Source organism: Mytilus galloprovincialis, chromosome 6, assembly GCF_965363235.1.
Source record: "Mytilus galloprovincialis chromosome 6, xbMytGall1.hap1.1, whole genome shotgun sequence".
Taxonomy (NCBI): domain Eukaryota; kingdom Metazoa; phylum Mollusca; class Bivalvia; order Mytilida; family Mytilidae; genus Mytilus; species Mytilus galloprovincialis.
In genome coordinates this window covers 98,268,002-98,412,180 of record NC_134843.1, presented here as the reverse complement: position 1 = coordinate 98,412,180, position 144,179 = coordinate 98,268,002, and the positions used below count along the sequence as shown (strand labels likewise).

General features: G+C 31.4%; 5 protein-coding genes and 3 long non-coding RNA genes across 11 annotated transcripts in view; 1 reads left to right on the top strand and 7 right to left on the bottom strand.

Moving 5' to 3' along the window:
• LOC143081089 (synaptogenesis protein syg-1-like) overlaps positions 1-738 on the bottom strand; it is a 7,795-nt gene extending 7,057 nt beyond the window's left edge. Inside the window, exon 1 of the mRNA XM_076257325.1 lies at positions 644-738. The gene's annotated coding sequence lies outside the window, so the exon portion shown is untranslated. The remainder of the gene's footprint in view (positions 1-643) is intronic.
• Positions 739-5,024: 4,286 nt separating this feature from the next.
• Positions 5,025-9,315, bottom strand: LOC143078450 (uncharacterized). The gene is made up of 3 exons (XR_012979228.1): positions 9,179-9,315; positions 6,763-6,828; positions 5,025-5,617 (listed from the first exon to the last, which is right to left on the bottom strand). It is a non-coding gene; the product is annotated as an uncharacterized LOC143078450 (long non-coding RNA).
• Positions 9,316-27,709: 18,394 nt separating this feature from the next.
• LOC143080893 (uncharacterized) lies at positions 27,710-33,572 on the top strand. 2 transcript variants are annotated; one of them, XR_012979818.1, is made up of 3 exons: positions 27,710-28,088; positions 30,152-30,217; positions 32,029-33,572. It is a non-coding gene; the product is annotated as an uncharacterized LOC143080893 (long non-coding RNA). The 2 variants fall into 2 exon arrangements; XR_012979817.1 differs by lacking the exon at positions 27,710-28,088 and having other exon boundaries at positions 28,116-30,217.
• Positions 33,573-39,510: 5,938 nt separating this feature from the next.
• LOC143080896 (uncharacterized) lies at positions 39,511-42,687 on the bottom strand. Its single transcript, XM_076257048.1, has 3 exons — positions 42,584-42,687; positions 41,360-41,458; positions 39,511-40,659 (listed from the first exon to the last, which is right to left on the bottom strand). Exons 1-3 carry the CDS (start codon positions 42,591-42,593, stop codon positions 39,557-39,559), a joined length of 1,212 nt encoding a protein of 403 aa, XP_076113163.1. The 5' UTR covers positions 42,594-42,687; the 3' UTR covers positions 39,511-39,556.
• A 3,631-nt stretch (positions 42,688-46,318) lies between these two features.
• On the bottom strand, positions 46,319-49,129 carry LOC143080894 (uncharacterized). Its single transcript, XR_012979819.1, has 3 exons — positions 49,057-49,129; positions 47,320-47,380; positions 46,319-46,631 (listed from the first exon to the last, which is right to left on the bottom strand). It is a non-coding gene; the product is annotated as an uncharacterized LOC143080894 (long non-coding RNA).
• A 4,496-nt stretch (positions 49,130-53,625) lies between these two features.
• Positions 53,626-59,819, bottom strand: LOC143080892 (junctional adhesion molecule-like). The gene is made up of 5 exons (XM_076257047.1): positions 59,721-59,819; positions 59,097-59,165; positions 57,648-57,962; positions 56,243-56,557; positions 53,626-55,307 (listed from the first exon to the last, which is right to left on the bottom strand). The coding sequence occupies exons 2-5, from the start codon at positions 59,140-59,142 to the stop codon at positions 54,955-54,957; spliced, it is 1,029 nt and encodes a 342-aa protein (XP_076113162.1). The 5' UTR covers positions 59,143-59,165; positions 59,721-59,819; the 3' UTR covers positions 53,626-54,954.
• Positions 59,820-63,740: 3,921 nt separating this feature from the next.
• Positions 63,741-112,845, bottom strand: LOC143080891 (PH domain leucine-rich repeat-containing protein phosphatase 2-like). Of its 3 annotated transcripts, none has more exons than XM_076257044.1 (17): positions 112,699-112,845; positions 87,050-87,699; positions 79,148-79,282; positions 77,644-77,825; positions 76,782-76,957; positions 76,208-76,354; positions 75,234-75,685; positions 73,982-74,042; positions 72,785-72,880; positions 72,054-72,212; positions 70,980-71,177; positions 70,501-70,663; positions 70,047-70,174; positions 69,530-69,664; positions 68,238-68,432; positions 67,602-67,827; positions 63,741-66,939 (listed from the first exon to the last, which is right to left on the bottom strand). In XM_076257044.1, exons 1-17 carry the CDS (start codon positions 112,737-112,739, stop codon positions 64,681-64,683), a joined length of 5,403 nt encoding a protein of 1,800 aa, XP_076113159.1. In that variant the 5' UTR covers positions 112,740-112,845; the 3' UTR covers positions 63,741-64,680. The 3 variants fall into 3 exon arrangements, with proteins under 3 accessions (XP_076113159.1, XP_076113158.1, XP_076113161.1); XM_076257043.1 differs by lacking the exon at positions 112,699-112,845 and adding an exon at positions 92,266-92,634; XM_076257046.1 differs by lacking the exon at positions 112,699-112,845 and adding an exon at positions 88,002-88,023.
• Positions 112,846-120,725: 7,880 nt separating this feature from the next.
• On the bottom strand, positions 120,726-135,601 carry LOC143080890 (translin-associated factor X-interacting protein 1-like). The gene is made up of 15 exons (XM_076257042.1): positions 135,447-135,601; positions 131,286-131,391; positions 130,607-130,852; positions 130,140-130,274; positions 128,190-128,259; positions 127,523-127,796; positions 126,953-127,064; positions 126,393-126,454; positions 125,373-125,462; positions 124,913-125,075; positions 124,262-124,390; positions 123,598-123,768; positions 122,783-123,025; positions 122,240-122,346; positions 120,726-121,700 (listed from the first exon to the last, which is right to left on the bottom strand). Exons 1-15 carry the CDS (start codon positions 135,488-135,490, stop codon positions 121,502-121,504), a joined length of 2,151 nt encoding a protein of 716 aa, XP_076113157.1. The 5' UTR covers positions 135,491-135,601; the 3' UTR covers positions 120,726-121,501.
• Positions 135,602-144,179: the final 8,578 nt, after the last annotated feature.

The following is a 144,179-nucleotide window of genomic DNA, read 5'->3' as shown; positions in this document are numbered from 1 at the left end:
CAAGTGGTCACAAATTGAAAGCAAAAGGAACTTTAATTTTGTTACTTACACCACTCGGTTTTCAATCGATATGAGTGGCGGCAAAGTAAAATTGATTTAACTGTACTGACGATTTCGGTCAAGTTAAAGTGGTTTTCATAATGTACAACGCAATACAAGGAAGGAACCACTTTTTTCTATTCAAGTAACACATGAGCTTTAGTTCAATATTGTACTTTTTTGTTGTATCAAAAGTCATTTTTATTTGAATGTACTGCAGTAAGTTAACACCAGGGGGGCTACCCACTGTATCTCTGAACCCACCAAACATTTACTATTATTTGTTTTGATTATATACCGGTATTTATTGAAATGAAGGTAACGTAGCATTCTTTGTCTAGTAACTTGCAAATAGAAATGCGAATGTTTCAGTTTGATTATAATATTCATTACTTGGAACTACCAGAAATGATTGTGGGCTGAAATGAGGAGTGATGCATGCATATCAGAAGACTATGACCTTCTTGAAAACAACTGACCTAGTCTTACTCCCATATCAATTTAGGTGGATCTATATATCATCTTGACCAGTACAGTAACTGATGTTTTTTCTCTTTAACTAAAATATTCATATAATATTTAAAATATAAAAAAAAATACAAACCTTCTAGTGGTTAGAAAGGTTCCAACTGTGGTAATATACATATGAAATAAGTAACAATTTCCGGGTGTATTTTTTAGAACAATAGTTAGTCTGATGATAACAGGAAAATATTAATCAATTGATAGACAACGGAAATACAACCAATTGAACTGTAATGTGAAGCATCATTAGCAGTCTGCATGGCATACATGTAAAATGAAAACAAATACTTCACACGTGTGTATTAAGTGGTTAAGCAGCAAAATTCTATACTTTTCCGGGAAAGCGGGTACTTCTAAGGAAATATTCATTAATTAAATTTGCTTTTACTTCGAAATTATCAGAAACTGAAAGAAATACCAAAACAATGGAATCTTCTGTCCATCGCAATAACTATGAGATGTGGAACCCTTTAATGCTAAAATTGTATGCTAAATTTAATAAATTTTTGTGTAGGTTATATCTGTATTAATCTTTAAAATATACTTTTTACATGAATAAGGCCGTTAGTTTTCTCGTTTAAATTGTTTAACCTTGTCATTTCGGGGCCTTTTATAGACTATGCGGTATGGGTTTTGCTCATTATTGTCCATTCGTTTTTGATGCGTTTTGTTATTTGATTTTGCCATGTGAAAATGGACTTTCCAAATTGATTTTCCTCTAAGTTCAGTATTTTTGTGATTTTACTTTTTTGAAGGTGACTATACGGTGACCTATAGTTGTTAATTTCTGTGTCATTTTGGTCTCTTGTGAGTTGTCTCATTGGCAATCATACCACATCTTTTTTTTGTTTTTAAGAGTCGAGATACTGCATTCAAAATATATTTAAGGGAGTAATACAGACATAACCAACACAAATTTTTATTAAGTTAGGCATTTTTATGTCCTACCCTGTTCAATAGTCATCAATCGGGAAACAATGTAACCTTTTTGAAATATATGTCAAAAAAGAGAGTTGTGGCTCTTTGATCAGTTAAGAGTTTGGGAATAAGGTAGGTTAAAAACTTTGTTGAATGTAGTTAACCACGAATTTTTGGTCATATCATTTTAAGAGTTTGGGAATAAGGTAGGTTAAAATTTCTGTTGAATATAGTTAACCACGAATTTTTGGTCATCTCATTTTAAAACTTTGGAAAAACGTTCAGTATGATGGAAACTAGAAACAATTAAAAACCAATTGTCCAGAGAACAATTGAAGGTCTTTCCACATTAATTTTCTAAATTATTGATGCGAAGCTACTCCCAGTTTACTCAAAGTTACTATTGGCGTCCAAATGTATGTTTCTTCATACTGATTCAACAAATATATGTTTCTATTTATTTTTGCTACAAATAAGGGAGATAATTGTCAACATCTGGTTTTAGAAATGTCACTTCCGGTTTTAAAAATGTCACTTTCGGTCTCACATGCTAGCTCTTTTAACACCGATTCCGAAAATACATGGTTTTTATATACTTTTCCCTGTAATATCGTTTATGATAGGCTTATGATTGCATATTTGAAAAAAAACCATATAGTTTCGATGTACTTTTCCATGAAATAAGTGCACAAATGGCTTCTTCCGGTTCACTCAAGGTCACTTTCGGTTGATATTTTTCAACCAAGAGTTTGCAAAAGACACTTTGGCTTTATCATGTACCAAGTTGGAGAAATAATCATTAAACCTTAAACTGAAACATTTCAGGGAAAATAAATCTTTTGAGATGTCATTGGATTGATTCAGATCAAATGTATCATATCTTCACCAAAATGAGACAAACATTTTACAAAATACATTTAAATGAACCTAGGACCTCAAATACACAAACCTTAAGTTTGTATTACTTACCATTCATATGATACATTGACATATCACTTATGTTAAACTCAAAAAAAGGAAATAACTGTCAAATGGAGTCTTCGAATTGATTCGGATAAAATTTGACAAATCATCCTGAGGATATAACAAACAATTCAGTAAAATAAATTTTACGGTTACGGAGGAGATCTTACGACAAAGAAAACAGCGTTTGGGGAGATCATTCTTACAACAAAAAGCCTTCGACTAAACAGGGTCCTTCTCAAAAGCGCAATAACTGTTTGATATCATATGCAATAAATCTAAGCGACATCTTGCGAAACCACAAAACAAGTTTTGAAATTTTGCGGAAGAAGAAAAAAAATAATCAGAACAAATACAACATGTCAAATTAGTGCAGCACAATTATAATAGTATATTCCCACAGAGTGGTATAATTTTCCTTCTTCATTTAATTTTGATCAATTTGTTTTCAAACACAGATTGAGGTCATTCGGGATAAGTAACATTAATGAAAAACCATACCACATCTTCTTATTGTTTTATTGAAATATGATTACCCTTTATCCTCACTATTGACCAATTATTTCACGGACAAAGTGATAAGCGTATCACCCCGTTATTGTTGGAGGTGCAAAAAAATAGCCAAGAATTTTGTGGTATGGTACTCACAACAATTTTCTGTCCAAGTAGTTTTTTTCAGATAATAGTGAATGCACAAAGTGTAAGTGGCCAAAGTAAGGCATTTAAGGTTTGAAGAGATCATTATTGAGAGCTGTCCTTTTTCTTACGCTTGTCTTATTCATGTTTGTGATTTTTATTTCACCGAATTTTTTGTTCGACCATGTAAAGTTTGCAACCAAACAACATACGCTAAAACTTTGTGCATTCACTATTATCTGACAAAACTACTTGGACAGTAAATCGTTGTGAGTTCCATATGATGTAAAAACAAAAATAGTGTCTTGCCTAACTTTATTTTTTGTAATAAATTATCTATATAACAATAATTATGTTGGTGCGATAGAAATAACAATGGGATTATATCAAATATATATTATCACCATTGAGAATGGAAATGGGGAATATGTCAAAGGTAAAATAACAAAAATATCGAACTCCGAGGAAAATTAAAAACGGAAAGTCACTAATCAAATAGCAAAATCACATTATAAAATGATGGACAATAGCATGACTTCGTACAGGCATTCTCAAATGTAAAAAATGGTAGATTGAAGGGGATTTTAGTTACGACGTAAGAAACATATCTGATATCATCTGTGAAACGGATATCCCATTAAAGTTAACCAACTAGTGATGGCGTCCGAAAAATGTACGAAGGGATGATTAAGGTAGAATAAAAAAGTGACGAAAGATACCAAAGGGGCAGTCAAGCTCTTTACTTTATGTGCAAGGATAAGACCACCAATTGTCTGCGTCCAATTATATGTGAGGATTTGTTCTTCGATTTATCAAATGACATTCCTCCCAAAACACACATTTTTTTAAACTAACTTTGATTTACACTTGTCGCCTCTTGCATACAATGAAAAACTACAAACACTGCCAAATACCTCCAAACAGAAACACTGACTACTGTCCTAGTGGTAACATCAGAAAGAAAAACCTCGACCAGTGGTGTCATCAACATTGTGGTTGTAATTCAAGCCTGAAATTTTTTACGCTAGAGGCGCATTTTGTCTCAATAAGACTAGCCAGTTACGCTTGAATTGTTGCTCACCCAAGTTAGTATTTTTGTTAATACAACAAAACTATAAACAAATGACGTGCAAAATGGAGGTTTCGCTAGGTATTAAAAAAAAGGGTTTTACCAATAATAATCTGCATAAAATACCTGTAACAAGCTCGGAATATGACATTTTTTTTTCAACCATTCCGTAGTTTGATAACGATTGATTTTGTAAGCTTTTATGGACTTTCCCTTGGAGACCGGTATTTTTGTGAGACTTTTTTTTTTTAATTTTAATTACACTGCCAAATAAAGAATGAAGTTTTATTCGCATTCCAGACCAAAAGTTACGAAAGGCTTTGCCAAAAAAATACAAGGTTAGTTATTCCTTAGGCACAAAATCCTTCGTTTTCTTTTGACAAGTTATGATAAAGATCTATATGACCATGTGTAATGGGAGTTACTTCAACATAAGGTAAAATAACTCATGTAAAAGAAGGATTGATATGCTACACTGATTATAGAAGTATGACACTTCTTGCTGTTTGATGTGTGGTATGAATAAATGCGCTGCCAAACCCTGTAGAAATTAGCTTTAATTTGGATGATAATGCAAGATGCATAACTCTATCTGCATATGAAGGACAACTCGATACAAGTTTTATAGCTCTATTACTGTTCTCATACATTATTGGTTGTCAGATAGTCGGCTTTTAGAGTTCCTGGTGAAGGTAATCATAGAAAAGCGCTTCGGACACATGAAATTAAAAACGTGTTTTCTTTTCTCAGGGGTCCATACCTGATTTGGCATGAGGCAACATAACTGTCATAATATTTAAGGCCTGAATGGACTTCACCAAAACAAACGATATTCTTTACATTTAATGTGTACATCTATTACAGTGAATCATCATCAAATTTCAAGCAAAATTCATACAGCTTAAGCATAGTTGATATATTACCCTTGTTACAGGGAGATATCAAGATTTTTTTCACACAAGTAAACTCGCATATTTCCCGTGATTCCCTACATCGATACCGACTATGACTTTGCATCATATGTGAGCAAGTTTGTAAAACAAAATATGATTACACTTTGGACTGTTTCGTGTTGGAAACTCAACCCGTACTTATATGCATTCATTAGAAAAGTTTTTAATAGCTTGTATTGTTTATCTTGTATACATACAAAAGTGATCCAAGTAATATTATATGATGTCCAATAAGTTTTATTTTATCCCAAATTGATTTCAGAAGTTTGCATGTCAAAAAAAATGTTCATAATCTTCGATGACATTATATATATTATATATAGGAATTTTATTGATTGTAATTTTTGTCCTTTCCTTGCGCATTTGGTTTGTTATCTTCTTCATCATCTTTGTTCTAATGTCTTGGTTCGACACCTACGGCCGAGACAAGCACTGCATATAACCAATAAACATGATACAAGGATAAGTCCAGCTCCTAATATACCATGATAAAACTTTTCTTGACATGACTGTACTAAACAACAACAAGCATTATCGTATCATTGATATGTTTCATACAATAAATTTCTAAAATGTAAACGCCACGCGTGCTTTTTGTAAAAAAAAATTCAAAGTATATATTAAATGCGAGGATTTGACAAAAACATTTACAGTAATACTTCAATGAAATTATTTACATTAACACTTAACATACTCGTATGTAAAAAAAACAATTATGCACACTTCGATTGCTCTAGAAGTACTATACGTATGTTGATAGAATTTTTGGACGACTTGCAAAATGTGTTTCAAAGTGTTCTCAATCATAGGCATTAAAAAGACATATGCAGACACTAAATATGTGCATTTTTGATTTACAATGTATACAAATAAAACAGTTATCAATATAACTACCATAATTAGCTTAGCCGTATTTGGAAATACCTTTCGAAGTTTTGTGTTATCAATGCTCTTCAACTTCGTAATTCATTTGGTGTTTGTAACTTTTCTCATTTGAGCAAAACTAATGAGTCTTTTGCAGTCGAAACTCGCGTCTAGCGTACATACATTTAATGTTGGTATCTATGATGAGTTTATTGGAAAGGATTGAAGTTGTTTATATTGAAAACTTTGTAGGGACCACATAATTACACTTTTCACCCTTTCTCTCTTTCTTACTGCATAAAATGGTTTTAAATTATTCTGTGTTTTTTTTATCTGTGCTACAATTACTCTATAATAAAAAAAACTGCCGAAAGGAACACTCAATAGTCTTGCACAGATATGATTGAAGCCATTTGGTTTTTATAATATGACATTTTTGTGTTCGTATTAGAATAATCCATTAATTTTTCCTTTATATGATGTGTATTCCCACAGAGAAGCAGTGTGCTCTGTTAATGTATAATATTTCTTTATTCCTATGAATCACACTTAACGACAAACTTGTGTAGACCCAATTAAAATACATTTAATCAGTATTTCCAGCAATATAATAGATTTAAGACCATATCTTCTTTGTATGCAGTTTGTTATGGTAAACGGAAGGTACCAATCAGACATATACACTCATGATTTCAGGAGAACAATTAATGCTTCGGAAGGATTGTCAAATCCTGCTTCACACGAGATATTTATATGACGTGAGGTGTAAAATATTTGTATAATTGATTAATATACCCGAGTTTGTGACTGTTTCTGCTTCACCTGATTCAGTGTTCTCTACAGTTTTCTTCCTGTTGTTTCCTTAAAACAGTACATATATAAGACTGTGATAAACTTATGATACAACATATCCCTTAACACATACTAACGCCAAAAAAGCAGTATAACAGTATCAAAAGGAATTAGCAAACATTGTCAATGTGAAAATGAAGACAAGTAGGAGATACTTATGGCTGAAAAGGATTTTTTATGCCCCACCTACGATAGTAGAGGGGCATTATGTTTTCTGGTCTGTACGTCCGTTCGTCCGTCTATCTGTGCTTTCTTCCGTTCGTCCGTCTGTCTGCTCGTTCGTCCGTGCGTCCGTACATTCGTTCGTCCTGCTTCAGGTTATAGTTTTTGGTCAAGGTAGTTTTGATGAAGTGATTTCATATAGGGGAAGTATGTATACGACGCGATGGACTCATGAGTTCATATACGGTATATTATGGTCTCTTGTATCAAAGCTCCATTAAAACCCACTACCGATTTAATTTGTTTAAAGATACACAGGGAAAAGATTTATTCTGAACACATGGATAATAGACAAGTATTACATAATTGCATACACTCCTTGAGCATTTTGAAAAAACAACAATTTTGATAGTAAGCAAGCATAGAGGACAGCGAAATTTATTAATTCTTAACATACATGCATCTTAATATATATATAAACTTATGAAAAAAAAACAATAACTACAATTAATCCAAATAACGAACCATTATATATACTATAAGGTACAACTTAGTTAGAATATCGTAATGTAAAACTTATACGAACAAGAGCTATTATATGGTTGACATGAATGTAAACTGAATAACTGAACAAATGAATAACTCGATCATGAACGACCTCGCTGTCCAAGAAGAACCAAACTCATGAGACATACTCGGGCGCGTATTGTTTTGAAAACATATAAATTATATGTATCATAGTATATTCATGAATGTAACTTGCATGTTGGCTAGAAAGTGATAGTCTCAGGGGACAAAAATTCTGCTATAAAATTGGTCACAGGTTTTATACTTATAAAACTATATGCTAGTACCGTAAATACAATAATTTCTTCCTAAACTAACAAAACGTGAGAAATTATACATGTAAGTTTTTAACACCCGGTGATTGACATCAAAAAGCGCCTTATTAGTTTAAAACAAAATATTTAAAAAAAATCAGGAATGGACAATGACTTCAGAAAATACTTTTACAATGCACAGCAAATAACAAAATCTTTGAGTACACGTCTGTTTTTTCGTATCTGAAATGAACTACAGAAAGCTGTTACATGAATCCTCCCCCCTAAAAAAACCATTCAAAGTATTTCAAAAAATGAAGGAATGGACAGCGACTTCAAAAAATACTAAAACCATGCACCACAATAACAATAACTTTGAGGTCATGTAAAGAATTTGTATAGTTTTAACCAATGGTATAAGAGCATATTCGTGTTCTGTAACATTAATATTAAAATGTATACAGTGATTAATATATACTAAGTATATACTAAATATACTAAGTACTTAACATGAAATAGCATATAGCCTGTCAGAATAATAAGCGCAAAATAGTCGTCGTTAATCGTCAAATGAATAATAAAAATGAGTTTTGAAAATGATATGTAAATGTGAAACAAATAGAAAACACAGAAAACATAAAAGTACAAATATCTAGATTTACTGTTTTAAGCCGTAGATCACATGATTTGCCGCGTGATCATTGATAACGAAGATTTTGCCATACACACAAAATTCAGTTCTTTTATCAGAATTGAGAAATTTAGATTCAATTGATGTCAAATAATACAATGACATTTGTTTGTTTATGTATATGAACCAAATACACGAAAAGATCTTTAACAAAAATTTATATCGATATCCAAATCTCGATCACCATGTCTCTCAAAATCGTAAATACTGTTAAAAAGTATGGATCAAAGAGGGACGAAAGATACTAGAGGGACAGTCAAACTCATCAATCGACAATAAAAGAGGGACGAAAGATATCAAAGGGACAGTCAAACTCATAAATCTAAAACAAACTGACGACGCCATGGCTAAAAATGAAAAAGACAAACAGAAAAACAATATTACATATGACACAACATAGAAAACTAAAGAATAAACAACACGAACCCCACCAAAAACTAGGACAGTCAAACTCATAAATCTAAAACAAACTGACAACGCCATGGCTAAAAATGAAAAAGACAAATAGTCAAACAAAAGTACACATGACACAACTTAGAAAACTAAAGAATAAGCAAAGATTTGCTACCACGAGAATTTTCCATATGATAGTTTATGAACTGAAATACGTTACTATTTAATGAATAAAAAATAACGAAAGGAAAATACTTATAAAAATTCACATAAAATAATAATAATATCGTACTTCCATCATCTGTTGTCGTTTCTTTTGTCTTGGTAACGGTAGTCAGTATCTGAACACCTTTCGTGGAACTTTTTATCTGAACACCTTTCGTAGAACTTTTTATCTGTACTTCTTTTGTCAAATTTTTCACATTTTCTTTACCTATAAAGTAATTCATCTTGCTACCGAAGCTTGATTGGCTAATTTATAAGCAAGAACATATTATTTTGTATCAAATAGATTATATTGACTTGAAGTTACATGGTAACTAAAGTTTGCACACGGTTAAAAAATAGGTGAAATTCGATTGGTTAACTTCCAGTAATGATTTTTTTTCACAGCGGTATTCTATTTTTGCTTTTATTCATAGTTGCGATGAAAATTATGTGAAATTTTGTCTATAGTACTAGAAAGGAGAGGAAAACTTGACCCATGCCAAGTATTTTTTGATTTGAAACAAAAATAACTTCTGCACATTTTTTAAAAGTCCAATTAATCAAAGTCTAATAGGGGAAAATCAATGGTGGTATTACACCTCAACAAAAAGTGGGAAACAACGGAACAACAGAAACACTGAACTGCAATCAAAACAACCGCCAACATACTTATAACCTAGGGATTTTCCGTTTTGAATTTATCTCTGGGTTCAGTATTTTTTGTGATTTTACTTTTTTTATATACCAACTACTTGTTAACAACTGCCATATTCATGACTTGAGTGTTAAAGATGTTAATCATTGAATATATTTTCATAAGAAAAAAAGAAACATTTGGTGTTTTCTGCTCTATGGCCGGGTTGTTGTCGCTATGACACATTCCCCATTTCCTTTCTCATTTTTTTTTTAAAATTTTTACACTTTAAATAGTTTGCCAAATTGGAATTGAAGCTTACATTTTTTAAATTTGATAAACAGTTTAACTTGCGGAAAATAAATTTCTATTAACTTGCCTGATATGTACAATGTGTATATTTGCTTCGAAATTGTTCCATTTATATTCATTTCACACCAATAAAGACCAGAATCATATTGATACACATTGGATATTTGCAGATTGTATTCATCATTTCTCAGTTGTCCAATAATTTCATAACGACTGCGGTAAGGGTTATCCAAGTTAATGGCTGTTGCATTTGAAATAATATATTTCAAACTACGCCATCTGTTATTTGTAGCACCAAATGTAAAATTGCATGCCAAAACAACTGTGTCTCCAATATACGTATGTATTGATACGTTGGACCGGATAATGTCACCAAATGTGTCTAAAACATACATTTAGTATTTAGTAATTATTGACTGTATTGTCTTTTCTTTACAATATTGTCATTAAAACATTTTGTTATCAATTCAGTTTTGATTAAAACTTTCTAGTGTTAAACAAATCCTTAGTATCATTTATATATTAATTTAACAGTTCTGTTAGCTTAAGTTTTTCTATATATTATTAACAACTTTTTTTTAGTTAAAGCATCCTGTCTTTGGTGCTGTTAATAGATATAGGAAGATCCCAGTCGTGATCAAACACTTTTAGTCCATCACAGAAGGAACATGGTAAATAAAAATCGTTTAGCATATAAATAAACTCATCATAGACACCAGGATTAAAATTTTATTTTTAAGCCAGACAAAAATATGGATAGGAAGGAACGAAAAAAAAAACATCGAAAGATTTCAACATGCTATATAGCAAATCAAACTTCGAGCTTGACATTGACAATCCTGCAACCGAAAAGACATGCTAAAATATGTTTATCTCGATAATTTATATTGAAATGACCTATTAAGGATGTACTTAGGTGAGGTTTTGGAATTTGTGTCAAATGTTCGGACTCCTTGGAGTTTTTCCATACAATACCATGTAAAATATTTTGCCCCATAACACCCATTTATTTTTTCATATAAGACTTAATAGCTCATTAAAGGTCATTTACCAAAATTATGTGATATAGATACAATGGATAAGCGTTGATTCTTGAAAAAGAAACCATGAGCCCGCAGGGCGAATGGTTTGTTTTTCATGAATCAACGCTTATCCATTGTATCTATCACTTACACTATTGTGATAATGTCTTTTGAAAATTAACGTCTATTCTTAATTAGAAGGTATTGTAAGTGAGTTTTATTAACCATGATATTGTGCCAAACGATTCATTACAATAAATTAGATATCACAATTAAATGGTTAAAAGAATACAAATATATTATAACACAACACGTCTGCCCTTAAAGATCTTGATATCATCAGGCATCCGAATGTTTTCTGTTTTTACAAAATAAGACATATTGGAAATTATTTCTATTTGAATTGATCTTAATGGAAATGGAGAATGTATCAAAGGGACAACAACCCGACAAAAAACATTATATATAGTGCATATATAATAAGTATGTTTCCGACATTTCTAGCAATAAGCCTAATTCAAGACATATCACGATTTTCTAGCATAGGAATTTGCGAATTAAAATTTGTAAAATTATGTAGTAAAACAGATGAAATCATATAATATTAATTTATAAAACAAAAATGGACCAATATTATGCAATCCATTTTTGTTTTGTTCGAAACATATGGAATAGCCAACCATTATCCGATAATAAACGACCATAATCGCTTTTTTACACAAAATATCCACAAGAACATTCAAAACAGGAACAAAAACTGGAAATCTAGACTATTGGAACAACAAAGAGAATTCAGGGATTCGAACCTAAACAGACAAGTCCTTAGCTTTAACTCATTTATCTAAACTACGAAACCTCGTGGCTACCAACTCATACAATACAATTACCTATTATGTATATATAAAGGTAGAAGCCATGTGTCCGTTGTACCGATGTATATCATATATTCATTTATATATATATAAAATAGACTTTAAAATCGTAACCTATTGGTAGCTCAGAGGTTTCGTCGATATGTTAATGTCAGTAACAAGTTACAAAATTTATGGACGGGTTCGATTCCCAGTGAAGGCATATAGAAATTACAAAAATTAAAGGTAAGTTTTTAAAAATAGTTCCATTAGTGAACAGAAATCAGGAAATTACTCAATTCAAACTTAATGATATTAGGCACACAAAGGAAACAATAGAATATAATCTGGTGAGTCAATTTCAGCGACGGATTTAGAAAGCGTTGATTCTAGAAAAAGAATCCACGGTAAATGAATGGGCTGACGTCACCACAATGGTTTAAAGAAGATTCTTAATTTTCTTTCTTTTATTTTGAGACCCATATGATACCAATGCAAATATAAGGTAAAAGTCAGAGTCAGCCTTTTCCCGCCATATTTAAAATCTCAAATATCTCGAAAAGGAGGTCCATGACCTATCAATATTTTTAGCTTATCTTTATCCTCAAATGAAGTTTATAATATCAATTTTCATCTCTTAATTTATCAATTTTTACCTAACCTCACCTGAGTACATCCTTAAGTTTCAGCATACTTAGCGGTATGCTGATGTAAATAAATCTGAAGTTTATCTCATTATCTGTGAATTATCGGTTTCTCTCACACACATACAATCTTACCTTCTGCGCATACACAGTGAATAACAACCAAAACCAAAATTCTCATTTTAATGGATAAATTCCAGTATACTATCTGAAGTAAAAACATAAAGATAACATCTTCAAATTCGTATAAAAGTTAAATTAAGTTATGACCTACCGAATTAGACTATTTACCGGATTTGTAATCACATAAGCAACACGACGGGTGCCACATGTGGAGCAGGATCTGCTTACCCTTCCGGAGCACCTGAGATCACCCCTAGTTTTTTGTGGGGTTCGTGTTGTTTATTCTTTAGTTTTCTATGTTGTGTCATGTGTACTATTCTTTTTCTGTTTGTCTTTTTCATTTTTAGCCATAGCGTTGTCAGTTTGTTTTAGATTTATGAGTTTGACTGTCCCTTTGGTATCTTTCGTCCCTCTTTTAAAGGAAATATTTGGATTGTATAAATCATCAGAAAATTAGAACCCCACATTTGTATGTCAAATTGCAGTTAGGAGCGGGTTCAGCCCCAGAAAACATGTTTTACACGTTGTCAGTATGAACATTTAAAATAGTTTTACAATTAACAGTAAGGTATAATAATGGTTTAGAAAAAAGAAAAAAATACATTCACAAAATTGTTTACGGATTGATATAATAATTTCGTTGATTTCAGGGAGAATTTTAGAAAGTACTAAAACAAGAGCCCATCCATCGTATATGCTTAAATGCGTTATCAACTATGTCTCTTGATATAAACAAATAGATATATACTTTTATGTTTAATGTACCGAGAATTGGTAAGTTTGGAAAAGTTATTTTAAGTTTTTTTTCTTAAATCATTTTGACTGGATTATCTCCCTTTGTACCATATAAATGCAATATGGCACCATAAATTGTAATTGAACTATGGTCATTGTTATTTTGAATTAATTTGTCAATTATTATAGGTTGCATTTCTGTAAATATTGACAATGCAATTTCCCGTAGGAACTCCTTTTACGGCTAAAACTGTACCACTTTTACTATGAAGTTTTGAAAAACCTTATCCTAGAATTGAAAGTTCATATGCACCACAATTTTTTTCAAAGGTCAAAATATAGGGCTGTGCGGCATATTTTCAACGTTTATATGCCCTGAACTTCTCAGAGTTTAAACTTACACTAATTTTCTTAACTACCCCTACCTCGAATGAAAGGTTACCACAGATTTCAATGTAAACAATATGCACGTGTTTATTTACTGGTAACATTCCCAAGTTCTGTCTCTGCGATATGGAACACAGAGAGCATAACTGGGAACCAGTATGTAAACAAAATTAATTTTCTATGAATATTCAATTACTCCCCAAAAGAGGCGTGTTTTGAGAAACAGCTGTATTTACAAAGTGCAACCTATACTGCTTTTGAAAAAGAAACACTTACATTCCTAAAATTATCCATAAAATACTAGTTTAAATTCATTCATTTATAGAGAGAAAATGTAAATTTAGGCATTGCTTAGAAGAATTCTACAATTTACTTGAGAGAGACCCCAGTAAGTTTATTAGCTCAAATGCCTAATTAAGTATTCCAATTGATAACACAAAGTGAGTTATCTTCATATTTTTAATGGACCAAAGGCTGGATAGCTTTTAAAATATGTACTTTTTATGATTTTCTGAAAATATTTTTTACTGGATTATCTCCCTTGTAATAATCCACAAACTGTTTCTTAAAAAATGTATGTACTGATGAGTTTCTAAAGCTTTAACACTTGATAATTCAATAAATCATCATTCTCTAGCTCGTTATTTTTCGCTTTTATAAGTTTCAGGGTGTTGAAATTGGTCAATTTCATAGAAAAATACTGCCTTAAACATGGGAAAACTGGTTCCCGGTACATTACAGCATCTCCAAGCTGAAAGACATGGGAACCAGATATAATATTTTTAATATGAACTTAATGTTGTTTACGCACACAAAGTTTCAATCGAATCTGATGACCCCCCTTGTGGACTGTTTTGCATGGTTTTATGGGAGACTGGGTGTAAACACGAGAGACATCTTAATCAAACCCAGTTGAACACATTGTCTACTGATATCCTGTGAAAATCAATGTAACGCGTAACATGATAACGAAGTTGTTTTTTAATGGTACATATACCGATTTATAAATTTCCAGTCAGATGAGGTAACGTTTTGAATGAAATCATAATTATTTTTTTCTCCTATTTATGGTCTTGTTGGGTAAAAACAACAAACACAAAAGCAGTAGTTCGAGTAACGTTAACAGAACAATACAAAGAATAACATCTAAATAACAAACTTCAAATAGTTTTATGTCTTTCTCTTTTTCAAATTTACTGCAGTTTGAAGACAATAAATATTACTCTCTCATATTGCGGTGAGTAAAAAAAATTTTTTTTTAGATTTGTTGATCATAAGAAATATGATTGCGAAGTTTAAAATCGACGCAAATAATACGTATTTTTTGTTTCGGTTATAAACTTCGCATTCAAATATTATTTTTTCTCTCACTCAACACATAAGCCGAGAGCAATATTTATCTTCTCCAAAATGCTGTAAATTTGGAAAACAGATAAATCTCAATTATCATCTGTAAATTTAAACTTTTGGGCTAAAGATATAAAAACTATTTCTATTCAGTATTGCCGAATTGAGAAAGTGTCCTACGTTCTGTTATTAATAGGCACAGAGAATATTTGCAGAAATTGCTTTGTAGAATGATATACTGTTCCAAATGGCGAAGTTTAAATCATCCCTTCGTAAATTTTACGGACGCCATTACGAGTTGGTTGCCCGTTAATGAATAAACGATTTACAGATGGTATCGGATATTTTCATTATTTCGTTACTAGACTCCCCTTCCCTTTTCATGAATGTGACCAACCGAATAAGACTATTAACTGGGTTTGTAATGACATGAGCAACACGACGAGTGACACATTGGGAGTAGTATATGCCTACCCTTCCGGAGCACATGAGAGCACCGCCAATTTTTGGCGGATTTGTGTTACTTAGTCTTTAGTTTTCTATGTTGTGTCAAGTGTACTATTGTTTGTATGTTTGTATGTTTGTCTATTTCATTTTTATCCCTGACGTTGTCAGTTTGTTTTCGATCTATGAGTTCCACTGTCCCTCTGGTATCTTTCGGCCCATTTTTACACCAATTGTTCATTATGAGAAATAAAGATAAACAAATTATTGCTGGTAAATATCCGAGTTAAATCATAATGCAATTACAAAACATATTATATTTGTAAATCCTAAGTAGCTGATATATAACAAAAATGGAGGTAAACATTAATCATTTTGTCAAACTATGAAGAAAGATTTTGTACTTTCCTTATAAACATTGCCGGAACAGCTTTGAGTTGGATTCCGTCTTTGGGAACGATTCACATTGCGGGGTACTAGCTCTTTAGTTAACAAGTCGGCAGTTCAATACAATAAACATAAACAAATTGGTAGTGTCAAAATTCATTTAATTAAGTCCAAATATAAAATATCAGTGTTTTTCAAATTAGTTGTTTCAACCAAAAACAATATATATGATTGCGATGGAAAATCCGCAAGCAATTCATGTGCTCTCGTTGGCATATCCAAACGGAGTCCTTGCATATAAATGTATCTTTCTTTAAATACCAAAACAGTGTTGCTAACAACAAAGTTTGTAATGGTCATTTCGTCAACAGAAATTAGATGACAGATTGATTACGTTTTTCAAAGAGAAATTGAGTCCACGCTTGTGTATTGAATTAAACATGATTGATCAAATAGAAACATTGAATAACCGCAAGATTTAGGCTAATTCTTAAACATAATTAAATATTGACAAATATGAATTTATAATCTAACATGTTTTTAAGCTAGGTGTAAACAAGCATTTCTGACATTTAAATTGATTAAAAATTTCGAGATCATTACTATTGAAAAAATACGAAATGTACACGTTAATAAACTGTAATAGAAATCAACATAATTATATAGTTTGGAATATAGTACAAAAACAATGTGTGACAAAATCACGAACGTAAAAAGAGTGACGAAAGATACCAAAGGAACAGTCAAACTCATAAATCGAAAATAAACTGACAACGCCATGACTAAAAATGAAAAAGACAAACAAACAAACAATAGTACACATGACACAACAAAGAAAACTAAAGAATAAACAACACGAACACCACCAAAAACTAGGGGCTGATCTCAGGTGCTCCAGAAGGGTAAGCAGATCCTGCTCCAATTGTGGCACCCGTCGTGTTGCTTATGTGATAACAAATCCGATAAAAAGTCCAATTCGGTAGGTCATTCATGAAATGGAAGGGGATTGTAGTTACGACATAAGGAATATATCAGATATTTACGGCATATTTTTAAAACGCGTAATGATGATGGACACAAACACTATGTACAACGTTATATTTGTCATGCATATACATCGCACTTAACTACAAAATTGTCAAAATGGAAAGTAAAAGGACCTCTTATTTCAAACTCGACCGGAGACAGAGGACCCAATGTGAGCGTAGGCTATCAGCGTCCGTCGGCGTCCGTCTGTTGTCGTCGTAAACTATTTCAAGAATATTTTCACTTAAAACTATTGGACTAAATACCTTCATCCTCAAACTGAATGTTCCATAGGGAATGTAGTTTATAAATTGTATCCTTTATTTTGATCCACTAACAAACGTAGCCGCCATGGATGAAAATAGAACATAGGAGTCAGATGTAGTTTTTGGCTAAAATCTCGAAAACTCAATCATTTACAGCAAATCTGACACGGGAGTAAAAATGTTCAAAAGGTCAAGATCTATTAGCTCTATGAGACTGAATAAGTTTCAGAGTATCTAGTATAGATTTTGTATTTTTTCCTTGTACGTCAAGAAACATAGGGATAAAATACATTTTTTTTGCTACTAAAGAAAATATGACAGATAGTCAGAACATTTAAATGTAGCATTCTTTGTCTTGTAACTTGCAAATGGAAAGGCGAATTTATCCATTTAATTATGTTATTACTTTTGAACTACTGAAATGAGGAGTTCTGCATGCATATCAGAAGATCCTAGCTTTGTTGAAAAACCTAACCAATCTGCAAAGTAATTGATGTTTTTTCTTATTTACTAAGAATATTCATATTATTTTCAAAATATAAAAAAATACAAACCTTATAGTGGTTAGAAAGTTTCCAACTATGGTAATATTCCTGGGAGTTTTTTGACAATTTTACTTTATACATATGATATAAGTAATCATTTCCTATTGTATTTTCCAGAATAATGGTTAGTTTGATTATAACAGGAACATAATTTTTTAATTGAGAGACAACGGAAAAACAACCTATTGAACAGTAACGTGAAGCATCATTAGCATTATGAAATGTCATACATAACACAATACTTAATGCATGCGTATTAGGGGGTTAAACAACAGAAAATTATACAATTCTGGGGAAACAGGTACTTCAGATGTTTCTTGATGAAATATTCATTAATTGGTTTCTTATTTCGAAATCATAAGAAACTGAAAGAAAAACTACAATAATGGAAGATTGTGTCTATCAATTTTATTCTATAAAAGAGGATGAGGAAATCGTTGGGCACATCTGACATGGAGTAAAAATGTTCAAAAAGTCAATTTATATCAAGCTTGACATTTTCAGACGAACCTAACAACTCTTCGCTAGGTTGCTGTCACTAAATTTGTAATTTAAGGAAATTTTGCACTTTTTTGTTATTATCTTGAATATAATGATAAAAAAAAATCAGCAAAGTCAGATCTACAAAAAAAATCATGTGACCAAAATTGTCAAAAGTAAAATCACAAAAATACTGTACTCCGACGAAAAACAAAAACGATATGTCCATAATCAAATGGCAAAATAATAAGCTCAAACACATCAAACGAATGGACAACAACTGTCATATTCCTGACTTGGTACAGGCATTTTCTTATGTAGAAAAGTGTGGATTAAACCTGGTTTTACAGCTAGCTAAGCCTCTTACTTGTATGACAGTCGTATTAAATTCCACTTTCTGACAGCGATGTGTGAACAAAACAAAGAGACATAATTAGTAGAAATGTCAAATATAGAACTTTTGATTTTGCCATTTGATTGGGGACTTTCCATTTTGAATTTTCCTTGGAGTTCAGAATTTTGGTGATTTTACTTTTTGCTATGCATGAACTAAAAATTATTGCTTTTGATGTACATGTTTTTTTGGGGTCAACCTCTATTCATTAAATCATATATTTTTTTTTTAGATATGTTCATGTCAACGTAGGTTTACAAATAAAAAATAACTTGAGAGTTTTTGCCGAAACATTTTAAAAACTTTTGACTGAATGAACAAAAAAAGTAATTTAACATTTGAATGTAACTTTTTGTACAAAAAATTCTGTCATAGGAACGACGATCAAAGAGTATTTAAACGATGTAGTTGTGTTTTTTTTTTTTTATTGATTCACGGATCAACTGTCTATAGTTCATTTCTAATTCGAAGGAGGAAGACGTGTATTAAATGTCAATGAGACAGCTAACAGTTTACACTATAATACAAATGAAAAACAAATAAAAATCAGCTTGCAATTTTGGACGATATATAAAAGGTACAAAATTAAAACCCGAGAATAACATTTCTTATCAATTGTCGAGGAAACACCAAAGCAAGTTAGTTAGTTGCGTTCAGATTTTATTTTTTGTAATTATGACGTTTTATAAAATATATAGTAAAAGATATAAATATGCCTTTGTAAGTAAGTGTGTTTTTTTCTAATATAAAAATTTACATTTGTAGATTGTGATTAAAGGATTGTGGTGACGTTTTGGACTTATATTAGTATATTGTTAAATAATGATTTAGTTCTTTACATGCTATTCAATACAATTTATTACAATTCCTTGATTTGTTTGTTATTTTGATGTTGCCATTGGACACGAGACTTTCCGTTTTGGATTTTCCTCGGAGTTCCGTATTTTTGTGATTTTACTTTTTTCTCAATGCAAATATATCTTCATTTCTTTTATTTTTGGAATTATAAAAAAAAGGTCAGCGTAACGAAGGAGAACATCGCACTAAGGGTTCCAGATGAAAGTCAACCCAGAGAGATGCATGTATAAAGTCATAACATTTGTCTCATTTTCATTAAAAGAATGAAAACAGCATGTTTTAATTTTCATGGGTCCGAAGCTGCTGTTCTTGACCTATCCCTATCAAGAACGCTTAAAGTCGAATATTTGAATAACAAGGATGTATACCAACTCAAACAGTTAAAGAGCGTTATAACCAAAAAGGTCTTATTAAAATAGCCAAATCCTTCGAAGATCATCTTTGTCAAAGGGAGTTAATACCTTAGTTTATAAACGGACACTTTTTAAAGGTTTTGTTATAAATCATATCAATTCCGAAGAACTGACTACTGAACTGATAATACAATCGGGGATTTTAAATATTCCACCAGAATTTTTCATATTCATATTTTCCCCGCGTAAGTTTACAAAAATTATGAGATGTGGTATCAGTGACAATGACACATCTATCCATCTATCTATTAGCAATCATAAGGTCTTTGACAATGAGAAAAACCGTATACTAGAAGTCGGCTATAAAGGTGTCATACCACCAATTACTCCCTCAAATTTAGAACGTATGTGAAAGTAGGCCTACTTGAACAAAAAATAGTGCATTTGATGTCATTGTTCATCTAAACTAACCAACAAGTTTGCAGAAATGAAACTTTTGTAAAAAGAGAAATATATTAAGACCATTTTGAGCCAAATTTTACCTGTCTAGGAATTTCCATTTAAAATTGAGGATTAATGCGCTCCATGGTATATCAATTTAAGATTTCCATAAAACCAGGGGTTATTTTTAGTGGTACCTCCTTTCGGGAGCTCTCTTTTTTCTTATATGATTTTGAATGTATGTTGAAAATTGGCATACAGGAAGGTGACACCTGTACAATTCAGGATATACCTAGTTTCTATGAAAAAGTAAAATCACAAAAATACTGAACTTAGAGGTACACTATTTAGAAAGCTGTGAAAATTGCAAACTTTGGTTGAACAGATAGGGACTTTAAATTGGTGGTATGACACATAAAAGATCCCGAAAAAGTGAAATAATACATAACAAAACCCGAGGTATCAACATAGTGCTGTAAGAAAGGAAAACAACCCATTATACATCGTACGGCTTCAAAGCGATTCTATGGCTTAAACACCTTACCAAACTTTGTTTTTATAATCATCATTTCTATGGCTTAAACACCTTACCAAACTTTGTTTTTATAATCATTCTATGACTTAAACACCTTACCAAACTTTGTTTTTATAATCATTCTATGGCTTAAACACCTTACCAAACTTTGTTTTTATAATCATTCTATGACTTAAACACCTTACCAAACTTTGTTTTTATAATCATTCTATGGCTTAAACACCTTACCAAACTTTGTTTTTATAATCATTCTATGACTTAAACACCTTACCAAACTTTGTTTTTATAATCGATTCTATGACTTAAACACCTTACCAAACTTTGTTTTTATAATCATTCTATGGCTTAAACACCTTACCAAACTTTGTTTTTATAATCATTCTATGACTTAAACACCTGACCAAACTTTGTTTTTATAATCATTCTATGGCTTAAACACCTTACCAAACTTTGTTTTTATAATCATTCTATGGCTTAAACACCTTACCAAACTTTGTTTTTATAATCATTCTATGGCTTAAACACCTTACCAAACTTTGTTTTTATAATCATTCTATGGCTTAAACACCTTACCAAACTTTGTTTTTATAATCATTCTATGACTTAAACACCTTACCAAACTTTGTTTTTATAATCATCATTTCTATGACTTAAACACCTTACCAAACTTTGTTTTTATAATCATCATTTCTATGACTTAAACACCTTACCAAACTTTGTTTTTATAATCATTCTATGACTTAAACACCTTACCAAACTTTGTTTTTATAATCATTCTATGACTTAAACACCTTACCAAACTTTGTTTTTATAATCATCATTTCTATGGCTGAAACACCTTACCAAACTTTGTTTTTATAATCATCATTTCTATGACTTAAACACCTTATCATACTTTGTTTTTATAATCATCATTTCTATGGCTGAAACACCTTACCATACTTTGTTTTTATAATCATCATTTCTATGACTTAAACACCTTACCAAACTTTGTTTTTATAATCATCATTTCTATGACTTAAACACCTTACCAAACTTTGTTTTTATAATCATCTATGGCTTAAACAACTTACCAAACTTTGTTTAAAGCGATTCTATGACTTAAACACCTTACCAAACTTTGTTTTTATAATCATCTATGGCTTAAACACCTTACCAAACTTTGTTTAAAGCGATTCTATGACTTAAACACCTTACCAAACTTTGTTTTTATAATCATCTATGGCTTAAACATCTTACCAAACTTTGTTTTTATAATCATCATTTCGAAGAAAGCAATCATATCTCACCTGTAAAAATCGAAACTACTTAAACAGCTGTTCTTTTTCATATTTTATACACTGATGTATATAACTTTTCTTCTTACATTTACAATTATCAAATCCAAGATTTTCTTTTGTATTAATCTAAAGACCTATCAACCTAGAGATTTTTTTTATATCGCATCAAAATATGTCGTTTAATGAATCATATACATAATCAACAATATGTTCCATAATGATGTACGTTTCTAGAACAAAACGATATCGTATTATATAAAAGATCGACACTGTCATTTGTCGAAGGACATATTTATATTTAACGCGAAATTTAAAGGTTGACCACCGCTTCACCATTAAAAAGTCTGTGGAACACATTTCTGACACCTTCCTATTTGTTCATTCCCTTCACTAATACTTAATGACAGGATCTTTCTCGGGCTTTTATTCGTATACTGAATATTTGTTTAGGATCAATGCGGAAAAATAAATACGTATTGCAGTAAATTACTTGTATTTGTCTGTTTTTTGGTTAACATACTTTTGTTTGACTTTTGGACGTTTCCGATTGATTTTTTTTTTATTATGGCATTTTTAGTTTGTTTTCGACTAATGAATTTAATTTTCCCTTTGGTTTTAGCTTTTCTGTTAGTCAAAAGTTACAGTCAATTGAAACGGGTGTTCCAAAAGGGTCTCAATGTGGCACCAATTAATACGGAGAATACTTTTGAAGTTGTGAACCTCCTATTATGAAGTCATCAAAAGATTCTTTTTATCATTTTTGCTCTATAAAATTTTGTTGTTTGTGTAGCACATTTTAGTAGATATTTCGTGCATAACTTCTCCACTCAATTCTATCTGTTATCTTTTAAACTAACGTATACTTAATAATCAACGTACTATGTTTAGAGTTCATATTATGATTCGTTTATTGTTATTTTTTATTGAGTAATTTATTCTGATAGGTTCTGTGAGATTTAAATAGGGACAAACTACTGTTCTAACACGTTAATGAATATACACATTACTGTTCAATAGGTTATATGGGAACGAAGTCCCCAATAACAGTAGAAAAATCAATAAAATTTAAAAAATTTAAAAAATCGGAAAAATTTTCCCGAAATTTTCATTGTACTAATGAACTCAAAATCGTTCAATCTTTTTGATGTCGTGTTTTGAATTCCCGCAGCTCCTCAGAAATCTACAATGTACTTCCTTTTTCCGGTCTCGTTTGTATGAAACTTTGAGTGAAATATTTATTTATCAGTAAAGTATAAAATAGAAAGGAACGCAATACCAATTTCATTTTTAATCATTCCTTGATATGAAAAAACGTTACCTGATGATAGCGTTTCTTTGTTTACATTGCATATGACATCTTAACTTAAATAACGTCACAACAAAACCCTAACAACAGAACCAAAATCGGAAACGTTACGGTATTTCCGTTTCTTTTTTTTAACAAATATCTAAGTTACAAAAAAATAATTCATACAGACTTCGTCCCCATTTACAGGTAATGCATGCCTCATATTATTTCCGTTATGCATCATTTAAACATATTTTCCTGTTTATCGCCAAACTAGCAATTGTTTCGGGAAATATACAAGGAAATTATTACTTGAATCTATATTATATTGGGGAATATTTCTAACCATCATTAGGTTTGTGTATATTTTTTTACATTTTGATTTGATACGTATTACAATGATTACTTTACTGAATGTATAGATGATGTAGGTTAATAAGACAGACATAAGACATATCAGTCTAAATCGGCCTTTGTGATATCAATTCGCAATCACTTCCGGTAGGGACAAAGCCAGTAAATAATTTAATTACTCTTTTCTTTTTGGTCCAAGTCAGGAAAATTAAAGTTATTATCAATTCGTTTGATGTGTTTGAGCTTTAAAGTTCGCTATTTGATAAGGGACTTTCCATATTTTTGTTTTTTACTTTTTGCAAACTACAAGACAAAGATTGTAACATACAACACCTCTTTCAATTGATGTAGCTTTAACCTGCTTAACTGTTATGTTAGGCATACGTCAAAGTGATTCTTTCCTTGTAGTGTGCTTTAGTTATACATACCCCTTCAATGTGATCTGAATCTTTAAAACAGTTTAATGTAACACATGATGGTCTTGGTGTACAGATTTTTCGTACTGACGTTGTTTATCAACTTAATGACGTGTTATATTGATCTTTTATGTAATCTTCATTAATATTAATTGTACTGTTTGGTCTATTTGGTGATATTCATTTGACGTGGCTCTGTACTTCTGTTTTTTTGCTAGTGTGCTTTGTCCGTGTGACTTGTTATGTTTCTTTGATATATATGACGTTGCTCTGTGCTTTAAACATCCTGTCATTATGTTATTGATATATTATAATTTTTGCATACTTTGAACGACAAAATTATTTTATATCTCTTCTTGTGTGACGTTACATTCTGACGCCAAACACGCGATTCTACACCAGAGTTGATTTCAATCTAGCCACTCGGCTAGAATTTAATTCATCATTCCGTTAAAAAAGTTCCAATAGTTCATTTTGAAGTAACTGTAAAATGTGTATCCTTACTGTTTAAATGATACTTATTTGTCCTTTATTATGACCTTGTTTCATATTTTGTTACAAACATGTAACAGTATATCAGATAAAAGAACGACTTTTCGTTCAAATAGTTTTGAAAAATACAAATGATGAGTACACAGTGTAGTTACTTTTTTCCTTTTTCTTTTTAAATTAACAATACATGCAGATAGTTTTATAAGTTGTACAAGTTTCTGTAAGTACAGACCATGTTATATCCCATATGAACCATATTGCCACTTATTAAATAAAATAGCATGGATTCGAAAGTTTAAACTTCTATTTTTATACAAGTTATATCAAAGTGTTTTGCGACATAATTTCAACATTTATATGCCTCTAACATCAGAGTTTCAAGTCATTAAGATTATAATCCCCACCTGTTATTCTGAACCTCCCTGTGAACTCAATCAAAGCGCTATTCAACTGTTTGTATCCTGGTAAAATAATCTGTTAACTTTTATAATGAGGACAGTTTCAAATGCTCGAATATAAAAATAATTCGTCAATTTGGAATTTCTTTTTCTACAAAATAATAAGTTCGTGGATTTATGATAAGTCTTAAAGGTATATAATTTTCCTCCAACCCTTCCGCTACCTTTAACCTTTTGAAAAAATCATTGCTAAAGTTAATTTTTATTTTCCTTTTCAGAGAATTTCAATAAAGATGAGATTCCTGCTGTTGGTTATTATCCACAGCGTTTTGGCAGAAGGTAAGAGTTTATCCATATAGTTCAGAGTACCTCAATCAAACACTGTGGGACCTTTTGTGTATCTGGGGTTTTTTTTATGCTACAGTGTTTTTTTAAAACTTTTTCTATTAAAAAGTCCTCTTTTGTATATACTTTTTGAATAATTGAAGGCCGTATTTTGATTTATAATGGTTGACTTTTACAAATTTTGACACAGTTGTCTCATCTTCTTATATATATGTACCGTGCAGTTATAATTGATGACGTTTTAAGTAAGTAGGAAGTAATGTTAAAATAATCAAACGTATTGCGTATGTAAGGTATGGTAAAACTGTGACTTCTGTGAAACGCAGATATGCTTAAAATATTGTAAAAACCAACGAGCACTTGCAATAAAAGTTAAAATTTCGATGCTATATTTCAGATATAAATATAGTCTCAGACATAAAAACAAATCATTATGTAGGAGAAACAGCTATCTTGTCATGCAACTTTTCTGATGATGCCTCAGGAATCAGGTGGCGCCTTGCTGGTGCAATTATTGCAACATCATCGAATATAACCTTGGCAGACCCCGAGGGTAAACACTTCAATGTCGTCGAGGATGAAGACAAATATAATCTTGAAATTTATAATGTGACAAAATTAGATTCTGGTCTTTACTGGTGTGAAATGCAAAGAGATGGACGGATTACACAGCAAAGAGTCACATTGTTCATATTAGGCAAGTTAACTTTAAGATATGATTTTTTACAAGATGGTAATATGTCTACCAAATTTGAACGTAAAATTAGCAATATTCTGTAAAACATGCTTCCGATATGATACGACATTCTGAGGATTTCATTCCCTATGCTGCTTACATAAAAGTCAATGTACAAAGTTTTCCAAGTGAGAAAGTGCCCTTCAAATGTTTTCCATAAGTCATCATGAATCGGTTGACCGTTATGGAAAATCAATGACACAGAAGACCATAGATATGATCACTTATAAATTAACAATCTCGACCTCTTTCCTTGATTTTGATATTCCTGATTGTAACTGATCCCTTTTTTGTTATATATATGCCTCTTTTTTATACATATATGACGGGACTCTGTACTTAAACATCACGTCATTGTGTTATTGTACTATGGTAAATTTGTGTATTTTTTTGCTAATATTCTTTGTCTATATACCATTTTGTGCTTTTTTGTTACATATTTAAAATTGAGAATGGAAATGAGGAATATGTCAGAGAAACAATGACTAGACCAAAGAGCAGACATAAGCCAAGGGCCACCAATGGGTATTCAATGCAGGGCGAGAAACTCCCTCATCCGAAGGCGTGCTTCGATCAGCTGGCCCATAAAACAAATGTATGCTAGTTCATTGATAATGGACGTCATACTCCAAAATATACACAAAAAAAACTTAAATTTAAAATCATACAAGACAACAGACTAACTCCAGATGCTCCTGGCTTGGGACAGGTGCTAAAATGTGGCGGGGTTAAACATGTTTTTTTTTGTCTCCACCCTCCCCCTATGCGTCTAGCCAATGTCGAAAAAACAAACACACAACAATACGCACAAGTGAAACTCAGTTCAAAAGAAGTCCTAGTCCGATGTCAAAATAGATAACAAAAGAAACTAAACAGAATGACAATGAAACATAAATTAACAAAGGACTACAAGCAGTTACTAACATGCCAGCTCCAGACCTCAATCAAGCTGATTTAAAGATTATGTCTTCATCATATGATAATCAATTACAATCCCCCCCCCCCCCCCGTTAGGCGTTTATTATTATACCATCATACAATATTGATTGTTTTTTAGCTATTAAGATAATAACACAATGTTGAGTGCAGTAGCCCTGGTTTTTGACATTTTTACTTATTATGTCTCTATATTTTGTTCACGCATCGTTTTTAATATAATGGAATTTGAAACGACTGTCATACAAGTGAAAGGTTAATCTAGCTTTAAATCCGCCATTTTGTTTTTACATTAGAAAATGTCAGTACCAAGTCGGGAATATGAAAGCTCATATCCATTCGTTTGATGTGTTTGAGCCTTTGATTTTGAGACATTCCGTTTGAGTTTTCCTTGGAGTTCAGTATTGTTGTCATTTTACATTTTATACCACAAAAAAAACCCGAAAATTTGTGAGAAAATATACAAATTTGGAGACCTTTATCGATCTGTGTCTTATACGCTTTCTCTCAGTAGAAGTACTGTCCGCGAAATTCAAAAACTCTTTGTTTCAACAATTGTCCCAAAAAAGGGTAGATGTGAATTCCATTTCATATGCATTTTACATATACCATTACCAAAATAACTTAAATTCAAGTGTTACATTTAGAGACTTAAATAAGGTTAAAACTTCAAAATGTAGAGATAAAATCAGATTACTTGTAACAAAAAGAAAAAGTCATTGGAATAAAACAATTCATGGTATCTTTCATATAACTAACCCTAGTGTTGAGGTTAGGATTTTTCCTTAAATGTCACAAGTCGTTGCTTATATTTAATTATTACAATGTAAGAGAATGTATATTTCATTACTCAGCAGTAACTAGGCAATAACAAATATTTTATCTTTGTGTAATAAAACATTACATTTTTGTTTTATTTAAAAGAGAGAAGGACTACAGAACTGATTACAGAGACTATGACAACAAGTAGGAATTTATGTGTCTCTTATCTACTCTACAAGTTGAGCGACAAATTAAGAATTGTTTTCAAAGGCAAATGATTTGGGTGTTGTTGTTATCTTGTTTCTCTCTTATAGTTTAAGTTTTCCCTAAGTTTTCGGTTGTGACCTGGATTAGTTTTCTCTCAATCAGTTTATTATTTTGAATACCGGTATTATACCGTTGCTTCTATTTACATGGACTTTCGCACTTGACTGTTGTTAAATAGTTTTATGAATTCATAGACATGAACACTATCCAATAAAATGAAAAGAGGTAAAAAAAAAAACCAACACTTTAGTACTATTTCTTAACTTTAAAATTGGTACAGAAATAATACCAAAAGTGATCACAATATTCCATGTTTGAAAATCATTACTTTAAGATATTTGAAAACTGTAGCAATGACGAGAGAGAAAACAACTGATGTTGACAGTATGTTTGATTTTAATATTATTTGGCCTCCAGTCACAATTATTTTTATTATTGATTACAATTGTTTTTTTTTGTAAAAGTCAAATTAAATGAAAAAATTACAACGGTTAAGAAATGTAATATAAAATCGAACACTTTTATACCATTATCATACTAACAAAGTATGCATATCGATTGATGAATTAAAAAATATGGGAAAAAAACGATTTAAAGCCACTGTTACCTTTATATACTACATCTGCATATTCTATTCAAATTCATTTTTGAAATAGATGTGTGCTTGACTCCTTCATCGTCTTTGCACATACAACTAGCGTGAATGCTAACGTTAACAATGTCATTAATGTCAGCGTATTACTGCAATAGACCTGCATCATTCACGTATCTGGATACGTGCACAGATTGACGTATCGGGTAGATTTGTATTAAATAAAGAATTAACCTTAATTGAAACTGAATTAGAATTAACTGCATTATACAATATCTTCTAAAGATCAAATTTAATCTATTCTTTTTAAATTTACGTGTTATACGATACTTCGATATGATACGCAGGCAAATACGTGAATAATGCAAGTGGTCTATTAATAGTTTCCCAAATACTTGCATAGCGTGCGTAAAATGTCCTGTACCAAGTCAAGAAAATGGCCATTGTTATATTATAGTTCGTATCTGTGTGTGTTACATTTTAATGTTGTGTTTCTGTTGTGTCGCTGTTCTCGTCTTATATTTGATGCGTTTGCCTCAATTTTAGTTTGTAATCCGGATTTGTTTTTTTTTTTCTCAATCGATTTATGAATTTCAAACAGCGGTAAACTACTGTTGCCTTTATTTAAACCTGTAAGCCCTCCCTCTAACCTGGGACAGTTATGCAACAGAAAAACTTAAGAATCAACTATAAAAATCAATTGAAAAAGGCTTAACTCATCAAATGGATACAAATAGAAATACATCTAACAAAAACACAGAGTAAACGTGGCAGGGAAATTGTATATCAAAACAAATAAAAAACAGTAAGTAATGACTGACTGCTAGTTCAAATCCAAAAACAATTAATAAGAAAAAATCATGCATCTTAGACTAAATTATCAATCAGAACACATCAACATCCAATGGATTTAGTATAAAGACGTCATAAACAGTCAAAGAAAAACACGACCTTGTGCAATGTCAAGATACAGGTATCGACAGATTTTAGATTCATAAATGTGTATATGTAAACAACAATAATATCTAATTTGCTACTAAATTACTGATAACATAATCAGTATTAATACCAATCAAAACAATATTAAATGATCTAATTACAGTGTCGTATTAGTAACCTTTTAGAATAAGTTTGTTTAATGATCGATAGGTTTACCGTGAACGATTTTTAATCTCCTGCCACGGTAAACAACGTTTCCGTAAAAATGAGGATAAGCTTCATATCCGACTGAGAAACACACACAAAACATTTTCAGTCAGAAGTATCTCCTACTAGACTTCATCTTCAAATTGACTATGTTTGCTAATTCCTTTTAATACTGTTTATACTATTTTATTTACGAAAGTATGTGTTATGGATAATTTTGTACCATACGTTTATCTCAGTCTAATGTATGTATTGTTTTAAGGAAACAACAGCAATAAAACTGTAGAGAACACTGATCCAGGTGAAGCAGAAACAGTCACAAACTCGGGTATATTAATCAATTAATCAAGCAAATAAGCAAATGCATAACCAAAAACATCAAGTAAACAACCACTGCAATGCCTAAAGAAAAACGATGACAGAAACAAACACTGCACAAAAATGTCACGACTGATGCAGTAGTAGAATCTATATTTATCTGTCTTAATGTGGTACCAAAGACCTTGAATAAAATTAATTTGACTCGTTTAATTTTAATGAAATTTTGACAAAATATCAATTTGACCCTTTTACAAAAATTTTGAAAAAAAACTTGAGCCACACATTTTTCCAGAAAATGTAAGTGGATATATAGCAGTTTGACAAACTCTAATTTTGATCATTGAGAAGCTTCATATTCCTTGTACTATAGAACGTGATTCAAACATTCAGCCGATTTTTCAGAGTTATTTCTCTGTAGTATGTAGCACCTTAAGTATATAATATATCACTTTAAGTGATACACAGCCAGCTAACTGTGGAGAACACCGATTCAGGTGAAGTGCTTGATTGATTATTGACTGCTTTACGCCACATTAACACAAAAAGTCTATATCGCGGCGATCAGGTGAAGTGGAAATAGTCACAAACTCGAGTATAATTAATCAGTTTATACAAACATTTTACACTTGATATCATTAAAATGTATCATGTGGAGCAGGATTTGAAGCATATAACGTCCTCTTCAAATCATGAGTTTTGAATGTCTGATTGGTATTTTCCATCTCATGTTTGACAAAAACAAACTGCTTACAAAGAAATATGGTCTAAAGTCTATGATACTGTTGGAAATATCGATCAAATGTTGTTTACTGTGGATTCATTATTATTCTTTGGATACCAATTTTCATGGGTTTCGTGGGTACATGTAAAATATCGATCAAATGTTGTTTACTAGTAATTGGGTCTACCCAAATTTACCTTAATGTGTGATTCATAGAAATAATTAAATAAATATACATGACTATAGCACAGTACGTCCAAATGGGAATATCAATCATAAAAAGGGGGAAATAAATCAACAAAAATGAAGAAAAAAATATTATGGCTTCGATCATCTCTACGACAGACTATTGAGTTTTCCATACAAGAGTTTTATCATTGAGAGAGAAATTGAAGTACAGTTAAATAACACCAGGATAATAAGGATTTACCGTTTTCAATTTTCCACGGATTTCAATATTTTTGTGATTTTAGTTTTGAAAGCCAATTTAATGAAGTAAGAAAGATAGTTAGGATTAAAGTGTATTCAAGCGGTAACTACAAACCTTTAAAAATAAACCACTTCAAGCCATTTCCAATAAACTCATAAAATTGCAGCATAGATATCAGCATTAAATTTATGTATGCCAGATGCTAGTTTCGTCTTCAAAAGACTCATTATTGACGCTCAAGTAAAATAAGGTGAAATTTCGAAAGGTATTTTCAAATACGGCTAAGGTAAGTATGTTGGTATTATTGATAAATGTGTTTTTAATTTAAACTACATATATTCAATGTCTTTTTAATGCCAATGATTGAGAACACTTTGAAACACATTTTGCAAGTCGACCAAAAAATTCAATCTACATACGTATAATACTTCTAGAGCAATCGACTTGTGCATAACTTCTTTTTTTAATGCATACGAGTAAGTCAAGTGCTAAGTAATAATTTCATTGACGTTTTACTGTAAATAGTTATCAAAGGTACCAGGATTATAATTTAGTACGTAATGTTTTAATAAAATCCTCGCATATAATATATTCTTTGTTTTTTTTATAGAAAATACACGCGTGCCGTATACATTTAAGAAATTTATTCTATGAAACATATGTTTAGGACGGTCATGTCAAGAAAAGTTTTATCATGGTCTATTATCAGCTGGACTTATCCTTATATCATTTTTATTGGTTATATGCAGTGCTTGTTTCAACCGTAATTGTCGAACCAAGAAATTAGAACAAAGATAGAAAGATAAGTCAACCAGTGGTATACATCTCAACAAGACATAAGAACAAAGATAGAAAGATAAGTCAACAAGTTATATACAACACAACATGATTGATAAAGAAATGTGCAAGGAAAGGACAAAAATTACAATAACTAAAGCTATGTTATATATTTTTGACATGCAAATTTCTGAAATCAATTTGGGATCAAATGAAACTTAGAATATGACATCATATATTATCACTTAGATCACTTTTTTATGGATACATGATAAACGATACCAATTATTATAGTATTTTTGATTTACTAACAATGATATATTTTACGGTATTTACAAAGGATATAATATATACGAGCAAAAAACAATGATTTCAAACTTTTAAAATGGAATTTCTTCAACATAACGAGATATTAAGAAATAAAAAAGGCAAACGTGAAAACTAGGATTTATAAAATATCATATTATCTTATTTTTATTCAGTTGCATATCATTGTGAGCTAACTTTTATTATATATATTGAACACTAACAAGTCCTAATATCTCATGATATGAACTAACGTTAACGAGGCCGGGATAAGGTACCGGTACTTTATGTATCTCTAACAAATGTAAAGTTCAAATAAAATTATATATCATTAAAGAACGATAAAGAAATGCAAGGACATTACAGCTCTAATCAAGGAGGAATTTTCTACGAAATAGTCCATGTTTATGTATGTCGGCGTTTGTTTTGCCGCAGTTCAGTGTTCTGGTGTTCCAATGTTTTTCTCTTATAGTTGATTTGTTTCCTCGGTTTTAGTTTTAGTTTTTCAAGTAGGATTTATTTTCGAGTATGCGATTGTTGACTATTGAACAGGAGTATGCTTCTGCTGCCTTTATCTATGTGTGAATCTATTGAGGAAAACTAAATGACACATTATAATACTCCTGATCAGAATGCTATAAAAATATCGAAAGTTCAGGTCTAACAATACGTCCTTATTTTGTTATCTAAAACAATTTTCTAACAAATAAATATGAAGACAGATTTAGTTTCTGATAACAATTTGTCTAAAGTGTAATAATGTTGTGTCATGTGTACTATTGTTTATACTATTGTTGTACTATAAGACAAACAAACATGTGTACTATTGTTTGTCTGTTTGTCTTTTTCATTTTTGGTCATGGCGTTGTCAGTTTATTTTCGATTTATGAGTTTGACTGTCCCTTTGGTATCTTTCGTTCCTCTTTTACAAACATGCGCACATATAATTCAAAATCATAGTCGATATCGCTATAGGGATACTACGGGAAATATGAGAGTTTACTTGTCTGACCAAATCTTGATATTTCCGTAAAACAAGGGTAATATATTAATTATGCTTAACCTGTGGAAATTTTGCTTGAATTTTGTGGATTTTTCACATGTACACATTAAATGTAAGGAATATAATTTGTTTTGGTGAAGTCCATTAAGGCCCTTATCATTTTGTCAGTTTTGTTGCCTCATTCCAAATCAGGTATGTACTCCTGAGAAAAAAAGCGTTATTGATTGATTTGTCCGAAGAGCTCTGAACAGCCAATATTTCATATCGGTTAATAATTATCTTCTCTTATTGGATCAAAAGGAGCCCATGACATTCTTTATTCTTCAGTACTAAATCTCATCAGTCATAAACACAGCAAAACGGACCAGAAAACCGTTTGTTGTCGGACTTTTACATGTTAATGCCCGATGGGACGGACGTGCTTTCTCTGTTAATGACATGAGGGGAGTGGTTTCTTTGTTAATGACCGGAGGGGTGTGGTTTCTTTGTTTAAAGATATGTCCCTTTAATAAAACAATTTCCTGTTTTTAATTTTATATTTGATTTGTTTAATTGTTTACCATATGCTTTTGTAAATTATAGACTTAAATGAATGGCTTAAGACTTAAAGTTAGATGTATTACTACGACTGGTCTTCATTCTTTGCTATACAAATCGTATAATAACTTGAGTTTGCTTTGAACAATTTGAATATATGAGAATTTGTAAAAACATTATTCCTAATTCAAATATTAGTAATAGTTATTGAAGCACTAGTCATTATCGTGAGATATGGACTGCCCGAATGCAATGATATTGCCTGCGACAGTGATAATGACCTCGATCACCTACGGCTCAGTCATTATCACTGTCTTAGTCAATACTACTGTCCTGTGGGCAGTCCATATATCACGATATTGACCAGTTTTTCAATACCTATTATGTGAATGATATATGAGAACCGAAAGATCAATTGAGCTACAAGACTTGTATCGAGTTGTCCTTCATCTGTAGATAGAGTTATGCACCTTGCATTATCATCTAAATTGAATTTTATTTTTACAGGGTTTGGCAGCGCATTTAAAGCAAACAGCAAGAAGTCTAGTTATCATACTTCTATAATAAATTAATCTTATTAACCCTTCTTTTACGTGAAATATTTAACCTTGTGTTGAAGTAACATCTTAAGTATTGGTAAAACTCCCATCACACATGGTCATATAAATCTCTTTTCAAAACTTGTTAAAAACAAAGGACTTTGTACCCAAGGAATACTGACCTTATATGTTTTTGGCAAAACATTTCGTTAATCTGAAACAGAATGCTGATCAAACATCGTTTTTGATTTGGCTGTTTAATTTTAAAATTTTAAATTTCCTTGTACGTCAAGAAACATAGCCACTATGACTTTTTTGCTTTTGAAAAAAATATGACAGATAAATAGAACATTTAAATGACGTTTTAAACAACGTTTATATATATTGAAGAGCAAAAATAATTATTTATGAAAGATTTAAGATAAACATTACAAGTGAGCAATTCGGGCCATAGTCTCATCTTTTATTTTATTCCAATATGAGTTAACTTCTTTGAAATATATTGCAATAAAAAAATATCCAAAAGGTCTGAATTTCCAATCAGTTCAGAGTTTTGTATACACAAGGTAAACATTTTGGTTGAAGATTTGGACCATTTCTCTTTGGTCATATCTACCTTAGACTCTGGACATATGTTTATTTTAATGAAAACTTTTTAAAATGTGTGTTAATTTTATACAGCAAAAATATTGTTAATTATACATACTTCTATATATATTTATCAAAGGTATCAGGCTTATAATTAGATACGACAGACGCGCAGAATTTGGTGAGGCTGTCATCAAAGTGAGAGGGTTAGCGCTATAAAACCAGGTTTAATCCACCATTTTCTACATTTGAAAATGACCGTGCCAAGTCAGGAATATGAAAGTTCTTGTCCCTTCGTTTTTGATGTGTTTTGTTATTTGATTTTGCCATGTGATGATGGACTTTCCGATTAGATTTTCCTCTAAGTTCAGTATTTTTGTGATTTTAATTTTTCGTCTACATCAGTAACGCTCATATCAAAATAATTAGAAAGCCAAACAAGTATAAATTTGAAGAGCATTGAGGACCGAAAATTTAAAAATAAAATGTGCCAAACATGGCTAAGGTAATATATGTCAGGTATAAGAATTTTCTAAGTTTTTTTTTTTTAAATATTTCATACTTTTGCAAACAGTTAATTTATAAACAATGACCATATAATAGATATTTATGTCAACACCGAAGTGCTGACTACTGGGCTGGTGAAACCCTCGAGGACAAAACGTCCACCAGCAGTGGCATCGACCCAGTTGTGTGTATACCCGATTTTCAAATTCATGCATTTTCATGATCATTTCCGATTTCAATGTTGTAACGTCAGTTAGAACATTGGACCAATTAGTTTATCTAATTCATAAAAAATCGAGATATTACTACTTCATTAAAATTTTACTTATAGCCATTATATTTTAAAAATCTGTACGACTATATAACGTGAAAAAAAATGATGTCATTCAGGGTTTAAATGAAACGTTTAGTCGCCAGATACTTTGGTTCATACTTATCATACACATATAAATTCAGAAAAAAAATAAACGTCATCAGGGAGCGCCAATTAGGGGGAGAGCTTTCTGTATAAAACTGAAATCATGTGATCTTTCGATTAGTAGATAATGTTTGTAGTACATATGTTTGATAGATGGATCAAAACTAGAGTTAAAAAAATAAACAAATGAATGCTGAATGTACTATGTTTTTTACCACAGGGTTGAAGAGTAATTGTGGTAAGTAAAAAAATCAATATTTGTAAACAAAGCCCTGTGAATACACATAAATGCCGCATGACCCTATGTTTTTGTTGTTGCAAAAGATAGGGCTGCATTTGTACCTTCATGAATGGTATATATAAAAGCTTCTAATTTCCTAAAGTAAATTAGATATAAATTTAAATCAAGACATAGATTAGCATTAAAGTTCATGCCTTTACTATGCGAGATTTTTTTTACTGAAATTACCCTTTTAGAAAAATATGCACTTTGTCACTGTGAATGTTGAAGGCCATACAATAATCACAAAACTCATTTCCTGTTAATATAAATGCAATGGAAGCTTTTGGGAACCAGTTAAAGTTGTTTTATACAAATTTCTATGTTTTACTGCAGCTATTCATGATGCACTGAATGTACTGTGGGAGGAAGCAGGGGGTATATTTGTTTCCAGATTGAACGAAACAACAGAAATTACACTTAGGAGTCAATGAAAGGCATTAACATTCTCCCCATGTCAATCACATTTTGCACATATTTCTCATATATAAGGACTTTCATTTATTTTTACATAATTCTTTGCCTTTCTTTAATTATAAGATACTAGACAACTTTTCATGATTACATACCCTTCATATATGAAGCTAGTGTTGAAATGTTTGTAATTGGAATGCTATGTTAAATAATTGCTTTTAAATATTCTTTTAATTGATACTCTAATCTTCTAAATGCAAAGTTTGTACATACTCAGTCTTAGTTGGCACTTTTTTCTACTTCAGGTTTGGCTGTCTAGTTTTGGCGAAGAAGCCATCATAATTTTGGAATAACAGGAATTTACACGAATGTAACAAAATTCTCTAAAATCTTGCACCCGATGAAACATATGTAAGATTAAGGTATTTTAAAAGAACTAAAATTGAGAAAGGAAATGGGGAATGTGTCAAAGCGACAACAACCCGACCATAGAGTAGACAACAGCCGAAGGCCACCAATGGGTTTTCAATGTAGCGATAAACTCCCGCACCCGGAGGCGTCCTTCAGCAGTTTACCAGTTTAGTAATATTATACAGCACAATACATTTCACTTCTAAATGAAATCCCCACCACACAAGTTGGGGGCATATACGGCGACTTACGTTTTAGACTTTTTACTTAAAAAAACTCACTTAGATATCAGGATAAAAATAATTGTACACAAAATGCGCGTTTCGCCTATCAAAGATTCATCAGTGAGGCCCGTTTCAAAAAATTTCAAAATATAAAATAAAGTACTACGTTGAAGGGCATTGAGGACTCAAAATTCCATAAGGTTTTTGTCAAATTAGCTACGGTAAACAATTCCTAGAGTAAAATGCCTTAGTATTTCGAAAAAAAATAATAGTTTTATAATCATTTAATTTATAATTATGACAATGTCAATGCTATTTCCTGTCAACACAGAATGCTGACTACTGGACCTGGATTATCATCACGGAGAATGCCCCACCAGCAGTGGCATTGACCCAGTAAGCTATTACTGGGGTAGAAAATCCTCAGTTTACGAACAACTGCAACTTTTGAAAAGAGTTGATTTAAAATTATAGCCATTTTATTGATACTGCGTGTCAACACGGAAGTACTAATAACTAGGCTGGTGATACCGTTGTGGAGGGAATCTTTACCAGGATAGTCTTGTTGATTTCAAACAACCCTCATTGTGTCCGCCTGACGTGCGTATTGTATAAAGGACTCACCACCATGTTTTAGAAATAAAAATAAAAAGATAGTGTAACATCATATACCCAAAATTCAGAAAGATTTGCCAAACATAACTGAGATAATATATTCCTTTTCTAGAACGTCATTAATTGTTTAACTATTCAAAGTTTTGTAAACAGTTGATTTATCAATAGGACTATATCAATGGAATTAGATATAAGAAAATGTGGTATCAGTTTCATTCAAGTCACAGTTTGTAAAAGTAAACCATTGTTGGTAAAAGTACGGTCTTAAACCTAATACCTGGCTCTAAACCGAACAGCAAGCCACACAGGGCCCCCAAATTACTAGCTGCATGTCAACACGGAAGTGCTTACCACTACGCTGGGGATACATAGTTCAATTGTGTGATGCGACCTTTATTGTGTGGTACGAGTAAAAGCACTGTTAAGAGTGTTCTTGTATTAATTCAACTGTATTCTTGTCACGTACTGTTGTCACTTAAGCGATATTTTTAACCCTGCCATACAAGCAGAAGGTTTGGCTAGCCGTAAACCCACCTTAAACCCCCATGTTTTCTTCAAGTGTCAGGTTCCAAATCATGAGTATGACATCTGTTATGGAATAGTCCGTTTCTATGTATGTTGCATTTCTGTGTTTATGTTGTTCCCCTGTCTACCACCTCATGTAGGTGTAAACCATCAAATCATGGTACGTCACATCCGGTTGTATACGAAAATAGGTCGAAAAACATATTCCCTTAAATTTGACAGTTTTGGGTAATTAATCCTACATTGTATTGCAGTAAAACATTTCTGTTTCATAAACAGCTGTCTTGGGTATTTCAAAGCACCTTTATTTTTTATTCGGGGTTTCTATAGAATATTTTTTAAACTTGAGGTTACATGATTACTAAAGTTTGTACACAGATTAGATAAGGAGAGAAATTTGATTGGTTAACTTCCAGTGATGGTTATTTTCCTATATGCAATGAAATGTTATGTGAAATTTTTTCTATAGTACTTGACAGAATGAAACTTTACTCGGGCTGAGAATTTCTTTATTTGAAACGAAGACAAATTCTGCACAATTTTTTTTTTTGCAAATCTAACAAAGATTAAAAGGAGAAAATCAATGGTGGTATTACATCTATAGTTAATGCGTTTCCCTCGGTTTTAGTTTGCGACCCGGAATTTGTTTCGATGAACCGTTGTTTGAATATATAACAAAGCTATACTACTGCTGCCTTTATTTTTACATGTGTATGAAAGGTTTGAGAACATAAAGCGTCACTAGTATCTGTTGATTATTATCCTTGCTAATGGAGATAAAAGATTTGATCACACAAGAAAACTCATATTTCCCCAAGTTTCCCTTCGGTCATTTTGACAAACATCTCGATGTTCTTGCGTTAAAGAATCTAGACATGTCAAAATTTGCATACGTACAATACAATTGGCTCAGTAGTTATTATATATATCGCGCCTTTTCTCGCTCGAATTCGTAGTAGATATGATGTTCATAGAGGAAACTCGTTTTCGTGAGAAAGTCACAACCAATATATGAAATGTATTTAGCTATCAATTTCAACATATTGAATTATTACACTTTGGACATATTAGTGTTAGAACTTAACCCGTCCTCATAGTCATTCGTTAGAAAATTGTTTTTAGAGGAGGATACTTTATTTAAAGTACTTATATCAGCACATTCAGATTTCGTTTTGGAGTAAGTAGATGCAGATGTGATAGGTGTGTAAGTCGGTAAATATTCTATTTCATTCTTATTTAACGGCACATATGGATTTCTGGTATTGTCCTCATATATTGTGTGCTTTTCATTTAAAGTATTCACAGAATCAGGTTGTATGTTCATACTTAAACTTTCTATCGTTGACTCAGATTTCGGTTTATGTTCTCTGTCAATAGCCTCTTCTGCACTTGAAGCTTTGTTTATTGGTGGCAGCTCTTGTTTTATTGGGGTAGTGTAACTTTGTAAATATTCCATGTCTTCTGAAATGAGTGGTACATATGGACTTAAATATTCATCTGTTTTAACTGACGCGACGTCACTATTGTCTGATGACTCATCGCCGTCATTCGAATTCATAGATTCCGGCTCCTTTTCGGAGTGCACTTGCACAATGCTGATAGAATTTGTATTCAAATGCGGTGACAGTCTATCATCATCGTTATTTAGTACTGGTTTGTTTAAAGAATTATTTGAACTTGACGTACCCGATTCAGCAGATTTTGATTTATTTAAACTAAGATCTCCTATAGAACCCATTACCGTAGTTGAATCATTATCATCGACTACATCTAAATATAGTGGTTTTGATTGCAATAACAAATTAGGACGTAATGGCAGACCTGGACTTCTTTCGATATTTTTTATATCATTCTGATCAGGATAATCATAATGCGTCATTTTGTTTTCATCAATTGATTCATACACAGACGAATCTTCTTCGATTTGAATCATAATTTCCTTTCCATGCACATTTGGTTTGTTATCTTCTTCTTCAACAAGCTTGTTGAGTTGTATATCATCTGCTGGCTTATCTTCCGATCTATGTTTTAATGTCTTGCTCTTGGATCGACACTTGCGGTTAAGACACGCATTGCATATAACCGATAAACATAATACCAGGACAAGACCAGCTCCTAATAACCAATAAATAAACTGTTCTTGCACTGGTGGCCCTAAATGAAAAAGATTTATTCATTTTCCATATGGAGCTTTTTTAAATGTATTCGATATGCGTGCAGTTCACAAAAAAGAATGTACGCTATGCAAGTATTTGGGAAACTATTAATAGAACATTTGCATTATTCACGTATTTGCTTGCGTATCATATCGAAGTATCGTATAACACGTAAGTTAACAAAGAATAGTTTAAATTGGATCCTTAGAAGATATTTTATAATGCATTTAATTTTAATTCAGTTCCAATTAAGGTTAATTCTTTATTTAATAAAAATCTTCCCGATACGTCAATCTGTGCACGTATCCAGATACGTGAATGATGCAGCTCTATTGCAGTAATACGCTGACATTAATGACATTGTTAACGTTAGCTTTCACGCTAATTGTATGTGCAAAGACGATGAAGGAGTCAAGCACACATCTATTTCAAAAATGAATTTGAATAGAATATGCAGATGTAGTATATAAAGGTAACAGTGGCTTTAAATCGTGTTTTTTTTCCACAGTTTTTAATTCATCAATCGATATGCATACTTTGTTAGTATGATAATGGTATAAAAGTGTCCGATTTTATATTACATTTCTTAACCGTTGTAATTTTTTCATTTAATTTGACTTTTACAAAAAAAAAACGATTGTAAACAATATTTAAAATTATTGTGACTGGAGGCCAAATAATATTAAAATCAAACATACTGTCAACATCAGTTGTTTTCTCAGTTGTTTTCTCTCTTGTAATTGCTACAGTAGTTGTTTGGTATATCAATGCCGTAGACGTTTCCATGTTTGCAGTTTCTGAAAAATAAATTATCATGCTACAGTAAAAAAGGGACAAATCTATAATCAAAAATACAAGTCTACTTTAGTAGGTTCAAAAATTCGAGTAAGTAACCTCTTTCAAAATCAGCTAATCGTTTTAATCATATTCTATGAGAGCATTCAACCGTCTCAAATATCAAAACATGTGTTCGTCCGAAGAATTTATTCCAATGAGTTGTGTAGCTCGCACTTCTTAATATGTGCATGCGTCCGAATCTTAAATCTTATTATGAACAAGAAAATGCGGGTTTCTTGTGTGCCGATTCCCGCTTGAAGTACGAAAAAGTGTTACCTGAAATCTTAGCACTAACAAAAAATACCGTCATATCCCTGCTGCCCAGAATCCATTAAAAAGCCCAGAAAAATAGACATTTTCTTGGCTAAATTTGATCCAAAAATGTTTTTAAAAATGTAATAAAGTTTTGTAATTAAAAAAAGCAGTTTGCCATATTTCCACATCACTTCCACTATTTCATGATGTTAGATGACGGTATCTGGTCCACAGCTACTTTTGCATAGTACTAGTTCTGTACCAAAAATCTGTAGTACTGGAAATTTACTTTTGATATTCAGTACTATTTTATTACTTTAAAATTGTTGTAATATTTAGGTACCCTGTATTTTACAGTACTTAATTTGTACTTGAAATTTAAGTACTACATATTTTTGGTTACACTGTTACAACTTCAGCATTTCGAAAGTATGTCTTTTTCAATTATCTTAAAGTTATGATTTTCAAACATGGAATATTGTGATCGCTTTTGGTATTATTTCTGTACCAATTTTAAAGTTAAGAAATAGTACTAAAGTGTTGGGTTTTTTTTACCTCTATTCATTTTAGTGGATAGTGTTCATGTCTATGAATTCATAAAACTATTTAACAACAGTCAAGTGCGAAAGTCCATGTAAATAGAAGCAACGGTATCATAACGGTGTTCAAAAGTCATAAACTGATTGAGAGAAAACTAATCAAGGTCACAACCGAAAACTTAGGGAAAACTTAAACCATAAGAGGGAAACAAAATAACAACAACAACCAAATCATTTGCCTTAATTTGTCGCTCAACTTGTAGAGTAGATAAGAGACACATACATTCCTACCTGTTGTCATAGTCTCTGTAATCAGTTCTGTAGTCCTTCTCTCTTTTAAATTAAAAAATAATGTAATGTTTTATTACACAAAGATAAAATATTTGTTATTGCCTAGTTACTTCTGAGTAGTGATATATACATTGTCTTGTAATAATTAAATATAAGCAAAGACTTGTGACATTTAAGGCAAAATCCTAACCTCAACACTAGGGTTAGTTATATAAAAGATACCATGAATTGTTTTATTCCAATGACTTTTTCTTTTTGTTACTAGTAATCTAATTTTATCTCTACATTTTGAAGTGTTAACCTTCTTTAAGTCTTTTAAATGTAACACTTGAATTTAAGTTATTTTAGTAATGGTATATGTAAAATGCATATGCAACGGAATTCACATCTACCCCTTTTTGGGACAATTGTTGAAACAAAGAGTTTTTAAATTTCGTACTTCCACTGAGCATGCGCGAAAGCGTATAAGACACAGATCGATAAAGGCCTCCAAATTTGTATATTTTTCTCAAAAATTGTCGTTTTTTTGTGGTATAAAATGTAAAATGACAACAATACTGAACTCCAAGGAAAATTCAAAACGGAATGTCACAAAATCAAAGGCTCAAACATCAAACGAATGGATATGACCTTTCATATTCCCGACTTGGTACTGACATTTTTTAATGTAAAACAAATGGAGGATTTAAAGCTAGATAAACCTCTCACTTGTATGACAGTCGTTTCAAATTTCATTATATTGAAAACGATGAGTGATCAAAACATACAGACATAATAAGTAAAAATGTCAAAAACAGGGGTACTGCAGTCAACATTGTGTTATAATTTTAATAACTAAAAAAACAAACAATATTGTATGATGGTATAATAATAAACACCTAACGGGAGGGATAATTGTAATTGATTATCATATGATGGAGACATAATCTTTCAATCAGCTTGATTGAGGTCTGGAGCTGGCATGTTAGTAACTGCTTGTAGTCCTTTGTTAATTTATGTTTCATTGTCGTTCTGTTTAGTTTCTTTTGTTACCTATTTTGACATCGGACTAGGACTTCTTTTGGACTGAGTTTCACTGTGCGTATTGTTGTGTGTTTGTTTTTTCGACATTGGCTAGACGCATAGGGGGAGGGTTGAGACAAAAACATGTTTAACCCCGCCACATTTTAGCACCTGTCCCAAGCACAGAGCCTCTGGAGTTAGTCTGTTGTTTTGTATGATTTTAAATTTAAGTTTTTTTTGTGTATATTTTGAAGTTTAGTATGACGTCCATTATCACTGAACTAGCATACATTTGGTTTATGGGCCAGCTGATCGAAGTACGCGTTCGGATGCGGGAGTTTCTAGCCCTGCATTGAAGACCCATTGGTGGACCTCGGCTTATGTCTGCTCTTTGGTCTAGTCATTGTCTCTCTGACATATTCCTCATTTTCATTCTCAATTTTAAATATGTAACAAAATAGCACAAAATGGCATATAGACACAGCATATTAGCAAAAAATTAAAGACAAGAATACACAAATTTACCATAGTACAATAACACAATGACGGGATGTTTAAGTACAGAGTCCGGACATATATGTATCAAAGAAAACTAAAAAGGCAAATATATAATAAAAATGTGTAAAGGTTCCGCGGAACCCAGAGTCTCGCCTACTTTTGCTGTAAATTGCAGGCTCAACAAAATTGAGGGAAAAAATCAATAAAAATATTCCACTTGATACTATCTTTTGATTGTAAAAAGCTTCTGTCCAAGTTTGGTAAAAATCCAGGATGGTTTATGAATCTAATAAATATTTTAAAAACTTTAACTGCAGACTGGATGTTATGTTAACTGGAAGAAAAACTAAGTCCATTTATAAGTTAAAAACATATACACAGGTACAAAATATTAACAAAATTTCTTTCTAGATACTAGCTTTTGATCATAAACAAGCTTCTGTCCAAGTTTGGTACAAATTAAAAATAGTATAAGAAAGTTATCAAATTTTTTTAAAATTTAACCACAGAGTGAATGTGTTGCTGGCAGAAAATCTAAGTCTATTTAAAGTAGAATACGGAAAAAATGGATTTTTATTAAGAAGGGATATAATTACGATACTGTTGTCAAGTCATTAAAGATTGCATATTTTGGCGTTAATATTGAGTCACTGATAAGGTCTTTGCATCGGAACTAAACACATTATTTTTAAAAACAGTTGTTGGCATGACACGGGTTATGTTCTTCTCATATATGTTATGATGGTATGATACTAAACCCCTAACGGGAAGGATTGTGCCTGATGTTCATATGATGAAATCATAATCTTTCAGTCAGTTTAATTGAAGTCTGGAGCTGGCATGTCAGTTAACTGCTAGTAGTCTGTTGTTATTTATGTATTATTGTCATTTTGTTTATTTTCTTTGGTTACATCTTCTGACATCAGACTCGGATTTCCCTTGAACTGAATTTTAATGTGCGTATTGTTATTCGTTTACTTTACTACATTGGTTAGAGGTATAGGGGGAGGGTTGAGATCTCACAAACATGTTTAACCCCGCCGCATTTTTGCGCCTGTCCCAAGTCAGGAGCCTCTGGCCTTTGTTAGTCTTGTATTATTTTAATTTCAGTTTCTTGTGTACAATTTGGAAATTAGTATGGCGTTCATTATCACTGGACTAGTATATATTTGTTTAGGGGCCAGCTGAAGGACGCCTCCGGGTGCGGGAATTTCTCGCTACATTGAAGACCTGTTGGTGACCCTCTGCTGTTGTTTTTTATTTGGTCGGGTTGTTGTCTCTTTGACACATTCCCCATTTCCATTCTCAATTTTATCGTTTTAAAATTTACTTTTGGATACTATCTTATGATCATAAACAAGCTTCTGTCCAAGTTTGGTACAAACCAAGGATAGTTTAAGAAAGTTATTAAAACTTTTAAAAACTTTAACCACAGAGCGAATGTAATGTTTTCCCGCAGAAAAACTAAGTCCATTTATAAGTAAAATACGGAAAAAATGGAATTTTATTTTTACAAAATTTACTTCTGAATACTATCTAATAATCATAAACAAGCTTCTGTCCAAGTTTGGTAGAAATCCAGGATAGTTTAAGAAAGTTACTAAAATTTTAAAAACTTTAACCACAGAGTGAATGTAATATTTTCCCGCAGAAAAAACTAAGTTCATTTATAAGTAAAATACGGAAAAAATGGAATTTTATTATCACAAAATTTACTTCTGGATACTATCTTATGATCATAAACAAGCTTCTGTCCAAGTTTGGTAGAAATCCAGTATGGTTTAAGAAAGTTATTAAAATTTCAAAAACTTTAACCACAGAGTGAATATTTGTGGACGCCGCCGTCGACGACGACGACGGAATGTAGGATCGCTTAGTCTCCCTTTTTCGACTAAAGTCGAAGGCTCGACAAAAAGGGATCAGTTATATTCGGGAATATCAAAATCAAGGAAAGAGGTCGAAAATGTTAATTCGCAAGTGATCATATCTATGGTCTTCTGTGTCATTGATTTTCCATAACGGTCAACCGATTCATGATGACTTATGGAAAACATTTGAAGGGCACTTTCTCACTTGGAAAACTTTGTACATTGACTTTTATGAAAGCAGCATAGGGAATGAAAACCTCAGAATGTCGTATCATTTCGGAAGCATGTTTTACAGAATATTGCTAATTGTACGTTGGTAGACATATTACCATCTTGTAAAATATCATATCTTAAAGTTAACTTGCCTAATATGAACAATGTGACTCTTTGCTGTGTAATCTGTCCATCTCTTTGCATTTCACACCAGTAAAGACCAGAATCTAATTTTGTCACATTATAAATTTCAAGATTATATTTGTCTTGTTCTTCATCCTCGACGACATTGAAGTGTTTACCCTCGGGGTCTGCCAAGGTTATATTCGAGGATGTTGCAATAATTGCACCAGCACGGCGCCATCTGTTTCCTGATGCATCATCAAAAAAGTTGCATGACAAAATAGCTGTTTCTCCTACATAATGATTTGTTTTTATATCTGAGACTATATTTTCACCAAATGTATCTGAAATATATATCATCTAAATTTTAACTTTTATAGCAAGTGCTGGTTGGTTTTCACAATATTTTTAGCACATCTGCGTTTCATAGAAGTCACAGTTTTACTATAATTCACATACACATTACGTTTTATTATTTTAACATTTCTCCTACTTACTTAGTACGTCAACAATTAATACTGCACCGTAAATATATGAGCTGCGTCGGATAGAAATCGACCTTATGCAAGTGCATGCATGTACACATATACATATATAAAACTTTGATCGATTTTGGAATAATTAAGATATAAAAGCTGCATTTTGGTCCGTTTAAAAGGGTTGTCTTCTTATGAAAACCTACTTTTGGAACAGACTTTCCGTAGAAATTATTTTAACCCAAAATAGGTTAACAGAGGTATTGATTTTCGTTTGCATAAGGTCGATTTCTATCCGACGTAGCTCATATATTAGAAGATGTGGTATGAATGCGAATGAGACAACTCTCCATCTTAGTCATAATTTGTAAAAGTAAACCATTATAGATCAAATTACGGCCTTCAATTATTTTGAAAGTATATACAATAGAGGCTTTTATAATAAAAAAAAAAGTTTTAAAAAGCAAACAACACGGTAGCAAGAAAAAACCCAAATACACAAAGGGTCACATATTGTTTGATTGAGGGACTGTAATCTATATAGATAAATTCTTACCTTCTGCCAAAACGCTGTGGATAACAACAAACAGCAGGAATCTCATCTTTGTTGAAATTCTCTGAGGAGGAAAATAAAAATTAACGTTAACAATGATTTCTTCAAAAGGTTAAAGGCAGCGGAAGGGTTGGAGGAAAATTAGATACCTTTAAGACTTATCATAAATCCACGAACTTATTATTTTGTAGAAAAAGAAATTCCAAATTGACGAATTATTTTCATATTCGAGCATTTGAAACTGTCCTCATTATAAAAGTTAAGAGATTATTTTACCAGGATACAAACAGTTGAAAAGCGCTTTAATTGAGTTTACAGGGAGGTTCAGAATAACAGGTTGGAATTATAGTCTTAATGATAACTCTGATGTTTGAGGCATATACATGTTGAAGTTATGTTGCAAAACACTTTGATATTACTTGTATAAAAATAGAAGTTTAAACTTTCGAATCCATGCTATATTATTTAATAAGTGGCAATAAAAGAGGTTCATATGGGATATAACATGGTCTGTACTAACAGAAACTTGTACAACTTATAAAACTATCTGCATGTATTGTTAATTTAAAAAGAAAAAGAAAAAATAACTACACTGTGTACTCATCATTTGTATTTTTCAAAACTGTTTGAACGAAATGTCGTTCTTTTATCTGATATACAGTTACATGTTTGTAACAAAATAGGAAACAAGGTCATAATAAAGGACAAATAAGTATCATTTATACAGCAAGGATACACATTTTACAGTTACTTCAATATGAACTATTGGAACTTTTTTTAACGGAATGATGAATTAAATTCTAGCCGAGTGGCTAGATTGAAATCAACTCTGGTGTAGAATCGCGTGTTTGACGTCAGAATGTAACGTCACACAAGAAGAGATATAAAATAATTTTGTCGTTCAGAGTATGCAAAAATTATAATATATCAATAACAGAATGACAGGATGTTTAAAGCACAGAGCCACGTCATATATATCAAACAAACATAACAAGTCACACGGACAAGGCACACTAGCAAAAAAACAGAAGTACAGAGCCACGTCAAATGAATATCACCAAATAGACCAAACAGTACAATTAATATTAATGAAGATTACATAAAAGATCAATATAACACGTCATTAAGTTGATAAACAACGTCAGTACGAAGAATCTGTACACCAAAACCATCATATGTGCTACATTAAACTGTTTTAAAGATTCAGATCACGTTGAAGGGGTATGTATAACTAAAGCACACTACAAGGAAAGAATAACTTTGACGTATGCCTAACATGACAGTTAAGCAGGTTATAGCTACATCAATTGAAAGAGGTGTTGTATGTTACAATCTTTGATTTGTAGTTTGCAAAAAGTAAAAAACAAAATTACCGAATTCCGAGGAAAATTAAAAATGGAAAGTCCCTTATCAAATAGCGAAATCAAAAGATCAAACACATCAAACGAATTGATAATAACTTTCATATTCCTGACTTGGACAAAAAAGAAAAGAGGAATTAAATTATTTACTGGATTCGTCCCTTCCGAAAGTGATTGTGGATTGATATCACGAAGGATGCATGTATAGCGCAGGAAATGCTTACTTGACTGTCCCTCTGGTATCTTTACCCCCTCTTTTACTCTGTAGACGCAACAGGTCGATTTAGACTGATATGTTTTCTGTCTGTCTAATTAACCTACATCATATATACCTTCAGTAAAGTAATGAAATCAAAATGTAAAAAAAATATACACAAACCTAATGATGGTTAGAAATATTCCCCAATATATTTTGGATACAAGTAATAATTTCCTTGTATATTTCCCGAAACAATTGCCAGTTTGGCGATAAACAGGAAAATAATGTTTAAATGATGCATAACGGAAATATAACCTATTGAACAGTAATGTGTACATTCATTAGCATCCTTAATATCATATAAAGAAAGAATGCAAACAACAAAAAGTAATTCAGTTCTCTCTCTCTCTCTCTCTCTCTCTCTCTCTCTCTCTCTCTCTCTCTCTCAAATCAATAGTAAAAGGTAGATAATTATGATTGTGAGTTTGTAAAACAATATGCAAAATAAGGCGTTTAGACAAATATTATTTAGGCTTAGCGCGGGTGGTGAATGAGGTCCTATCGACAGATCTTTTGTTTAAAGTATTATTGAACTATTTATATTGCACTTATTTATCAATAAGTCCATCATAAAACATAAATATGTCTTAAATATTGCGATAAAAAGTTAACGACACGAGAACCGCACAAGCCCAGTTAGAACAGTAGTTTGTCGGTATTTAAATCTCACAGAACCTATCAGAATAAATTACTCAAGATAAAAAAAAAACAACAAACTACTCATATGAACTCTAAACATAGTACGTTGATTATAAAGTATACGTTAGTTTAAAAGACAACAGATCAAATGGAGGGGAGAAAGAAGTTATGCACAAAATATCTACAAAAATGTGCTACACAAACAACAAAATTTTATAGAGCAAAAATGATAAAAAGAATCTTTAGATAACTTCATAATAGGAGGTTCAAAACTTCAAAAGTATTCTTCGTATTAATTGGTGCCACATTGCGACTCTTTTGGAACACCCTTTTCAATTGACTGTAATAAAATTAACGGTATCAATTTTCTTGCACCAGATGTAACTTTTGACTAACAGGAAGGTTAAAACCAAAGGGAAAATCAAGTCGAAAACGAACTAACAATGCCATGATAAAAAAAATCAATCGGAAACGTCTAAAAGACAAACAAAAGTATGTTAACCAAAAAACAGACAACTGCAAGTAAATTCCTGCAATACGTATTTATTTGTTTCCGCATTGATTCTAAATAAATATTCAGTATACGAATAAAATCCCGAGAAAGATCCTGTCATTAAGTATTAGTGAAGGGGATGAACAAATAGGTAGGTGTCAGATATTTGTTCCACAGGCTTATTAATCCCTTATCTTAATATTCAAATAATTCAAGAATATACTCGATATACATTTGATTACCGAATCTGGAAGTGGTGAAGCGGTGGTCAATCTTTAAATTTTGCGTTAAAGATAAATATGTCCTTCGACAAATAATGGATCAGTTCCGATCTTTTACATAATATGATATCGTTTTGTTCTAGGAACGTACATCATTATGGAACATATTATTAGTTACATAGTGTGCTAGTGACCTAATACGGTATATATCGGGTCAGTAAATTCCATATGGGGTGAGAGCGAAGCTTGAATCCCCATATGGAATTTACTGACCCCATATATACCGTATTATGTCACTAGCACACTATGTAACGAATTTATCTTACCGACTATCTTAACGTGTGAAATTAAGACTAGTGATTCTCAAAATGAGCAAGTCTTCAATACTGTTAGCACTAAGAAAATACTTCCATTGATCTTACAAAAACAGATGCCAACAATAACGACTTGTAAGGTTTAAATGTGTTTTATGAATTTGTTTCAATCTTAATCATCAATTTCTTCGTCTTTTGGAACTTTTAAGATTTTTTCTTAGTACCGTTTTGTTTTTTTATAAAGCGACATAACACCATTACTAACCGTGTATGAAATAAGCCCCTCCCCCTTCTTACCTAATAAGGATTATAAAGGGACGTAACTCCACTACTAACCGTGTATGAGATAAGCCCCGCCTCCCTACTAACCTAATATCAAATATACACGGTTTGCACGCGGACGCTTTTAACCAATCATATTCCTGGAAATGTATAGGAGGTAAGATAATGTTGATTATGTATATGATTCATTAAACGACATATTTTGATGCGATATAAAAAAAAAATCTCTAGGTTGATAGGTCTTTAGATTAATACAAAAGAAACTCTTGGATTTGATAATTATGTACTATGTAAGAAGAAAAGTTATATACATCAGCGTATAAAATATGTAAAAAGAACAGCTGAGATACGATTGATTTCTTCGAAATGATGATTATAAAAACAAAGTTTGGTAAGGTGTTTAAGCCATAGAATCGCTTTGAACGCGTACGATGTATAATGTGTTGTTTTCCTTTCGTACAGCACTATGTTGATACCTCTGGTTTTGGTATGTATTATTTCACTTTTTCGGGATCTTTTATAGCCGACTACTATTATACGGTGTAGGTTTTTCTCATTGTCAAAGACCTTAATTATGATTGCTAATAGATAGATGGATAGATGTGTCATTGTCACTGATACCACATCTCATTATTCGTCCCCGAGGGTATCACCAGCTCAGTAGTCAACACTCCGGTGTTGACATGAATATCAATAATGTGGTCATTTTTATAAATTTCCTGTTTACAAAACTTTGAATTTATCGAAAAACTAAGGATTTACTTATCCAAGGAATGAATTACCTTAGCCGTATTTGGCACAACTTTTTGTAATTTTGGATCCTCAATGCTCTTCAACTTTGTTCTTGTTTGGCTTTATAACTATTTTGATATGAGCGTCGTCACTGATGAGTCTTATGTATACGTAGACGAAACGTGCGTCAGGTGTACTAAATTATAATCCTGGTACCTTTGATAACAAAACCTTTAAAAAGTGTCCGTTTATAAACTAAGGTATTAACTCCCTTTGGCAAAGTTGATCTTCGAAGGATTTGGCTATTTTTATAAGACCTTTTTGGTTATAACGCTCTTCAACTGTTTGAGTTGGTATACATCCTTGTTATTCAAATATTCGACTTTAAGCGTTCTTGACATGGATAGGTCAAGAACAGCAGATTCGGACCCATGAAAATTAAAACGTGCTGTTTTCATTTTTTTAATGAAAATGAGACAAATGTTATGACTTTATACATGCGTCTCTCTGGATTGACTTTCATCTGGAACCCTTAGTGCGATGTTCTCCTTCGTTACGCTCATTTTTTAGCTCACCTGGCCCGAAGGTCCAAGTGAGCTTTTCCCATCACTTTGCGTCCGTCGTCCGTCGTCGTCCGTTGTCGTCCGTCGTCGTTAACTTTTACAAAAATCTTCTCCTCTGAAACTACTGGGAAAAATTAAACCAAACTTGGCCACAATCATCATTGGGGTATTTTGTTTAAAAAATGTGTCCGGTGACCCGGCCAACCAACCAAGATGGCCGCCATGGCTTAAAATAGAACATAGGGGTATAATGCAGTTTTTGGCTTATAACTCAAAAACCAAAGCATTTAGAGCAAATCTGACATTGGGGTAAAATAATCTATTAGGTCAAGATCTATCTGCCCTGAAATTTTCAGACTAATCGGACAACCCGTTGTTGGGTTGATGCCCCTGAATTAGTTATTTTAAGGAAATTTTGCAGTTTTTGCTTTTTATCTTGAATATTATTATAAATAGAGATAAACTGTAAACAGCAATAATGTTCAGCAAAGTAAGATCTACAAATAAGTCAACATGACCAAAATTGTCAGTTGACCCATTAAGGAGTTATTGCCCTTTATAGTCAATTTTCAACCATTTTTCTAAAATTTTAGTATTGTTTAAAAAAAATCTTCTCCTCTGAAACAACTGAACCAAATTTAATCAAACTTGGCCACAATCATCATTTGGGTATATAATTTTCAAAAATGTGTGGCGTGACCCTGCTTACCAACCAAGATGGCCGCCATGGTTAATAATAGTACATAGGGGCGAAATGTAGATTTTGTCTTATATCTCTGAAACCAAAGCATTTAAAGCAAATCTGACTGGGATAAAATGTTTATCAGGTCAAGATCTATCTGCCCTGAAATTTTCAGACGAAACAGACAACCTGTTGTTTGGTTGCTGCCCAAGAATTAGTAATTTTAAGGAAATTTTGTAGTTTTTGGTTATTATCTTGAATATTACAATAGATAGAGATAAACTGCAAACAGCAATAATGTTCAGCAAAGTAAGATCTACAAATAAGTCAACATGAACAAAATTTTCCTTAGAGTTATTGCCCTTTATAGTCATTTTTTAACAATTTTCATAAATTTTTGTAAATTTTTGTAAATTTTTAGAATATATTTTCCACTGTAATTACTGGGCCAAGTTCATTATAGATAGAGATAATTGTAGCAAGAAGGATGTCCAGTAAAGTAAGATCTACAAACACATCATGATCAACAAAACACAATTTTGTCATGAATTTATCTGTGTCCATTGTTTAATATGCACATAGACCAAGGTGAGCGACACAGGCTCTTGAGAGCCTCTAGTTTTTCATAATTCCAAAAATAAAACAAATGAAGATATATTTGCATTGAGAAAAAAGTAAAATCACAAAATTACGGAAATCCGAGGAAAATTCAAAACGGAAAGTCTTTTATCCAATGCAACATCAAAATAACAAACACATCAAGGAATTGTAATAAATTGTATTGAATAGCATGTAAAGAACTAAATCATTATTTAACAATATACTAATATAAGTCCAAAACGTCACCACAATCCTTGAATCACAATCTACAAATACAAATTTTTATATTAGAAAAAAAAACCACTTACTTACAAAGGCATATTTATATTTACAAAAAATAAAATCTGAACGCAACTAACGAACTTGCTTTGGTGTTTCCTCGACCATTGATAAGAAATGTTATTCTCGGTATTAATTTTGTACTTTTAATATATCGTCCAAAATTGCATGCTGATTTCTATTTGTTTTTTCATTTGTATTATAGTGTAGACTGTTAGCTGTCTCATTGACATTTAATACACGTCTTCCTCCTTCGACTTAGAAATGAACTATAGACAGTTGATCCGTGAATACAAAAAGAAAACCACAACTACATCGTTTAAATACTCATTGATCGTCATTCCTATGTACAGAAAGTTACCTTCAAATGTTAAATTACTTTTTTTATTCATTCAGTCAAAAAATTTTAAAATGTTTCGGCAAAAACTGTCAATTTATTTTTTATTTGTAAACCTAAGTTGACATGAACATATCTAAACAAATTATATGATTTAATGAATGGAGGTTGACCCAAAGAAACATGTACATCAAAGGCAATAATTTTGAGTTCATGCATAGCAGTTGCATAGATTTAAACATAAATATATGAGAGCACATTTATTTAATAGTCTGTAGAATTGATTTTAAAATGTACACATAATTAAAATATACTCAATACTTACCATAAAATATCGTATAGACTGTTTTATAATAATAAGCGCAAAATGTTCGTCGTCAATCGTCAAAGAAATATGAATATGAATTGAAAATGATACATGTGGGACATATGACAAAGAACACAGAAAACATAAAAGCACAAAATGATGAAACAAAATATATGAATATATATATGTAAATATATTCGATGATATATTTGTGTCCTCTAATATCATATTTCTGTTTTGATTTATGAACAATAGGTAATAGCATGATATTTCTTTTACTTCTAACCCGATGCAGATGCGATATGTACAACATGCATCATATATATAAAAAAAAAAAACCAACAACATGTAAAATGCACTAGTTATCAAAATCTTGGACATTATTGATAGTGTAATTATTAAAAACTATTTGATATAGGAATAAAGAATAAGGATTTAAACGAAACATTGAAGAGGAAAAAAATCGGCAAAAAAAACCCCGGACCATTACTCAACCTTCGAATATTTAAATTCAAGTGTTGATGTTTTTGTTTGTTTTTTTAACGTTACCATCACGAAGTATCCATGCACTAAATCACAACATATTTAAAGAAAAACTTGCCTATGTGCAGTGTGACCTTTTGCTGCATAATGTGTCCTCCTAATCGCATTTCACACCAATAAAGACCACTATCCGATTGTATCACACCAGATATTTCAAGATTGTATTCACCCTCCATTTGATCTGCGACAATATTAAATCGTTTGCGGGTGTCTGGATTTTCCACATTTAAATCCAAGCCTCTTGCAATTATTTCCTGCAAGCGACGCCACCTGATCTTTGTGGCTCCACGAGGAAACATGCATGACAAAACAACTGTTTCCCCAACATAACCATAATGCGCTTTGTTTGAAAGTACAAATTTATCATCTATATTTGTATCTGAAATTTGAAATTTTCCTTTTAAGTTTTAAATGGCATTACTGATTAGTCTCTAGAAGAATTTTTCAAAAACATTATATGATTTATAGAATCCATAAACAAACTAAGGCGAATATATTCCCTATTTGTAAACTACGAGATCAATTGTTTCCTAAATTTGACAGTAAATTTTGTCACTCTTAAAGAATACAAAGAAGGAATGGGTAAACTAAAACTGTTACGCGAAAAGAAACATAACAAAAATACCGAACTCCGGGGAAAATTCTAAACGGAAAGTCCCAAAGCAAATGGCAAAATCAAAAGCTCAAACACATCAAACGAATGGATAACAACTGTCATATTCATCACTTGGTACAGGCATTTATTTATGTTGAAAATGGTGGATTTAACTTGGTTTTATAGCTAGCTTCACCTTTCCCATGTTTGACAGTTGCATAAATGAAAAAGCAGCAACTTTTGTCATTCATTTTTTAACAATTTAATTTGATCACAACTAATAATTCTACTGTAGACTGAACGTGTATTGCTGTCATTTAATGGATTTGAAGAATGGTAAAAAAATCCTTAAAACTCGTTACGAAAGGAACATTATACCTTAGTACAACTTATTCCTTTGTGTTATTCTGTACAGGATGAAATAGGTAAATATTCATCAAAATCACCTCTGTAGACCAAACCAAACCTTTCTAAAATAGTTTATGAATCTTAAATTATTAAAAAAAACTAAGGTTTCAACTCCTTCCGGCAAAGTTGACATCATGTGTATTGGGGTATTGTTAGGTCTTTTTTAATAATTGACTCTTCAACTGATTCGGTTCTTATATACCATTGTCTCTCAATATAAGGCGTTGGTCGTTCCTAATGAAATTAAATCTGGAAACGCGAATCGTACGCATGAAATGTATAACTTGTATCTATTTTTAAGTGTATCTTACCTATGTACAATGTGACCTTTTGTTGCATAATTTTCCCACTAAATCGCATTTCACACCAGTAAAGACCACTATCAGATCGGTCCACATCAGCTATTTCAAGATTGTAATCACCCTTCATTTGATCGACAGCAACCTTGAATCGTTTGCGGTCGTCAGCATTTTTCAGCTTCAAATCGGAGCCTCTTGCAATAATTCCCTGCCAGCGTCGCCATCTGATTTTCTTGGCACCATGAGGATACTTACACGGCAAAACAACTGTTTCTCCAATATGAGTGTGTTGTGCCCTATTGGACAGGACAATTTCACCATATTGATCTGAAATATACAATCGTATTTTTTACTTTGATTGACTATTGGCTAGTGGGTTTATTTTTTTTTTTATCAAAACACCGCAATTTCTTGATATCATTTCCACGTAAATAAACCAGTAATTTGTTTATTTTAACACTAAAATATTCTTAGTTTAAATCACCAGTCACTTTCGAAAAGTCAGGAAAATGGCCATTGTTATATAATAGTTCGTTTCTATGTGTGTTGCATTTAGTGTTTCTGTTGTGTCGTTGTTTTCTCTTATATTTGATATGTTTTCCTCAGTTTTAGTTTGTAACCCGGATTTGCTTGGTTTTTTTCTCAATCGATTTATAAATTTCGAACAGCTGTATATTACTGTTGCCTTTATTCAACATATAATATGAACCCAGTCATCGTTCTAGTTCTCATAAAAGAAGAATTTGGTAAGTTAAAAACGGTTATGAAATATTGAATTTGATCCTCATAATAAAGTTTCTTTCGACATTTTTGTTTTTAAAATGGTATTTCAACTGCTTTGGATTGAGTACCATTGATGATAGTAAATACGTTGTCAATAAAAAAAAAAGTGTCTTGATGATATCAAATATGCAATTATCAACAAATGAGAATCCTGAATTTTTATATAAGGTTTAATTGTGGTAAGTGGACGAAAGAATTCAAAAGGAAGAAATTTAGAAATGTAGTCCCCAAATATCACCTATCGCCATTCCAACTGCGTTACACTGTCAATTGTAAACTTGTTCTCATTTTTATAATAATGTACGAAGAACAATACATATTATGCATAAATAAAGGCAACAGTAGTATACCGCTGTTCAAAACTCATAAATCCATGGACAAAAAACAAAATCGGGGTAACAAACTAAAACCGAGGGCAACGAATTAAATATAAGATGAGAACAACGACATAACACTAAAATGTAACACACATAGACAAAATCCCACGAGAATAACAAATATAACATATATATATATAACATCAAAACCAAATACATGAATTTGGGATAGACAAGTACCGTGACACGTCTTATCGCAATGTGAATTTACACTCAACAACTCTAACTCTTCATAACATATTTATAGTTGCACTTGCCTATGTACAATGTGACCCTTTGTTGTGTTATTTCTCCACCGATTTGCATTTCACACCAGTAAAGACCACTATCAGATTGGTTCACACCGGACATCTTCAGATTGTATTCACCCTTTATTTGGTCTGCAATAACATTGAATCGTCTTCGGTTGAAAGTATGTTTCGAATCTAAATCCGAGTTTTTTGCAATAATTCCTTGCCAGTTTCTCCATCGGACTTTCGTTGCACCTTGAGGATACTTGCATGACAAAACAACTGTTTCTCCAGTATGAGTATGTTGTGCTTTGTTGGACAAGATAATTTCACCAAATGTTTCTAAAATATACAATCTAAACTATTACTTTTATTGACAGCACTTGCTTTTCTTTACAGGACTTACCTAAAACATGTATGTGGTTCTTAAATGTACAGTAAAAACGATTTTTCACCGAAATGTATCAGTTAAAACAGAAATGACAGAAATATCTTACTAAAGGTGAAAATCTATAAAGCACATTCTTAGTTAGAAACTATCTTCCAGAATCGAATTGGTTATCCAAATTATTTGGTGAAAATAAACTAACAACGCCATGGCTAAAATAGAAAATGAAAAAAAGACAACAGTACAACACAAAAAACTATAAGTATGCTTGAAAGAAAAGGAAAGATAAGCCCATTGTTTTGGCACCTTGAATACGAGAGTGAGAGTATAATGAATTTACCAAAAAGCATCCTTCAGATGTTCATAACACATAACTCTCTGTAACATTTCCATTTACAAGTTTTGAAATTTAATCTAAACATATATTTATAAGACCTTCAGACTTCTAAATTTTGTGTAAAAAATCCAAAACTGCAAAAATAGCCTCATTGTTTGAATAATATTAAGATATGGGTATGACTTTTATCCGAAAAGACATTTTTCGTTAAAATTTATTCATTTTAAATATGATTCACTGCTGAATAATTTTGCCTTTAACAATACTGGTTGTCTTTTCATGTGTTTAAGTGGATATGATATAGTTATCAAAGGTACCAGCATTATAATTTAGGACCGACCGTGCGACGGCTTAAAAGCCAGTCAAGGTCGTTAAACACTTCAATTTGTTGATAATTTAGTACGCCAGACGGGCGTTTCGTCTACATAAGACTCATCAGTGACGCTCAAAATAGTCATAAAGCAAAACAAGTACAAAGTTAAAGAGCATTGAGGATACAAATGCTAATATTCATCAAACATAACTTCTAAGAAGCGTAAACTCTTATGGTCCCATGCAACTGTCTACAGACCTAAAAACAGAAAACAGACTGAGCAAAAAACAGCAATAACGAAGGTGAACTCTTTTCGAAGAACCCAGAGCGCGACACACGATCAATCCTTCATTAATTAAAATTAATAAAAGAATGTATACAAAAATATAATATGGTTATCTTACTGCATTTGTGGTGTCAGCATGTTCTAGTTCTTACCTGCTGCCAATACGCTGTGAATGACGATCAACAGCAAGCACCGCATTTTATCAGATATTCTTGTTCAATCTGTGAAAAAGAACAAAATCTAGAATCTACAATTTCTTTTAAAGGTTAAGTCATAATAGGTTTGACTAAAGCTTAAAAAAAATAAGTCAACCTTCAGAATCAGTCTTTTGAAATAAAAAAAAATTGTCAAATTGACTAAATCCATTATCTATGAAACAATTTAAACAGTCATCTTTATGAAATGATCACGTTACGGTCTTAAACAGTAAGCTAAAGCCAAACAGTTGAGCAAGCTTACAAAAACCGACATGGGAGACAGCAATCATTAACAAACACTGGATGATTGGCTCTAGTCTTAGTCCAAGACGTGCCGACTTAAACAGACACAAAAAAAAAAGAATACAGTGATGTTCAACATTTTTGAAAGCGCTCATCCCTGTTCTAACCTGGAACCGGTACAATAAAAGAGTTCAATACAGTTGGAGGGAGATTCACAAATAGTAGTACCCGCATATTTGTCTAACTGACCAATATCTTATCTCGACCTCAGCATAGTACTTCATAAATTTCTTATCTACTAATATTTAAAATGTAAAAAAATTAACATTTACAAACCATATGATGATTAGAAAATATCCACTTCGGTTATTGTTATGATTATGTAAATAATAGTTTCCTTGTATCGTATATTCGATGAACAATTGTTAGTCTGGTGTTCAACAGGAAACGAATATTCAATTGATAGTTTGCGGAAATATAAAAAGCTTTGAAAATTACTATACAACACCATTAACGCTCTTAATGAAATTCATGTCCAAAAATATACGTTTGGATCAAGAGATTAAACAACAAAACCTTATGCAGTCTATCATCAATCGATACGTTTAGAAAATGCTAAAGGTCGTACATAGAATGATTTATAACTTCGAAATCTATAGTTAAGTCATACCAATCTGCGTAGGAAACAAAAAGGGACAATAACAAGTCATCGGTCGAAAAAAAAACTGACATGGCAAAACAAAGTAAAACTACGAAAGACAAACAAAAGTTTATAAAACACAATATAGAAATCTTAACGATAGGAAACATGAAACCCAATAAAACACGGCGATTTCATATCCTGCTCCACATGTGGCACTAGTTGACTGATTCTGCTAAGTACACATTCGGTGAAAAATCTCATTCAGTAATGAAAACAGGATCATTTTCGTTGTCATCTGTCTCACAGGTATTCCAAAACGGTTAACCAACCCAAAATGACAACCTTAAACATGATGATTTCAACTATTACCACTGTATCAGTGGTATTCTGTATGTCAGTTTCGATTTGATAGATGCGTCATACATAGTCATCAAATTTTGAATTATGTATAAGTGAGGAAACATCATCATGACCAGCCTCTGTCATTTCTCCCATGGATTTTTTTTTTGTCATTTCTTCCATGGAAGCTACTGAATGATGCATAAAGAAGTAGTCCCATAGGAATGCCGATTATTTGTTGATAAACATGTTCTAATTTAATAAATATGGTGTCATTTAAATAGCATATATTGGTCTAAAGCATCACATTATTTGTCGAAATGCGCATCTGGTAGAATCAACTTAGTACTTAGCAATGCTATTATTTAATGAGATTTAAAACGAAAACGATCTTGTTGTGGGAGTTGTCTGAAGCGACAACAAATTCAACAAATTAATGGAAATGGGGAAAAAGCTGGTTATGTTATGAAGGTAGGACAGGTGTTAAGAAATGTTTGGATGTTTGAAGAGATTTATCCATAGCTTAAAATTCTTTTTGTCAACAATCCTACAGCGTTAACAAATTTGGAAAGAGCCTTTTTGACTTATTTTTGACTTTGATCTTATGATCCAGTTGTCTAGCATAATTCTTTATTCAATCAATTTTCAAACGGGGTGTCCAATTTTTGGATTTAGGCTCAGTGTTTTAGGCCCTTACGATAACACATTTAACAATAAGTAATGTTGAAAATGTAAAGGTGCTATCATAAGCTTTCCTCAATACTGAGATCTTGGTAGACGTGTTTTTAGTTTATAATATTATAGTCACAATATGCGTGGTAAAGGTATGACAGATAATATGATCAGACTGGTCCATAAGCTCACTTAATACAGGAACTTCTTAGGAAGAAAGAAAGGAAGTTAGCAGTATCCTTGAACTTTTCTTTCAGCTATATAGCTGATTTTCTCTCATTAAAGAATTCAAAATTTGGTGACTAAGTTGAACGCATCTATTCCATCAAATTTGAAAAGGAAACAACAAACAGTTAAATGTGCCACATATCTTGGCATTGCACAAGGTCGTGTTTTTCTTCAACTTAAGACATCTTCATGCTAAACACATTGGAAGTCATATGTGTACTGATTGATATTTTAGTCTTACAATCAGGTTTTTTTTCGTTACTTGTTATTGGCTTTGAACTAACTGTCAGTAACTGTGAATACTCTCAGATTTGTTATTAGCGTCTTTTTGTTTAGGAATGTAAATAAACTCATCATAGATACCAGGACTAATTTGTGTATATACGCCAGACGCGCGTTTCGTCCCCAAAAGACTTATCAGTGACGCTCGAATCCAAAAAAGTTAAAAGGGCCAAATAAAGTACGAAGTTGAACAGCATTGAGGACCAAAATTCCTAAAAGTTTTGCCAAATACAGCTAAGGTAATCTATGCCTGAGGTAGAAAAGCCTTAGTATTTCAAAAAATTCTAAATTTTGTAAACAGTTAATTTATTAATATAACCATATCAATGATAATTCATGTCAGCACAAAAAGTGCTGACTACTGGTCTTGTGATACCCTCGGGGAAATAAATCTCCACCAGCAGTGGCATCGACCCAGTGGTTGTAAATAAACTCATCATAGATACCAGGACTAATTTTTGTATATACGCCAGACGCGTGTTTCGTCTACAAAAGACTCATCAGTGACGCTCGAATTCAAAAAAGTTCAAAGGGCCAAATAAAGTACGAAGTTGAAGAGCATTGAGGACCAAAATTCCTAAAATACAGCCAAGGTAATCTATGCCTGAGGTAGAAAAGCCTTAGTATTTCAAAAATTCTAAATTCTAAATTTTGTAAACAGTTAATTCATTAATATAACCATATCAATAACAATTCATGTCAGCACAAAGTACCCTGCCACTTCCACTCTGTCTTTTTGTTAGATGTGTTTTAGCTCTGTATCGATCTGATGAGTTCAGCCTTTTCAATCAATTTATAGTTTTTTTCTTATGTTATACTGTTACATCACTGACACCGGTAAGGGATGGCAGGCGCGCCTACAAATTAGTTTAACTCCGCCATATTTTGTACGTGCCTGTGAGGAGCCTGCAATTCAGTTTTTGTCGTTTGTTGCTGTATATCATATTTGTTTTCGTTCATTATTTTGCACCTAAAGCATGCCGTTAGTTTTTTTCGTTTGAATTGTTTTACATTGATGTGACCTACCAAATAAGACTTATTACCGGATTTGTAATAACATGAGAAACACGACAGGTGCCTCATGCTGAGCAAAATGTGCTTACCCTTCCCGAGCACCGGAGATCACACCCAGTTTTTGGTGGGGTTCGTGCTGCTCAATCTTAAGTTTTCTATGTTGTGTCATGTGTACTATTGTTTGTCTATTTGTTTCTTTTTCATTTTAGCAATGACAAATAATAGTACACAAAGCACAACATAGAAAACTGAAGACTAAAAATAAAAAAACATAAATCCCACCAAAATCTTGGGATGATCTCAGGTGCTCTGGAAGGGTAAGCATGTCCTGCTCCACATGAATGATTTGACCGTTAAGAGCAGGATTGGCATAAATAACTTTATTTAACGTTACCACACTTTGGATGTTCATAACAACACCAAGATATTCCTATAATCTGGTACATATTTAATATATAGTCATTTTTTCTATACCCAGCTATGATGTATTATGCTAGTGAAATAATAGTCTCAAAAATGCATAAATTTCCAACTGCATTAGTAGAAGTAATACAACGTAATTCTGACAACATCATAATAGAACCATTTCAGCAACTTTGCATATTAACAGATTTGACTTAGAGAGCAAATGTCTCCTTATTTCTTCCGAAACACTGATGGCCATGTATAATAAAAGTATGTGAATTGCAAATATGCAAATGGTGAAGATATGTCATTTCCTGTAATAAGTTGTCATTTGCATGATTTATCAGTTTTTTGCGAAGTCTATTTCAATAGTAACTATTGTAACAAAAAGATAAGATCATCTTGATATCCAAGAATATTTTTCCTTCTCAAAAAACATAAAAGTTTCACTTAACCACCTCAACTAACCTGACCGCTAACATGATTCTCAGGTTTTGTTCTCATTAGTAATGTGGCTGCCATGTATCATAGAAATTAGGATCATCTTGAACATTCTCTCTCAAACAACTCAAACTAATTGTCAAAGTCTTAAAGTTTACAAAGAATATCAAAACTCTACCATCTCAAAATAACAAGAATCAAATTGATATGGCATAAGAGGAAAACCACTGATATGTGTTTGTTATTAAACTGGCCCTTTTAATAAATTTTTAAAGGCAAAAGGAATTGAGATGTGACTTATACTGTTAACTTTGATTGGGTATTAAACAAGATTCTGTATCATAAAAGTTGGATTTATTGCAAAATCATTTTAACAACACAATAAAATGTAATTTTCATTCAGATCATAACATTCAAGCTCTAGCATACACAACATTCAATATATATGACAGGTTATTGTGACCAATGTTACATAGATTTCTGACATTGCTTGACCCTTTCAAATAATGCTCAGCAGGGTAGTTCTTTACTCTTAACCATATATACCTGTAATTAACTCACACAAGTTACTCATAATTTTTGATGGCATATATATATATATCTAAATAATGTTAATTTCAAAATGTAATATCTGCAATACGAAATCATCTCAATAATAAAACAAAATCAACAATTATAGAAAAAGCATATGGATTTTGCACAAATGGAGAAATTAAATTCTAATTTTACAGTATTAATAATAACGCTATTTTGACTTAACTGTAAAAAAATTGTACATCATTAATATCTCCAAAAGTCAAAGTATAAAATAAAAACTAGAATAAAACAAACAAAATTGAAAAAATTAATCAAATTTAAAAATCAAAATTCATGGAATTTCTGAACAATTCTTAACAATCGATATAAGAATATGTGGTATGTGTGCCAATGAGACACCTCTCCAATTCACAATGTTTAAAAGTAAACTATTATAGGTCAAAGTAAACTGAGCATGGGAAAAATATAAAAATTCCATTAAGAATAACAAACAAGCATAATTATAGTTTTTAAATAAGTTATCATTCAAAAATCAAAATAAACCATTTCTGAATAAAAACTGAAACATGGTTAAAAACCTGTAACTGTAGATAAAATGCTTAATACTAAATTTTGATTCTGTAAAAAGTCAATTGAGACTAGAGTTCACAGCATCAATCAAAACATGTTTGAAATAAATTTGAATGTTTTGTTTTAATATAAAGATGTACTGTCAATTTCGAACAATATTTTGCCCTATAAATAAGTCACTGTTATACTTTGCTGACTGATTGATCGACCAATCAATGATTCTAAACTTCGAGATCTTGTCAATGGTTTTGGTGTCGTCTGTATTGGAGCTTCCATCTTTGATTTTGAACTACCAATCAAATGATATATACCCTCTAAACTTGATATAGAGTTTGCATTATAGTCTGTTTCTACTTTGTACATTTTCTGTTTTAAATGCTTTGGTTTTTGATTAGGAGATAAGGGGAGAACTGCAATGGTATTAACATATTTCGGTCCTGGTTTGTCATCTGTCACATGTGACTTCTGATTTGCATTTATTGTATTAATATATCTCTGAGTCATTTCCTTCACATTCACTGGAGAATGTGGAAGCTCTAATGAACCACGTTTACTAATGTTACCTTCTGTAAAGTTCGGATTGTCATGTTGTTTTTGTGAGTCAAATTGCTGAACATCTTCATAAACCCCACATGACATATGAATAGAATTCTGACTGTTTTTAAGTATTGCCGGTATCCCACTAGTTGCCCTAATATTTGTCACATCAGAATCTGAACGTTCTAATATCTGTGGTATAGCCACAGGCATCGGAGGAGCTCGATGTTTTTTCTCACTGACGTTTTTTACATGTTTATAACCACTGACAACAGAATTATCACAGATATTGGTGTTTTCACCTTGTTCTGTTGAACCATGTCCATTTAAAAGATTTTTAACTCTATTTGGAGGTGAACGATGTGTTGACTGAGGTAATTTTTGCGTCACTGGAGGTGATCTCTTAACTTTGATCTCCTGACCACTTGCATTATGGTCAAGGTCAGAATTATGCACTAGAACAACATGTTCTACAACATTTTCTCTGTGTTGCTGTTGTAATCTCTGTCCATTGATTTCAGGTGAGTAGCTTCCCTTTTTCTTCACAGAAACTTCCTGTTTTCCATTTAGCACATGTTTGTCATTTTGTGATTGCACACTTGAATTTTCTAACACTGCTGTAGTTTCAGTTTCTTTCTGAACTACAGTTTTGTCTTTTTTGGGATGTTTTGATTTTTGTTTTGCTTTCAATAAAGGAGAATTTTGTGGAACAGCTTCTGTTTGCAACAAAACTTGATCATTTTGTAAGTGAGGATTTCCTTGATAAGATGGATTTGGTTCAGGCTCTGACCCTCCAATGCTATGAACAGACAATGCAGGCTCTTGGCTATGAATCAAAACTTCAATGCTATGGGATGATGTTTTTAGACCTCCACTGAAATCTTTCCTCATTGGATTAGCTGGCACAGACTGTGTGGAGTTTAAACTGTCTGTACTCTGCCGAGTGGCTCGCACCATTTGCATCTGATGAAACAATATTGCATCTCTATCAATGTTCATTGGATAATGATTATATTCTTTCTGGAATTCTACAGATTGAACAGAAGCTGATGGATTAATAAGAGGACTGGATCCCAGGAAATTGTTTTTTGATCCTTTGCCATTTTTAGGAAGTAACAGATCCTTATCACTATCACTTATTTCCCAATTATTGTCAATATCATCTTCTAATTCATCAACAAACATGAACCCTTGACCCTCACCTCTTTCTAAGAACACATGTTGTAACTCTTTATTTTTTATTTCTTCTGTTAGCCTCTTTTGCAGTAATTCCTCCCAGTTATCCGAAAAATCACTATTGTGTCCACTATCATCATTTTGATTAATTGCCTCATTCTGATCCCTGACATCTTTGAGACTAACATATTCTCCACCTTCATCATTGAAAACTGACGAAGCCTGAACACGTGTTCTATGTCGATCTTTTAATTTCACTATTTCCATGGGAACCACTTCTTCCTCTTCCATCATTTCAGAACGCCTTTTCCTTTTCTCCATTTCCCTCCTCAAATCTCGACTTTTAAGTTGGGATAATAAGTTTTGTTCTGCTTCAAACTGAGTCTGCAGTATATCCTTCAATCTATGTCTTTCTTTATTTGATAATAGCAACCTTACAACTAAAACCCCAATGCTCTCTTTTGATCCATATCCTTGAGCGAGGTCCTGAAGTTTTTTAGCACCTAAGACTGGGTCAGGTATGTCAATGACCTGATTGACAGCCTCCTGATACGACACATATTTCCACAGACCGTGATTAGCAATGATAAGGACTTGATCCTCTGGTCTAAGATTGATACTTGTCACATGTGGTTCTGGGACTACATGAGGAAACAGAAAGCTGCATCCAAGCAGACGAGAATTACATGTAACACCACTGACATGACCATCCTGAAATATAGAAAATCATTGTAACTTGTGGTAAAACCAACTTAAATATTCTGGTTTTCATTAAATTATAAAATATTTGTTTTTTTTAAGTTTTCATTTGTTTTCATTGTTCTGTGAATTTTTTTATTTAAAAAAATCTTTTAAATACATCCATAAAATAAAATGTTAAAAGAAAATATAAAATAATTAAGTTTCGTTACTTACTATTTTTTTAAATCAATAAATCAAAGTAAAAAAAATAAGATTTATGTGTGTGTATAACTATTTTTTTTTTATTATAGCAAAATCTCATGTTATAGAGCAGATATTAGCAAAAGAATCCTTAAAGTCTGCTATGCAATGGGTAACATTTACATGAAGGATTCCTGGTTAAGCCATACAGTACAACATAGCTTTTTGTTGGGTTTTATGGGGGTAGGGATTACCAATGTGGTACACTTTTAACCTCATAAACAAATGTGGAGAGACTAAAAATATAATTTTTGCTATGATTTGTTGACATACAAATTTCCAGTACATGTTAATGTTGGTCTACAGCTATTTCTTATGTATTACTTGCACCATTTAAATGGTGTGCATTGAGTGTACATTCTATCAATTACAACTGTAAATAGTAAAAATTTCTCTCTGTTTTTTTAAGCTTTGTTTATATTGTCTTATACCTCAGTAATTATTCCATCAGACTTATAAATTCTCTGTCTCTCTTCCTTGTCCTTGTTGACAACAAATAACCTTGACAAGGGCACAGCTTCACCATGACGACTGATTACAGCCATGGTATCACCAACATTAGCAATATTTAGTACAAACTTGTCTTCTGCTTCTGACTTCCTTATATGGCAAAGAACACCAGCTGCCCCAACTTTCTGTCCAACAGATTTCAATTTACTGAAAAAGAAAAAGTATTATGAGCATTTAGACTGTTTCAGTATAAATGTTGGAATTCTTGGATGATACAAAGATATTCCAATGCATTTGTATCATTATTATTAAGTATGCTCTCTTGCAACATAAGACTATCATTTTTAACCATTAGTTCTGGTCACAATTTCTCCTATCACAATTTTTTGGTATATAGAAATAGTACTTTTAAAGTAAGTTAACCAACATACAATTCTTGATAATAGAACTAAGTAATCTCCCTTACTTTGAAAATCATCTTTCAATATAATACTAATTTTTTAGATCTCTAGATGTGTTTTGGGCTGAAAATGAAAGTGATGTTATATTTTAGTGTCCTATAATGTCATATATGGAACAGTTTGGACCAATCATATTTATTTTTGATGAATTTTTACCTGTGCAAGGCCAGCATGGTATATTTCATATAACTGTAATGTGTAGTTTGGTGGTGTATTTCTCCAAGCAGGGTTTTATCCACATTGTCTGTTATCACCTTGACAACCTCATCATTTCGTCCCCCATCAAATATACCAAACAATCCCTCTACCTCATTGGTAAAACTTGGCTTGTTGATAATGGATACTGACAATCTAAATAAAAAAGTAAAAATCATATGTCAGATATACTGAAGTAAAAAAAATTTCTGGGTATAACTTTGCCTATAGATTTAAGCTGTCAAAAGTTAGGAAAGATAAGGAGATACGGTAATAAAAACACTTGAGTAAAAAGTTATCATAATACATCTCAAAACTTTGACGAAAGGAGCTTAGAACTTGTAATAGTTTTAAAGCTCAAGGTACTATAAGGCCTGTATTTGCCCCCCCTATTTTCTCATTTTTCAATTCTGTTTTAAAAAGCTACTTATCATGTTCAAATATTCCCTTAGGTTTGAAGTTTGTTTGGTTGAACTGCAAAACCATTAATTTCAGCAAATGGGTGAGGTTTTGGGGGTTAAAGGGCACCAAAAACGTCAAAAGAAGGAAAAATAACGATTTTCAGTCATTGTTTCTTAAAATTTAATAGGGTGCGCATACGAGACCAAGAGAAAATTACGTTGATTTAGACAGTATAAACAGTGCTAGTGACATTCGAATAAAAAAAATCCTGGGTCACGTTGGCGCAGGCACTTAAAAACTAAAAAATCTTGTACAAAACTCTGAAAAGTGAATAATAATTACAATATTTGAATAATAACAGAAAGTTTACCCCCCTCACCTCACCCAGTTGCTAAAATTAGTGGTTTTGAAGTTCATCCTAACAAGCTTTAAGCATTAGGGAATATTTGTACATAATAAGCAGCTTTCAAAAACAGAATTTGAAAAATGAGAAAATAGGGGGGCCAAAAACAGGCCTTATCATACTTTATCAACTCATCTTTTTTAATAACACATTGCCCATCACCTAGCAGTAACTACATTTATCTTGATAAATAATATCAAATGTGAATCATATATATATATAAATGACCAATTGATTCACTTATGAACTTATGATAGTTAGTTAAAAAAAAAAGTGTAAATTAATTCAGTGTCCACAACACATTTATCAGGAATACCAGGTAACCTTCATCAGGTGCACTCATGCAACAATGTTTTAAATAAGTGGATGTATAAATTTATTTGAACTAGATTTCAGTAGGTTGATTATTTGGTGACCTTTTTGGCCCTTTTGAGGTAATAATACTTACTTGTTTCTGGTTCCAGAAGTTTGAGACAATCCAGTTTGCCATGGTAACCCTGAGTTATCAAATACTGACTGTCTGAGATCCAGTAATGACCGATTCTGTCCCCTCATATCTATACTACAGATCTTCTTTACAGTGCTGAAATAATAATTCAATCATAATTCAAAGAATCCTAACCCTATATCTATTGATGGTCATAGCTAGTAATATTAAATGTTTCAAATAATTTTTGTTAAAATATTCACATTATATGAAAACAATAAATCAGATATAGTTTCTGAAGTTTATGCAAATTATGTCATTACTTTAGATTTCTTTCAATTGTAGACAAAAAAGTCAAAATCTAATAAGAATTCATTGTTTAAATGTTACTCATAAACTATGCCTAGATTATCTTACTATTTCAAATAATATTTCATTTTCAGTTGAACATGAATAGTAGATTATTATGAGTTACCTCCCTTTCATAAAAACTAATCATCATTTTATTCAACCAATATTGATAAATTTAGATAGTTACCTAATTCCTTTAAGAACACTGGTGTCCAAATTGATATTATTACCAGATATATCCAACAAGTTAACTTGGGATGACATTAGGTTGGCTACAGTGATATCTGACAGGCGATTGGAGCCTACTTCTAATACCTACAATGAATTGTCTCCCTTTATATAATGTTCAATCTGACATGTTTTGAGTGATTAAAAATCATTTCCAGGAAAAATTGTACAACGTTATTCGTATGCATTTCCATTTATATATCTTTGAAAAATATATCAAAATTGTTATATAATGCTTTATGAAATATATATTATTTTTTACAAATTTTCATTAAAGAAATTCGTAAATAAAAAAATTAATTCTTCTGTAATGAAAAACGAACAAAAACAAAACACATAAAATACATCTTTGGATGAAATAGTTCCTTTTGATACACAACTAGTGGAAAAGACCTAAATTACTCAGTACATACTTTTAATGCTTGGGCTCTCTTAAAATCAGGCAGATCTTTGATGAAGTTTGCATTGATTCTAAGAACTTGTAACTTTGGATGTTTACCCACAGCTACAGGTAAATTTCTAAGCTTGTTCCCAGATAGATTTAATTCTTGTAAAGTATCCAGTCTCACTATATCCCTAAATCAAACAAAAGTATTCAATAAAACAACATCAGATAAATAATTGTCTCAAAAATGTCTTCAAATGTTACAAAGGCATATATAAAAATGTACAGCATTATACTTCATTTCTTTAAGATTAGAGCCTTGATACAATTGCAGGAAGAACAAAGCTTAAATCTCCCTTGTTTAAATATGCATGATGATGATCTATTTGATGCTGGATGTTAATCAACCATCAATCAATGAATCTGACATTCTTTTTATTTCTACAATCATATACAACTTATTTAGTGTCTACTGTTTAAAGAATTGCTTCAAATAAGTAGTAGTACCTGTTTCTAAGTTCTGTAATATAGTTGTGTGCCAGGTGTAGAACTTTTAATCTTGAAAATGTACAGACAAATGTTAGAGCCAGGTCATCTAAATGGTTGAAAGACAGATACAGCTCTGATAGTCTATATGGTGAATTAGAGGGAGGTAACTCTGGCAAATCTTCTAAATTATTCCCAGTGAGGTTCAAATATCTTAACCTGTAATGGAAGAAAACAATCATTCATTAAAAGAATGGAGGAAACAATAAGCAAGATTTTTAAAGCATTGAACAAGAGAAATAACCTTTTCATTACACATTAATGCTGTGTTCACACATAATTTCGAATCTGATTCGCATTTATTAATTTGATCATTTTAATTCCAATTTGAAACGTTTTACGTCTGAACGTAAATTCTAATGCAAATTGCAATAGGAGGAAAATTCTCTTTACTCTCCCAACAACGCTAACTTTTAATTCGCATTATCAACTAATTGATTATTATTTTATTCGAATTACAATTTAGAAAGTGTCCACACCACAGTGTTATTTGAATTAAAGCAAAATTAACTAATTTGTATCAATGAAAAATGCATTTTAAATGCGAATTGGACAGCGTGAACTAGCTAATTCAAATTTGATTCGAATTAAAAAAAGAGTGTGTGAACACGATTAGCGTATTCAATTCAAATTAAATGTATGTGTGAACAAGTCATTAATAAACACACATTTGAATCATGAATAATGTCAAAGTTTTAGACAAATAATTCAAATAAGTATATTCAAGCATGTCTAAAGACAGACAATTATCAACCAATCAGTAACTTCTTCGTTAGAAAAGGAGAAGGTATGATAATATGTGTAGAACTTTTATTTTTTGGTTAAGCTCTACCTCTTTTATACTTAAACCAAAAACAACTGTCATTTTCGGTCAAATACGTAAACCTTGTCATATTTTAATTTTAACCTATTGAAATAAATTTTCAGATCAAAGCAACTGGTTCATTTTTCAATAAAAACAACATAATTTGAAAGATTTAAACATTTTTTGAGGGATCAAATACTGGTGCACATGCTATTATTTTAACTGCTTACTTTGAAGCTTTAATAAACAATTCAGCAGGAATGGATTCTATTTTGTTATGTTCCAAGTTTAGTTCCTCTATCACAGTTTTACCAATATCTTCTGGGAATGTGGATATTTGATTGTGGTTGGCTCTTAACACCTTCAGCTTCTGTGCCTCTACAAATAACCTGAAATAAATGACAGAAATTTATATAATGTCAAAAAACTTTAACACTGTAAAATGCTGATTTAATGTATAAGCAGTTACTTTTCTGATGACATCGCTGAACTGTTATGACGAAATCATAACTCCAGGTTTACATATTTGTTTTGTATATTTTTTTTTACTTGTACCATTGAAAAAACAAGCATCATGATTTTTCATATATTTTTCTAAAATCATGAACAGTTACAGGCATACTTAAAAAAACTTATTTCCAATAAACATAGCCTCTACATTGGTCACTGTAGCTTATTATTTGTGAAAGATTCGCTCCTAACAGAAGATGAGTATTTTTTTTACATTCTGCCCATGTGTAAGCCTCCCTTAGTGCAATAAACTGAGTCTAATTTCCATGACCTCCATTTTCTCTGGAGCATTCGGTGTCCATTAAAAAATAAAAGTATGGCAACAGAACAAAATGTTTATATAAGGAAATGTTGTAACATTGCCAATCAGACCAAAAGATCTAGGGAAAAAGATGTCAACAATAACACTGTTTTACTTGTGGTTTAATTGACATTTTAATTAAAAACTTGCCTTCCTGGTAGTTTAGTGAGCTGGTTATAACTGATATCTAACTTCAGGAGAAAGAAACACTCTGACATCCAGCCTGGTAAAGTCTTTAACTTGTTACTACAAAACAACACAAAAAGTTTAATGATAGAATAATACACATTTGTTGAATCTCTTCAGGTGAACTAAGAGACAGATTTTGATTTTCTAAATTTTTTTCATAAAAAATCTCTTAACAGGATTCACTAGCAGGTGTGCACATATCCAGAAATCAACGCCACTTTGCTCATTTGAATATTATACTAATGAAATCAGGTACGGGTCACGGAAATTATATTGAAATGATAGGGATTTTTGAAAAAAATGTCTATTTTTACTTTAATTCAAGTGATAGACAGGTTGCCGGGGCAGAAAATAAATATACACAACAATAAACACCATTTAAACAAAACATAATGACTGTCGTTGCAAAAATCAAGGTTCCTGAGATATTTGTATAATCGAAGCGAGAGGCTTTTAACATTGCAGTATAAAATACAGGCTAAAATGGCTGAAAGTCAAATTTGCAAACTTCGATGTTGAAAATTGGCTAACAAGGTCATTAGAAAAACAAGTTGCCGTGGTGAAACTTGACACTCCAAAGAATAAGCAAGTCCAAACCTTGTATGTGTAGTCGTTGAACTCTAGGTTCCCACGTAAAGTTAAAATGCCAATATTTTAAGAAGAATAAACTCACGAGAACACGAAAAATTCACTTAATTCGCGTTCATTGTTTTGATTTTGACCGCCTGACAACTTTACGGAAGTATCAGAGTAATTATAAACAAGGAATTTGTGACGGGCAACTTATAATATCCGTGTTTTAAAGATTTTAACTATATCAAGACAGTCTAGTTCAAACTATAATCATGTGGTACAATTCTCATTTACATATTATGAATATTAATTAGCAAAAGCACTACTAATTTCTGGCTATGACTCATGCCTTTAAAATATGGTACTGATAAAAAATAACATCACTTTTCATGTGTGTTAAAGTTTTCTCAGTATATTGAATGAATATTTGTGTACATATTTTCTTCATTCACTAACCCATTTGACATAATTATATTTAAAAAAAATAAAACATTTACCATGTACTGGATGAGTACATATTTTACAATTACAACGAACTCAGGCAACTATAAATAATTTAAGATATGCAGAATACATTAAACTTACTGTGATATCTCAATGTTAACAATCCACTCTGGCTTAGGATTAATGGAAAATGTTTCTAACTCTGAAATAAAAATGCATTTCTTAGTACATTTTATAATAGTGGGAAATTGTTGAATATGCATTAAAAATTAATCCAGAGAAGATATGAGGAATCATTCTATCTCATAAACATGTTTAACCCTGTTGCAATTTTGCGCCTGTCCCAAGTCAGGAGCCTCTGGCCTTTGTTAGTCGTGTATTATTTTTAATTTTAGTTTCTTGTGTACAATTTGGAGTTTAGTATGGCATTCATTATCACTGAACTAGTATAAATATTTGTTTAGGGGCCAGCTGAAGGACGCCTCCGGGTGTGCGGGAATTTCTCGCTGCATTGAAGACCCATTGGTGGCCTTCTGCTGTTGTCTTTTCTATGGTCAGGTTGTTGTCTCTTTGACACATTCCCCATTTCCATTCTCAATTCTTTATCAAAGGAACAGAGCTTTTATTGAGGTTCTTCATCTTGATAGTTCCTAGTTCATCATTTATACATTATGAAAATGTTGTATCCTCATTTTTCTGTTTGTACTTTTTTCTATATTTTTAACAGCTGTTGCAGCACACAGATCAGCTAAAACTTTTGTACATAAAATTACATTTGTATCTCACATGAGCACAAAGCCTTCATACTCATAAACGTTAAAAAAAAAGTTTTCAAACAAGTCATAATATTTTCAAAGTTTTTTATACCCAAAATACAAGGATATTGTTTGATTAGATGCAAAAATTATTCCCACTTTTTACTTCAAAATTATAACCAACATGAATGGGTCCATAGTACATGGATGCCCCACTCAAATTATCATTTTCTATGTTCATTGGACATGAATTTGGGGTCAACACTCTAATTTGGCATGAAAATTAAAAAGATCATATCATAGGAAACATGTGTACTAAGTTTCAAGTTGGTTGGACTTCATCAAAAGCTACTTTGACCAAAACAAATTAACCTGAAGGGGAACAGCCAGACATATGGAGGATCGAACTAATGAATGGGCAAACAGATGAACGAACAGACACACATACCTAAAACCATAATGCCCATAGGTGGGGCTTAAAAATGGCTGCATATTTAATCATCACTCACAGCTGAACAGATGTCCTACTTTAGGAACAATTTTACTGATAGTGATGACCATATTTCTATACCCCAGTCAACCCTAGAGGTGCAAAAACTGAAAAACTACTGATTATTTTTTAAGACTTCAATACTTACTGTTATGTGAAGCTAACACATTCTTCAATGACATCCCATTTATTTGTAATGTATGCATCTCATTTCTCTCACAATTCAAATATTCCAATCCTTTCAGTGAACGAATATCTAAGTCTGGAATCTGATTGTCTCGCACATCTAGATGTGTCAATATTTCCAAAAATGAAAATTTTGTAGTTTCACTTGGCAAGAGTGACAATAAATTCATTCTAAAATCTACTTTCTTTATATGTTGCATTTTAGACAACACTTCGTAAGTCAGTTTTTCTATTCTATTCCCTGCCATGATAATGCTGTCAAGTTGTAATGCTGCATGCTGGGAGTTTAGAAGAACTTCAGGTACTGTTGTAAAATGGTTGAAAGCCAGCACTAAAACATGAAGTGACTTCATCCCCCACATCTCCAATGGTAATGCAGTTAGGTGATTGTTGTGTGCTTGTAGAACTTGTAAACTGGAAATAAAAACAAAACATTTATGCTTATTTAAGAAAATTTCACATTATCAGCACAAAAGTGTATTAGAACATCAAAATATTTTGGTGAAGTTTGTGTTGAACAATTTCTGTGTAGTGTTTTGATAACTGCTGTTCATTTGTTTTCCATTTTTTTAATTTGGTCATGGTGCTTCACTTATGTTTTTCATTGTCCCCTCTCCCCTTTGTTGAGATTGCCATTCTTATACTACAACTATCAAATTATATACATCAATTTTAACAGAAAAAAATGCACAGCTAATTTAGGTATTTTTTAGAAAATGCTTCAACGCAATTATCAATTTAGATTTTTTTTTAAATCTAATAATAGGGTGATACTATGCTTGTCAATATTTTAAAAATGATAAAAACATTGCAAAGATTTCTGAACTTACACTTTGAATGTTTTGCTTTCCAGAGTTTTGGCCCTCAAAACATGTTCTGTGTATGGTAAATGGTATTGTGATGTATTTCTTAAGTAATTTTTAATGAATTTCTTACTTGGTAAGTTCTGCTAGGTCTGGTGGTAATATTGATATTTGGTTACTAGCTATGTTCAGTTCTGTCAAAGTCTTCATTTTACAAAGTGATGATGGTAAAATCAGAAGATTGTTGTCAGCTAAGTTAAGACTAGTTAGGCTGTGGAACCTGTTGATATAAACAAACACTTTAGTTTCATTTAATGGAGATTTTATATGGATAAGTTAAGACTAGTAGTATGGCTGTGGAAATTGCCAAAAAGTATAACTTTATAAATAATTTTAAAAATACTACTACAGGAAAAAAAGAGGGACATTCAAACTCAAAAAGTTGGAAATTAACTGACAACGCCATATACATTGTAACATATTCTTAGACATGTCATGGTAGATGCTAAGAAATAAACTGACAACGCCATATACATTGTAACATATTCTTAGACATGTCATGGTAGATGCTAAGAAATAAACTGACAACACCATATACATTGTAACATATTCTTAGACATGTCATGGTAGATGCTAAGAAATTGGAAAAGATAACATTGAGCCTTTGGTCAACTGATCTAAGACTAACAACCAAATTTTCAACTTACCTCGGTAAATCATCTAACCAACCAATGGTATAAATATCTTCCTCTATTGGTCGAGATTTGAGAGCATTATGTCTTAGATTGAGGCTCTGTAAGTCCTGGTTAATGAACACAGTTTCTGGTAGGAATTCTAAGTGACAATTGGATAAATCAGCTTTAGAAGGTAACTTTGCTGTAGCCTATGGAACGTAAATTAGAAAAATATCAAATAATGAGTATAAAAAAAGATTTTTATTTGGTGGAAGGTTAGAATTCAATTACTGTCAATGTGATGGTGATGATCTTCAAACTCTTTGATTTTATTTCCTTTTTCTTATGCTAATGATAATATCTTTCCTTCATTTCTATTTATAGTATATAAGAATATCCTTGTTTGGTTTTATTGTATGTTTTACTATTAAGACCAAGGTCTAAAACAGCAAAAGGAGAGGTTTGAGTGCAAACAAAACTGATTAACCCACCACAATTTGTGCCTGTATCAAACCAGGCTATCCAGACCATAGTTTGTTGTTTTATATCAATTTTGAAGAAATTGGGTGCAATTTTGAAGAAATTGGGTGCTGGTGTGATCTATTTTTGGCTTAAAATCTTTTATAACTTTGGAAATTAGCAAATTTCATATTACTGTAAATTCAGAAATTATTGCGAGGTTTTTATTATTGCGAATAATGCGACTGAGTTGTAAACGCAATAATTAAAACTCGCATTTTGTAATATTTGAACTGACTTAAGCATGACTTTTCTCAAAATCGTAAAAATTAAAATCGCATTCAAGTGTAAAATGACAAAATCGCAATAATAAATGCACGCAATAATTTCTGAATTTACAGTATGTTAGATTCTGTTTTACCCTACATGTTATTACCTTCTTCGATTTTCTGAACCATTTTGAAAATTCATTTTCATCTGTAAATGACAGGTACACTGACCTATCACCTTGAAGTGTGGAGGTCAACTTCAGACAGAAGTCATGACCTTTGAACTGGGACTCTTCAACAGAACCTTTAGCAAGTTGTACAATTGTTGGTTTTGAGTTCTTGTTTTTGTCTGAAAATATATAGAACTGTGGTATACAATCATCAAACTGTGGTATACAATCATCAAACTGTGGTATACAATCATCAAACTGTAGTATACAATCATCAAACAGACTAAATTGGTTTTGTTTTATTTCTTGTCTGGAACTGACTATATTAACATATGCATCATAAAAACAAGACATTTTGTCTTTCATACTTAATTGACAAAAACTACTTCTTTACCAATTCAAATTCAAACTCAGGTCATTATAGTGATACAAAATGAAGAAAAAAAAAACACATCAAAATTGTCGTATGTTAGAAGCACTTTTCTGGAACTTACTTCATCAGAAACATTGAAGGTTTAATGATTGAAAGCTAACAATGTTTTAATAATTGATGATTTTCCATTTGCAAAAAGCCATCAATGAGGATAACAAAAAAGTTTGTCTATAAGTAAAAAAAATAAAAACAAGAATGTGTCCATAGAACACAGATGCCCCACTCCCACTATCATTTTCTATGTTCAGTGGACCGTGAAATAGGGGTCAAAACTTCAATTTGGAATTAAAATTAGAAAGATCATATCATAGGGAACATGTGTACTAAGTTTCAAGTTGATGTAACTTTAACTTCATCAAAAACTACCTTGACCAAAAACTTTAACCTGAACTTTGCACTATCATTTTCTATGTTCAGTGGACCATGAAATTGGGGTCAAAACTATAATTTGGCATTAAAATTAGAAAGATCATATCATGGGGAACATGTGTATTAAGTTTCAAGTTGATTGGACTTCAGCTTCATCAAAAACTACCTCGACCAAAAACTTTAACCGGACGGACAAACGGAGGCACAGACGGACGGACGGACGAACGGAGGCACAGACCAGAAAACATAATGCCCCTCTACTATCGTAGGTGGGGCATAAAAATGCAATATGTTGCCACCACTTATCAAATGACCATGGTTTTAAGATTTGAATTCATGAATATCTAAGTATCTATATCTGTTGTCCTGACATTAGGTTATGACCTTGGTCTGCGATGTCTTTCTATAAAATCTGATAGATTAAAATGTCAAAATGAAGTTTTATTATGTCTGCAAGCTCTTTCTATTTATGAGCATTTTGATGAATAACCTTTGGCAATGCCATACTCCTCCAATGGTCATTTAAGTTTACAAAGTTTAAATTCTAGTTCAATTATGCCTGTCTTAGATAGTTATGGACCGATATATATATATATATCATATCATATGAATAGCTTAATGAACCAACTTTATCTATAAACTATAAACTTGTATGCCCTAGGTTTGAACAGGCATGACATACTGGTATCCTGTCTTTACCTCTGTAGATCATTAATCTGGTACCCGAGATGACACACAGACGTTTTACCCATTGGTAAATCAGTTTCCCCTTGCGTACCAGTACTAAAGACTGTAACTGGTTCCTGGAATAAGTACTGTCTGATATAGGTTTACCTGAAAAAGGCAAAAAATACTAACTGCATTAATTCTTATAGTTGGGGTACAATCTAAATGAGAACTGAGTTCTCCAGATTTAAGAATAAAGAAAACTTTAAATCATCACATATACTATTCTGTTTTATTTTGTAACAACTAGACGATCGCTGATTTTAATCTTTATTAGGGACGACATCAAAAGATCAATGTAAGATAAAAAACTTAATTCAAATAGTTTGGGGGTGGGGGGGTTGAACTGCTGCAAGATTTGGTTATCCGACATTGATTTTTACATATATCCATATGGGTCAATCAATTTTTCCCAAATTAAGTTAAGAGGGGGGTAGGGGGGTCAGTGAAAAAACTATGTGAATTAAGTTTCTTATCCTTCATTGAACTTTTGATGTCGTCCCTTATATGGTTACCAAATCCAGGTACATCTTTCAAACATTCTTATGTTATACAAGGCAGTCCTCGCACCGGTAGAGTGGAAAGGGATTAATATAACTTTTTCCCGATCCACTATAAATAAATATGATTAAACTAAATATTCTTATGATTTGTATCCTTATATTCTATTATACAATTTTTGAAAACTGGAAATGTGTATTCAAATGAGGAAAAGCTTATCCATAAGTTTTTACACAATGGCTGTATGTTCCCTCTTCCCCTAATCTTTGTCAAATTCTGAGCAATCTCCTGTTAGGTTTTGCTCTTGCAGAAATTAAAAACTTCTTAAAAAAAAAGTCTTTTTTTCTAATAGTTGGTGATATTATAAGACTGTCAACAATTAAATTTACCATACATGACATCACAAACAAAAGTAATAAGACAGTATCTTCTTATGATCCTGATATTTAACCACAATGTGACAGAACTATTTATCTAATTATATTTGTAGTTGTATTACATGATAAAAAACAATATAGTTGAACCATTGATCTATATAATATTAGTCCCTGTAAATCTTTTTTGGGGTGTTTAAATGGCAGTAATTTATATCATTGGGAAGATTATTAATTTTATAAAAATCAGATCAATCAATCAATCAGATTTAGATTGTTCAAAACAACACAACAATAGATGATTTTTGACATTTGTCATTGCCAAACATTTCAGTAAGATTTAATGATGTGTTTAATTATTATACTATTAACTGTGATAAAATAATTTATAGGTTTATCAAACAATATTCAGACATATTTTAAGTAAACAAAGTGTTTTTGTCAGTTTTGCTTGCCATTAGAAATGTATTACAATGTATTTCTTTATCAATAATATTATTTTACAAAATTTAGTTTTTGAATTACAATGTATTCTTTTTATACATGAAAGTTGGAATTAGCACCTTATTTTTGCATTTTAATCATAAGCTTTTATGTTCAGCTTTTTTTAATATTCCCTTGTGTTGTCTCTGATGTATATAGAAAATTAACAAGGCTTACAAAAACACAGACAGAGAACTAGCTCAAAAGAGAAACCAAAATGACCTGATATAGGAATATTTGTTTTTTACATAATTGTTCACTCAACATAGAAGCAGCGTAACAGTAGACTTTATTTGTATACTGTACAAAATAAAGTTAAGTTTTATAAGTTTGCCTGAATTAAGTACAAATGCTTGGCTGATTGCAGAATAAAATGATCTCCCAATACACATATATACTTCCTTAAAATTGAGAATGGAAATGGGGAATGTGTCAAAGAGACAACAACCCGACCAAATAAAAAACAACAGCAGAGGGTCACCAACAGGTCTTCAATGTAGCGAGAAATTCCCGCACCCGGAGGCGTCCTTCAGCTGGCCCCTAAACAAATATATACTAGTCCAGTGATAATGAACGCCATACTAATTTCCAAATTGTACACAAGAAACTAAAATTAAAATAATACAAGACTAACAAAGGCCAGAGGCTCCTGACTTGGGACAGGCGCAAAAATGCGGCGGGGTTAAACATGTTTGTGAGATCTCAACCCTCCCCCTATACCTCTAACCAATGTAGTAAAGTAAACGCATAACAATACGCACATTAAAATTCAGTTCAAGAGAAATCCGAGTCTGATGTCAGAAGATGTAACCAAAGAAAATAAACAAAATGACAAAAATACATAAATAACAACAGACTACTAGCAGTTAACTGACATGCCAGCTCCAGACTTCAATTAAACTGACTGAAAGATTATGATTTCATCATATGAACATCAGGCACAATCCTTCCCGTTAGGGGTTTAGTATCATACCATCATAACATATATGAGAAGAACATAACCCGTGTCATGCCAACAACTGTTTTTAGAATAAATGTGTTTAGTTCCGATGCAAAGACCTTATCAGTGACTCAATATTAACGCCAAAATATGCAATCTTTAATGACTTGACAACAGTATCGTAATTATATCCCTTCTTAATAAGTCTATTCAAAGGTTTTGTAAGTTTCTGAGGTGAATACTGACACCTTTGTGCTTTATAAAGAATATTACCATAAAAAATTGGATGTGAAATACCTGAACGTATTAGAAGTCTGCATGTTGAGCTATATTTACGAATGATGTCTTTATACCGATGATAAAATTTAGTAAATGTTTTGACTAGTTTGTGATATCGAAAACCCTGGTGTAATAATTTTTCAGTAATACATAAATTTCTCTCGTTAAAATCTAAAACATTGTTACATACACGAGCGAATCGTACAAGTTGAGATATATAAACACCGTAGGATGGTGACAAGGGAACGTCACCATCTAAAAACGGATAATTAACGATAGGAAATGAAAAATCATCCCTTTTATCATAAATTTTAGTATTCAGCTTTCCATTAGTGATATAGATATCAAGATCGAGAAAAGGGCAGTGGTCATTGTTAGTATTAGCTTTATTTAAAGTAAGTTCAACAGGATAAATTTCATTAATATACATACTGAAGTCGTCATTATTGAGAGCCAAAATATCATCCAAATATCTAAAAGTATTATTAAATTTGTTTATCAGATGTTGTTTCGATGGGTCTTTGCTTATTTTTGTCATAAATTGTAACTCATAACAATACAAAACCTATTTATTTTACATCAAAATTTCACATACTAATGCATTAAAGAAATAATCAGTCATGCAAAGTTGGGCTTCAGTATTCACAGTCTTTTTTTATATTTTGATATAATATGGTCTCATAATATGATTTTTAATTTTAGTTTCTTGTGTATAATTCGGAGTTTAGTATGACGTCCATTATCACTGTACTAGTATACATTTTTTTAGGGACCAGCTGAAGGACACCTAAGGGTATGGGGATTCTCGCTACATTAAAGACCCATTGGTGGCCTTCGGCTGTTGTCTGCTCTATTGTTGGGTTGTTGTCGCTTTGACACATTCACCATTTCCTTTCTCAATTTTATCTGCATAAAAGCTTACCTAAATTCAACCTAGGCTGCAGCCTTGTCAGGATAATGTAATATTGTGTGAAAAGAATCTGTAGAATATCAAATAAAAAACAGAGTCTTTCTCAGGCCACTGTCTTAATTAATTATAAGTTTGTAAACACTAATTAATTTAAGTTTAAACAATCTAAACTGCAAAATTATTTCAATTTTGTGGAGTCAACATTCTGTTTATTTCATTGTAAGTTTAATATATTATACAAACTGTTACAAACATAGCAATGATATCATCAATGTTATCACAAACTTTACTTGTATATTATTCAATCTTATAAATCAGTACAATACTTATTCATTGTTCAAAATTTAACAGATTAAATAATGATAAAATATTACAAACTTTGACTTTCAGTTTTACACTTCAAATCAAAACATTTCAATAACTTTACAAAAAAACAGCCTAAGGGGAGATAATCAAGTAATATGATTACATCTTTAAAACTCAATTATTGTCGTTTTACATATTTTCTTGTTATAAAAGGTGTTAAGAGCTACAAACACATTAAGTTGGGGGATAGTACATATTTCTCCAAATTTTTAGTGTTATGCCGAAGGGTAGATAACTGAATCATGAAATCAGAAAATCTTTCAATTATTCCAGGTTTTTGTTCCCTAAATGATGATGTCTAGCTCTTGATGACTGACGTTTATTTCTATTTATTTTATAATGTAAACATGAACATAAAATGTCCATATATGGATACTTTTTATTCTTTATTGTGTGAATAAACGGAAATTTCATGGTAAATTTAAATATTTAGTATGACAGAAATTTTATTTTAGATAACATAAAGTTATTGAGTGGTGTCATGTGATCAGTTCAAACTGGGATGTACTGCGCTGTAAAACTTCTAAAAAGAGAAATCCCATTAGACAGTCCTGAACCAGCAACTCTATTAAGGACAGGGGTGATGGAAGAAGTGTTTACCCTTCCAGAGGACCTGATTTAATCAATGATTATTTTATGGCCTTCATGTTTATACTCAATATTAAGTTTTCACAATAAGTGTTTCATTGATAAATAGACTGTTTGTCTATCCTCCTTTTGCCACGGTTTTGTCTATTATATAATATTTCAATAACTTTTAGTTTTTCAATTTCCAATCTTGGTATATTTTTATTAACATTACAGTCTACTCAGATAACTCTACCTATATGACAATTGTACATGAGTCTAAATAACACGGAATATTTGATAATAATCCTCTGAAAATCCTCACACCCACCACAACTACAGCCCAACCCCAAGTGAAGGCTATAAATATTGATAGCCTGTCAATACTATATATGTAGCTCATTAACAACAAGTTTTCAATACACATCTATATAAACCCTGTCAATACCACAAACGTAAGTCGTAAATATTGTCAATACTATATAGGTATCCTATAAACATTAAGTTGTCAATAAATAAACACACCACTACATCTCTGGGAAATACATTTATATGGTATTGTTAAGGGAATAATGTCATAAAATCTCCATCTTCTCCTTAAATTATAACAAATATGTCAATAAAATCATTGTATTATGTATTCTATAGGGACATACATGTAGTCAATTGTACCTTTAAATGGAGACAAAATTACTGGTGAAAAAAATCCAAAAATGACAAAGGATTGAATAACAGTTGAACTGAGTTTAAACCTATATTGTGAAGGAATTTAGAACACAGTATTGATACTTAATAGGGTTTATAAGAAAAGTAGTGTAAGCTTTCGATGAATAGAAAGACCTCTCAAAATTTAATGAAAATTGGGAAGTAGATTTTTGCTATATAAGACCCTAAAATCACTTTGATCAGAAAGTCAATTAAAGGAGTAGGTCCATTTTACCGCATGGTAATTTGACCCCGGGTTCACTTTTTAGGGGGTTCAAAATACCATATGACACCTGTAAGTGCAGATTTTGGCCTCAAAATTTCAGGTTCATCTGACAAAAGATTTCAGACATTTTTTATAAACACTTAAGTGTCTATTTAATTGATTCAATTAGTTTATATGAAAGATTTTTACTGATTTAGTCATTAAAAACGATCTGATTCAAGCTTAGATATAAAAAATCTATCAAATATGCCAAAAAACGTCACTTTTCAGATGATTTTTGTCAAAATTGGAAGTGGCCGCATCAGTGTTCATCCTCAACCTTTATATATGTTATGTATTATCATCAAATACAAATTACATTTAAATATTATGAATGAACACGAATGCGGCCACCTTCTTTTAAGATGGAAACCGTCTAAAATTTAACTAAAATGCTAAAATTATGAAGATTTCAGTAATTTAGCATAACTTAATGATGCTAGTACCCAATATATGTGCATTGCATTGTCAAAAACAGCCCATATTTATGTAGCAGAAGAATTCTACTTTCCAATAAACAGTTTAAAGATTATATTTTCACAATTTTGTAAAACTGCTATATTTTGGGGCCAAAAAGGGGTCTTACTGAACCTACTCCTTTGCATGACAGTATTGCATCAGAGAGCCAGTTTGGAACAATTTTGTCAATGTAAGCTAAAAGGCATCCCTTAATGAATTATTAACTTGCAAGTGAATCATTTGACTTATTACATTGGTTGCAATGAATTACATTGATTTCCAAGTTAAATAAAAAACAATTATTTCAAGTTCGAGCAATCTAAACTTCAAAGTATCATCAAACAGGAATTATATGCCTCGGACAGAACCTACTAGTGCTTGTACATTACAACTGATCACTGTAACTGATCAAATATGAAGACATTGAGTTCAGTTGTTGCTTAGAAAAAGAGTGCTGAAATATTGGTTGTTGGACAAAAAGACAGATGAAAAAGGTTAAACAGAAAATAAGTTCTATGGGAATATCAATTTTTATTCCGATTAGAATTAAGATTTATTTATTAGGAAGTCAAACCATAATCCTATTTATAAGGCAAACTTTATACTTATTACAAATTACATTTAATCTACATTGAAAATTCTCTTATTATTAAACAACATTTAAATCCTGTGAAGAAAACCTTTACAATTTTATGCCCTAGTTGAATATTTTGATTATCAATACAGATTTGTTAAATAGAATTGCTATCCTTATAAAGGTTGTTAAAATAACAAGTTTTTAAAAAGCCAGGACAATTAAACAGATTACAATTTATGATTATAAAAATAAATCTTTTGAACTCTTTCAAATAAATATATGGTTAGAAATTAATAAACATTTATTTACCAGTTAAATTTTCCTTTTATGGGGGGTGAATAAAGAAGAACTTACAGAGTTTTCATTTTTTATACACAACTTGATATAAGGTGTTTCGTTTCTTCTATCAGATTCTTTTGCTATAATAGAATATGCTTGTGTTTTTTTAAACTATATTGGCTAGAGGTAATGGGGAGGGTTTGAGATCTCACAAAACATGTTTAACCCCCCTGCTTTTTTTTGCACCTGTCCCATGTCAGGAGCCTCTGGCCTTTGTTAGCCTTGTATGTTTTTTAATTTTATGCTTACATACCATTGTGATATTTGTTCACATCTATGAATAAAGTCACATGCATTTCTTGATAAATTAGTGTAAACAATATTCTATTTTATAAATGTACAAATTGCTGAAAAATATTTTTTCTTAGAATTTAAGTTATTATTAATGAAAAGTATAAGACTTGTATTGGATTACTTTCCTTGTATGTTTTTTTTATTTCGTGACGAAACTAAACTATTCAGTAATAACATTTTAACAGTGCATTTAAAATTCCATTTAAAATTGAAATAAGGGTTTTATAATACAAACAAAATCACTGAATCATTTATTTCTACATCACAACAAATATTTGAATAAAAATTCAGGTCAAACTTTCTCAGACTTTTGCTTCGGTTATTTAGTTACATGATATATAGTCTGAAATATTAGATGCCTCCTTTAAACTCTGTTAAATATACAAAAATGATCACTTAAGATAGCAGTGCTCTATCGTCTGTGAAATATATATGTTAAACACCCAAAAGTGAAAAAAGATAAAGTCGGTTGTAAGTTTTGCTATTTTCTATGTGCCATTACAAAAAATACAAATATAATATCTGGGTTGTTGACAGTGGTCATTGGTCAGTAGCAAACTATTAAAAATAAATCTCTGTGTACTAAAGTGAGGGAGGATAAAAAAAACCATATATACCTTCTTATCAACTTATGAGATGTTTCACAAGGTAGAAATATTTTATAAAGATACAACTTGCAGCAGAATACTGAAGATTGACTTTATGTAGTCAGTAGCTTACAAAACAAAAAATCTAACATCCATTTCATTTAAACTAATATATACACCCTAAATAACTAAAAAATATGCACCATTTACTAAAGCATCATTTCCTTACCTGCATAGAATTTAACGAGATAAGACAGATCTTCACAAGCACCAAACTCCTGTATTTTACTTATATCTGTATATCCTATTCTCTGTAAATATTCATTCTGTATGGCTAGAGGACAATCAAACGGTTCTAGTCTCTTAATAATGTCCCCGTTCAACTGAACGTGGAGAGAATTCGGTGGTCGGCCACATCGTGTACATATCTTCTGGGACTGGGTGGATAATGTCAATTTGAAAAGCTGTGAGTTATCAGCATCAGAAAAGAATACTCGAATATATCCATTACTGGTATCTTTATCTAGATAAGGTCGGTCAATGTCATCAGCATTAATTCCCATGGTCAGCGTTCCATCAGAAAAACTTTTATCTCTTTTATTTGCTTCCACATACAAATCTGCTAATGAATCGGACAAGTCCCAAGTATCCTCTTCATTCTTGTTTCTCAGTCCCTTCCCATGATGCAACCCACCACGGAGATAAGTGTCTACAGTCCACCATGCATCTGCTCCATTGAAGTCTCCATGATATAAAGGGTCATCTGTTCTTGTTGTTGCATGTGATTGCGCTGATATTTGACTAGGGGCACAGCTGTCAAAACTTACACGGCTACTGCTACTGTCTTCAGTGCCTCCCTCTGGTGGAGGATTGATAGTCCTACAAATAAAATAATGATAGTTATAATTCTGTTTAGATTATCATCTTGACACAAAATAATATATTCTTAACTGTAACCTCTCTATTTATTTCTGAAGGTTTGTTTCATTACCTTAAACATGTTAAAGTCAGCGTCATTTTCAATATCTTCAATATAGAGTACAATAAAAAAAAGTCATGGTGTATTCATTTTCATAAACCTGTGGTTAAAGTCTATTTTTGTAAAACTAAATACATGCTAATACATATGCAGTTTACATGCATATAAAACCATTGAATAAATATCAAGAGAATTATGTTACCTCATTTGAACTGTTAAGCTGTTTAAACAACACTAAGTTACCAATACAGAAAACCAATTAACGATAAGGACAAAGGGTAACAAGTAATGCCAAAAGCCAAATACCACAGCTTTAGAGTGTTACTAATAGTTACTAACTAATTTTTTAGTTCATTCTTGTGTTGTGCTGTAAAACCACTGTCCAAGGTAAGGGATATGGTTGGGCACCCGAAAAACATATGTATCCCTATCCTGTTATGTTGGGACCTTTTTTTATCTTACAATGCTATAGCTGTGGGGAGGAAATCAAGTACAATGTATGACCAACAAAAATTATTACAGATATTGCAATGAAATTACTATAGCAAATATCAAATTAAAAATAATCCATTCTTTTAAAAGACCAGTTTACCTTATGTATAGAGAAATTTGTGAGTCACTCTATAAAAGATAACTTTTACTATGGAGTCATTTTTGGGTTGCTTCTTGATTTTGTGGTTTGAAGGAATTTTGCAAGAATGCCAATAAGATATTTGTGTATTATAGTGGAATGTGTGGTTTTTTTGTGGTTGATGTTGTCTTTTATTGTTCAGTGTTTTTGGCAAATCCTTTTATCTCCATTTTTAGGTATTATTTTTGAGTTATTTTGATTTATCTTCAATCAAGGAAACTACATGACACTAGTATTTTAACCAACAGTATTGAATGAAAAAGGTATTTCTTGACAAAATTGTTTAAATATAAACAAATAAAAGCTTAATTTAATCTTTCATAGATAAAAAATTTGTAAGGGTTCCGCGGAACCCAGTGTCTCGCCTACTTTTGCTGTTAATCGCAGACTCAACAAAATGAGGAAAAACATCAATAAAAATTTCCCTCTCGATACTGTCTTTTGATTGAAAGAAGCTTCCAAGTTTGGTAAAAAATCCAGGATAGTTTATGAATCTAATAAATGTTGTATAAACTTTAACTGCAGACTGTATGTAATGTTAACTGGAAGAAAAACTAAGTCCATTGATAAGTAAAATATGGAAAAAGTGAATTTTTTTTTTACAAAATTTACTTCTGAATAATATCTTATGATCAGAAACAAGCTTCTGTCTAAGTTTGGTAGAAATCCAGGATAGTTTAAGAACATTATAAAAATTTTAAAAACTTAAACCACAGAGTGAATGTTTTGTTTCTGGCAAAAAAAACTAAGTCCATTTATAAGTAAAATACGGAAAAGTGGAAATTTATTTTTACAAAATTTTCTTCTTGATACTATCTTATGATTATAAACAAGCTTCTGTCCAAGTTTGGTACAAATCAAGGATAGTTTATGAAAGTTATTAAAATTTTAAAAACTTTAACCACAGAGTGAATGTAATGTTTCCTCGCAGAAAAACTAAGTCCATTTATAAGTAAAATACGGAAAAGTGGAAATTTATTTTTACAAAATATTCTTCTTGATACTATCTTATGATCATAAACAAGCTTCTGTCCAAGTTTGGTACAAATCAAGGATAGTTTATGAAAGTTATTAAAATTTTTAAAACTTTAACCACAGAGTGAATGTAATGTTTCCTCGCAGAAAAACAAAGTCCATTTATAAGTAAAATACGGAAAAAATGGAATTTTAATTTTACAAAATTTACTTCTAGATACTTTCTTATGATCATAAACAAGCTTCTGTCCAAGTTTGGTAGAAATTCAGTATAGTTTAAGAAAGTTATTAAAATTTCAAAAACTTTAACCACAGAGTGAATATTTGTGGACGCCGCCGCCGACGTCGACGACGACGCCGACGGAATGTAGGATCGCTTAGTCTCGCTTTTTCGACTAAAGTCGAAGGCTCGACAACAAAACCTTGTAAGAGATTTTTAATTATAACAGAAAAAAATGATACCCATGTTCAAATTCTATCACAATCACCACGCTAGTACTACATGTAGTATATACATTCAGACTTCCTTATAACTCTATTAACTAATTATTTATTTCTTAAAGTTTAAAATTGCATTAGCTCAAAGCTATATAAATATAATTTTTACACAAAGTTTTCCCACGTTCTTTACTCAACATGACAATTAAATAACAACGTGCTGTTGTATTGTGAGGGGAGAAGGTGATACCTCGTAACATCCTAAAATGACGTATCGGTAATAGGACACTAATACATTACTATAGAATTATTACACGTAATTATACACATCTACCCCACATTTACAAGGTTGAAATTGTTATGGTACTCTAATATCCAAAAACATACTTTTAATGTGAAAAAGCAGTTTAAGTGAATTTTAAATTAAACATTTTTGTGTCGCACAGGGATGCTCTCCACTTGCACTATCATTTTCTATGTTCAGTAGATGATGCAATTGGAGTCAAACTCTCATTTGGCTCATAAAATTAGAAAAATCATTTAATAGGGAACACATGTACTAAGTTTCAAGTTGATTGGACATCAACTTCATCAAAAACTACTTTGACCAAAAAATTTAACGCGAAGTGGGAAAGACAGACGGATGGACAGACCGACAAACGAACACAAAGGATGACAAACAGACAGACAGACACACAGACTGACAAACAAAAAAACGGACACACAGACTGACAAACCTTATGTCCCCAGGTGTGTAGTTTACTGATCTCTGAATAAGATAAACTGTGATCTTATTGGGGTCAAACTTGATTAAGTTTCAATAGTTGAAATTCTTGAAATAGATTAAATATACTACAATTGAACCACTGAATAAGAATACATGTAATTGACTAATATTGACAAGATACATGCTGCTTTCCTATTGTTACAATAGTCCTTATTCACAGCTGGATAGTATGGTCAGATTTAAAGTACAAATTTGACCTGTTCACAACAACACTTTAAGAAAAGTAATGTGATTCAATTACATTTGTTAGCTCTTAATATTTTGGACTGTTCATAATAAATGGTTTCGCTCATTTCAAGTTGCTTAACATATTACCCGAGGTGTTTTCAGATAAAAAGGGAATCTTTGACTTTACAGAAAAGAAATGAGCGACTTCCTTCTATATTTTTATCATGAGTCATATAATTATCTTCATCCTAACTATACCTAGCAATCATGAAATGAAGAGCAAGTTTTTAAGAAATCTGAACACTGTGGTACATCAGTATCCATGGAATTGTGTCCAGCACAAGATGCAGACTAGCAAACTAGCAAGACTCTTTTTATATTGCTTGGGCTTAATTAAGGCTTTCAAATGAAAGATTACTTGACATACAAATCTTTTAATTTGATAACTAAATTTGTTTTACTACTTTAACACCAAGAAATGTGGATTTGTAAAAAATGTGACATGCTAAGCCAAGCATCAAGTCCAGTGTATGTCCTGTGGGTATTATAAACAATTATGTAATTTAACTTAGGTTTTAGTTGATAACACTTGTAAACAAAATTCCTACTAGTGTGGCATTTCTATAAATCTTTCAACTGCTTAATTGTATAATAGAAATTTAAAATAATATATTTCATCCTGCAAAACAGTAGACTTTGCTAGAACATATTCAATCAAGAAAAATAACAGGTATAAGAAGAAACCCTGGTACTTCATTAAAGCTATCTATAATCAGAACTGACAATTCCTCATTTGCTTAAGTGACATTTTGGTTGGGTGTTATATTTATGGTCCACAAAGCTATATGGTCTATATATCAAGACTAAGGATGTCCCCAAAATGGAAGTAGTCAAAAAAAGAAAACTATGCTGTTTATCAGTTTCTTGTATGGAAAAAGCATGATATGGTAATTAAATCATTAATATTTAGGAATTTTCAATACAAAAAAGAGATAATGGTGTACACAGATGTGAATAGTGACCTAAAGTTATACATAAATAATAATAAAAAAAAATGAGTTTCATTTGCTTATTTTCAATTTTCAATATCAACATCAACATAAAAAAGCAGGGTTTTTATCAACAATTTACTTCTTGCTGGAGTCTTCAAAAATAAACTTGAAGCATAACAGCAAGATTATTATGGTGCTTTTGAATAATTAAATTTACAACAGTATTTCAATATTTTCTTTACTGGAATAACTTTATTTTGTAAATATTTTATGCAAATATATAGATTTTTTATGTTTATTTTGTAAATATTTAGTGCTACATTTTAAAAGAGTTTATTTTCAAATTCCATTAAATCAAGTGTTATAATACATTGTTATATTTTACAAATTTACTTTAACTCCAAAGCCCTCTTCTAATTTGTTTACCTTATAACTTCATTTACATACAATTAAACTTTGTAAACAATCCACCTACCTTGGAAATGGTAATATAATTTTATTATATTCTGGAACATACATTTTCAACATTTTCACTCAAAATATCACAAAATATAATAAACTCTCCTGACAAACTCAAACAGGTGTCTTTCTTATCGTGAAATACTACTCCATCCTTGAACAGTTAGAAAATCTCATGTTTAGAACTAAATTTATAATTCAAGAAGCTGTTTACATCTTTTAAGGTTCAACCTTTCACCGCTACAACCACGTTATTAAGTCTACTTTAACCGAACATCTCTTAATACAGAAATATGACACTTTCTTTAGGAGACATTTTTATATCGACAAACTAAGATCAATTAGACCTTCAATTAAATATGGTACAATGTGAATTAGACAATGAACAAACTAGTGGTAGATTTAAATTCACAGTCATTCCGATGTCGTTACACCTGAGTGACCATTCAAAACCAGCTATTTTTGTTATTACATTCCCCCTTTTGATCTAAACAACCCCAAACATTTGTACCTGGATAAAAATCTTAAACTTTCACATCTCAGCTCCATTGCTTCGTCCAATCTTGATAAGGTATAAAAAAATATGTTGTAACGCTATCTACAAGTTGATCATAGATGGTGGGATTTTATTTCTTTGTGTCCAATGACCTATTACATGTAATATGGTTATCAATCAATCTAACATTTTTTGGACATCAGGGCAATAAACATGTAGTACAAAGTGATAAAGATCATAATTATAATTATCAGATAATTTCATCAAAGATTGTTTCCTTTTCACCTTATAACATCTTAGTTATTTTTGGTTTCATTGCTTTATTTACTTGTTTATCTTTAGCCAAATATGTCTATCTTATATTTAGCTAAAATATTTCTATAGATTAAAATGTTAAAAGAGGCATGGTTCAAACAAATAATTCAAACACCTAATAAACTAACTTTTTTTATCAAGATGCAAGTATGTAGTTTTTTTATTTTCTACAAATTTTCAATCTTGAAAAATTAGTATAAATGTGTGCCATAAAAACCCTTTTATACTGCAACTTGAGAGCATGGAATTCATTACAAAATTGCTTGTCTCCAGCAGTACTCAAACCTGGGACCTTTGTGTTACAAGGCATTCACATTTTATAACTATTGTCAATAAATTGTGTAAAACATAAAATAATTTAGAAACAATTCATGGAACAACATGTAGAAAATTTGTGTCATTATACAAATAACAACATCATTATCCTATTATAAAGATATCCTATAACCTGATTGGAGAATGATGGGACTTTCTGTTTAAAATGTAATCAAGAAGTCATTTACCTCCCCTGTTTGTCATTACGGTAACACTGTGACCCCTGAACTGAGGTGTACCATCATTCACATACAAAATCCATCACAAATACCCATACAAAAATACAAATCAATTATAAAATTGCACAGTATCTGAATTCAAGTCAATTCTACCATGTCGGAATGATTTTCAATGGATTACTGAATTTGATAAATTTCTCTTCAACATGTCAAGTGCTTTATACTTACTTACATAATCAAACTGCAATGTGTTATGGAAAAATCAATGGATGGTGACCTTGCAAACAGATTACAGACTAGCTTTTCTCAGTACATGTATTACCATTGAAATATTGTAAAATTCAAAAGTTTTCACTAAGTCTGAAGCAATGACCTCCAAACTGAAAGAATCTCATTTAACCTGACATGTGATTTTCACAGGGTGTTTTAATGTCTTTTTTTTTTAAATATCATTTTATTGTGATTTTGGTTCCTCTTTAAGGATGTTTTTTGTTGATTTTTAAAGGAGTCTATTTTTTTTTTAATTCATGATATTTGTGGGTTTTTTTTCAAATCAATAGTTATTTCAGTTTGCATATTATTTCTTCAAATTTATATATATTTCTGGTCATGTCTCTTTGTGTTGTAACCACAGAGAGCATGATTTTTATTACAGTGTTTTCTCTTGGACTCGAAATCTGGGATCTCTGTGTTTCAAGTCAACCTCACACCCACTGAGCTAAAGAAGTACTTTACTAGCTCAACCATGCATTGGTGGCTAAGAACCTACTATTCAAGGGAAGCAATTCTGTAATAGTGTTTTATAACTGAAGAAAATGTCACTGGATTTATCTTTCATTATTTTCTTATTCTAATGGTGACAATGGATTCTAGCATATATGATGACTTTATTTGTGTTTCTGACACTATGAAATTGTTTTTCTTATTTAGGTCCGTCCTGTCATTGGCTTCTTGCTATCAGGGATGAAAATTTTGCTTTTACCTTTTTGTGCTATAACTTACAGTTCATTAATTGTTTTTATTGAGTATACATAAATTGATATCTTGGAGACTTTATGCAGAAAAAAATACAAATTTTAACTTTTTCAGGGTTCATTACAAAAAAAGGATAAATTCTATTGTATTAAAACTATATCCTAGCATAACCTTGGTTAATAAAACTGTGTCAGACTTTTTATTATTTACCAATGAAGAAAGTAAATAAAGTAGAAAATGCTGGAAACATATCTTTGCCCTATTTCTTTGAATTCTCACTTAGTTTTAATGCAACATTTCGACAATGCCCTAACAACACCTTTTGTTATATGACGTCAGAGAATTAAAATAGAGGATTCATTTCACATGTGCAACTATTATGCATTTTCTCACACTGTGTAAAGATCCACCCAAAAACAAATACTTTAAATCATACAAAGAAAAGAATTCTTTTACTTGCTTGAATTATTCTGTTTGATTTGCACTTTTAATAGATGTCATTGAAATTATTCCTAGGTACTAGTATACCATATAATTATATTTTAATTTATTAAATGGCCCTAAAATGAATAACAAGAACAAAAAATAAAATTTAAATTTCAACAAGATGAATAAATAAATTAAAAATCTTTGAATTTAAAAAGTTAACAGTTACTTCAATAATGTTCACATTAAATTGAATCAGTTTTCCCACGACACTAAATCTTCATAAAATGTTGTTCTGTGAATATATGCAATTAAAGATTTATGTTCCAAACTTTTACAAATTAAAAGGATGAGGATAATCATTTCATGAACTTTCATATTTTCTTTCATTCCTGCTACAACAAAACTTTCACAGCACCACAAAAACATCATGCATCTATCCCAATTATTTCACCCATTTAACTCCGATACCTCTAGAACAACAAAACTCACTCCGACTTGAATCAGAAAGTCATGAAAAGTTAAAAAGGCAGTATATTGGTTAGGTAAAGTAAGAATGTTCTAAAATTCATGGATTTGATAAAAAGAAAATTGACTTGGCATGGTAGAATTGATTTCATATCATTTTTAGACCTGTATTTAAACTTTGGTGTCATTTCTAATGATTTATGAAAAACTATAAACAGGGCAGGGTGAATAAAAAAACTTTCACAAATATAGACCAATAATGCATTTTTGAAACTTTCTTGTACTAATGTTATAACTGATAATAATTTTTAAAATAAGAAAATGTGGTAATCTATGATTGCCAACGACACAACTCTCTAGCTAACAAAGACCAAATGACATAGACATTTCATTTCATGTTGTCATTTTGTAGAAATGAGTTGCAATAGGAACTGAAGTTGCAGATTTCTTAGACATTTTTTACAGGTAGACTTTTCACCTGACCAATAGTTAATTAGATTCTTACCTTAATTAAGAAATTAGATCCTAATTGAAAGGTAACCTTCCGTTCTGAAGATAACCAACGATATCAAACGGACCAAAAACAAACAATTTGTTTATCTACACAATCCAATACAACTTACTAACTCCCGGTGAACAGAATATGTCATAAACAGAATACTACAGAACAATGCAATCTCTTGATAAAGTTCCTATAACATCTTTTTGATCCTGTCTTTGACTGTTTACTTTATATAACTATCTTGGCCCATTTAAGTGGATGTAGTATTTGAATTGTACCAGAAGTGACAGCTCAGTGGTGCCTTGATAAAGTGATGCTTGCTCTGTAGAAGTCAGTTAAGCTAAGGCATTTTTTTAAAGGGTGTTGGGTGTCCAGTGGTTCTTAGTGGGGAAAATTTTGTTTTTGGAGGTGATAAACAGAAAACCGAAGAAAAAAATATTAATGAGATTATATCACATGAAATGTTCAGTAGTTTCAAATTTTAAAATTTCTTTAAAAAAAATTGCCAATCATTTAAAAACAAGCTCCTATACTCCTACCCTGCCCCCACAAGTTTTATCATATCTCATGCATCAACTATTGTGTTTTCCATACTCTAAAATGACACCAATTAATAGAAAGCATCACCTGCATTCTACTAAATGGCATAAGAAAGCATGACTTTGTCAAACTTTATGAAGATAATTGTCACATTCAATACAGCAAACGGTCAGATTTGACCATTTATAAAGATTATAGAAAATCTGGTTTCATTTCACCTGCCATCTGTCATAACACATTAAAACTGTCCATTTCATCCAAATAATTACAGGTCAAATGGTCATTTTCTTTTATGATTATAATTAATTCCTATATAGAAGGAGTAAAAACTTCCATGCATACAGGTACAAAAATGTACATATTGTGAAATGGCCATTTACTGATTGTTAAAAATAAATAAAATTGTGTTGTTCCAATTTATCGGGTGGACCATAAGCCACATCCATTTCAACACATTATAACACAGGGCACAAACTATATCATTCTCATAACCTTCTGGACACTTGCTTAAGATATACAGCCTTTAAACAGAGGGATAGGTGAGATTTTAAAAAAAATAATCCAGTCATATTTTCTTATGCCTTACCCCAAGTCAGAAACCTTTTTTAAAAAGTAGTTGTTTGTTGTATGTCATATCTTAATGTTTTCAGTAGTTTGGAAAATTAGGTGTTGATGTTTGATGTTTGATAGTTTATGTTTAATTTATTCACAACTTTGATATATCAATTCCTTACTCAAAGAGCGTCTAAGTATTCTACATGGAACATCAATTATTTTGATTTTTTTTAAAGGACTTGGTCTGAAAAGGAACCATCAATTATATAACCTGGCAATGCCTTCACTCATGCTATTGAGATATATTGCATTCCTTAACTATGACCCCACATCTTGGTTTAAATAAAAAGAAGAGCATACCAAACTCTCAAGGTAATAGTTTCTATAGAATATATAAATTTGTAGACAAGTGCAAAATTTAAACACCTGTTTTACAAAGTAAATAAAGTAAAGCATTCTTATCATTTTTATTGCATAACAAAGACTGGTCTTTAAATTTATGGGTTTATAATGGATCTTACATAATGAAAATTTCAGAGACAGTTCACCCACATAAGGATATGACTCAAAAGTACATGTAACTACCCGTGGTTACATTGTGTTAAACACCACCCCATTACTCATATAATGCAGATTTATCTTCTTCCTATTTCTATACGTAACTGTACACACAAGTTTATCTTTGCATCTTCTTATTTTGTTAAAAGGTTTTAAGCATAAGTAAATTACAGAACAGCCTGCAGCTTTTTCCTTATTGGGTTGGTAGATCATTTTGAATATCATCCTCACTATCAAATTAAATGCTTTGCTTAAAATTTAGGAAATTTTACCACATATAAAGAGTGTCACCAGGTGCAGCATGATATAACTCCAGCATGCCAAAAAAAAAAAAAATTTAAAAAGTCCTTCCAAGTGGTATAATTACCAATGAAGCAAATATACATTTGAGGCTAAAGGAAAAGGATGAAAACAACTATAGATTTCTATAGAACCTTCAAAAATGAGCTAAACCCATTCCATATAGTTAGCTATAATACATTCCAACCTGACAATACTGTAAGTAAAATTGAGAATAGAAATGGGGAATGTGTCAAAGAGACAACAACCCAACCAAAGAGCTGTTAACAGCCAAAGGCCACCAATGGGCCTTTAACACAGAGAGAAAACCCAACATCGAGAGGTAGAAGCTGTTTTCAGTGTTGTGTTTGATACAGTACAGAAGTGGACAAAACAATATGCTGTAGACAAAGAAAACGAGGACATGTATATAAAATACGCCCTTTCAATCTTATAAGTACTGATTAGCTTTTTTTCTTTTCTTTTTCTTTATTTTTGCTGCATGGGAACATTGCGCTACAGTTTTATAATTTAAGTCATCTAGAATGAGTTACCATGAAATGATGAAAAACATTGACTTGAGACAAACAACAACATTAACAATGACACACCAATAAACAGTTTTCACAGTCAATACCTATAAGTCTTTAAACATTTCACCTCCCCCATGATCCCATCATATAAGTATTTCAACACTTGAAATATAATAAAGCTTTCTCCTTTTTTCAAAACTTTTTTTTTATCATAGTTACATGACACTTATAATATGATACTGTCAAGTGAAATGCTTTGAAATATGCAAACATCATTTTTTTTTTAGATTGTATCATCTCATTACACCACAACTCATATAAAGATGCATTAAAACAGAAAAATATGGTCATTTTGAAAATATTTTATATTTAGTGTATAAAGTCAAAAAATAAAATTAATGTGGTGTGTCCTGTCACATATGGGGCAATATGCGCAATTGTTTCTACATAGGCGGTAATGGTAACGTTTTCTTCTGTTGCTCAGCCCATATCATAAACTTGTATATGTATGATGGCTTGATTCGAAGCTGAGACATTTTTACATATGTGGTTAAATTTTCGGGGTACGAAGTGTGATTCATTTTTCCGTAAATTAGCAAACCCCGAATATCCTTTTGCGATGTGGCTCCTCATGGTAAAAAATCCCATTTTTGACACAATAAGTTCTTTAAAAATTTAATACTTTGAACACATTTAATGGCTCCATAGTTTTTACACATTTATTCTGTGTTCCCTTACTTTCTAAATTAACACAAATGGTTCAGCTTAGTCATTTGTTTATCATAGAAATGTGTCAAATATCACTACACAGAGATTTTTTGTTTACACGTGACTTTTGAGTTCCTCATTTCAAGGCGCATTAGGGATATTGTCCCATATATTAAATATTTAGAAACTTCTTTCTCTACAAAAATATATGTAGTGAAACTAGAGGCTCTTAAGAGCCTGTGTCGCTCACCTTGGTCTATGTGCATATTAAACAAAACACACAGATGGATTAATGATAAAATTGTGTTTTGGTGATGGTGATGTGTTTGTAGATCTTATCTTACTGAACATTCTTACTACTTACAATTATCTCTATCTATAATGAACTTGGCCCATTAGTAACAGAGAAAAATATTTTGATAAAAATTACAAAAATTTACAAAATTTATGAAAATTGTTAAAAATTTACTGTAAAGGGCAATAACTCTTTAAGGGGTCAACTGACCGTTTTGGTCATGTTGACTTATTTGTAGATCTTACTTTTCTGAACATTATTGCTGTTTATAGTTTATCTCTATGTATAATAATTTTCAAGATAATAACCAAAAACAGCAAAATTTCTTTAAAAATTACCAATTCAGGGGCAGCAACACAACAACCGGTTGTTAAATTTATCTGAACATTTCAGGGCAGATAGATAAACAATTTTACCACATGTCTGATTTGCTCTAAATGCTTCGGTTTCTGAGTAATAAGCCACATTTTTTAAACTAGATAGCCCAATGATGATTGTGGCCAAGTTTAGTTAAATTTGGTCCAGTAGTTTCAGAGGAGAAAATTTTTGTAAAAGATTACAAAAATTTAGGAAAAATTGGTAAAAAATGACTATAAAGGGCAATAACTCCTTAAGGGGTCATCTGACCTTTTGGGTTAGCTGCGGAACCGTAGCTCTTAGGTCCTTATGTTATTTTTTGACTATTTGCGGACGTCACGAGAATCAAGAACAGATAACTCTTTTAGAAAAATACGTGTTGGTTTGTTTACTTATTTCTAAGCGAGAATCGAGTGTTTTCAAGACTTTACAACATTAATTCATTCGAAATATTTAAATAGCTTGAAAAAATTATTATTTCCATTAGTATTTAACCTTAATTAAACGTACTTTCATTCAAAAAGTCATGAAAATAAAATAAAAGACAACGTAAACAAACCAACACGTGTTTTCCTATAAGAGTTATCTTTTCTTGATTCTCGTGACGTCACTACGAGATTCAATATGGCCGAATAAAATAGGCGGAGAATGTATACAAATGGAAATAATTAGATAATAGTGTTAAGGAAATGAATATTCAAACATTAATAGGTACGTCATATCCTAGAAAAATATCTAACGAAACGAACTATATATATTGACAAGTTTTGCAAGGATTATAAACAATATTTTTTTGAGAAATAAAAGCGACCTGAACCTGGGTCGCAATTCCGAACGTTTTGAAATAGGAAAAATCTGTAGCTCTATGGTCCGCAAATAGTCAAAAAATAACATAAGGACCTAAGAGCTACGGTTCTGCAGCTACTTTTGGGCATGATGACTTATTTGTAGATCTTACTTTGCTGAACATGATTGCTGTTTGCAGTTTATCTCTATCTATAATAATATTCAAGATAATAACCACAAGAGTGCACACACTGAAATGTCTCGCCTTCTATACTAATCATTGATATTATGTTGATAGTCCAAAGTATAAAGCTAAGCTTTATTACAACTGTCACATAAACTTAACATTAACCAAGATAACTAAACAAAGACCAATGAACCTTGAAAATTAGGTCAAGGTCAGATAAACCATGCCAGGCAGACATGTACAGCTAACAATGCTTCTATAAAACATATATAGTTGACCCATTACTTAAAGTTAAAGAAAAATAGACCAAAACACAAAAACTTAACACTGTGCAATGAACCGTGAAAATGAGGTCACGGTCAAATAAAACCTGCGCGACTGACATAAAGATCATAAAATATTTCCATACACCAAATATAGTTGACCTATGGCATATAGTATTAGATAAAAAGACCAAAACTCAAAAACTTAACTTTGACCACTGAACCATGAATATGAGGTCAAGGTCACATGACATCTGCCCGCTAGACATGTACACCTTACAATCATTCCAAACAACAAATATAGTAGACCTATTGCATATAGTATGAGAAAAACAGACCAAAACACAAAAATTTAACTAAAACAACTGAACCATGAAAATGAGTTCAAGGTCAGATGACACCTGTCAGTTGGACATGTACACCTTACAGTCCTTCCATACACTGAATATACTAGCCCTATTGGTTATAGTATCTGAGATATGGACTTGACCACCAAAACTTAACCTTGTTCACTGATCCATGAAATGAGGTCGAGGTCAAGTGAAAACTGTCTGACAGACATGAGGACCTTGCAAGGTACGCACATATCAAATATAGTTATCCTATTACTTATAATAAGAGAGAATTAAACATTACAAAAAATTTGAACTTTTTTTTCAAGTGGTCACTGAACCATGAAAATGAGGTCAAGGACATTGGACATGTGACTGACGGAAACTTTGTAACATGAAGCATCTATATACAAAGTATGAAGCATCCAGGTCTTCCACCTTCTAAAATATAAAGCTTTTAAGAAGTGAGCTAACACCGCCGCCGCCGTAGCCGCCGCCACCGGATCACTATCCCTATGTCGAGCTTTCTGCAACAAAAGTTGCAGGCTCGACAAAAAACGGCAAAATTTCCTTAAAATTGCCAATTCAGGGGCAGCAACCCAACAATCTGTTGTCCCATTCGTCTAAAAATTTCCGGGCAGGTATATCTTAACTTGATTAACAATTTAACTCATGTCAGATTTGCTCTAAATGCTTCGGTTTCAGAGTTATAAGCCAAAATCTACATTTTACCCCTATGTTCTATTTTTAGCCATGGCAGCCATCTTGGTTGGTTGGCCGGGTCAGCGGACACAATTTTTAAACTAGATAACCTAATGATGATTGTGGCCAAGTTTGGTTAAATTTGGCCCAGTAGTTTCAGAGGAGAAGATTTTTGTAAAAGTTAAAGATGACGGATGACGACGACGATGGATGAAGGACGCCAAGTGATGAGAAAAGCTCAGTTGGCCTTTTAGTCCAGGTGAGCTAAAAAATAATGAATTGTTATAATACATGTATTCCTATAACTTTAGTGTCAAAGTTCTTTAGATTTCTGAGGTTATTTTTACAAAAAAAATCATATAATTGAAAAAACAGAGAATATAGGGTATCCATTGAGGAGACAAAATTAAGATCTGACCATACTAGTAATTTTTTGTTTAAATCAAAGAAAATGATCGAAGGTATCCTATGTTCAAGGGACTAGACTTTTCTTCCAATTTATTATTATACATTCCTACATTTTGTTTTTTATCTTTGTTCCTTAAAATATCTTTGATTTAAGGTTCATTAAATTTTGATTGAGACAATATTTCTAGTTCACCACTCTCACACTGCAGACTTGTCAACTCTTCTGAACTTTATAAGTAGATTTATAAACAAAAGAAAACATCTAACCAGATTAAATCTAGGCAAGGTAACTTTTGATTTTATAATCGGTTTTAAAAATTATTTATTTTTAAATGTAACATATAAGGTTGTGATAAGATTAATTCTACTTAACTTAAACCATTTAAATAATCTATAAATATAACATGTCATATGTATACAAGACAAAAGCTATTAGGTAATCACCTAGCCATTTTTGTTATTCAAACAAAGAGAGATAACTCTGGTTGCTTTATAGAATTTATTCATTTTTAAAAATGTCCATGATTTTGTATAGCAGTAAGCTCATGTGATCAAGTTTTGTTGTACATTAATGCAATGTTGGGATAATATTTGTAGCAGTAGATAACATGAAAGACCATTACTTTAAAACAAGCACTATTACTAAGTTCTTTCCTATCATTGCAGAGGAAAAAGAAAATATGAATCTAGTAAAAAAAGCAACATGTATGTATATGTAAAGGGAGATAGGGGTTTACATCAATGAGTCAGCATCCCAATGACAAAATTACCCACAAGACATCTAGAGAGAGAAACTACAGTACAATAGAACTGAACAAATAACTTCTTTTCTTTTTTTTCTATCATCATTATAACTCAGGTGTCAACAATAACATTATTAAAATCATAATTATAAAAATGTTTTTTTAATTTGAGTGTCATACAGATGGTAAAGTTCAATACAGGTCATTAAGAGACTGAATTGTCATGCTTTATATCCCAGGCAAAAATTGGGCTGCTGGAATGTGAAGAAAAGGAAATTGAAAAAATACTTTTAACACGTTTTTTGTAAATAATGTTGAACTTGTATCAAGTTTTATAATTATTAGTGTTAGTATTTGTCATGGTACATTTGTATTGCTCAATAAAATTAACATCAAAGAAAATTAAAAACATTATTACCTGTAATTTTCTAGCAATAATTTACACAAATTTAAGATTTTATACAATATCTATAATTGTTTAACCAATCCACTGTTTATGTACTTTTAATAAACTTTACTGAACAAACAGCATGTAAGGGGAGATAACTCAAGTTTAACTGTCACATCAAACACAGAACTATATTCTCCAGATATTTAAAATCTAATTGAATAACAAAAATTATCCTGCAATTGGGTGTTCTCCTATACAGATACAGCCCTACAGATATCGCTATGCTGTATCTGTATACTATACAGATATCGCTTAAAAGCTACGCCCACTGCCGGACTGAGTATTGTATGAACCTGCGTGACCTCAGAATGTGTATTGCATTCGCATTCCAATGTTGTATCAATTGCTAATAAACGATTACTTTTATACGTTCTGTTCGTTTTCAAACATTTCTTAAGAGCAATAAGAGATTCTTTTTTTGCGAACCCATCTTCAGCTGAATGTGTGATTACTCTATCGTATTACTACACGGGCCTCAAGGGATTTCAAATCGTAAATAAATGAAAAACATGTGTTTTTGTGGCTTTCAAAACACAAATAATATACAAAATTAATTGTAGGATAAAAACAATAACTGTTTAGTGTCTTTAAATATCAGCTGTATTTGTACACGGCTCGAAACAGGTGTAATAGCTCACTAAAAGCTCGCATACATCTTGTTTCCTAGCCTCGTACAAATACAGCTGATATTTAAAAACACTAAACAGTTATTGTCTATATACACTAGTGTATTATTGGACTTGCATGATTCTTAAAATTTGATCCACCTTTACTATGAAAAATTGATTTCTAGTAAAATAAGAAAGAAAATCAGAAAAACTTTATAACTAAATAGTATAGCTATATTTAAAATAAATGATTGTTGATTGTGACCCAATGACAAATATTTCAAGCATGTTCATATTGATAAAAATACACCACAAAATCAAATCTAAACCCAGTTTCTAATTTTCAATCAGAAGTGGTATGGCTAAATATTTAACCTGTCCATCCTAGTGTGAAAGGACAATCTTATTTTATAATTTGTTTTTGATTAGTCCTTGTCTCAGGTAGCAACAATTGGCATCTAATGGCTCAATGACTTTTGAGAAAAAAAAATACGGGAAAACTTAAATTATCATCATTCATTCCTGTCAAATCTTGATAACTATTTATGTACACAATTCATTCTGACAAAGCATTTATATAGTTTATAATAAAAAAAAAAGAACAACAGTGTAAAAAGAGAATCTGAAATTTCTTTTACTTTAACGAGTTCCATGGGCATCAAGTTTTTAATACCAAAATTCCACACAAAGCACTTTGGTATACAGTTTGACAATTAAGCTTCAAGAAATGCTCAGATTAGATCTAAATATCTTATATAATGGTCAATCAAAAACATTAATTAAAAACTGCAGTTGCTTATCTTTTAAAATTGTATTTAAATGTTCATATCGGTTATTTATTGCAAACAGTGTAATCAAACGAGTTCTTATAGCACAATTTGCATGGTGTCAATCAACAGTCTAAAGCTAATTTAAAAGATTTAAACATATTACAATGTATTCAAAATACAATGAATGTCGAAATTTAAAAACTTCTTTTTTAAATTGCCACCAACATGGATATTAACTGAAACTGATCAGATATCGTAATTTATCCATATCAATCATAAACTGTATGACCTGGAGATGGTCGCCCGCTGACTTCTGATATTTCTCATTACAATTTAATAACCACATGTACTTATGTTTATAGTTAATTTAGATGTAAACAAAGCTCCAGTATGACATATTGTTATTCTATGGTGTAGTTTGTCTCATATCTGTGCCAAGAATATATTTGAGGGTGCTATTATTTCAGTATTTTTTTTGTTTTTTTGTTGCATTTTGGATTCATTATTATTTGTGGAATACCAATTTTCCTGGATTTCTTGGATAAATGTGAACTACAAATTTCGATGTTCAATGAAGCATAATTTTTTATGCAGACTTTGCCAAAACCACAAAATACAAATTTCCTCATCCATGAAAATAAATGAATCCTCAGTATGTTTTAACTTTTTTAATTTCCACAAATTTTGAATGAAAAGAACATAAGTTCAACAGAAAACTGGGACCACAGTTTTGACTGTTAAACAACTGATAGGGATAAGAATTGTTTTTCTTGAACCTAAAGACCAATCACTAAGAGTTGTGGATTCAGTGCATAGATTGGTGGACCCTTGGACTAATCAACAACAATGCTTCAAACAAATCATCCCACATACACTAAAAGGCACACTCAAAGTCTATTCTTGTTGAAGATTAAATATGAGTACACATGCTGAAACATCTTGTCTGATTTACACTGATCATGATTCAATTATTTTACACATAATTAATATTACTGAAAATCCATTATATGGGGTAGTAGTGAGATTAAAGCTGTCAGATGGAATAGTACACTATAAAATCATTACAAACACCAAATAAAGTTAACCCATTGCTTATAGTATTTCAAAAACAGACCTAACAAAGAAAACTAAACAATTATCATTCAATGAACCATGAAAATGAAGTCAAGGTCGGATTATCTCTTACAGACAGACATGTTCACTTAACAGTCATTCATAACACCAAATACAGCAGATCTTTTGCTTATAGTATTTGAAAAATGAACTTAATCATGAAAATATGGCATGAACCAATGAACAAGGTAAATGAGGTCAAGGTAAGACAAACCAGCCATACAGAGACTTGTTCACTTACAAACTTTCCATACTCAAATTATAGTTGTCCTATTGCTAATAGTACAGTCAGGATCCTACTTCGTCAAAATTATCTCCCCATTACGCCAGTTCATTTTCACAATCGTAAAAATGGAAGCCATTGTAGCGATGACGCGCTACCAATTTTGCTCTTGGAAACCGATAAATTTATCCACATTGCACCAATACAATCCTTATATGTCAGTTATATTTTAAAAGACAAATGTATCAACTAGCTAATGAGCATCAGTTTATGATATTGTCTGCATTGATTCAACTTAAAACTATTGTCTGATCGGTTGTTAGGTGGAATTTTCGAAAAATCATAAACATTTAAAAAACTCTAATTAAATATTTCGTGGAAGGGCAGACTAGATTTTTTTAGTGGTTGAAGACTATAAACCCTAGTTATCACACACAAAAAATTAGAATTTTTCGAAGATATGCATTTTCATCATCCAACTGGTAAGAATGTCGTCAAGTACTTTCAGTAAAAAAATAGCTATTCGAACACACCTTCCCTGTTTTTGTGACTCATTAGATAGGTATTTCACTTGACCCATATATTTCATCTTTTAGTACTGTTATTTTTTTGTGTTATAAAGTCAACCTGTAGCTTTAATATATAAAAATGATAGAATCTGAAGCGAGACGATGTATGAAATATTCTTACTTTGAACGATATCAAGACAAAATACTCAACTCAAACACGCCCTAACATAAAAAGGTGCACTCGATTTTCTCTTTTCGATACAATTGTTACCTATTTTTTGGAATTTTTTCTTCAGTCACATAATGGAAGGGCAGACACGAAAATTACTGAACTAAAAGATTGATATCTTTTCCGTCCGTGGTAATTTTTTCAAAAAAATCGGAGGTTATGCATTTTTGTCATCCAACTTGAAAGATACCCATGTCGTCGACTTGATATCTAATTGTTCTGCTTAACTATGTACTAGATAAATTGAAAACTTATGCAAATGGTGTTTTTGAAATAAAACACCTCGTAATTGAGAAGAAAATTGCAGTTTTGTTTGTTTCTATTAACTTTTTAAAAATTTGTCACTATAGTAAACAATACAGTAAACATTTATCGCCTTCTCTAATAGAGAGCTTCGATTCTTTTGTTCTATTTCAACCTGGTTTCCGACTGAGTATACTACACAAGGAATGGATTAAAACACAAAAGTTCATTTCCATAATTGAAAATGTCCCAAAATAATATGAGTTCTCTAATCTATAAAAGGACTGTCTCATTGACATATGGTTTATTCTAGCATGTTTTGGGGAATGATGTCTTGTTTCCATTCACCTGAAATATATCTTTTTTCTCTTATGCATATAGTGGTCTATTTACAAAAACAATATGAAACTGTGAATAAAAATATTGTGATAAGTAATCTTTATTTATTTTTTATGAATATTGACAGGACAAATAAAATATCTGAGTAAACAATGAAAATCCTTAAAATATACATTTTCTGATGAATGTTTTTCTATTTTGTTTTATTTAGATGGAAATGTTGGGAAATTATTTATAACTTCATGAAACAAAATCTGTACATTTTTTTAAACAAAATTCAGCAACTTCACACAACTTTATTCCTGTATTTCAATTCAAATTCACAGCATTTGGCTTGAAGCAAAATAAGAATTATTTGCTTGAACTTGATAATGTAACATCTATGCACAAAAGTTCATTTATTAATATGAATAACAGTAGAAAAATCAATAAGAAATTATTTTTTTTTTAAATCGGGAAAATTTTCCCGAAATTTTCATTGTACTAATGAACTCAGATCGTTCAATTTTTTTGATTTCATGTTTTGAAACCCGCATCTGCGCAGAAATCTACAATGTACTTCCTTTTTCTGGTCTCGTTTGTATGAAACTTTGAATAAAATATATATTTATCAGTCTAGTATAAAATAGGAAGGAACACAATACCAATTTCATTTTTAATAATTCCTTGATATGAAAAAACATTACCTGATGATAGCGTTTCTTTGTTTACATTGCATATGACGTCATAACTTAAATAACGTCACAACTAAAATCCCTAACAACAGAACCAAAATCAGAAACGTTACGGTATTTCTGTTTCTGTTTTTTTAACAAATATTTAAGTTACATAAAAATAATTCATACAGACGTCGTCCCCATTTACAGGTAATGCCTGCCTCATATTATAATTTACATAGTGTTAAAACTTGAAAGGCTAGGATAAATTGATAAATTTTGCAATTCGCTTTTTCAGAATCTAAAGGACTATGGGTAATTTCATTGTTTGTACACCAAAATGAACTTAACGTCACGTCATTGGTTAAATTTCCATTGTTTATTACATCTTGAACCAACCAATAAAGACATTTTGGTGTACGCTTTTGAAAATATTACCAAGAATGCATTAGATTCAGCAAATTTCAGAGGCTAAAATATGACTCTTATCATATCTCCTCACAGAGGCGGATTAAGAGGGGGGAATTTGGTTGATTATATAGAAAATCACTGAGGAATAACTTGAACTGGCCCCCTTTTAGGCAGTTAGTGGGTCCCCTCTTATGAAAATTTCTTGATACACCACTGCTTCCTTCTAATATTAAAATATAAGAGAGTTACACCTCAAACAAGGGAAGCTTTATACAGCAACCACAAAGCAAGACAGACAAAAATTATGGCCATAGTTGTTGATACGACTGCTGGACAGGGTTGTTTAAAATGTCCCATATAACCTTTGTATAAAAGGTCTAAGTAATATCTGCTCCATCACCTTTGCTTTGTGTAACAAGTAAAATGTCAAACTAAAAAGCTAAAAAACCGAATTTATGGTGCAGAGGACTCTTGCAGCTACTGACCCTTTAGTTACTTAAACGGGCAACCATTTGCAAAAATGTATATTAATAATGGCAATGATGTAGCCAATAATGACATAATTTGTTGAGATTTCAATTGAAACGAAAGATCAAATAATAAGCCTGAAACCATAAATATATAAATTGAATTACTTAATTAGCTTCATAAACAAAATCTGTAACAATAAATAAAACATTATAATATATCAAAGCTTACCCAACAGTGCCACAGTTAAAGAATGGAAGAGTTAATAATTTTGATTCTACACCTTTGTGAAATCATTTTCTATTTATTAAATGGCCTATAATTCTTTATTGAAAATAAGTGAATTCCAAAACTAATAAAAACAGACGGAATTCCACTTCAAGACTAAGTGACAACTATTTACAAATATTTTCTTAACAATTTTTGATGACCTTAATTCAAAAGTAAAAGTTGGTTCAATTTCAGATTTAATTGAAATTTTGAAGTTTTAATTTCACCTGAAAGTCAAACAATTGTGTGTGTTTGATTAGAAGCAATGGTTAATTGATTTTAAAAAGACCTTGTATAGTTGTAATTTTCAAGTTATGGTGACAAATGACTGTCAGACATGCAACATTTCCATCATTTACCACATCCTTTGTGCAAAACACGCTCTCTATATTTGAAGTTGAACTACACTTTCCTGAGATAAATAACAGGGGTATTTCTTATTAGATTTAAAAAGCAGGATAGCTTCAGGATTTAGAATTGCAGGCTGCATTAACCAATATGATCCCTTCCTGCTAAAACTTTATAGAAAATAATTCTCTTTTGTACTTTTTGCTTACTTGCTGGGAATGGTAAAGTTACTTGTACACTTTGATTGCCACACTTGGGAGTTAATTAGATCATGTCCCTTTTTCCAGAAGGGGATGTATTTGCATAAAAAGGCATACTGTTCTAGCTGTTTACATTGATATCGAAAATATACATAGACATTTAAGGAATGACTGTAATATTTTTTCTGTCTAATAAGAAATAACATAAAAAGTTTGGTGCACACTGAATAACGGTTATTTACACTGTGCACCACATTTTTATGCTATTTCGAATAGACAGAAAAAATATTACAGTCATTTCTTATAATTTAATTCTAAATTCCATTTTAAACCGTAGAAAACCATGAAAAAACGTTGATGACGTCACGGTCACATGACTAAATTATGTCTATGGGCTGATAATAAAATAACGTCAGCTAATCAGAGAAAGCGTTACATCCACAATTAAATTATATATAGTTAAACAGAATAATGTTCCATTTTTTTGCAAAACAAGAATTTTCATGTTTTGTTATTTTTCGTGAGATTAAATCATCGAACAATTTGCTACTGAAATAGAACACCTCACAGTGATCAATAATAACATGCCATTGTGTTTTAAATTGATAAATAAACAAACAAAATCGGATTTGGTGTTGAATCCCTTACTCCTTGTTTATTTTAGATCTAAATTTCTTCTGCTTCGATGGAAATTAAATATTATAAAATTTAAACAGACAGAAAATTTGATGTAATGGATAATTAAAAGATTACCTGACCTACGATCCTTTGATAGTCGGGAGCATCAAAGAGGGTGGCCCGTCTAAATATTTTAGTATTAAACAGATTTTAAGCAGTTATGTTAACAAATTAATCTTTCAGATGATTTTAGCCAGGAACACTTTATGTCAAACTGGCATATTTCAATTCTATAACTTAGTAATATATACCAGCTTGATTTTCTATATACATGTACCACACATTTCCTACTAATCAATCTATAAATATTTATTTATAAAAAACATTGCTTCTCTTCTGAACTCAAATTCTGAATTTAACCATGATCCAAATCTATCTAATTTGGATTTGATGGTTGGTTTTTATAGGTTCCAATTGTAGCATTCTCATTTTTGGCTAACATCAATCAATTACTATAGGTCATCAAATCAAAATATTTGACATTCAATTTGGATTTTAAAACTTACAAGGGCTCAACATCTTAAAACATACTGAATAATTGTCAAGAGAAATAAAAGCAGTACAAAAATAAAAATTCTCAAGTATTTTTTAAACTTTCAATGACCGCTTACATCCATTTAATTTCAAATTATAGCCTTGTTGTAAAGTAACAAAACTTGGAAGTATTTGTATTCACAATGTTTTCGAACGTAAATAAAAATTTCTTGTAGTCGTATAACATTACTAAGACAACTTTACATCTTTCCTTTAAATAAAAACTGATTGAAACATATATTATGCAATATGTGAACTCTTCTTGTGTGAAATAGGTAGACTGAATAAATTTGCATAATTCACACAATTTAGTGTTTATTTCAGTATGTCAACATTACCACAATTTAATGTCATCATAGTCTTAATGCCACCAAATATATTAGTTATAGGGAAAACTTAACTGACAATTTTTAATTTAAGATTATATCTTAATTTTACCCAGACTAATGTTCTTTTAATGGTAATTGTTTATGATGTTGTATCCTACTTACACATCAAACACTGCACCTAATATATCATATGCACTTATAAAATTACATGTAGGCATGTACGAATTATTTATATTCTTTATTACCTTGAATATTACGTCTTGTCATTTACATAATAGAAATATAAACATGTTGACAGAGATTGTTGATTGATTTGTTAAATCATTTCTCAAATTTTAAAACAGATTTCTTTTTTACTACATGTCCAGTGGCAAATATTTCAGGTATATTAATGACAATACTCTTACACAGAGATAGCATAAATTTTATTAAATGTATTAACTTTAATAGTTGCAACATGGAGTTCAAAATCATTCATTACTGTGATCAGGACCTTTTGATGTTATAAAGATTGATCAATTGATTGATAGCTATTCAAAATTACATCTTTTTTTTAAATGGCCTATTAGTTTTATCAATTATTAAAACAGGGTCAAAAATACTTGCATGTTGTTATCATGTTATTGTAGAATAAAATAAATTAGTTAATGCGAATCAAATTCGAATTACATGAGAACTCAGCATAAAGCAATTAAATAAGATAAATCAAATATCTATTATCTTTATATAGAAATGAGAACGCATTTGACCAGTTTAGGGAGAAAAATGTTAAAGGGTAAAAAAGCTTTTTCTAGACAAAATGTAAAAGAATTTATATCAGCTTTGAGTGTAATAAAAATATCTTCTTGGTTTTGAAGAAAAAAAGAATTTATCCGGCTACTACCCAAGAAGTTAAATATAAACTAATATTTACTTTCACTTGTAAATACAATGACAAAAAAATCTTTGAAATTTAAACCTATGTAATTTCTCCCTTTTAAATGCACATTAAAGTCAAATCATAACTTGTGATAAAAAGTCACGAATCCTTTTAAATCAAAGATCATAATGATGTAATTCAAATCCTTCAATGAAAAGCATACATGGGAAAATATTACAATGTGTCTTTTTTTCACACAGACAAAATAAAAGATGCTAAATGTACTTACTTTTCACATTCTTCAACAAGTCGCATTTCTTTGGATGTCATTTTAAACTGTAAATTTATTAAGCTCTGTTTAGAATCTTAATCCATCGCTTCATCTCTATATCTCTATAAAGTTAAAACAGGATAAAGTTATAAAGCATCTCCAGAAGGCTCTGAAGCGCAACCATAACTTTAACCGTAAAGAAACTGTAAAATTAGTTTAATTTAAAAGTCTGAATGATAAGTTTTATTTTGATCACATGATTACCATGCACAATAAAATGGCAGACGGTCATTGGTTGAAGTGTTTCTGCTGTCCCATACTAACTGTTTAGGTGAAATTTATTGGGTTTTATTTCAATGAAACCTACAATTTAGTTTTAATTCAAAATACAGAAATTATTGACAATAACTTTCTTGACAAATGAAGTTTGACCTTTGAGCCTTCTTTCTTCTTCATGAATAAGTTTAAAGATTGTCACAGAATTAAGTGTTTTCAGTGAATAATTCGAAAATAATGAAATACAATTAGAAAAGGTTAAAGAAAAATATTTGAACATGTAGTCTAGGCTTCCAATAGGAAAATGTTTATAACTTTATACAATTTTAATTATTTAACAATTTAACTTTAAAATGCCTTCTTTAAAAACATTAGACCATCTTGTTAGTGCATGTATTAGTGCATTGGTACCTAAATATTACAAACTTAAAAAATAAATGAGTACAAACCGAAATCTTTTCTGTGATAACTTCAATACTCTAATTTGTACTTTTCTGTATAAATACAAGGACAGCATTATCTTTTGTTTTTCCATGCTGAAAATAAATAAAATATTTATATGAATAATGCGAGACTTCATTCCTTTTGTACATGCAATAAAAATGAGTCATTTGAGGTCACAAGAATTTCAAACATAATTTTAAATCGTAACATTTTCAAGGTTGAGCAAGATTCTTATGCCTGATTTGTAAACATGCATTCAGTTTTTTAAAATAGCAATATTTAAATTGTCTCAAAATTCAAAAGAGAGTTTTGTGAATTTAGAAAATTAACAAAACTAAAACTAAAAATTGTTTTTTTAAATTTCAATAAAATTTCATTTAATCTTGATCAAAGCTATATTTTAAGTAATTTTGAGTAAATATATAAGGTCATGATAAACTGATTAGTGAATCAGGTTTTTTTCCTTCTAAATATTTGATGGATATCTTCTTAATTTTATAAGGTCTGGACTTAAATGTGATGAGGGTAATCATGATAACTTTTTATTTGTTTTCTCTTTGTTTTGAACAGAAAACAAAAGATATGGGGTATCCATCCATGACATAAAACCAGTACATACCTGTACATGGCAGAAAAACACACTAAAAGCAAAGGAAAAGGGCTTTCATTGCTGTTCATCATCTCAAAGTCACAGTAGGCCTCTGTATTGTTTAGATTATTAAGTGTAAATACATTAAAAAAAAACGCCTAAAAGTTGATGAGAATCTTGTTTTAAGATAAATATATAGTATAAACGTCAATGATACAAAATCTATTTAGACTATAGAATAAGAACAATTACTTGTCACTGTATGGCTTTTGTTTTTCTTTCATTTTTTTATATAAATAAGGCCGTTAGTTTTCTCGTTTGAATTGTTTTACATTGTCTTATCTGGGCCTTTTATAGCGGACTATGTGGTATGAGCTTTGCTCATTGTTGAAGGCCATACGGTGACCTATAGTTGTTAATGTCTGTGTCATTTTGGTCTCTTTTGGATGGTTGTCTCATTGGCAATCATACCACATCTTCTTTTTTATATTTAACAGTTAGCAAAACACAAAGTATAGCAAGATATAAAAAGCCTCTAGATCAAAACTTGAATTTTTTGGTAAGATTTTTTCTATAAAAAAATTAATATGGTTAGGTGCACAAAAATTATTTCCCCTAACGGTCCACAAATCATGAAGTTTCTATTATTCTAATCTGTATGCAAAAATCTATAAGTAATACATGGAATAACTTTTTAAATACCAGAACTGTAAAAAGAGAAAACATGAACAAAGATATAGCCATTGCATTAAAGACTTGGGCTGAAAAAGCTTCTTAATCATAAAGCTAATCATAATTGAACTTTAAAAAAGGTCAACACTCTAGTACTGACATTATAATTAATTACCAGTGAAACCATATAGAATTCAATAAATTTAATAAAATTTTGTTTTTAAGGAAAGATGGAGATATCAAAGATTTCACTTTGTAATTGGTCAAAAATACACTAGAAGGATAATAATAATCACATATTAAGATTCTAAAAATATTAGAAATTTCCAACAGAACCAACCAACCACCAGGCCTTTTATTGCTGACTATAATGTAAAAGTATAGATGTTTTGTTCATTATTGAAGGCCATACTGTGACCTTTAGTTGTTAACTTTAATCTCATTTGGTCTCTGGTGGAGAGTTGTCTCATTGGCACTTATTCCATGTATAAACTGAGACAAACAACAATGAAAAACACATGGTCTAGATATATACTGACTTGATACAGACACAAATGAGGTGGGAGGTCAACCTATCAACCAGAAACATCACTCTTAAAAAAAATAGATGCACAAACAAGGACAAATGACAAAAAACAACACATAGTTCAGAAAACCTAAGTATAAAATCTTGTTTGGTAAATTAACATCAAGGAATAAGAATCTCCATTAGGGAAAAATTAATTCCTTTCAGTATCTAAATTTACCTTAGCTCCACCAAACAGGACATCATTTTTTTCATAGACATGTTCATCTGCCTACATTAAAAAGAGACAATTATAATATTGTGATTTTAAACAGATAAACACTTATTACGATTTATTAAGATGTTAAAAACGCATAATGTATTTTAAATTTTGAGAAAAAATTTAAGTTAAAAAAACGAATCTCTTTCCCAGATCATAACCAGTATTTATGCTATTGCACACCTGTCAATTTTTTTATACAATCATAATTTATGGACATATAAAAAGTTTAAAATTTGATCATTTCTAGATGATTTTGATATTTTGAAAGGTTTTTATTGACAATTATTGTGTACTATATCATATCTACAATCTTTCTACCTGATAAATCTCCCTTTCATATCATCTTTTTACATTGTTCCCCTGGTTTACTAAATTTTATACCAACCTATTAACAAGGACAGCTGTCGTGCTACCTCATTTCTCCTCTGTCAAGAGACTCTGGTACCCCATGTTTTAAACACACTCAAACTTAAATGTACAATTTTGAGGCCATTATTAATTTTATCTTTTTGATATAAAAGAGATTTAAAAATGCATTAGTTGGAGTTAAAAGTAAAATAAAAATACAGAACTGCAAGGGAAATTCAGAACAAAAAGTCTGTTGAGAATATAATGCAAATGTTAACGTGTCATTTTGGTCTTTTGTGATTGGCAATCATACCACATCTTCTTTTTTATATTGCCCACAGGCACTTGTTTCTGTCAATATGGGGTTTACTATCCATACCCGTACGAGTGATTGAGTGATTTTTCGTACGGGTATGGATAGTAAACCCCATATTGACAGAAACAAGTGCCTGTGGTCTTGCCCCTAGATGGTACCTGCTATTCATACTGGAATTTTTGTATTCCTGCAATATTGCTTGACACTGTATATTAAAGGGAGCTACCATTTGATTTTTATGGGGGGGCTAGGATGAAATTTGAAAAAAATAGGCAGGACAGGAGTTTTGAGTAAAAAAAAAAGGCAGGATGAGACACTTGCAAAAAAAAAGTCAGGACGACAATTTAGGTAAAAAAAACAGTCAGGACGACAATTTAGGTAAAAAAAACAGTCAGGATAAACTAAAAAAAAAGGCAGGACCGAACAGAGTGAAAAATAAAAAGGCAGGACAGAGATTACAGCTAAAAAAAAATGCAGGACAAAACTTTTCATCCTAGCCCCCCCCCCCCCCCCCCCCCCCCCATAAAAATCAAATGGTAGCTCCCTAAGATCGTATACAGTTATACTTTTTTTGTAAACTTCTTCAACACACTCTTACCAACAAGAAGGATATTGGTGGACAGTATGGTGCAGTCTGCAAGGTTAGCCACTAGTCCGATGCCCCAGACTAGTAAAATTTGGTTAAGACTAGTAAGTTTTTGCAAAAATTTGTTTGGCCCAATAACAAAAATGTCAGAATATTGGTCTTCGGGGACTAGTAGTTGAAAAAGTTTTTGGTGCAGACTGATGGTGTCCTTGACAATCATACAAAATTTTCTTATTTTCATTCTGGTCATGTTTCCCGCAAATTCTGTTTTGTAGTTATCTCCCTTTGCACACTATAAAGTGTGGACACAGATTAGTGCGGACAGTATGAGTGGATGGTTGTTCTTTTTGGATCCATCGAATTCTATGTTAAACTGTGTTGCACAAATTTAATGACAGCTAACCTGTACCAAACACTAGTAATTTCGTTTATTTAATAAATTGTTTAAATCGTTCAAGACTGTAACAGAACCCCTCGTGACGGTGTCCAAGTAATCACATAATCACAATTTCTTGCCAATATAATCACATCAAAATTACAGTCCTAGATTATCAAAAAATCAAATCTTATAATCATGAAATATTTGGTCTGGTTATCAAATAATCACTATAAAAACAGCCAAGTAATCACATAAACAGTGGCGAATCAAAAGGGGGCGTAAGGGCGTACGCCCCCCCCCCCCTTTTGCTGGCACTTTTTTTTTCTTTTGTAAAATGATAAATTAGCCTTGACTTCATAAACTTTGCTGTGTATTTATTTTTTTTGCGACAATTCTTCACTTATAAAGATATTTTTCGCTCGTATTTACTGTAATGTATTATTGATTATGTCAAAGTTATGTGATTTGCTACAATGGAGATGACCAGTCCGTCAAAAAAAACATCACTCAGCCATTTTGAAATTCAATTACAGTTACACATTGCTTAGGCTAAGGATGACAAGCATGACACCGTCAAAGCGACAAAGTATTGAGCAAGAACAACATTTTGACTTCTTTTTCACAATTCCACCCAACAGAAAGTAATACTCTATTTAATACACTCTCATGAAAAAAAAAGTTCCACAGCAATATTATTTACCTACGAAAATGTTTGACCCCACACGCCCCAGCCCATTGATAACATTGCTGAATAGTGATCCCCAGTCAGTAAGCTCTAGATATAGATTTAAAGTTTAAAGAACGAACCATTTGATTTGAGGGGCAATCTCGATTAATAACAGGCGTAATTATTATTTTTTTTTTGCCTGCTTGGTGTGGCCTAAATGTCTCCATGTGTCGACCGTTATTCACAACTTCATTGTCATTTCCGATTCATTCATGGCCTTTGTTTGATTTAAACCCATCGCTTCCCTTGATGGGTGAAACATTTCAACCAAACATTTGGATAAAAATTGCTTGTTTGTTTTTCTTCGTGTCATTCGTGTTGTAAATTTCACTGAATAGCCGTATATCTTGTTCACAACAAGAAATCTGTAAGGTTATGCTAACTAACCATACAACAAACGGGAATTTTCCATGTCCATTTTTTACTAACAAATCCCACATCAAATATATTAAAAAGTACATAGCCTTGGATCCATTCTATAATAGACAATTAATGAAGAGATTACGGCACCAAAAATGTCCAACCCCTACACTTTACCTAAAATGCATTTTACACTTATTTTATGTTTTTTAGCAAAAAAAAAGGTCCCAATGAGGAAGCACTTATTCAAAGTGCATGGATTACCAATTAATTCTGATAAAATATGTTCCACAACTTTGATTTGGATAGCAACAAAATCTTCAAATTAGAAGAGGAACATGTTGGATACATTTCTGCATGTTATAGTTTCAATATGTGAGATTCTATTTGAGAATCAGCATGCATGTTCAATGTGTATGGTTCGATTTATGTTCCATTGTGGTGGGTGGTCATCTCCTTTCTTACTTGGCTTTGTCCACAAAAACTGGATTTTTCATTTGATTTAATAGTAATTTACAATAACGAGTTCAATGTCCATAAACAATTGAACAAACAAATCAACACCATGTTATACATATCTTGGGTTTGACCAGAGGCTATTTTTTGGGGGATGGGTTACAACCCCCTTTTTTCACTCATTTAAAATTAAATTGGAGTAACAACTACCGAGACTGACGGTCATTTGATAAACAGAACATAAGAAAAGTATTGAATTTAGGACTGTTAAACAGTTACAATGTTTGTGAGTGACAGCTGTTGTAGAATATATTCTAAGACTATTGTATTGTACTAATTTGATTGTTGATCGATCTTGTCAATACACTTCATTGTATAAATATTGCAATTTACCTTAAGGTTTGCCAATACATGTCTTTTACCAGAATTTGTTAGAGAGCCTTATTATAAAAATGTTCATGTGATTAGACCAATTGTTGCTTGATTAATGTCCAGTTGCAATTATTTCATGCATATTCAGGACAAAAACTCAAAGTATTCAATTTCAATAGACAGCATCTTCAAAAAGGGGCTACAGCCAGGGATGAAGGATGGAAAATCTTAACTTCAACTGAAAACTAACGGCATGCTTGATAGGGCAGACATTTTGCCTTGCAATATTGAAAAGAACGATTATTGTCAATGAAACAGCAACTCAACAACACAATATAATCTGTAGCTCAGTAAACAACTATTGTCAGGTAGTTATCACTAACATTGTCAGGCTACATGCCCTGTTTCATATGCTTTATCAATTAAGTAATAATAGGCCTCAATGTAAACTTCTTATCAAACCGCTTTCATAAAGACTTTGTGTTAATACACTCTCTTTGTCAAATATGTTAACCAAGAAACTAACCAGTATACATGTACTTGTCAGTGCTATTTTTTGTCTAATAATTGGTTACAAAACCCATGGACTTGACAAAACTCACAGCATTATCACAAAAATCAGTGTCATATTGTTTACCCCAATCCATAGGTTTGCCAGTGTATAGTCCTTGTGTCAAACAGACGACCTACACAAAACTCATGAACTAGTAGTGCACTCCTTTCGTCAAAAGAATTAACAATGAACTCATAGGGGTTTTGGTCACTCCATTTCTGCAAAAGTTGAACCAAACACCAATGGACTGCATGGTGATGCGTTTCATTTGTCATATGTATACCAGAATATTAATGGACCATCAATACATAACATTTGATAGAATGTATTTTAAAAACTGATGGACTATATATCAGTGCACTCTGTTAGTCAAAGAGTTTACATCAAAACATTTAGTGTCAGTGCCTTCCTTTATTTGGCAAATGATTAACAAAAATTATAGAATGTCTGAAACAAGGTCAAATTCTCAACTCAAATTTCTTCAACCTTTTGGTGCACTCATTTCCCTAAAAAACTAGTTCTTTGTCAGTTTTTTCCTACGCATATTGTCCTTGTCAGTTTACCTTATTGCAATTTTTGTTTTATTTTGCTGTTGTTAATTCAACTGCATATTAAAAATCAAGTACCTACCCCCAGTGGTTTCACATAAACTGACCCATAAATGACAAACTTTTAAATGTTAACTAGTCAAAAGACCATAGCTGATGGAGCATGGCCAAATAATCTCCATGGAAATTCAAATGAGATGTGCCAATGCTTATACAACTACCATTGACATACCTCTAGTGGTTCACCATAAACTGAGATAATCACAAGCTAATGCATTGTTGATGTCACCACCACCAGAAACAGCATATCTCAAGGCGAGATGAAAAAGAAATACTCCCAAAATCTTTGACTCTGGTCTCTAGAATATGTAGTTATGCCAATGTCAAGTACCAATGACTGTCTGATATTGAAACATACACTTCAATATAAAATCTGATTGACTTGATTGCAAAGATTTGAAGAATTTTGTAACTATGTACAAGGCCTGTTTCTAAAAAATCTAAAGTGTTGTCTCTTAGACACATTTCCTGTTTCCATTCTAAACTCTATGATTTCAAATCAAGTATGACACAAAATTATAAATACTATTCACTGAATACTATCAAGTAGGCATAAATCAAAAGAGCAAGACTTTCTATACTTTTTATATTTCTTAATAGTGTGTTTTCATATATATACATAAATATAGCACTGAAAGTACCAGATATTTATTATCAAGACTTGATTTTCAATGTCATCTCACAATTATTGTTTCCCTGAAGTACATACTTTAGGGTGACATTTAATATATAAACAATACAAATCTGATAAAACATATTTCTTAACAGTTTATTTATCTAAGAATATTCATAAGTTTAAAATAATAAAGCTTTTTGGACGGTCTTATAAAATAATAAACTTTCATATCACAGATTTCTTTCTCTTACAAATGAAATAAATAACAATAAATTAAAAATTGATAAAAATAAAATGTCATATATGTAAAACCAAAACTGGAAATAAAGAGAAATAAAGAGAAAAATATGGGATTTTTTCCTATATTATAAATGTGTATGCAAACTATTTAAAAAAAATTTTATATTGTATTGAAAACACAGTTTGTAAGGTGAGAATTTTTATTGATGGGAAAGCTAAATATCTGTATGTTTGGCAGTATACACCATATTTCTCTTTTCCATTACTTTTCTTCAACTAAGATGTTTTCTGGTTTTTTTTACATATAAAAGGTACCACTTATTGGTGCTTAAACATTTTAAAAACATATGAAAACTAAAATGATACATTCACACATACAAGAACATCCACCCTCTTCCATACAACACACAAAATATCACAGACAAATAAGTCAAACATTAAAATGCTAAAAAAAATATCATCTTCATTTGAATTACATATTGATCATATTTTTAAAATTTCCTCCCCGACCGTCTGACATTGCCATTCTGTAATCTACTAATTACTTTAGATAATTCTATTGATTCTACTTCAGCTATTTTATCTGGTGTGGTATCGAAGACCCATAACACATATTTGTCCATTGTCTTATTATCAATTTCAGGGTCTGCTAAACTTAATCCTCTCTTTAATTCATCAACAGACACAGTCCTGGAAAATAAAAGATGATATTTAAATATGTATAAATTGTCATTGGTCATACAAATAAGTTATGTCACAGTATTGTTTCAAAGTTTCTAATGGTTAAGGTACAAAATGGTATCTTACCTATGTTATATGTTATTTTTGTTCATATTACAAATGACAATATACTAGTTTTGTTTTATGTAGTGTTATATTTAAAATCCATTTTGAAATGATTGATCAATGACATTTCTATTGAATATCCCTTAATTTTGAAGCAGAATCCTTTGCATGTATTAATTTAAATTTAATTTAAAACTATTTTTTATTTTAGATGAGCTGTTACCACAGATACATGCTGATTTAGAGTACAGAATAAAATATATTTTCTCTTATTTTATTACTTTGTTTCAATAATGTTTTTTTTTTCATATATTGATGAATGAAGTCATATACCTGTGCTGTTCTTCTTCAAATCAAATTTTATACATAAAATGCTGCTTTATATTTTGTTTTGTTTTTCCCGCCATTAATCTAGGAAACATATTTACAATCATGTGACCTACTTTAAATCTGATAATTGTTGTTTAACATCTTCAGCATAATTATTTCTTTCTTGTTTAATCCATTTTCTAACTTCATCAAGGAATGGTCCTGTTCTTCCTTCATCATCCTAAAATATCCAAAATAGTAAATAAGGGAGATAATTCAACAAAAAAAGTTTTTTTAATCATATGAACTTAATTCAATTTCCATGTTTAGCTTCTAAAATTAATCTCATGAAAGAATCCTACTAAATACAATAAGAGAGAAATAGGGAATATAGAATATCAATTTAAAAGTCAAACCACAACTATGACAGAACTAACAACATGTATTCTGACAAGAATAAACAGTTTTCTCAAATACAGACATCACAAAGTGTATATTAACAATCTGTATAAATCAAAAGCCCTAGGATAAAACTCTCATCAAATGCAGCTCATTAATTAATCAGTTCAGTTACATTTTATGTAGAAAATTTTGAATTTCAAAATGCAAAACAATTTCATATGAAGATAATTTTAAAATTCACATTGAAATCAATACAAATGAAACAAATAACAAACCTCTTTAAACATTTCTTGATATTCAACTTCGTCTTTGTCTCTAGCATCTAATTCCACTTCAGCAGCAGAAACAATAGCTACAATCATCTCTGGATCTACTGTAGGGAAGACTTCCTTCAAACCTTGCCGTAATCCGTCCTTGGTAATCTTCCCAGGGTTCCCTTTATCAAAATCTATTTTGTTATATGTAGCCATTAATTGTTCTATTTGTTCCATCGTACCATGATAAACTTCTTCATCAATCTACAATATATCAGATTTATAATTAAAGACTCATCAATCTACAATATATCAAATTTATAATTAAAGACTCATCAATCTACAATATATCAGATTTATAATTTAAGACTCATAACACTTAATTGACAAACATCCATATAATTTCTTGTTGTTTAAAAAATACTACAGTGCAAAAGCAGGGCTTAGAAAACATGAAAGGTCTCTTTGGCTTTCTTATTACTATAAAAATCTGCATGCTTAAAATAAAATTTTAACCTGAAGTTATCATTTTTCCAATAAACAAAAATGCAAGAGTTATCTTTCTTTTAATAAAACAAATAGCATAGAAATTGTCACAAGTATAAAACATCACAATCTTTAAAAATTTACAGTAAGCAATCTTTTTATAGTCAAAGCTGTTCTGTTTCAAGATACATTGTACTTTAGGAGTGCTTTTGAAAATCTCTAATATAGGCCACATTTCAGCATACTAAAAAACTCATACAATCTCTTTTCAATATTGAGGAATATTGCTAGTCAAATTTTACAAAAATAACTGTAAGACTACAATTGTGACCAAAATTTATCTTAATTACCTCCCCTGACAGTACACCCTGGAACAATCCAATCATCTCATCATGAGCATATCTTGTGCAGGCATCCTCTAAATTATAGCCCCATTCAATCCTCATCTGTTCCATGGAGAACCTTCGACTCAAATATTCATACAGGAAGTCCTGCATTTTATCCCGTACACCATCTGTTTTCTATAGAAAATATATCAGTTTTAATAAACTATAGAAGTTAAAAATGTCAAAGCTTACATGTTTTTTAAATGATTTTTGAAGGCCATAGTGTCCCTTGATTTAAATTTGTGATGTGATACATGCATACTGAAGGCAATTCTAATATCCAAATAATCTCTATGAAAATAAGGTTACTATAGATATGTTAATGCTAATATAACTGCATTCAAAATATAATTGACTTGTTATAAGTGGTTCCCTTTTAACTGACATAATAGCAATCTTTAACATATTAAGTATGTCTGTTACAGAAACAACTGGCTATGTCTTGCCTCAGAAACTTTCCCAAAGGTTACGAGAATTATATTTTTATTTTATTGTTGATGTATAAATATAATGGGAAAAGTGTGCATTCCTTTGTTATTTGTATGTTTTTTGTAACTTTTTTTTATCCATGTTGTTTATTACTTGAAGTATGAATATAACTGATATTATCAAGGGAGATAATCCTTACTCCTGCATCATTTGCTGCCTTTTCCCTCCAAATATCTCTGATGATTAGTGAGCAGTCACGTTTACCAAGTCTTCTGTTCCGTACTTGCCCCTCAACTCTCAAGTAGGCTGGAATTTCAGGTCCAGTTCCCTAATAAAAAAACAGATATCCTTTAAAAGATAACAGTTAGATATTATAATTACTTCTATTTTATTAGTTCCATATTGACAACAAAATCAGCATACACATACAAAAAAATGTACCTTTGATTATTTAACAATGAGAACACTAGAGTGCTAAAAATATCATTTTGATGACAAAGTCTGACAAAACGCTTTTCAAATCTCGTTTTGCTTTTAAATTTGCTACATTTAAGTATATGGATAAATTAAACATTTCTCAATTCCTATTAATATTTTTTGTTTCAGGAGTGTGAGAATTGTAAAATATCTAATTATAAATAAAATAAAGCATATTTTCATAAAAAATGGCATTATTTTCTGTTGAAAATAGATTCTCATACATATACTTGACAAACATATATATAATACCATTATACAATTCATTCCTCATTATATTGATTAGTTTGCCCCTTAAACTATTTATTCCTTACATTGATCGTTTTTTTAAACTTTTGAACAATTTATTCCTTGTATTGATTGGTCAGTTTACCTTTCCATCAAAATACTCAGCTCCGCCTGCATCAGATCCCCCACCAGCAGCAATCTCATTGAGTAAGACATCTACACATTCATTGGTTGATTTATTCTGTGATATTTCCTTCCATCTACCCATACCTCCTTGTAAAATATCTGCACACTTGTCCCAATCTGGTCTAAAATTACATGAAATTTAATACACATTAGTATTCAAACTTGAAATAAAATTTTTGAGAGAAACTGGAATTATAAATTCAGACGGCTATTAATGTTGTTAATTTACAAACCTAACATAAAATTGTAAACAGTGAAGTTTGAAACAAAGTTTGATTATAAGTATAATCTCAATACAATTATAAGGACACTTTCAAGATACTGGAAATACAATTATAATATTTTTATTCATTTGATATAGTTACAACCTTAGTAAACTAAGTCAAAAGATAAAATTCTACAGATCTTTAAAAACAAACCTTGGTGTTGAGCTTCTTTTCATGGTTTCCAATTCCACATAAAATTCATCTCTCTGTTTTGTTATCTTGGTATGCATTTCAAGAAGGGCACTGCAATTAATGTTGAGCACATATTATGACATTCAAACTATGGACACCCTTACTCATAATTCAAAGTATAAAAAGCAGAAAGCAGCTGTCAGACTGATTCAAAAAGAACTAACCAGTTACAAATAATCGCTGTGAAGCTGCTCACTATGTATAAAGTTCTTCTTTTCAGAATTTTTTACAAAGTGTGACTAGAAATTTTACAGTCATTTAACATATTTAAAAACATTTGTGAACAAGAATAAGTCTGTGACAACTAACAAGTCATCCCTGTGACCCTGTCGAGCTGCTTACCAAATATAAAGATATTATGTTCACTAGTACTTGAGAAAAGTGAGATGATAAATATCTGTTAAATGAACAAATGAATGGATTAGGTGTATACATTATAGCCCCTACTCTTAGAGCGACAGTATTATTAGTTGTGCAATGATAATCTAGGCTTACTTTGAGTTTCAGTCTAATCCCTAGTTTACTGCACAATTCTATATATATATCAACAATAATCTTTTACTAAAATAATACAATTTAATGAGGGTCGTAATGGGGGTACCTTCATGAAGAATAATGGTAAAAAATCTTGCCAAAATGACATTAACAGTAATTTGTGATGAATGACCATAGACATAGGAAGATGTGGTATGAGTGCCAATGCGACAACTCTCCATCCAAGTAACAATCTATAAAAGTAAACAATTATAGGTCAAGGTACGGCCTTCAACACATGTATATTTTCTTTATGACAATTAAAAAAAAATGATTTTGACAAATCATTTAAATTTTTTCCCAAAAATAATGGTAATGGATAATTATTTGAGACCTCTGATGAATCACAATAAAATTTTATCCAATTTAAGAAACTCAAAATTAAGACAATCATTTTCTTCATATTCAATTTAGCAACCCCACCCTATGAAATTAAAAATAACCTACTCATGTTCAGCTTTCAGTTTGGCAAAGTCATCTTTAGATATAGTATAGTCTTCTTCCATTTTCTGAAAGATGGAATAAATTGATTATTTACTCAGAAGTACAGGTAATAAGATTAAATTCTATTGTAATAATGAAGATTTCATTTCTAAAAAAAATTATTGGATATCATTTTGCACATTTAACTCTTTCAAACATCTTGCAGCAATATAATTTTTAATTTTTCTTCCATTGTTGATGTTTTTATATAAGAAGAAACAATTGTTCTACTTGCATTTAAAACTGAAAGGTTTGAAATTTCTTCTTTCAAAAGTCAATGAATGTAATTGCCATTGTATCTACCAAGAAATGCTTTTACAGGCAGAAATAAACACTTTTTAGATTTAACTTCTAACAAGAAATCCTCTAATATATTTATAAAATTTAATTTTCAGTATTCAATTTTGAACAGTCTCTCCTTGCTCATTTGAGACTTTTTAGAAAAATAAAAATTCATGAATAAAGACAAAAAAGATTTTCTACAAATCGTTTCTTCTATAGTTTTCATGATATTTAACCCTTACCTGGGATTTGATAGTCAGAGCTTCAAAATCTCTTCTTGGTATAACATCTCCATAATTGGCTACCATATCATTCAGTCTGGTCGTAGCACTTTTCTCGTCTATTCTGGCTTGTCTGTCAGGAAAATAAATAAGATGAAACTTTTGTTGTTTATATACACATTTTATAATTATCAAAAGTTTTTCTATTATAAAATCTGATTCTTTTCCCAGTGTAAATAAAGCAATACATATTTAGTTAAAAAAAAAAAAAAAATTCTAATCCCCCTTAAGAAAAAATCATCAAATAATGTGACTGTATCCCTAATTCAGCTTCTATTCATAGATAGTACTCAATGATGAAAAATGTTGTACAGAAATAATCATGAAGGTATAAAGATTCTAAACTTGAGTAAACATAAAATCTTTTAAGCATCATTTGATGTCAAAAATGTTATACATGTACATAAAGACTGTTGTATAGTGAAATATAAATTTGTCCAGCAGAGTTGAGTAGAAAATAGTAAACAGTTTCATAAAAAGTCATCAAAATTGAAGCAAAAAAAACTATATCGTGTTATTATCTCCCTTTACCTGAGAGCAATTTTCATCATTTCTGGGTCATCCTCGACAGCCTCTCCTGACATTGTTGGTTGTTTGCTATCATCAGCCATCTCTGCTGCTCTCATTTCATTGATGTCTTCAATCAACATTTTCCTGGCATCACATTCGTCCCTGTAACGTCTGTATTCAGCTGCTAGTTCCTCCTGTAGTTTATACACCTGACTGTTTAAATCTCCTCGTTCATTGTTCATAGCTTGTATTCTTTCTTTTAAATTCTTGTTTTCCATTTTTAAATCTGTCATTTCTGTAAGCAAAATTTTATAAATTACTAAAAACACTCAAAAAAAAACCAAACAAGCTTATATAAATAGAAATAAGTTTTAAGAAAGAAAAAAAAACCATTGTTCTGAGATCATTTCATTGTCCAAAGCATCATTATGTTTTCAAAATGAAATGTTTTGTATAGAAAGTGACAAGATTACTAAATTTAGCTAGATTTTCATTTGTGCCCTTTAATTTTTTATTTGATGAACCAATATCCTTAAATTAAGAATTAAAAAAAATTAAATGAATATTAATTTTGTCCTATCAATTAATTATCATATACTAATTTCTTTAATTGTATAGCTTAATTTTTTATCCAGTCATTTTATTTGAAATCACACAAAATGTGTTAATAAATGAATGTATAAATTACCTTGTTTTTCTTCGTCTCTAATTGACATTATCTTCTGGTCACATTGTTCTGATACAGTTATTAACATTTGCTACAAAAAATAACAACATTACTTTGAAGAAATCTAAATTTTGGGTTTTTTCCATTTCACAGATACATAACTTCTCAGACTATTAAATTCAAAATCAATAATGTTTCTTTCGCCTATGTGAAATTGAATGAATGAAGGAAAAACAACAATATAAACAATTTCTCATACCAGTATTGCCAGTAGTTGCCTTTTAGTTTTCAGTTTAAATCATATGTGTACTGTTTCTTTCCACACTTTGTTTTACAATTCACTTAAAAACGTAAAACTTAAAATACTTCCATCTCTTTTTTCTTACAATTTTTGTCGTAAAGACATAATTAATGAAAATTTGTGACAATTGTGGCTCCAACATGGTCAAATTTGACATGGGGCCTTGGAGGGTTAAGTTTAACCTGACAACTCATTTAAAAGGACCTGTTACTTTAAAAATGTTCAAAACCAAGAATTAGATCAGTTTAGAACTTTAAAATTTGCTTAAAAGTGACCTGGATATCTAAGGCATTTTTTCAACTTGACCTTGTGACCTAGGCAGAATACCCTAGCAGGGATCTCCATGGCCTGTTTAACAATGGCGCCCCACCATCATTCAAATGTCTTGCACCATCGTCAAATGACCCGTGCCATCGTTAAATTGTCTTCCGCCATCGTTCAAAACTGTTATCTTTTTTATAGCTCGACGCCATTTTTTTAGCAATTATAATTAAATGCATATAATTGCATAACCCTAGGCTTTTTATATATAATCCAATACAGTTAATTCTAACGCCTGAGGGATATCCGGATTAAGACCTGAGATTGTACAGGTTGATCAACAAATCAGATAGGAGAATACTATCTGAAGATCGATGATTGAATCAACTAAGTTTCCGCAAATGCTTAAGATAATTTAGATTAAATAAATAGATTGATAATCCAGTTACAAAGAAAACAGTTTAACAAGTCAAACACATGCTTTTATTTTGACTTACGCAATCAGCATCCCCCTTTTTAAGTGGTACAAAATATTAAAGACATAAAACAGTTATTATTATTTCATCGCAAATAACTCGAGTTCTGCTGTAAGGGTACTATAGAATTACTTTAAAAGTTAAAGAGTGAAAACTTAATATTTCCTGTAAAGAAATTTCGTATTGTAATTCCGAATTCATTTCGTAGTTTACAATCAAAATTATACATCCGCGTTTTCGGTTTTTTATTCAGACGCGAAAGATGCATGTTGCATAGCATCAATTTGCTAGATAAAGTCATTAAAAACCTTTTTTATTTGTCAACGTTTGCTTTACAAATCCCTATAACCTATTACAGAACCCGTACGAATCGTTTTTTTTATTGTTGCTGCAAATGAGCCATACCGGTAATGCCTAATGGGTTCATGACTTCTGAATAATTTTGACAGTGTCCATGAAAAATAAGCTCCACATGATTTTTAATCCCCATAACAATTACCAAAAATAGCAAGAAAACTACATGGGGACCTTCATGACAGCTTTTGGTCATTATCTACTAAAGGGGTGACCATGAAGGCTTGGCAGTTGAACGGTTACAAACGGCAATTATTGAAAATATTTATAATGAAAATTCAATTAAATATAATTTGAATAAGCAATAAATTAGCATGTTCACCATTCCTTATATGGAGGAATGAAATACTTTCAATCGCGCTACACTGTATGGCATAGACACGGTTTGTGATAGTGAAAGTTCCTCCATCGTTCAATTTTCATCCATGGAGATCCCTGCCTAGGTATCATTATGCTTATGATTCAGTGAGTGAAAGATTTATCAGTCATGATTTGAGTTACTAATTATAAACTATAGAATTTTGACAATCTGAACTATATATACATGCATAATAAATATCAGGCATCTACTTCACTTACTTTTAATGGTTCCAGATCCCTAATCTGTTGTCTCTGATAGGCCAACATCATCTCATATTCATTTTTAATTGCTGATAAAAGTGGCTTATAAGTCTTGAAATCTTCAATCAGATATTCAAACACTTCTCTGTGTGCCTGCAAATACCAAAACTTGGTTAGTAATTATAAACCAATAAAGAAAAAAAGATTTCTTCAGAACGATGTAAATAAACAATATATCTAATATGTGAAGAGATGTGTATCATGAATAAATACAACCTATCCCTCCTTTTTTCTGAAATAAAAAATAATAAAAAAAAACAGATGTGTTCTTCATGTAAAAGTTTACAAATTGATGATTTATGCAATAAAACACTGTATATGCTGACTATTAATTTAGAAACAAGTAACTATGATGTGATGTGGATACTGAGATCGCTGTATTATCCAAGTTATGTTTTCATAAATGCATTAATTTTGAAACTTACCTGTAATCTAAGTTCATTTGGCATGACCTCTGTAACACCTAAGGCCCTTAACTCTTTCTTTAAGTAGGTTTCTAATTGGTCCAAAAATCTTGGTTTTGGAATGACTTGAGGTTTACCAAAATCTTCATCATTATATATGACCAAGCTTTTATTTTTGGACAACATCATGGATACATTTCCTACAGCATGACCACTGGCATGGGCTGGCCATGTGTCGACCTCTCCTGATATAGTGTCAACATAGGGCTGTAATTAAATAACAATTTAAATGTGTGTATCTCCTTCTTAAAGATTTTGGAGGTTCCAAAATTTGTTGAATTATATAAATTAAAGTACATGTCTATATTTACAAATTGACAAATGGCATTTTTGTTTGTGTAATCGTCCTAAACCAAACGCCGGCTTTCTATAAAATTTGAAAAGAATATTTATAACATAAATCGGTGTCCCTTCTATTATATTTATTATCCAAATTATTTAATTTTTGGGTGTATGCTATAACTAGAAAGGTAAATAGACATTTCATATCTGTAATTCCACTTAAACCATAAATTAGATTTAAATGAATATTTTAGAGAATGTTTGTTAATTAATACCTTTTTCCTGAAATGTAAATTATGCTAACGTCTGTCTTACATGAATTGTTTGTTCCAGATAATGAATATGTATATGTACTTACCCTCAGTGCTCTAGGGTTAGGTAGAGGATGAGATGTATCACCAAGTTTATAGGAAGGTCCAGTTAACCCATCAAACTTTGTAGGAGGCATTCCTAATGTTTTAGCCCTATTAATAAAATAAAATAAAAGTATGGTTTACATAGTCACTAAAGCAAATGCAGTCAACAAGAAATGTAGGCTTAAGAAACAAAACATGAGGAAAAATAAAAATTCTGGATATTTTGGTCCTCGAGTACATGTATATCATGGTGCATATTGGTTTTAAAAAAGAAAAAAAAGTATTTGCAAGAGCTTATTTTCATTGTTTGCATATCGTCAAAGCACTTGGATACTCTGGCATCTTTTCATTCAGGTAAAATTCATTTTAATACTAATACTTTTATTTTCCTTATCATAGGGCTCATCACATCCATAACAATCAAGTTACAGACAATAACGGGTCTGTTCGCACAAAAAACACATTCGCATCCCACACGTTCATTCCCCGAGTCAAATCTCCCTATTTTTTTCAAATACAGGTTGAATTATTAGATGTTATTTAGATGTTTATATCAAAATATTTATTTTCTATAAATAACAATTCATGAGGTCTTCTTTTAAGGAAATATTTCTTTTTTGTATTTATATGATTGATATTATTGATATGTGTTTGGTTAAAAGTAAGAAACAAGTAGATAAACAGCTTTATAGTAGTAATTACTATGAAGATTCTAAAAGAAAAAAATATGAAAGATAATTAATATTAATTAAAGATAAACAAGGAGTCTAATGCTGTTTGGAATCTTTTGCCTTTTTTTTTTTTTTTTACAAATCTTGGAGACAGATGACTTAGTTTTAGATCATCAAGACACTATTTTTTATTCAGAGTATGAACTTATGAAGTTTGAAAGTGAAAGGCACTTTAAGGGAAACATAAGGCACGCACATCAAACCAAACACAAGAAAACAAGAAATAAAACACAAAAACATGTGAATTAAAAAGGCCGTAAATGTTGCATGAAATTAACCCTCGACCCAGATTCGTCCATCACAGGTAACATCTCATCACCTGCCTCATTTTACTCTTTAACCCTTTCCCTTTCAGGCATTTTAGACCTTTACTTATCGAAAAGACATTATTGAAGTTTAAATGAATACTGCATTCGCATCAATGGTCATACACATGCCATGTTGGGCTCAAATGAAAGATAATTGGTAAAATATTTCAAAAAATTAAGTTTGAAGATAATTCGTCATTTTTTGGTCACGTGGTATATTTCCCAAAATCACGTGACTGTTGGAGAAAAGGTGAAAAAATACGAAATCCTTGGGCAAAAAGTCATGCAGAGACATATTGGTGGGCTAATAGGGTCAGGTTTTGGTGGAAACACAATGCCTCGAGTCTGTTGAAGCCATATAAGTTATCATAGTGGTATAAATAGACGCATAAAGTGCTATAGGCCTTGAAATAAAGATGTCCGTAACATTCAAAATAACTGATTTTAGACGGCAATTTTGTCCGATTTCAAAATTGGACCCTAGTTATTTGTCTAATTCGTGTTCAATCAATCAGCAACCTAAACTTTGTTTTTACAAGGAAAAATTCATTGAATTACCAATGCTAGCTTGATCTGGGACACCCTTGACCGAGCCCGATGGAGCAAAGGGGGTAAAAAAAGGTGGGGGGGTAATTTGGCACACACATTCTTTTTAAAAAATTCCGTAGGTTTTCTTTTTGAAATTGAAAGTAAAGTTAAGTTAAGTTACATTTAATATAGGAAATTGTTTTTCCACCTCCGGCAGTGAGATTCGAACTCTCAATCTTAGCGCCTTGGGATAGATCATCGTACCCCTGCGCCACTGACATTGTAATGATTTTATTGAAATTTAAGTACTTAAGTCTACTACTACGGAAGAAATTAAAAAAAAAAATAATATAAAGATTCTCCCCCAGTTTGTTTTCTTTTCGGAATTATGTGTTCAGATGATATTTTTTTGTTGCCAAATGCATGATTTTTACGCAAATCTGGGAGGAATCCACTCTTTAAAATGTCATTTTTTCATTGAAATATACATGTTCCTTTATTCAAACAAAACTGTTTTCAACTTTAGCATACTGCAACACTTACGAAACCATGTTTTGTTACATCTATTTCAACTTTGCCAAAATAATTTAGAATATTTTAGTGGTTTTTGTCTCTTTTCTCGTAATATCTTTTAGAAATGACTTCGGATTTTTAGCGCATTTCAAGTTTGTGATTGCGCTGCTACAATAAAAATTACATTTGCAACTAGTGTACAAGTTAGAACTATTAGTTTAATACTATTCTTCAAAAACTCTCTGCACAGTTATTGAGAAAAGTCATAAATCCTCTTAAAAGAGCAGTTTTCTTTGCCCTTCTTTTTGAGAATTTTCCTCAAAATTCGAAAAAAAATAAATGGTTTTTACAGAAGGATTACACATCAGTAAGGGGCGACTTGTTTATTAACTAATAATGATAGAGGTTTGATGCACCTTAAATCGCATTGCTGGTTATCTGAGGATTAATTTGAGCCCTTGACCACATCTGTACGTCAGCAAATGGCGAACAAGTCTAAATGCACCCAAAAATTCTTGAAATTGGCTTCACCGGTAAGCTGTACTGGTGTGAAAGGGAAAGGGTTAAGGTCCCTATACTTGAATCTGGGTCCATTCGAGCCCATTCACGTTCGCATCCACTCATGTTCGCCCCCTTTCACTTTCGTACCCTACATGTTCTCACCCAGTCGTGTTCGCACCCAATTTTAATTGGTTTTGTGTTTAATATTTTTGTAATCAAGTATTGGCAACTGTATTCTTATAAGTATAATTGTTGTCATTGTCTCAAAATAAAGTGAGACAGCATTTTTTTTTTGTGTTGAATAAATCTTAATCATGTTTCGGAAAATGTATTGTTAAAAAAATAATAATCCTTTCTAAATATAGTCATGAGTGGGATTCTGTCAAAGTTTTATTTTGTGTTGAATAACTCTTAATCATGTTTTGGTTAATGTATTGCTATGACTTTGTTCCACTGACTTGTTTCAAAATAAAGTGAGATTCTGACTACGGTTATTTTTTTTGTGTGTTGAATAAATTTTATCATGTTTTGGTTATAATTCGTGTATTGCTATATTTTATTGTTTCATTGTTTCAGACCAAGCTGTTAAAAACAATTACCTTTTGTGTTTTTCATTTAAAATCTTCATTGTTTTACTCATACCAAGCTATAAATACATTCAGTATTTACACTGTCACTAAAGCAATTTAAAACAACAGTCATGTTTTTCCAACTATTTAAGGTTCATCATAAGGAATTGAAAAATATGGCCGTGTTTACACCTCCAAAATTACTATGAGTACAGACAAACTGGTACATCCAGGAAAGTTTTAAGGCATGGCAGGAACTAGATATATAAAAGTTATATGAAGTCTACGTTTCAGAAAATTAAAAACTTACCTGGATTTTGATGTTCATTTTTTTCCAGTCTGCAGAAGATAGCAAAATAAACAAACACCCGAGTTTCATTTGATCATTTGATACGGTCCACTCAGTTACACAGTTTAAACCTGTTAAATCACTTATTGTTTACAGGTGTCTATTGTCCATCTATTGTCCATTTAAATCAATACTGCTCACAACATTGATTATATGAGGGGAGCTTCTCAATCGTTTTCACTACTTAGTTAATTTTTGCACCTTCTGCAGGAACGAAAAAAAATGGATAGCAAAATCTACAAAAGTTTATAATTTTCTGAAACATAAAATGCATTTAAAATTTATATATCTAGTTCCTGCCATCCCTTAAAACTGTTACAGGTGTATAGGTTTGTCTGTACTCAGAGTAAAATTTGGGGTGTAAATACGGCCATTTTAGCCAAAAGGTTATGATGAACCTTAACTGGAATTTGAATTAAAATTGGGTGCGAATGTGTAGAGTGCGAACGTGCGAGGTGCGAACGTGTAGGGTGCGAACGGACCTAATACCTCTATACTTAAAAGTAAGAGTAAGGTTACCGCTATTGTATGTTCCAGAATTTAGAAGCCAAACAGCAATTTAAAGAAAACTAATATCAAGAATCCAAGAAATAGCACTGGTCAAGTTTATACCATTCATCTTTGCAAAACAGAACAGAAATCATAACATTTTTTGCAAAATTACCCATTAAGAGGGGGAAGGCGAGCTACTGCCATTCTTCCGTCCATTTCAGTTGATTTATTAAGCAGAAATCAATGTGTACTCGGCATTTATTTACATTCTGCATGTAAAATTATGGAAAATGGCGTCGTCGTCGGGGTAACAGTACAGTTTACGTTAAGTCGTTATAGACAAGGTTTATTAAATTATTGATATTTATTAATTAATTTTGGACGTTTCATAAATGTTATCAATACAAATTGAATATAATCCTGTTGCGTGTATAGTGATAATAGGAAGAATATATACAAATTATAATATTGCGACACAGAGTACTTGACAGCATCGGATCCATATACAGACGGACACTGACCAGTTCGATCGTTTTCAGTCTGATTAAAACCAGCCCCACTAGTGACGGGGGCTGGTTTTAATCAGACTGGCTCGTTTTAAACTGGGACTTTTATACTTATATAATATGTCATAAAAAACATTTAAAAAAAAACTCAAATATTAAGAAATGTTTGATGTAATGGTCTTTAATTGTCATTGCAAGAACTTTGCCAACATATACACTCATGTTAAAAACATTTTTTTATTCGGATTTTCGCCTGAAAAGCTTTCATCTAGTAAACAACTGTCAACATTAATTGGAAAATATGCTTTAAATGATGTTTTGTTAAATTCAAAATTTCAACTAAAAAATATCATGTTGCGCAGCGGCATAATTGTGTTTCACTTTACTTTCTTTATAACGTGACTCTGTACTTTGAAAGATCCCGTCAGTATGTTATTGTTCATAATATGTCATTATAATATATTTCTATCATGAATTAGAAAATACGTTGAACCACAAACGTCAAAATTATTCAATCGCGTAGTGGAATGAACTATTTGTGGATTCTTATAAATTCTATAGAACTTTTGGACTATTTTAAATCTCGGTCTGTTTCTGAAATTAATTCTTACATACTTTTGTTTATTTAACCCTGTATGCTAACATTGCCCATGTGAAATTTAAAAATTGTTTGTATAAACATTGAACGACAAAAATATGTGACGTGTAAAATTTTCAGACACGCTAATCAATGAATGTGTTTGTAGATATATGTTTTTGAGTTCTGTTAAATTGTTCCTTTTAAAATTGTTACACGATGATAACTGCTGTACCCATATTTTGACTATTTTATTTATTATGTCTGTTTAGTTCACGCATCATTGTAAATATAACGTAAATTGATGAGACTGTCAACAACGTGAGAGGTTTAGCGCTATAAAACCAGGTTTAATCCACCATTTTCTGCATTTGAAAATGCCTGTACCAAGTCAGGAATATGACAGTTCTTGTCAATTCGTTAATGATGTGTTTTGTCATTTGATTTTGCCATATGATTATGGAATTTCCGATTAGATTTTCCTCAGAGTTCAGTATTTTTGTGATTTTACTTTTTTCTTTATTATTTTGTTTGATTTTGAAGCATGACGTAAATAACAGTAATCGAAAAGTAATATAATTACTTTTGATAAAGTAATTGATCGTAAAAGATTACATACAAAAAAAAAAAAAGAGTAATCGATTATTTATTGATCGATTCTTATTGCCGAATTACACAAAGAAAACACTTCATATAACCGAATGCATGTCAGTAATCGAGCCCTTCTCTGATTTAAGGAATGGCTACCACTAACATAAGACAAAAACTTGAACTAGCCAACTGACCAACTGACCAAACAATGAAAAGTCATTTAACAAAACATTCTCGGCGCGCCTTAATCATACTGACCAATGGAAAACCTATAAATAAAAATGTAATGTTCTGCCTGAAAAACTGTAATAACTGTAAATAAAATATGTTGACAGGGCCGTAACTACCTATGAATTTTCTAAACCAAAATTTTTTTTTGCAGTAATAAAATGAAATATTGACAATAAGTTCACGAAGAATTTGAATTTATAGTACAAACAACACATTCCAAGTTTACAGTTTTAACAGTGTCATCATGATACGTGATATATGTCATTTTCCGAATTTTTTATCGATAGTGAAACGTTTCAGTATATTTGTTTGTTTGGTTTTTTTTTTTTTGTTCGTGTGGCTGTCCGTATGTTATTCAGTATTCGTACGAGAACACATATTTAACTTTGCTTTTCGATAATTTTGAATAAAACATAACTGTTCACACTTATTTAGGGACTCAATTAAGCATAGGAAGTTCCCTTTGTATTGTGAATCTTTAATAATATCGGAAATTCGTTACCAACTGAATCAGCAGTTGGATCATTTTTTTTAATGTTTCGCGATCGTACGAGAACATTATGGTCAATGCCTTAGTAGTTAAACACTCCCATTTGTTGTAGCATGGACTTTCTATACTAAGTATATATACTAAGTATATATACTAGTATAGAAAGGCCCTGCTGGTTGTAGTTATATACATGTTTGTTCAGCTTTCAAAAATATTGAAATTCAAGGTCCTCGATAAAAAAAAAAATATATCTTGCGTTCTATGATCTTGCTTTATATGTTTTTTTTAACTTACCAGTTTGATTTCTAACAAAAAGATTTTGAAATACAAATAATAATTGTTTGCATAAAAATTGCTTCCAGGATCCAGCAATACTGATGTTTCTTAAAAAAAGTAAATCGAAGGAAAACGGGTCATTTTATATTTTATTGCTCGGAGAAAAACATCCGCGGTCACAATGTATTTAATGTTCATAATTAAAGGTCAAAGTATGGCTTTCAAGACAGAGCATTGGCTCAACCCGAACAGCAATCTCAGTTTGTTTTTGCATAAAAATTGCTTCCAGTTCAAGCAGTACTGATGTTTCTTAAAGTAAGGAAATCGAATGAAAAAGGGTCCTGATGAAGGTAAATCCAGAAAAGCGCTTCGGACGCAATAATTTATTAAACGTGTTGTTTTCCATTTTTTTAGCCATTTTAATGAGAGGAAAAAATCGGCGGGGGCGCAGCTCTTTAAGGTGCCTCATTCGGCGGCCCCCTAACCCCTGCCTCCCCTGAATTCGAACCCTAGTTACGGCCCTGGTTGAGTATATTTTATTAGCATAAAACCTTAACAATATAATAAATAAAAAAACATAACACTACCACACATTCCGATAGCTTTAAAATGACGCGTCTCGTCATTCTTCGAAACTGATGATAGTTAACTATATCTATAGAGTGGCTAAGGCTACTTTTCAATGTTATCCTGAAAACAACGGTGTCCTAGCTAGAGATGGAATGCAGTAAACTTTTTTTTTAAGGCAGTTGCTATCTGTCCGACTAGCCGGACGAATAGTACCAGGACTTTTTGTCCGGCCAATACAATGCGCATTTCACTATGTGTGTGTGCGTGTAATATTATCTTTACAGCACCAGGGGGTAGCAAATGTTTGTAATCTTTATTGTTAGGGCCTAATCTTGTAACTGGTATTCGAAATTGTTGTTTTCTTCATACGAGTACATAGTCCAATGTGTATAACGAATAAATAAAAAAAAAATCATATGTATCCCTTTTTTTTTTATATAAGAAGAGAGATGAAAACTTGGGTAGTGTTTGACTCGTGCATTTCAAGTTAACGTAAAGGATTTTGTCTAGCTGAAAAAAGGTATGTCTGTAGTTATCCATATTTTGAGTTAGAGGTGGGAGATTTTTCTATAATCCTACCCACTAAGAAAAAGGAAACAACACTGTTAAAATCTTCTTCAGAAATTCTAGGTGGGATTTTATTTCATTTACGTGAGAGGGTCGGGATGACACGGTGTACTCCTTTTCCAAAATTCCTCTTTTCTTTTTTCTCCTGACCCAGCTTTGTTGTCTCGTGTATTTCATAACTCCACTTTTTATAATCCTATATCCAACGTTTGTAACCTCAATCCCCCCTATATACCACTTCAAGGGCTACTTGCAAGATTCATTTTCGGAATATAACTAAGCTAAATGTTATTCAGTTAAAAACGCAATTATAAAGGCCTTTCTCAACTACTCTCGCTTTGAACATCTTTTCCACCATTTAAACAGTTGTAGCGAGTCGAATAATTTTGTAAAACTATAGTTCTCCGATCTTTTATTTCCCATTTTTCTTGTGATTTCATTTTTTTAGTCCCTTTTATAAGATTATATCCTTCTTTATAGTTCATACTATCGTGTTAAAGTATATAAACTAAAGTAAAGTAAAGTAATCTTTATTTAAAGTCGGGTTGCATATATACATAATAACAAGAACATGAGCTCTTAAGAGTCCTTTAACCGACTGATATTAATAAACAAAACATACTATGTAATAACATCAGATACACATACAATGTAATAACATCAGATACACATACAACACAAACATACAGACATCACATATATATATTAATGCACAAATAGCGCATGCAGAATAAAAGCTAAGCAAGATATATTAAAACAAATGTCTAATATCAGTACGTATATAGCAGCACATAGTATTTATATCAGAGTAGCACATGCAAACTTTAACATTATAAGCACAAACAAAAGACTGCATGCAGCTATAGCAAAGGTAATGCATAAGCAAAAGAAATAAATGGCTAAATAAAAAAAATAAAAATAACTGCAAAAAGATAAAACAAAAAAAAAACAAGCAGGTTTTGAGATCAAGTTATGGGGCAGCAAGTAAGTACATTATTTACAAGAACTACATGTACATTTTTCTGAAAAACACCAGGTGGAGATACATTTTTTGAACTGGCCAAAAGGTGATAAGCTCCTTGCCTCATTTGGCAAGGAGCTTCAGAGTTTTGCTGCCTCATATAACTAAAGCTTTTCTTACCATACCTTGTTGTTTTTGGCCGTGGTATATCTGCTATGCCTTTGTACCTGAAGTTATATGATTTTTTTTAATATTTACTAATTTATTAATTATTTTATATGTCTCTAATGCCATGGGTCTCAATCTTCTGATTTTTAGTGCTGGTAGCTTTGACTGTTCAAGAAGTGTATTGTAAGAGTTTGTGTAGTCGTCATAAATAAATCTGAGTGCTCTTTCTTGTATTTTTTCTATTTTCTTTGTGTTTTGTTCACTGCAGAAGGTCCATGTAAGAGGACAGTACTTAGCTGAGGTCCGACATGATAAATGAGTGAGTTTTGAAAGTCTGGTGAGATGAGCGCCAATTCTTTTTAGAACGTTTAGTTGTCGTGCAGCTTTTTTGCAAATATTTGAGATGTGAGTGTTGAAATCCAGTTTAAAGTCTATTGTTACACCGAGAGTGTTCTATTGTCAAATTCCGAAAACTGCAAAATTTATCACAAATATTGATATTTCCGTTTTCAGCCATGATCTCAAAATTGAAAATCAGTGATCGGATTACACGCGCTCCCTTGGTGCTGCTGAAGATAATATTACACGCATTTCCGAACGCACATTATATGCCATGCGCATTGTAATGGCATTGTAATGGCCGGCACTAGCAATAGTCACTCCGTTTTTTTAATTTTTTTAATCAATCAGCATTTAGGATAAAGGTTTATTCTGAATGCGCTACTTCGTCTGAACATAGATGTAATACGTATTACATCTATGGTCTGAATGAGTTCTATTTATTGATATTTGTAGATTATCACATTAAAATAATGAGATATCCAAACACATCATCGTGATAAGCGAGCGAAGCCTTTATTTCCATAAACAGCTAAGCAATTTCAAGATAATAAAGGGGAAACAGAATATATCCGAAAGGGATAATATTCAAACTCATAAGTCGAGAACAAGCAGACACCGCCATGTCTTAAAAAAACGAAAATAGACGAAAAGTATTCACGACGTAGAAAAAATAAATAAATAGATGTCACGTGGTATGAGTTCCATCCAAGTCACAATTTATAAAAGTAAGCCATAATAGGTAAAAGTACGGCCTTCAACACGTAGTTTTGTCTCGGACAGAAGAGCAAGCTATGACCCCCCCCCCCCGCCCCCCCCAAAATGTAATTGTAAAACCATTCAAACGACTCGAGAAAAAAATGAGTAATATAAAAGTATAACTAGAAACACTATGTAGTATGGTACTATATATACATGTTATTCCTGGTATCATTGCTAGTTCAAACAAGCGCTTTTACTGCGTGCAATCTAAATAAAATATTGATCTCTGATTTCAATTATACTACATATGAGTATAACGAAATCAGAGATCAATATTTTATTTAGATTGATGCTTGTTTGACCTCACATGGTTGTATACGTAAATCTTGTTTGACCTCACATGGTTGTATATGTAAATCTTGTTTGACCTCACATGGTTGTATATGTAAATCTTGTTTGACCTCACATGGTTGTATATGTAAATCTTGTTTGACCTCACATGGTTGTATATGTAAATCTTGTTTGACCTCACATGGTTGTATATGTAAATATCCAGGATGCTTGTTTGACCTCACATGGTTGTATATGTAAATATCCAGGATGCTTGTTTGACCTCACATGGTTGTATATGTAAATATCCAGGATGCTTGTGGTTGTATATGTAAATATCCAGGAATAACAATCAGTAACCACGAACCTGGGATAAACACGGTCGACAATACAGTTGACAAAGGAAATAGAACACTAGAATTTATCCACAGAAATCTAAAAGGCTGCACAAAAAATGTAATGGCGGTTGCATATGTATCAATGGTAAGACCTGTACACACAGTATAATAGATCAAGACGATAAACTGGTTAAAAAAACAGCAGGAAGATTTGTGAATGACAACTACATAGACAGAACACAAAGCTTGGTTACTAAAATGGTCAAAACTTTCAATGGGAGAGCCTTAAAAAACAGGAAAACAAACAGAGTATACATGCTATTCAAGATCCAGAATGATCTAATAGACAATCATAGATCGTCCAAAAATATCTGAACAAAACGATACCAGCCAATATGGTTCAATTTTGTCAAAATAAGCAAAGAAATGTCGTTGATGAATTATTATCTCGACCTCATTAATTAGATATTATAAGATGCGGTATGATTGCCATTGTGACAATTCTCCATCAAAGTCAGAATTTGTAAAAGTACACCATTATCTCTACGGTCAAAGTATGGTCTTCAACACGGAGCCTTGGCTTACACCAAACAGCAAGCTATGAAGATCTCCAAAACATGACTAGTGTAAAACCATTCAAACCAACGGTCTAATCTATATAAAAACGAAAAACGAGAAACACTTATGAACCACATCAAAAAACGACAACTACTGAACATCAGATTCCTGGTGAGAACAGGTGCAAACAAACAGCGGGGTTAAACGTTTAAATAGATACCAACCTTCATCCTTATCTGAAACAATAGTGTAACATCACAACTTAGAAAGACATACTATAAAATATCAATTGAAATGGCTTAATTCAATCAAAAGACATCATATGATTACATATTAACACAAATGAACATAAACTGAACAAACACATTTTATAAATGATACAATGTAAATATAAAATCAATAAAATAAGTGGTGAACAAAATAAGGCAACAGTAGTATATACCACTGTGAGATGTTAAACAATATCAGAAAATCAGCTGTGACAATATCCTTGAGCAAAGGGCGGAATTCACAATAATATACACATGTAAATGAAAATAATTTTGTTGTAAGGTATACAGTTTAAATGGAGAACGGAATTTTACAAAATGAATAATTTTGTTGTTCAAGGTACGAAGAGGTGAAACTTTAAAGTACATGTAATACCAAACACTTTGAAAAAAAAGTATTCATGTGACCTTCAATTTAACCCATTAACTAGAGATTGTTTACGCATGCATAATTCATGTTCAGCCGGTAAAAGGAAACGAATGTCAACATTGAAAGTGAAACAAAAAGTGTTCCACAAAAAAATAATTCTTATAACGTAAAAACGTGAAATGACTTCTTTTTTTAACCTATAACATGGAATCAAACAGACCTGTAAAATCCAATTGCACGAGGTTGCAATCAATTTATATTTATGTTCATATCGGGTTATGTAATTGTCGGCAGTATTCGGAGGTCATCTCGGCTGTTAATTAGATAGCGTCTTAACTTAAGAACTTAAGCAATTCTGATATATTGTCGGGTACATGCTTTGTGACAGACTTTTTAATGTGGATATAGGTAAATTTAGTCCTGGTATCTATGATGAGTTTATGTACAACCACTGGGTCGATGCCACTGCTGGTGGAGATTTATTTCCCCGAGGGTATCACCAGCCTAGTAGTCAGCACTTGTGTGCTGACATAAATTATCATTGATATGGTTATATTTATGAATTAACTGTTTACAAAATTTTTTGAAATACTAAGGCTTTTCTACCTCAGGCATAGATTACCTTAGCTGTATTTGGCAAAACTTTTAGGAATTTTAGTCCTCAATGCTCTTCAACTTCGTACTTTATTTGGCCCTTTTTAACTTTTTTGGATTCGAGCGTCACTGATAAGTCTTTTGTAGACGAAACTCGCGTATATACAAATTTAGTCCTGGTATCTATGATGAGTTTATTTAGTATGTTATAAATTAGATAAAAAGAATGTGAATCAAATCAGTGAACACAAATTAGACAGTTAGCGCCCTTTTTAAACTGACACGTAAGATGAATAATGATAAATGCTGAAAAAAGTGAAATAACAAAAATACCGATCTCCAAAACCCCAAACACATCAAACCATTAAAAAATGGAAAACAACTGTTGTGCTGAGTTATTGAAAATCTTTGTTTTTTTAATACAGACAATGATTGATTGTAGTCGCAGTATAAATTCAGAAAACCTTT

Bases quoted from the DNA above. Each gene is read 5' to 3' on its own strand.
- LOC143080896 (XM_076257048.1), bottom strand. The intron at 40,660-41,359 runs GTATGTTTGATT...TTTTTCATTTAG, and splicing joins GAAAACAACTGATGTTGACA to GGCCACCAGTGCAAGAACAG.
- LOC143080892 (XM_076257047.1), bottom strand. From the start codon at position 59,142: ATGCGGTGCTTGCTGTTGATCGTCATTCACAGCGTATTGGCAGCAG. The intron at 57,963-59,096 runs GTAAGAACTAGA...TGTATATTTTAG, and splicing joins TCACAGCGTATTGGCAGCAG to AAACATTTGGTGAAATTATC. The intron at 56,558-57,647 runs GCAAGTGCAACT...TGTATATTTCAG, and splicing joins AAGGGTCACATTGTACATAG to ATCAATATGGTGAAATTGTC.
- LOC143080891 (XM_076257043.1), bottom strand. From the start codon at position 92,318: ATGTTGAAAATGTATGTTCCAGAATATAATAAAATTATATTACCATTT. The intron at 76,958-77,643 runs GTAATAACATGT...TACGTTCCATAG, and splicing joins GGTTCAGAAAATCGAAGAAG to GCTACAGCAAAGTTACCTTC. The intron at 76,355-76,781 runs GTAAGTTGAAAA...TTATATCAACAG, and splicing joins TGGTTAGATGATTTACCGAG to GTTCCACAGCCTAACTAGTC.
- LOC143080890 (XM_076257042.1), bottom strand. From the start codon at position 135,490: ATGGACGGAAGAATGGCAGTAGCTCGCCTTCCCCCTCTTAATGG. The intron at 128,260-130,139 runs GTAAGTGAAGTA...TATTTTTTGTAG, and splicing joins GGGATCTGGAACCATTAAAA to CAAATGTTAATAACTGTATC. The intron at 123,026-123,597 runs GTAATTAAGATA...GATATATTGTAG, and splicing joins AGGGTGTACTGTCAGGGGAG to ATTGATGAAGAAGTTTATCA.